Here is a 143,364-nt window from a genome sequence, read left to right on the forward strand (position 1 = left end):
TATTTCTAGGCAGTCTAGCTTGCTTCTGTATATAATTCAATGTAGGTTCATACTAACTGGAATTAACTCCCTTTTAAATCTTTGCCTCCAAAATAAACATATTAATTAAAACTTGTTAATTGCCAGTTGGTAGCGTATGGATGGATATTTTGTTGCAATGTTTTACCATGTTGCATAGATGTTCATAAAATTGCCTTGATGTGATAGAAAAATAATCCCTAAGGTAGTTTAATTAATCAAATTAAAACACAATCTGTGGATATGGTACTATTGTTTAACGTGTTATTTTCGGTGTTACTTCTATTTTCGGTAAATTCGATGTGACTTCTCCTTATCTACAGTAAGATAATACCTAAATTTTCTAAGTTCTGTACTTCACGTGCAGAAGGCACCGATAGAATGGAAGTAACACGGATACTTCACAAACTCCCAGAAGTTTGCGCAGAGCAAGGAAAACCTGCTTGGAGAAACAACGAGCCTCCATGAGCAACCGACAAACGCAAGAGCCAAGGTGCACCATTCATGACACCATACGTAGTGGGCAAGCGGTACTACATCTCAGGTGACGTCCAAATTTCTTCTACTTTTCTGCCACACCGAAATTTGGTTATACCGAAAGGTATTTGCTCTGAGTTACCGAAATTTTAAAACACCGAAAATATAAACACGTTATACAGTATTGTACACATGCATCAACCTACATGTAACTTATGTTCTGTTGGTCTGTTGACTGATGGCATAAACAATAATTCACTACATGGCTTGGAAGCATAGCCAGGGGATTGAGATCTAGAAGATAAAGCTTGATAAGTGATGTCGTACAGTCACATCCATATTATAATATTTGAAGTATGGGCTGCAGTAGCTAGACCATCAATAGGTATAAGCGTTTAGGAGGTTGCCACCTTCCAAACATGCCGAAAATAATGATTTGAAGTTTTCTCTAGCATGAGACCAAAGGAACTTCGTTGGCTGTACACTCAAACCTCCCTAATCAGGACAGTATGGGACCAGCCGCTGTCCGGATAGAGATAGCTACCGCGCGTTATATCCTTGGAATCCCAGACCATTTTAATGCAAGGTTTGGTAAACGTCATACCATTCCTGCATACAGTATGCGTACAGTACACACTTATACTACACTGTAACGTACATGTGTACTTTGAACTACCGTTACATACGCGTTCTCCTAAACACTGTGTAATAGTCAGGAGGGCTTGAGAATTGAGTGTTTATACGGGGAGTTTCTTGCCAAATGCCCTAAGACCTGAAATGCCCTGTTTAAAAGTGTCCGGTCTAGGGAGGTGTCCGGATGAACGGAAGAGTAATTACAGTTTAACACCTTAATAAAAATTGTTACTCAATCCTATATTTGTGCATCTTTCGGAATCTTGTGGTAATGGAACAATGCCAATTATTTCGTAGTTCAAAGGAGAGCTATGTATTTGCAACAAACATAAGGAAACAATATATCCAAAAGGTCGTTCTGCCTGGTTCTTTCTCAGTAGACAATGAGCCTGGTGTAAATTGAACAAGTACACCTCAACAACAGCTACAAGTAGGAATCGCACAACTGAAGCATGCATGACAATGCATATAGTAACCAATTAAATGAAAATGGACCATTGGTATTCATGTCTTGATACTCCATCACTGTGAGTACCCGTCCAGGGAGTACACAAGAGCATTCTCAATCCCAATTTGTCAGGCATAGGGAGGTCATTGGCTACTGCGAACATAAACAAACTGGCAAGAGCCATCTGCAAAGTCCCTGATCTCATGCTGAAAGCAACTGACTGCCTTTGCAAGACACGAAGCTAAGAGTGTCCACACCATTATCCAATTGTGTTCTGAGGAATACACCACTCTCAGAATTAGCTAGTTTAAAAATTGAGACTGTGGCAGACAAGTTAGCAGGTTCTGCTTCAACTTTCTGGAAGTTGTACACTGCAGCTGCATGCTCACAGTGGCAGTCGCCTACTATGTGGAGCAGTCTTTTAACTCGTCTTACTATGGCTGCTGGTTGTCTCCTGAAAACAAGAAATCAGCGCTTGTCTGTCCTGCAGTACATTATAAATATAGTCATGCATAATTCAGGAGCCAAGATAGCATTTAGAAGGCTAACCAGGCTTGGCCTGGCAATGCCTCATAAACGAGCTCTTGTAAACCTTCAGCAAACAGCCAGCACCAACCTCTTGTGCGCTTGCATTTTGGTAGTGATCAGCTCACTGCTGAGCATCCACGAAACTAAACAGGGGCTGCAATCAATGGTCTGGTGCCACATAAGAGACTGGAAGCACTCTTGCCACATGCAGAAGACTTTCACTGCATAATGAATTTTTTCAATTTAATCTATGCAAAATTCTACAAGACAAATAGCAGTCGTGACTTGGGCACAATATTCAATCTCCGAAACAAACTGGATCGAAGAAATGTTTCCTGTGACACAAACAACTATAGAGCATGCAATAGCTTTCTTCAAGATGTCTTAGACGGGTATGTCATTGCTTGTGCTTTGCAACATATTGGTATGAGGAGCCCAGAGGACATGCTGTTCCACCAGGATTTCCTGATCATCAACGGGAAGAGTGGTTTCATGGAGAGATCATCAAATTGTCAATAAGTTTGTTCTGCAGTGGGAACATCTGGAAAAAGATAATGTTAGCTTCCATAAGTCTGTTCAGAAAGAATAGCCATCAGAACAAGCCCAAACAGTACTTGATAGACTTAGTGAGAGTGAGCCACTTGGTGCAAAGCAGTCAGAGCCACTACATCAGCATTCCACTACATCAGCAGTAGTTGTAGCACAAGAACAGAAACCTCTACAACATGATCCAATGTCATCAACTGTACAACAGACACCTCGAAATCCCATGCACGCGCGAAGTTTTCCATGTCATGTAACTAACTACTTCTGGCCAAAGCTTCTCTTCAGCTGATAGCAGAAGGTGTCATAAGCAAATAGCACATTGTCTGACTCATGCTCCTTCAGACCTAGTTCAAACCCAAGTGTCAGATAGACTGTGCAGTCAAGAACAACAGTACAATGACGACCATGTTTTCAACTATAGCTGCAATTTTATGAAAATGGCTGTGTTAGAGCGTGACTTCCAAGATGCAGTCCATGAAATGGATGGACAAAGGCTATTACCAACATGGAAATTTAAAATGCTTCACTTCAAAGATGCATGTAGAACTAAATATGGCTTGAAAGCATTTCTTTTTCAAGCTGATCAGCTGGCTTCGATCTTCTCAACCCATGGGATGCTTACAGGCGGCTGTGGAATATAACACTCAACTTGCAATGGTGGTTTTGGTAGAAACATACCCTTGGACTTGAGGGTGGAGCACAACAACAATTTCATCAATGATATGATAAGAAACCAGGGTGCTAATGTGTCATTCCAGTCAGCACAACAAGTAACCAGAGCATCAATGGGTTTAGAGTCTGTTCTCACCAACCTCGAGAACATTCTAGCCATTGCTGATGAATCAAATAAACACGCTGCTGTGGATAGGAAGAAGGATGTTCTCTTGATAGCAAAGGAAGGAGGGGGAAATGCCAGGAAGCAGACCAGGTCAAGAGCACACAAATCTTTTCCATTAATGAAATACGATGTGCTGCACCAACTGAATCCTTGAAAGTTATCCCAGTGGATTCGCAACGATGAGAAAGCACTGGCCAAAGTTCAGCATTTGGAATCACTAAAAACACTAACAAGTACTTGATTCTGTTGGCAGTTTGGTAGGGAATAGAATTTATGGTATATGTTGCACCTACAGAAAAATATGTATACTTTTTCACATGATGTAGACTTTCAGTTTGTATAGATTTCTGAGTTTACTATGTTATGACTTTTGACATGTTGATTGATAGTACACAGGTCAAGTGCTGCTATGATGTTGTACACATGACATTTTACTGTATATGTATACTGAGTTTGTACAATTCACACATACCTGTCCCGATTAATTCAAATCCTTTAAATTTATTAAACCTCATTAAGTATAGTTAGAATGTTCTGTGCATGCTCAATAATAAAGAAATAATAAAGAACTTGAAAAGAGCCAACGAAAGCAGTGGTTAAAGAAATGTTCTCCAGCACATGATGCACTGAAGTCGGTAGTCCTAAACAAAAAGCTTTTGAAAGACCTTGACAAGCTAACTGACTTCAGCCACACTGGTAATTCGGAAGTGTACCATGCTCTTCTCACAAAATATTGTCCCAAGAGGCAACATTTCAGCTACATCGGGATGCTTGCAAGAACACAGCTGGCTGCACTTGATCATAACCACAACACAGGAAGAGGAGAACCTACTACAAGTAGTGGAGAAATGAGATCCAAGGTGGCTTTCCCCAAACCTACCAAGATCTGGGTTGCAAAACCCATCACTGAATCAAAGAGCTATGGCTATCTGCAAGGAATCCTTAAAGCAGTTCTACATAAACGACAGCTGAATCCACAACCTCTTCGAAAACACAAAGCCAGACAACCTCCAGTGATTTTGCCAGCCAGCATTGCCACCTGTGAAAGACCACTCAAGGAAACTGTTGTTAGTGCTCGTAAAACAACGTTTACGTAGAACATACACCTATGACATATATGCTATAGCAGGTGTAAGATGGAACATTAGTTGACACAGATTTTTAGAATTAGGTAGTTACATACAATATTGTCAAAATCTTATCTAATCATGGTTCATGCTCCCTAAACCCCACATACACTTCGCCTTCTCCTGGGAAAGAATAGAAAAAAACTACACATGACGGTGTGTCCATTCTAACATGCCTGCCCAGTCTCTTATGAGCCCAATCTGTGAACTGCCTGTATGCTGTCAACCTCAAAAGCCTGTAAAGTGAAAGACAATAGACAACAAACAAAATGGCACTGCCGTACGCACTTGTATCAAGTAACTTGTGATTCAGAGGTTCTGTGAAGAAATCTTCAGTGACATCTACCACTGCGGACACAGCAGTGCGCAGAACGTTGTAGTTGAGGCAGACAAGCTCAAAAGTTGCGTGTTCTACCACAAACAGTAAACCTTAGGGTCTGTAGCTTAGCGCGTCCAACTCTTGGCAGCAAAGGCAGTGGACATGACGACCCACTGACCGCATGTGCACCAGTCTGAGCTGACCAAGCGCTTGGGGTTTCTGTCCCCTGTGTCCGAATCAATTTCATGAGAGTTTTACGAACTCGAACTGCTCTCAGCGTCATCACGTTCCGGCTCAAAACTGTACGGAAGATACGCCATATACACTGATGACAACATTTGCGCAATCGGTAAGGTATTCCTACGTCGTCATCTCAAAACGCCGATTACGATAGGGTTATCCCCCCCCCCCCTTAGAAGCTCAATTTGTCCGCCCAGAAAGAGTTGTATTAAGAAAGAAAAGTACCAATAGAATCAGGGCACTTAGTACTATCATGAGAACGTTACTTGTATTTTCGAGGGAGTTCCCCTTTAATAGATACTATGGTGAAGCAGAGAACACATACAGAATTTGACAAATTCAGCATTTCAGAATAATTTGTTTTGCCGCTTTTGACCGAGTCATTTCGTCAATTAAGGAAAGATTTGATCAACCAAGCTACAAAGTTTACTGTTAACTTCACAATTTGTTGTTGAATGCTGTCTCCGGAAATGAATTTGAGTCAGATTTCCGTAAGGTGATAGTTGCTTATAGAGATGACTTTGATCAAGATCTTTTAGCTCACCAACTTGAGATCATTCAAACTCGTTTGCAAGAGAGCAGGAGAAGCAGTTTACAATTTCCGATGTCAAGTCCTTTGTTCTCAATCTCGGAGAAGGCCGTAAACTGCTGTCTGAAGTCGAGACAGTACTAAGACTTCTGGTTATGCCAACAACAAACGCAACAAGCGAAAGGTCGTTTTGTGCACTGAAGATAGTAAAGACCTACCTTCGTTCAACAATGAAGCAAGAAAGGCTCAATAATATTATGACGTTGCATGTGCATAAAGACTAAACAAGTGCTGCAATGACTTTGTAACCGGTAATGAGCATAGATTGGGAGTTTTTGGCTTATTCAAATAGATTGCAAAATATGTAAAAAAAATTAAAGCTAATTTTGAAACTAATGGGAGAATTTCAATAGATTGTTTGCCGGACCACCAGATGTTTCTTTCGGCCGGGCCTGTCTAATAGACCTGGTAACTAATAAATAGATTCACTAGAATAGAGACTGTTGACTGACATGGAGGTCCACTAGAGACCGACCCATAAAATGCCCCAGGTACGCCCCTGCCCCTGCACTGAACGCACTCCAGAAATTCTTATCAAACAACCAAAGATTGTAACTCCCCAAGGCCCCGGGGCTTCTAGTCAATGAATGAAAATAGCTAGACGTTTCCAACACCAAATACGTCTAGAGATCAACCATTAGTTATTGTATTTTAGGTTTCACACAGTGGACACAAAAAAGAAACAGAAGGATCTCCTGTGAGTTGCTCATGTCATAAATTAATGCAGAAATGAATGCAATATATTGCTCTGCAGGTGAAGTACAAAGACATTGTTTTGACGGATTTACTTTGCTCCGCATCTCCTCCACAGAAATATGCGCGGAAGCTATTAAATGAAGTCTACACAAAGGAAGAGCCGGCTTCGGGTCTTTTTAATAAAGTAGGCTTTAGTGCAAAAGGAGTTCTTTCTCCAACAAGAAAGACCCGTATCTGGAGTACGTGTTATTTGTGTCAAAGAGGTAATAGATGTGTCTGCATGCATGCATACAAGTACATGTGTATACACATGCTTCTATCCTACTATATGTAAAATGGAGTAATACAAGGCTAAAGCGACGGCAACCAATGTTGATAAGTATCCACTGTGTGTGCCATCGACTAGCAGTGGTAGCAGCACAAGCAGGAAAGGATGTGTCTTTCATTGACAAGAAATTCAAGCCACGCCTGTCACAGCTCTTTTACTTCTACCTGAACAGCCCTGTCCGCATGTCGGGCCAGAAAGTAATCCAAGAGCTTCCAGAATCCCCCTCACTTAAGCTAAAAAGGCTTGTGATACAAGATGGTTGTCTCACGGAAGTGCCTGCCGCACACTGAAGGTACTGCCAGCAGTACTTGTCAGCTTAGGCCGAGAAGCGGAAGAGAGAGGAGATGCCCTTGCTCATGGTCTCAGCAAGGTTGTGAGGCAATATAATTTCATGCCACCTTATATGATGTGCGATGTTCTTCCAGCTATTACTCGGCTAAGCTGTGTTCTGCAATCTACTAGGATTGACCTTTGACAACTTCATAAGTTGGTCTCTTCTACCATTCGTTCTCTTAAAATGCTCCGGACAAATCGAAGTTTCCAGCTGGACAAGCTCTACGCTTACCTCGAAGAATCATTGTCACAGAGCAACATTAGTGTGACCCCAGCTATGAAGCAACAGTTTTACGAACAAATCTTTCTCCGTTTATCGACGCACTCTGTAGTCACATCTAGGAGCGCTTACCTGATACTGCTATCTTTGCTAGTTTTCAGTCTTTGATCCTAGTAGATTGCCCATGTCACTGGAAGCAGTGTCGCAGAAACATGGAGACATCCTAGTGGACCAGCTCCAAGAGCAGTATGGAGGACAAAACGGAGTCATCAATGAAAGCGATCTCAAGCCTGAATGGAATGAACTGCGATGCTACCTGCACATGCACTGTCATTCACACTCAATGTTAGAGGTATTGCAGCTGTTGGCCATGAGCACAACACTTCATTGCTCCTTTCCCAACTTTTCTAAGTTAGCAGAGGTTTGTCTCACTCTGACGATTCACACTGCCGACTGTGACAGCTTTATGCACAATGCGAAGAGTCAAGAGCCGCTAACGTCGTGAAATGACCAACAAACCACTCAAGCATTGCATGAGAATATCCATTGAGGGACCACCTGAAAGAGTTTGACTTTGCCAGAGCAGTACATAGTTGGTCAAATCTCAAGCAAGGCATATCAGACTATCATAACATGAATAAACGTATGATAGTTAATAGTCTCAATGTTACAATGACATTATGTGCTGATTTATGTCCATTTACAGTAGATTATAAATGATTACATCAGAACTACTAGTAATTTCAAGGGTCAACATATTTGAGGCCTGCCCGCTCAAATAAACCACTCCCTCAAGTGCCACGCTACTTTTCAATCCTGGGGCCTGATGCAGCTAATGTGTAAACATAAGCTAGAAACACTACTATTTGTAGAGGACCATGCAGCTGATGTGTAAACATTGGCACTACACCATTTTATTGTCCATATGATATATGTATATGAATATTGACCACTGTTTCTGTTTGATATTTAGAATGCATCGAAAAGAAGTACGAAAGCAAGTTTCTCAACAAATCCAAACAAGCCATAAATCAGAGTCTGAATCGAAAGTGTAGATACACAGAAAAAAGAAGCTTAAGGTCAAATTACCAAGAAAATCAACTAATTATTGCTCCAGTGATGACGACTGCAATTAAGAAAGGGTATTGAGACATATAGACTTAAGTGCATGTATTGAACAGTACATGAGTTGAGTTATTATTGAGTTATGCAGTTATTGAGTTGAGTTTATAAAAGTACGTCAATAGAATCTATAAAATTGAAATTTGATGTGCACTACATATATTAATTGGCGCACGCGTACATTCAAATAATTTTCTTACAAGATCCCAGCCCAGCAACAACATTCAAGATCGTGTCAGGAAATTCACCGAAATTGTCAATTAATTGCCAATTATTCCTATCAAGATCTTAGAATGAAGATCGTTGTGGGATCTCGCCCAAAAACTCCGACCAGGCCTCTCAACTCTCACGATTTCGTCGTGAGACTCACGATTTACGAGCATGTTTCACGATCTCACGATTTCTCACGATTGCCAGTCCTCCCTACCGTGAGACGCTCCGACACAGTCGCTTTGCGGAGACCCGTTACGGTTAGCCCCGGCAAGCAGATTCTTTGAACTAGATTCTACATACGGCTCAGCTTGCATGGTGTATCCGGGGTCTACCATTTGACAAAGACAGCGCACAAAATCGTAAAGCGAGGCCAACACGTAAGCTGTGTTCCGGCTGTTTTGCACAAACTCTGCTGACGCAGAATAAGCCACGCCTACTTTGGACACATTTTATGGGCGTGGTCATTTTCCAAAGACAGTCTCACGATTTGGAGCGAAGAAAATTTGAGAGGTCTGTCCGATCTGGGCTAAAAACTAGTAGGAATACCAACACCTCAACGGATCATTGATAAAATCGTCACCCTTGCCCTGTAGGGGTGTTGATTCTTCAGCAGCTCTATAGCAGTCTTGTCACTCGCCTAGCGTGCGTAGTCTCGCGTAGCCAGACCCTATTTCGCCGCGTCCGGATTTGGAAGTATGTCTGAGACTCTATATACGTACCTATAACCGTATGATAATGTCGCCAGCCGTCTAACAATAATATTATAACACTTAAGCCAATGCAGTGCACACGATAAGTAAACCTTTAAACCACTACTGTCATGGCATAATTTTAATATCAATGGTCAGGTGAAAACGCGCCAAATACAAATACGGGAAATTTGAAAGCTGCTAATATGTGAACAACTGGAAATAGATCCAAAAAGAAAAACATGTCATATCTCCCGTTCAGGTCCGCAACTATAAAGTGTGGGAAAAGGATCGAAAGTAGCGTACAATAGCGTACTAATAGGTCTCCCATTCAGGTCCGCAAACCTCGAATCTAAACGCAAGTATCAGACACAAAATTTCAATTTCTGAGGAAGAGTCCGGAGCAGTCCGTAGAGAGTTGAGCGGAATATCAATGGACTTCCATGCCATTCAAGACGTCGGCCATAGAGATGATGCAAATAGTAAAGTACTGCAGTTCATGCAGCGACACCATCTTGTATCAGTCACGAAGACTGCGTTTGTGGAACACCAATGAACATCAATAAATATTCTCATGGCGGAGACGGCTTCATATGAAAGTGTCCAAGAATGGCCTGCAAGGCAACAAAGTTAAGAGGATTCCATGCACTAATTTAGTTTCTAGCATAGCACGTACATCATTAAGGGTTGTATTGTAGATCAGTGAAACATGCATGGATTATTTTTGTCCAAGTCTAATATTCCACTGCTAAAGTACCTTCTGTCCATGCTATACTGGGCGTATGATGACCAAATGATGGAGACCTGCCAAAGAGTGAAACTGTGTCCTCAAACAGGAATGCAAATATTTCAATATTTCCAAGATATTTGCACTTGGAGACTTCTGCAAACACCAATTCAATTAGGAGGAGCTGTGGGAATTCATCGCCAAGTCTGCCAGATAGATGAATCCTGTTTTTCACACAAACCGAAGGTAATATAGACAGAAATATACGTAATAAAAACCAATAGTCTACTAACATTGCATTTGTCTCTGTAACACTATCGTGGACACCCACCACGTCAACCAGTCTGGGTTTTTGGGATAGTGGACACTTCACACACACACCAAACACCGTGATACATCCGACGAATGGCGAGCGTATCATACACTTAACACAGTTCCCAACATTGCAGGCCACCTCACCGTCAACCACAGCATACACTTTCGTGATCCAGGTCCATACGAATCACATTGAGTCATATTGGAACAGAGTCAAATCGTGGCTCAAGAGCATGAAAGGATGCCATCGGCACATGCTATCGTCATATCTTGAAGAATTCATGTGGCGAGAGAGGTACGGACGAACAAGATCAGAGGTACTGCAAAACCTGATAGGAGACATCGCAGCATGCTATCCCGTCCCTCACTAAACTATAAGAAAACAGAACTGAGTGTAAGACACTAGTCGTAAGAAAGTTGCCTACCGTAGTCATAGAAGTAGTGAGTAGCAGTAAATGTGTTCCTTTCACTAGGACGCCTAAGCCAATTGATATTAATAATTACAAGATTTGGTTTGTTTGGACTCAAGATTGCAACAACAGCACTGCTAACCCTAACATTGGCATGATTGGTGTTGACTACGTTGACAATGATAACAGGACGCCAAAAATGGTATGAGACTTTCCGTCGCGGCGAATAGGGTCTGGCTACGCGAGACTAGCACGCTGGGCGGGTGACAAAACTAGAGCTGCTGAAAAATCGTCACCCGTGGTGTATCAATGATCTACTTCAACCACACGAATCGCTGTTTGCACTCAAAACAATTCAGATCTTCAAAAGACAAAAGCGTTGTTAGATAAACAACGGTTGGAATCCAGAGACTCTAGTGCTTATGTAGCAATGGTGCAGCGCACTAGTTACTTAGCGTACGTTAGTTGACGTCATTAGGTAGCGCCTATATAACTTGTGAATTTGCTAGACTAGCTTAGTATTGATCGTGTACCGTGTAGTACGTGTATTGTGTAGTACGGTGTATCGTCTACTTATATAGAGCTTAGTTCAAGTTCACTACTTGGTGTACGTAGCACTTGCGTAAGGCTTGATCAGTTGATCGTTCGAGTGTGTCCTATATACCAGTGCCTGCTTGGATTATATTACACGAGAGAGTGCAGTATAGCACGGATACGTCTAGACAGGAGTACAACGTATTTTATAGAACGTTGCGTCTGGACGGTGCTACATTTGGTGTCAGGAGTTCGGATCTATCAGCGATACAGAAGCATTTGCCGAAGTGATCGAGTACGGAACTGACAACGATAGGAGCATTTGCCGAAGTGATAGTAAGAAAGTGTCTTTGCTTGTACGTGTATACTATCGCATTACAGTGTGTACCGTTGATTTAAATTGCGGTACCTATATTTTGAATTGCGGTACCCATGCTTTGAATTGCGGTATCGTTGCCCACAGTTGTGGTATACTGGTGCTTTGAATTGTGGTACGGTAACTAATGGCGCAGCAAGGACAGGAACAAGAACACCAGCAACCGCACAATCCGCGTTCTCTTGGAAGCCGGATAGTTTCTCTTCCCGATTCGTTTAGCGACGGTGATATCGAACAATGGCTGAAGAAGTTTGACTTGTGCGCGGATGCTAATGGCTGGAATACAGAAGACGGTGGGACTAAACAAAAGATCTTACCGACATATCTGAAAGGACGTGCTTGGGTGGTTTACGATCGTCTTACCGCAGAGCAAAAAGATACGTATGCACACTTGTGCACAGCTCTCAAGGGAGTGTTCTCACCACCAACGGCAGAACGGCGGCGACTGTCTACGCGTCAATTCAAAGACCGCAACTGGAAAGCTGGTGAGCCTATGGAAGTCTACGCAGGAGAGCTGGAGCGACTGATTGACAAGGCGTACCCGGAACTGTCTGCCGCTATTCGGCAACAGCAGCTAACCGACAGATTTATAGAAGGCATGCCTGAATTCGTTCGTCATGAATTAGAACTCCACGCAGAAACCACGCTGGAAGCCACAATTACAAGGGCGAAAGAGTTGATGCTGTTGAGTGATCGGCGTAAGACAACCGGAGGATTACAGGCGGTAGTCCATGCCGTCGATGGGAGATGTCCGCCACCTCCGTGGAAGTCAACAAAAGACGAGTACATTACGAAGCTAGAGAAGAGACTGGAACAATTGGAGTTACAGCAACAACAATCAACGTCTCAAGGGCAACCTACTCAATATGCATACCCAGTTGGACGACGTCCGGCTACCAAACCCGGAAGTGGTGAGCGATTGTGTTACAAGTGCAATCGGCCAGGACATCTGCAACGCGATTGTCCATTGTTGAGGTCCACACAGCCACGCGGAGGAGGATGTTTTATCTGTGGTAGACAAGGCCACATGGCTCGTGATTGTGACCAGAGACGTGACCGACGTGACCAACGATCTATGGCATCATCAAGAGACATCGATCGCCGCGGTAACCACCTGCCCACAACAGGACAGACATCTAACCGAAACAGTCAAGGGAGGTTTTACCAGGTGAATGGCATGGCTAAATCGTTAGTGGTTTGCGGTACTGTGAATGGAATAGAGAGTCCGTGCCTTATTGATACTGGCGCGTCTGTATCGTTGGTCCCTATATCAATGGTGGTTGGAAAACCGCTACTTCCGTGTTCGGTTAATGTAGATTTACAGGCGGTCAACGGAACCAGGTTGCAGGTACTGGGGGAGGTCGATTTGCTGGTCGGTTTAGACCATTGGGTAGCTCCGCATCGTTTTATGGTTGTGACCACAGATACAGGGCCCATATTAGGATCTGACTTCTACTCCATCATGGAATGATAGTAGATCTGAAACGAGGACGTCTGGATTGGATAGGAGGGTCTCTGCAACTCAAGAGAGATGTACCAGAAGAACGGAATGAAGATGTACAGAAGTGTAGTTTGGTTTCGGAGATACAAGTACAGACACCAGGAATGGAATGTGTGGTTACCATGGCAACAATAATCAATAGTGATGGGCAGCAGTGTTCAACTACGACTACTCAAATGCTGGAACCAAACCAAACGCTAATGGACAGTACAGGTGCTTTGATTGCCAGAGTATTGGTTCCTGAATCAAGTACAAGAAGCCCAGTGCAGCTACTGTTTATGCAAGGTTCAAGGTGTCTCAACAAGGGGACGGTATTGGGCACTCTTGTACCTGTTGATCAGTGTATTCAGACAGATTCTTGCTGTACTATTAACCCGACCTCACATGAGAAGGACGACTTCGAATTCCTCAAGCAGTTTGATTGGTCAGCAACTCGTTTGGCCCCAGGCGAGAGAGGCCTACTGGACGAGCTTGTGTTAGATAACAGAGAACTATTCTCTCAAGGAGACGGAGTGTGGGGAGATCCAACATCGTTCAACATGCCATACCAACCCAACAACATAATCCTGTCAAGCAACGACAATATCGGTTGCCCCAATCACTAAAGCCATTGGTGCAGCAACAAGTTCAAGGCATGTTGCAAAATGGGATTATCACACCATCAGCTAGTCCTTGGTCCTCTCCTGTTATTTTAGTGCGAAAGAAGGATGGCAGTTATCGATTTTGTGTTGATTACCGGGCCTTAAACGGTATCACCATCAAGGATGCCTATCCACTACCTCGAGTGGATGAGACACTAGATTCCCCGGGAGGAGCTCAATACTTCTCAACATTAGATTTGGCCAGCGGCTATTGGCAGGTTGAGGTTGACCCGAGTGACAGACCGAAAACAGCTTTTTCGACACCACAGGGCCATTTCGAATTTACAGTAATGCCGTTTGGGTTGTGCAATGCCCCTGCAACCTTCCAACGGCTAATGGAATATGTGCTAGCTGGACTACAGTGGGAACATTGCTTGGTTTACCTAGATGACATAATTGTTTTCTCAGAAACATTCAAGGAACATATCACTAAGCTCTCAGGAGTTTTTGATCGTCTACGCAATGCAGGCCTCAAGCTGAAGCCTAAGAAATGCTGCTTTGCGAGGTCAAGTGTCCAGTACCTAGGACACATCGTGTCTCGAAGAGGGTTAGAAGCAGAGAAAAGCAAGATGCAAGCAGTTCGTGATTATCCAAGGCCTACAAATGCGACTGAGGTGCGCAGCTTTTGGGGGTTAGTAGGCTACTACAGACGGTTTGTACGGGGTTTTTCGACAATTGCAAACCCTCTGTTTAACCTAGAGCGACGTGCGACTCAATTTTACTGGGGTGAAGACTGTGAGGCAGCCTTTAATGAGTTGAAAACAAAGCTGACTACTGCTCCCATTCTTGCGTTCCCCAAGTTCGATGTTCAATTCACCCTGACGACGGACGCAAGTAACCATGGTCTTGGTGCAATACTTTCTCAGAAGTATGAGGGGAAGGAGTATGTAGTTGCGTATGCCAGTAGGGTACTGCACAAAGCAGAGCTTAACTACTCTACTATAGAGAAAGAAGCCCTTGCTTTGGTGTGGGCAGTGGGACACTTCAGGCCACATTTATTTGGAAGATCATTTGTGTTGATCACAGACCACTGTCCGTTAACGTGGCTCAAGACCATCAAGGAACCACGAGGACGTTTAGCAAGATGGTTATTGTACCTGAGTGAGTTTGACTGGTCCATCCAACATAGACCAGGTCGACAGAATACAAATGCAGATGCATTGTCTCGCCACACACCAATTGCACAGAAGGAAGAAGTCCAAGAAGGAACCACGCTCGATGATCGATTCGAAGACATCTCGACACCCGTGGTTGAGTCAGCCAATGCTGTTGGACTATGCCCCACGTGGACAAGATCCGAATTGGCTGAGATGCAAGAGAACGACCCAGTCATTTCCCAAGTACTCCAGTATTTCCCTGATCATCCACCCGTACGAGGACCTTGGCGTACTAGTCAGCAGTTGTGTGCTTTTCACAAAGTGTGGCACCAGCTCACAATAGAAAATGGTATTTTGTACCGGTATCGACCACAGGCTCCAACTCAAGGAGGTGACGACGTCCAAGACTGGTGGTCCCAAGATGCTTGATTCCCAAGGTGTTACATAGTCTGCAAGACCAAGGTGGACACTTTGGCGTCGACAAGACAATAGACAAGGTCTCGGAGATTTGCTGGTGGCCAGGATACACTAAGGACATCCAGACCTATATTCACACGTGTCAACAGTGTGCCAGGAAGAAGCAGCCCAAGAATCCAATACAAGCTGACTTGCAATCGATTCCTATTGGAGGTCCAATGGAAATGTTGGCCATGGATTTTGTTGGGCCACTACCAACAAGTAACAAGGGGATAAATATATCCTAGTCATGGCCGGCTACTACACCAAATGGGTGGAGGCATTCCCGCTTCCTGACCAACGAGCAGAATCAGTGGCAAAGGTTCTCGTCCAAGAAGTTATTTGTCGTTATGGAGTGCCCGCAATCATCCACAGTGACAGAGGAGTAAATTTTGAAGGAAGGGTGATGCAAGAAGTCTGCAAGCTATTAGGGATGAAGAAGACTAGAACCACCTCTTATCATCCTCAATGTGATGGACTAGTGGAGCGGATGAACAAAACGCTCATCGAGGCATTGTCAAAGTATGTTGAAGGGAACCAGACCGAGTGGAACGAGTGGCTACCTTTAGTACTCATGGGATACAGAACCTCGAAACATGCATCCACTGGAGAAAGTCCACACGAGTTACTGTTTGGAAGGAGAGCACGACTTCCGATTGATGTAGAGCTTGATAAAGCATTACCAGAGGAGCAATCTACAACACAATTTGGCAAAGATCTGAAAGCTAAACTACAAATAGCACGAGAAATAGTAAATGAAGAAACAACAAGAGCACAGCACAGGCAAGCAAAAGTCTTTAACCAAAGGAATAAAGAGACAACAAAGTTCAGAGAAGGAGACTATGTGTGGCTGTACAGTCCGGTGGGTCTATCACCAAAGTTGTCAAAACCCTATACTGGTCCGTTCAAGATCCTGAAGCTCCACAGTGATAATAATGTCTCTATTGTTCACACACAAGGAGGTCGACAGCAACGAGTCCATCTGAACAGATTAAGACACCACTACCGACGACCCATGGACTTGCAAGATCCAGAGTTGATGTCAACTCAACAACAGAACAAGCAGACAACTAAACGACGTTTTCCATTGCCTGATCGTAATGACCATGAGCGTGCGATGGGAGAACTGGGAATCCGTCACGAGATTGTTGAGCTGTCCGACGCAAGTACACCAGAGGTTGACAATGAAGTCGAGCAGCCGGAGACAGAGCTACAGATGGCACATCCGGTTCGTCCTCTTCGAAATCGGCGACCACCTGGCTGGATGAACCAAGAAGAATATGAGTTACACTTACCGTAGCGTTGTGTTGATTACTGTTACCTTGACTTTGACTCACGAGGACGTGTTTTAGAATAAAGAGGGAGGAATGTAGCAATGGTGTAGCGCACTAGTTACTTAGCGTACGTTAGTTGACGTCATTAGGTAGCGCCTATATAACTTGTGAATTTGCTAGACTAGCTTAGTATTGATCGTGTACCGTGTAGTACGTGTATTGTGTAGTACGGTGTATCGTCTACTTATATAGAGCTTAGTTCAAGTTCACTACTTGGTGTACGTAGCACTTGCGTAAGGCTTGATCAGTTGATCGTTCGAGTGTGTCCTATATACCAGTGCCTGCTTGGATTATATTACACGAGAGAGTGCAGTATAGAACTTTATGCTGTAGAATTTCTGCTTTCTGTAATGTTTACCCTTTCGTTAAAGAATAGACCGCTACATATATTACGCGCTTCAATGCAGGCCGGGGCTCCAAGGCAACTTGGCCACGTGACTCACAGAATATCCGCCTACGCTGACACGTCGTGCACGAGACAGGGCTAGATGAAGAGACAAAGTACCCTTGGTGAGGCGTGGGGACAAGGAGGAAAGTCTAAGAGAACAGCAGAACAAGTAGCTGCAGCAGACTCCGAATCAGATCGCGAAGCCATGGAATTCGGAAATGCAGACACGACAGAACAAGTGGCTCTGTTGCCTGATTCAGGGAACCGATGTTCAGGTATGATTGAACAAACTGAGCCAGACAGTGATGGTGACGTCCATTTACGAGAACCAACCAGGTTGGTTACCTCTCGAGCAGAGTGTGACGCAAGGTGCTGTCTAGACTACAAGAAGGCATTCCAACCTACAGATAAGCAGACATTAACTTTGCTAGACCAATACAAGCGAAAATTTATGCCTTCGTGGTATGAAAAGTTTCCTTGGATTTCAGTGTGTATCACAAACAAAACAGTCTTCTGTGGATGCTGCAGATACGGCCATAACACTGCGTTGTTCCAGACTTTTGCAAAAAGGGCAGAGACTGCGTTTACTATTGACGGATTTTGCAACTGGAAAAAAGCCCTCGAAAAGTTTTCCAAACACGAGCGTTCTGACGCTCATTGCTTGGCGATGGAAAAGTGGGTAAATGTGGACAAACCAAACATCTCTGAGAAATGTGCTATTCATCTAACAAGTCTGCAGAGGCAGAGACGAGAAGGCTTCTTGAAACAACTGTTAGCCTTAAAATTTCTTTTGAGACAAGGTCTAAGCATCAGAGGCCATAAAGAGACGGAAGGCAATCTATCCCAGCTACTTGGTGTGTGGAAGTCAGGCTGTCCTAACCTTCAACTGTTTCTTCGAGAGGGAAAATATATGTCGCATGACGTGGTGAATGAACTCATAACGCTAATAGGCCGGGAGATCACAAAAAATATTTTATCCAAAATAAATCAGCAACATCCTTCCTGGTACGCAATTATTGCTGATGGAGCGTCTGATGTGTCTACCAAAGAACAACTGAGTGTGTGCATTAGGTCTGTTGACGGAAATTATGTCGTCAGCGAGGATCCCATAGGTCTGTACAATTTACCTAATACCACATCAGAAACAATAGCTCTTGCCATCAAAGACGTACTCCGAAGATGTATTCTACCATTGTCCAACTGCAGAGGTCAGGCATATGATGGGGCAGCGGCAAATATGGGAAGAAGAACTGGAGTTGCTGTCAGGATTCGAAGCGAGGCACCGGCAGCTGTGCAGGTCCACTGTCTTGCACACTGCCTCAACCTTTGTCTGCAAGATGCAGGGCGCAAAAGCGAGATTCTCAAGAACACCCTCGATCTGGTCAGAGAAATCGCTAAACTCATTAAGTTTTCCCCGAAACGACAAGAACTATTTTCACAAAACCTGCAGCAAAACTTGACGGTGGAAAGTAATGCGGATGAGGCTAGTACTGGACCTAAACGACTCATAGGGATCAAGCCCCTTTGTCCAACTCGGTGGACAGTGCGTACAGCGGCCATTAATGCTGTTATTGTCAATTATCATATACTCCTAGAGACAATGGAAGAAATAGCACTAACAACCAAAGACGATTATGGGCTAAAAGCGTACGGAATTTTCAGCGCACTAAGGAAATTCCAAACCCTATTTGGTTTGAAGCTTGGCCACCTCCTTTTTAGTGCAGCGGAAGAGGTATCTAAAGCACTTCAGGCAGTAGATACATCTATCCAAGAAGCAATGACGTCTGTAAACGTTGCAGCTCAGTACTATAACAGGCACAGGACAGATGTTGAGTATGAAAAATTTTACGCTTCTGCTATAAAACTGGCCACAGACCTGGATCTGGAAGGTCCCTGCCTTTCTAGGCCAAGACGACAACCTCGTAGAGTAGATGATGGAAGCTCACCTCACGTCCATGACACACCTAAGGTTTTCTTTCGCCAACGGTACTTCGAAGCGTGCGATATTCTTATTAACGACCTGAAAGACAGGTTTGATCAGAAAGAGGTGATGGAGCCGCTTTTGACCATTGAGTCTCTCTTGCTGAAAGCTGCAAACAGTAGGGCATATGAAGACGCATGGAAAAAATTTTGTTGCTCTTGTTACAAAGAGGATTTGGACATAGAAAGTCTTGATTCTCAGCTTAAGCTTATGTATGATGCCATTCACCAAGAATTGCCGCAAGTGAAGGAAATAACAAGCATCAGAACAATATGTCAAGCACTTAATGCAAACCAAGGATTGAAGATATTGTTATCTGAAGTTCATAAACTTGTTCGTCTGTTCTTGACTGTTCCGATATCGTCTGCCACATCGGAGAGAACCTTCTCAGCTTTGAGACGAGTAAAAACGTACTTAAGGAGCACCATAACTCAGAAGAGGCTAAATAACTGTTTGCTGGTACAAGGGCGTCACGTCTTAGGGGCTAGAGAGGGCGCTAGCCCCCCCACTTTTTTAGGGCGTGGCTTGCTATATTTTGAGTCAATTCTATTTTCAACGTTAATTAAACAGAAGTGTAGCTTGTCTTTAGCTAAATTAGCTGATTCAGCATAGATGTAGTACTGCTATGAAGGACTGCCTGGAAATCGAGGCTAAAGCACCCGGATACGGAAAATGTCAGCGGGAGACAGCTGTCACAGCAGCAGCTCTGTCAGCCTCAGCAGCGACAAGAACACAAAGCGGAAAGGACAGAAACTCCTTACCACCTTTCTAAGGTCCACTAACAACGTATCGCGGATTGTTGAAATGGAAAAGTAACACGCCAATTTTTTAGATCAAGAACTTCCCTGCAGCCAGAGTCGTCTCACTCCAAGTCTTTGTCATCTTTTTGTACGTCAAGGTTCGACGATACAGCTAGTTCTATCGTGACTGTGACTGTCTCTACTAGTACTACTGCTAGTGAATCTGGCCCGAAAGATTCTGTGTGTCATGCGTTTGATCCTTGCCGAGGTCCAACTGCTTGTTCTGTGACCAATGGCCCGTATCAACCTTGTGCAAAAGAACTGCCGCATGGGAAATTTCCTCAGACGAAATCTGGCACTTGTAATAGGTCCTTTCAACCACACTGGTACACACAATTTTGCTGGCTTGAGTACAGCCCTGCAGCGGATTCCGCGTTCTGCTTTCCTTGTCGGCTGACAGTAAAGCATAACCTGGATAAACAAGGTTGTCCAGACCAAGCGTTCGTGAGTAGAGGTTTCAGGAAGTGGAAGTCAGCAGTAGCTGACATGAGGCGTCACGAGGAATCTTTGAGTCATATTTCAAATGTTGGAGTGTGGAAGAATAGCCAACAGCAGGATGCAACCAGAGGAAGTGTTATGCAACAGTTGAGTACAGCCTACCAGACACAAGTAGAGCTGAACAGACGCAATTTACGTAAAATTTTTGAAGTAATTTTTTTAATGGGAAGACAAAACATCCCATTGAGAGGCCACGATGAATCTAAAGATTCTCACAACAGAGGAAATCTGCTGGAATTTCTTGAATATCTGTCACGGTACTGCCCTGACTTAAAACGCCATTTGGAAGGAAACTTTCACTACGTAAGCCCCAAAAGCCAAAACGACATGTTGAAACTCATTGCATCTAACATTCAGAAGAGAATTACGACAGCTGTCAAACACTGCGGCTTCTTTGGACTAATATGTGACGAGTCACAAGACATATCAAGGGTAGAACAAATCTCTGTCAATGTAAGGTTTGTAACAGACAGCCTGAATGTAGAGAAGAGGTTTCTTGGATTTTGGCCTTTAAAAGGTACTGACGGAGAAAGTCTATTTCAGCAACTGACGCAAGTTTTGCTTGAGACGGGCCTATCAATGTCTATGGTACGGGCACAGTGTTATGATGGAGCGTCAAGCATGTGCGGGAAGCACTCAGGTTTAGCTACCAGGCTTCAGGAGGTCGAGAAGAAAGCTGGATATGTGCATTGCCATGCCCACAGATTGAACCTCAGTCTTCAAAACAGCTGCGAGAACGTTACAGATGTGCGAAACGTTCTAGGTGCTGTTTCCAGTCTCTATAATTTACTTGAAGGATCAGCCAAGAGACATGAAAAGTTTCAAGATGTGCAACGAAGACAGAACGAAGGAAAGGGCCCGCAAGCAGTACTCCAACGACCATGTCATACTAGGTGGGGTTCCAGGCACGCAGCAGTCCATACTGTTAGGCAACAGTTTGCATCAATTCTGATTGCTCTGGACGAACTCTCTGACGATGCTGCGATCGGAAGTGAAGCTCACTGTTTACTGACTGTTGTATCTTCATTCAATTTTCTCTTCTATGTGTCCGTTCTAGACACTCTACTAGGATTAATCTCTCATCTATCCCAGTACCTGCAGGGAGAGAACGTAGATCTTCAGGCAGCAAAAAGATCAGCTGATAGCGTCATTGCTACTCTACAAAGTTTCAGAACAAATGAAAGTTTTGAGAATTTCTGGCAGTCATCGGAGAAAGAGAGTAAAGCAAAAAACCTGACTCCACCAGCTCTCCTTCGAGCTCGTCGACCTTCTCACCGAATTGACGAACGAAGCACGACCCAATATCAGCCACTGTCACCAAAAGAACGTTATCGACAAGCATATTATGAATTATTGGATATCATGGTATCAGACCTAACTCGACGCTTTTGTAGCAAAGATTACCGTGTGTTCTGTGGAATTGAGAAGTTGTTGTCCGAGTCAGTCTCGTTATCGGCGCCAGATCAGTCGCTTGTGAGTGAGATATTACACTTTTACACAGGTGACTTTGACAACACTCAGTTCACGTCTGAAATAAGAGTATTTTACAATTATTCTAAACTGCACTTTTCTAAAGACGTTGTGGAGACCGGCAACATAGGTGCTCTTGCTCGTCAGTTTGTTTCTCTCCGTTGCACAGAATTGTTTCCCCAAGTCTTCAAACTGTTCAAGTTGTTTCTCTGCATTCCTGCTACATCTTCAACTGCAGAGCGGTCGTTTTCTGCTCTAAGGCGACTAAAATCATGGCTGCGAACTAGGATGGCTGACGAGCGCCTCCGGTCCCTTGCTCTGATGTGCTTCGAATGCGACATTGCTAAGGAACTGGAGAGTAATATTGATGATCTTGTTTCACAATTTGGTGCTCTTTGTGACAGACGTCTTCCTCTACAATAGTTAGTAAACTTTTTGTAATGTTGATATTAAAAAGAATTTAATATATATGACGCCATGAATTACGTCACATATCTCAGCTTCAAATTTGCGCCCCCCCACTTTTGGGACCCATGTGACGCCCTTGGCTGGTACATATGTATAAAGAGATCGCAGACAACGTAAACTTGTCAGATGTTGCTAAGAGTTTTGTCCAGCTTGACGATAGTAGAAGAAAACACTTTGGTTCCTTTTGAAGTTAATGTCCGATATCAATTTTGAAACTGGGACTTATAGCTTAGTTATTGTTACAATATTAATTAAAGGACCACAATGTGCAGACATACAGATTTCACTAGCAGATGAGGTGTATCGGACGGAGTTACAATACCTAAACTTGAGGCATGTATATTGCAGGACCAATGATTTGCAATATCTCAGAGTGGGTGTGACCTAAATATAAGTGGGCGGGGCCTTGCTCCTAAAATTCAGCCCCCTCAACTTTCAACTCGCTCCGCCGCCCCTGGTTGCGTCTGGACGGTGCTACACTTACACATAGAACATGCACACTAGCAAATGGTTTTCTTATGCACCATTAGACACCTCAAAATAAGCCTACCACAAACTATCAATGACAAAACTATTAATGCTAACAAGAAGGTTGACACGATGCCTGGTAAAACAGCATAAATACGCAACGCAGTATCGTCCCATGGACGGCGCCATTTTAGCAATTTCTGTAAGCCCGGATTAACCGTAACCTCCCGGATGTGTATACCGAAGAAGATGTGGTAAATAATGCAATGCAGTGGCGTAACTAGTAGTGTGATACAAAGGTGGTTTCCAGCTAAACTGAAAATCAAAAATTTCGTAGAAACACATAGACATCAACCGGGAAAAACTACAGTATAACTCTAGATAGCTAGATATGCATGACTACACAAACAAAATACGGTCGCACGGTCGCACGTCGGACGGCTACTATACCCTTACACCTGATATCCGGGCCTCGCGTAATAATGATAGAGCATACCTGACAATACGTATACGCCTACTGCCAAAATGACGTACAGCAACTGAGTTGTAAAACATGTTTATGATAGTAATTTTACAGTTATCCTTGTGTACAAATTCTGTTTGTAAATATCACTAAAAAAACACCAGCTGACTTAGCTACAACTATACAACATTACAAACATCAGTTAACTAACAATGTTTCGTGGGTGACTCCTCGTAAATCTCTGGATGATTTTTGCGGTCAACAGAGGTTGAATAATAAACTTGAAGAAGTGCTAGATCAGAGAACCTCTCCTGACTCATCGTGGATCGCAATGCTAGCTGACTTATCCTAGCTGCCCATAGCACTAATTGAGCCATCAAACTCACAATTATTATTTACTGGGCTAATGGTCATGTGGAAACAATTCGTACAAATGGTGCAATTGTACATGTGAGACAGAAAGATCATTTAGCAATCCAATTGCTCAAGGCATGGATAACTTCAGAAGTTTGACTAAAAGAGCGCGCCAACTACGGATGCCGCTGGTTTCCTCGCGACAAGAAACCAACGCTAGTTACGCCACTGTAAATGCAAGTAAATACAGTAATTTACGGCAATTCAAGACTTCAATTACTTTAATCGCTGCATCATGTATAATACTACTGTATTTGCAAATTATTAACACTAAGATTAATATCATATGTGTTATACAACACTAAGATCTAGTCTCGCGTAGCCAAACTCCTGCCCTTTTGATATCTACCGGCGGGGAAGGGTTTGGTGAAATTGCACACAAACAGTGGTGCCAGGCATACGCCCACGTCTTTTCAACTAGTAATTAGATGAAGGTTAAGCTGACAGGTGATAATTACTGGAAACATTCTTCTCTCTGTTGTCGACGAGAAATCACTTGTTGAAAGGCTTACAACAATCAATGGACAGACTTTACGATAGTATGGTATTGTTCTTGGTATAGGGCGTTTAGTTAACTACGAATTCACGCAAACTGCGCGCTAGCCTCTGCATAATTAATTATTTCGACCTGCCGTGCCATCGCCTCGATCTCTTCCCGCAATCCTTGAATTTGGTGATCTAGCCTAGGAAACGAAGCAAGCTACGTTCGGCAATATATCACAAACAGGCTCGATCCAGCTGCTTCTATCTAATCAGCTGGTCCACACAAGAATGTCCGACTGGCTTACACTTGCCAAGATGTCTACATTGCTTGAGCATTGCGAGAGCCGTTTCTTTTTCTTTGTTTTGCGTTTGATGAATAGAGACTCAAAGCACAAAGCACAACAGTCCGGATCCATTGTGTAACTAACAATCAACTTGCGTGGGGTTGATTACACGTTTACGTTAATGTAATTATCTGCCACCCGGAAGTCGGTGGCGGCTGGCACCACTACTTGCGTGCAATTTCACCAAACCCTTTCCCGCCGGTAGATATCAAGAAGGGGAGGTGTTTGGCTACGCGAGACTAACTAAGATCTAGTTATACCATATGTGTTATACAACACTACTAGCAGCCCAAAGATAAGTTTGACTTATATCAGATTATCACCTGAGAATGGATTGCCATTTCGAGAATTTATTGCATGCTGTCTAAACTCCACTAGAAGAAACAGTGTCGAATCTAACATGTTGTTCACCATTTAACACAGATGTGTGACCTATATTTTTATGTGGTAGAGATGGCAGTGGTCTAGTGATTCCGATTCATTGAAACTGGTTTTTCCAATAAAGTAGAGATCTTCCAGATGATATAGTTGTAGTAATCATGGCCAAGAGGCTATAGTCTTTCTAATAATTCTCGTGTCTACGTGCAAACAGAAGCATGCTGTATGGAGTTGTAATATTAAGGCAACAAATTAAAGTGCTATCATTTGCCAAGTCTGTCACATTAAATGTGCTTATTAACGACAGCACTCTCTGACCGCTGAGATCTTGTAGCATTTGACATTTAAGAAGTATGTCATTTGTGCAGTGCAAGTATGTATATTGCATTGGTTTCAGCTTTGTATAGCATTAGTATTGTATTCTAATATCATACCTCATTTAATTGCATGTGGTTGTGAGAAATAGGCAATATTGAAACATGACCTCAGTAAATTGAATACGTGCAGGTTACTTGTGACTTATTCATGCTATTTTGGCTATTCGCAGATTCCACCAGGTTAAAACGCCATACATTTGAAATTGAAATCTGCTGCTGAAGCGCTCCGATTGCGTAGCAATTTCAAAGGCAAATATTAATTAATGGCTAGGTCACTTGATTCAAATGGAAAATTTATAGCACCGGCGTAGGAATTGGGAGGCTGGGGCACTTCAGTCCCCTCGCTCACTGTAGGAATTGAATTTCTGTGCTACTGACTTTTTCAAATCTGGCAAGCGAGGTTGTTTTTGCACTCATGATGACATTCACGGTACAGCTCCCCAGAGATCGTGAACATCTTCCAGTGCCACTGCATAACACCAAAAATTTCCTGTCACGCAGTACATGATCTGAAATGACTCGCTCTTGAACCCAAAGCACAAAAGAGTCGGTTCGATCAAATGATATGTAATTTCTTAATTTTCAACTTTTCTCTGCCAATCAATCGCTGTAGTAAGGGTAATGTAGCAATCAAGTTTAATTAAAATGTTCAGTAAATGTTTCGTATGTGTGTGTGCATATGTAATTGTGTCTGCGTGTGGATGTGCGCGCGCAGTACCGTAACGTGACCTTTAAAAATGGGGGCTGGATTTTACGATGCTATGGGAAACGCCCACTTCTTATTGGTTTTATGATCTGTGGCTCCAGACTGGAAAAAACGGTGGTGCAAACCAAATTGCTTGGAATATTTAGCGATCGAGGTTTCACTAAAAGTTGGTGAATACCACAGTATAATTACCAGGTGAATTTCATATCTAAAACATAGTATCACGGTATACATTATATGTGTACTCATGAAGAACACGAAACATACATTAATTTTTCGAGTAGGTTCAAGATAGACATTCTCAGAGGTTGTTTGTTAAGAAAACGTAACCAAATTTGCTTCATAACTAGTCAACATCAGTTACATCGTTGAATTGCACGTCCATTGAGTCTTTCTTGTCCCATAGTATCTATAAGTTTGAAGAAGCTAAGATTTTAGGCAACTGATACCGGGATAACAGGCAGAGAAGCAACTTGTTTCAAACGATCCCTAAGAGTAAGAATGTTAACAAAATAATTTGTCACGTTGTTTTGAGGTTCCGTATTTAATTAAGAATGATGGTTGCTCGTCCGCTAGAAGAATTAATACTGACGAAGACATATTAAATACAGTTGTTTTAGTTAAGAGTCACTAGTATGTTTGATCAATTAATTAAATGAATAACGCAAATTCATTAGATTGAAATTCATATTTCATGGACATATGACTCACACGTGAAGCATTAGTATTTTGATATTTAAATAGAACTCATTTTTAAGCATTATACTTATTTACTATAGACCACAAATTTTATGACCACGCGCAAAAATGATGAGGTACTATAGCAAGGTCTTGCCCATGCCACGTACGCTACGTTCTTGGCGTGAGCTTGTGTGTGTGTGTGTGTGTGTGTGTGTGTGTGTGTGTGTGTGTGTGTGTGTGTGTGTGTGTGTGTGTGTGTGTGTCTGTGTGTGTGTGTCTGTGTGTGTGTGTCTGTGTGTGTGTGCGTGTGTTTGTGTGTACGTGCGTGCGTGCGCGCTTGCGTACGTGTGTGTGTGTGTGCTATAGCTCAGTTGGTTAGAGAGTCATACTAATGAGTGATGAGTACTTACGTGACTCTACTTGGTTGAAAGTTCAAATCACGATTATAGCGAGCTATGGCATAATTTCCATGGGCAAGACACTCACGCGACTCGGGAGTTTAAACGAGTACCGGTCTTTGACTGGGTGGCAAAGGTCCCCAACTGCGATAAAGTCTATCAGCCACAGTATGGAGTCAATGTGCGACTTCGGGTGCCCACACCACCATTGACGTTGCAATTGGTGCTCCTGGTCATGCTCAAGGAGACTGCTTAGTAAGGCCCATATCTCCTGCATATAGCGCAGGAACCCTGGAGACATTTGGGTAGGAGCATGACCGTCCAACAGCAGCTTTTTATCCATTTGCCATTTGTAATTTTCTGGGGCGTGTGTGTACGTGTGTGTGTGTGTGTGTGTGTGTGTGTGTGTGTGTGTTTGTGTGTGTGTGTGTGTGTGTGTGTGTGTGTGTGTGTGTGTGTGTGTGTGTGTGTGTCTGAGTCTGTGTCTTTGTGGGTAAGTGCGTGGTTATAGGCTTTTTGTGTGATTGCGACACACATACACTTAGCTACTGTCGTATTCATTAGTATTGGACAATTTCTTTGGGGTCACCTCATGAGATAACATTTTATAGTAGTGTATGAATTTGGTTTAATATAATGTCAATGTATTTATGGGCAAACAGTTGCGTGCGTGATACGTATACCTATCAATAGTAATATAGTACACAAATTGTGCTATGTATACTATAGACAGACTACTGATATATGAAAGAGTGTTGTTTCTTTGTACACTCTGCCCTTATACACATGAAGTGGCTGTCCATGCCGCACAAAATGTATACACATTGATTGAAAAGGCTGTACAGCACTTAAAGCGCTGCAACTTGGGAGTTTTATATAGAACTGGCGTTAGGGTTAGGGTTAGGGTTAATAGTTTCGGCAGCTTAGGTTAGCAACTATAGGTTGCCGAAACGCACTTCTTCTGATTCCATGCTCAATGGCAATAATTTGAGAATTCTGCAGTGCCAAAGAGATGAGGACTACCAAAGTTTATGCACGCACAAGGTGTCAGCTGGGAAATTCCGAGTAACTTGCGATGCTGTTTGGCATGAAGCAGAGAAGCATAAGACTAGCAAGAGCGACAGCTTACCGAGTAGGATCTAATTGCACATCATGTCTTATTTTTTGACATGAGATGCCACTTAGTTAATTTGTACATTTGTGCTGTAATCTATAGCTATAAATATGAACATAGGACGGTACAATTTTGTTGGCCTATGTGTACAAACAGCGACAGCATGTATACGTATTTGACAGAGCAAGACAACATTCGTCCAAGGCGTGGTCGGCTAATGGAAACGAGAAACCTCCCTGCATGGTTCTCCTGACAATATCAGGCTGAGTCATCGCACGCAGTCTTCTTCCCAGGCTAAACTGTTTTTTCGGTATCAAAAGGTTTCTTCATTCATTCTTCTATTATCGTATGAAACGTCTTCTTTTCTCGTAATGGTCACATATAAATATTAATGTACTTTCCGTAGTCAAAGCATCTCTCTGTTTTGGCAAAAGAATATTTTGAGTAGACTGCGTTGACGTACGACTACATTTTCAATAATGGTTCTTACCTATTTTTGGATTCAGTGTCAAATAGCAGGGAGAACACGTACAGTGAGGCGACGGTGGTTGCATCGAAGTGCTTCTGAGCTACATAGAGCTATATATACTCTTACATGAATAACCACTCCTCCTTTCGACTTTTGTATCGTGAAGAAAGTTTGATACAGTTCCGTTGATGTTGTCGTGTTGGTGGTTCACGCATTTACCTGCTATTTAGTGGTCAAGTGATCTTAGATAATTACTGATGGGAAAACTGTACTGTTCTGGAGCTCGTCATGCACGTCTTGTTTCCTGGCAAAAGGAAGCGCAACTAGTGCGTCATATCAATACAAGATCCTGTCGGTTTCATTTCATCCGGTCGTCTCGCCAGCCTCTCCCACATCTTTAGCTCACCGTTGCAACCGGAGGAATGAGAACGACACGATCTCATGCGCTTTATTTGCGCTTCCTTTTGCCAAAACGTTTGCTTACCAGCTTTGTCAAATTTGGACCGAAAACAGACATGTATATGAGGAGCTGTAAAATACCACATGCTTTTCATCAGCAATTTGCCAAGGTTATGCCTCTGTAAACCACCATTTACTTTCACCGCAGCTTTTACCGTTTAATTGACGGTAAAGCGGCAACAAGACAACATCAGAAGAAATGCATGACACTGCAAAGAAAAATTTTAGTCTGGGAAGAAGAATTGCGTGCGATGACTCAGTTCGACGTTCACGAGAAAGCCAGGGAGTTTTCTTGTTTTGATTATGACCAAGCCTCGCAGGAATGCCGTCTTTCTCCTTTAAATACGTCTAGACGCCGTCGCCGTTTCTAAACATAGGTCAAACAAATGGTACCGTCAGATGTTCAGATTGCAACATGAATTAAGTGCTAAGTGACATGCCATGCCGAGACAGGACATGGTGTGCAATTAGACCCTATGCGGTATACTGTCGCTTTTTCCAGTCGTACTTCTTTGTTTCACACTTAGAGACAACTTTCTGCTAGTGGCTTTTGTATTCCAAACCGCATTGAGTCAACGAAATTCTGCAGCTGACACCTTGCGTGTGTATGGCGGTTTAGTCCTCATCTCTTTTGTAGAAATCTCAAATAATTGCAATTGAGCATGGAATCAGAAGAAGTGGGTTTCGGCAACCTAGTGGTTGCAAAGCCAAGTATAGATACAGCTAATATGTCACAAGCATCTATTTAGTGGCAGAACCAAGTTTAATCTGGGAAGAAAGTAGACGTTGACCTTGCAAAGCTGGATAACTAAATTTTAATTTAGTCAAAGAATTATATTTCTATATATAGTACGTCGATTACACGCGTCTTCTCATACATTTCACAGCCGCTACAAGCTCAAGTGTGTGCATGCTGATTACATGCAGTAGAAGGCAAACAACCTTGCGTTTTTCGATCAATACATTTGTGACTTCTAAACTGTCAGTTGAAGCTAGCTGTAACAATATGGAAGTGATAGCCAATTTTTAAACTCAACCAATTGTAAGCCGCTTGGTCTCATTTATATAGAGCATGTCAAGTTTCTAGTTGCGTGCAAAATGTAGAACAAGGTCGCCATACTGTAATAACATGTACTAAACAGTATATGTATATAGAAATAAGCGACAGATAATATTATCTGGCTTTGACTATATTATATTTCTACAAAATGATAATGCCAAATTTGTACATTTTTTCATTTCTTTTAACAATTATTATTATAACATTTAAAGCTACTTCATTAAGGTAACTATAATTAGACATTTTAAAATTCAAACAGTTGATATTTTCTTTTTCTATAACGATGACACTAATAATATGAATATTCATATTCGACAAACACATTTCGTACACATTTATACTTATTAAATTATAAGTAAAATTAAATAACTTTCATACGCAATAATCAAGATCTGTCGGTTTATTCAACAAGTGATAAGAGATATTGTTTAATTATCAAAACGAAATGTCAAGACTCAACTGTATGCTAGAACTACACGTTGTCAATAACGAAGACTTAGAACATAAACATCCTTTGGCAAAAAATGTTGGAACTAGCAATTATGTTATCAAACTATGTGCAGCCTATAGATAAACATGAAAGATCAAAGTAATCCGCTCACTTAGGCCTCTGTACTATTAGATCTCTGGAAAATACAATGGATTCATACTAACTGCTTTTATGTGGATTTGCATAGGCCAGAAACATTGTCTTGTAGCAAGCCGTCAATCTGGAAACCATCGGTTTATGCAAGTATTTTTGTCTATATATAAATTTAAAGGGCCGAGAAATGTTTGTACATTTTTTTTGAATTCATTTATAGATGCACTATATTTGCATGTACGCCACGCATAACTTAAACCTTATAGCTCCACCACCAAAATGTATTTGCGTCCATCTTTATAATTTAGCTACCAGGAAATTGCGTGTCCCTGCGATTCTATAAAAGCTCTAGGCATCGGCTGCACAGCTCAGTTCACTGGACGGTAAGTTGTTCTGTGTATACGACACTGATATTTCATTGCTATGGCTAGAAAATCGCTTGCTCTGCATACTCTTCTTCTCGTTGCGGCTTCATGCTTCTACAATGCAGATGGCTGTGACTTTGATCTGATATTGGTGTATGTCTGCCATATACAACAATCTGTACCCATATGCTATGCGGAATACCGCTGCCATACACCATTTCTTCGACTTCCCAAGCGGAGTGTGCCAGATGATGGCATCATTGAATGCGTACCAACGAAATTGAGTGAATTCGACTGTGATGAAGACGACCAAGTCAGCTATCGCGAGTTTGTTGTAGCTTTGACACTCGATGAAAATAACGATACATCTAGAAGAGCTTTTGAAGATGCAGATAAGAACGGTCGGTTTATATTTGCCAATAATGACTACCTTAATAATTAAATTAACTATACTACAATAAACGTAGTTTACAATGCAGTGTGTGTACACAGGAGATAAATATTTAAACGCAGAAGAACTGAGGAATATGGCTGCAAGAAATCGCTACTGTCTGCAAGAGCAAAGTCGCCACCGGCAAGTGTTCGATGATCAACTGCCAGGAAATTTTGACTTGTACGATACAAACAAAAATGGAGAGATCGACGGGATAGAATTCAGCGATCAAGTAAACAAAATACACAATGGAACCATGACAGTAAATAGTTTTGGCATGATAATGAAGAAAATGGCCGGATGTAAGAGTTCATCTAGTTTTACGATCTGTTTATCGACTCATTGTTGCACCTTTTACCCTGTAGGTGATGGCGTCATTTCTAGAGAAGATTTTGACATGGCTGTGGGCGTGACGATGCCGTGGTTGTTCCAACCAGGTGACGGAGAGGAAGGAGACGAGCAACAACAGCTGCTGCAAAAACAAATAGAGGAAGAAGCTGAGCTAGAGAAAGACGGTGATCCAGCTGACGGGTACGACGGCCAGTCGAAAAACGTGAACGATAGTGACGACAAAGAAGACAAGGAAGGTGTAAAAGCAGAGAGGCAAGATGTTGTGCGCAGAGAATAGCGTTTGGATGTCACAGCTGATTGTCTGCGGACTCGTCTGCAACGGGACTAAAAATAGCTCGTTATAGAAGTACTAGGTGTTGTTCTTGCTGTTGCTGCATGCTGATAATTGTTTCTATACGTCTGCATGCATGCATGCATGCTTGCATGGTTTGTCTTGTGTAGACCAAATGTAACAAATGGCTCTTCGGACCCGCCAGTATGCATCTCCACTACTGATTTTTGTAGACTAAAGGTGAATCTGTAGTTGGGCCTTCTTTGCATCGTTGCATGAAGCCATTTGGTGCCTGAGTTAGTTCGATGATGTCACAGGCAGATGTTTTATCTATTAAACCAGCTGTAATCAAGTACTTGCAGTGAGAAAAATATATACGCCAAGAAAATGTCGAGTGTGTTACTGTACCCTCCGCACACGCTAAGTTCCTGCAACGGTCACATGATGATAATTGTGCGAGTGGAACAATAAGTGATTCAATAACTTGGTCACGTGCTCTCTGTAACTTCTCCAGCAAACTAAAATTGCAACACATGAAAAACAGTAACTGCATGGTGTGGCATGACCAGCTCATGGTCCAAACACTTACAACTAGACGTTATTTTACATTAGCTTGATTTTCATTAGCTGTAGCAGTTGCTACCAGAGCATCTGGACACTCCAATTTTAGAAGACCAGCAATTTCACAGTGCAAACTTATTCACAGTTTCAATAATATATTATATCATGATAACACAGTAACCACATGTACACATTTAAAGGTAACCGCGACGCAACATCAAAAATTCTGCTATGCTGAAAATCGTTATTTCTAGTTGCATAAATGACAGAAATAATAGTTTTAGATTCTTAATTAAGTCTTCGGTAAGAAATAGCAAGTCAAAGTTGCTTCCGGTTTTTCAATTTCTGGTAACGGGTGTGTGTGTAGAGATTGCCCAGGTTACCGGACGTTGTGGGGGCGTGGTCATCTTTTGCACGTTTAGAAAACATAGTAAATGAAGACTACAATTTCTAAAAATCAACGAAATCAAATTTTTGTACGTTGTGTATTATATCCTATTCTTGTTTGGTCACTGATCATCTAACAACCTAGAAAACAGTTGCTGGCCTTGGAGGCCTGTGCGCTAATTTTCTACTTCTTCTTCCTCTCCACGGATATCTCTTTTGTACTTTAGGTACGGCTGTGAAACTTGGGAAAACACTTTAGAATTATTTCCAACACTATTTTTTGATGACTAGAGAAACCAAAATCAATATTAATTAATAATTTTGTTTCTTTCAAGCAGATTTGATCCAAAGACCGTCATCAACGCTATTGCACAGTTCGGTCCAATCATGGAGCAATATTTGCGATTGATTGTCTATGGCAACCAGTGACAATAGACGAAGAGCCAATCAAATAGGCCAAACGCTTTTATGAAAGGGGTTATCACCGAAACTGTAATTCGATAATGTTTGCCATTGTCCGGTCTAGTCTGAAATTGTTTGCGATCTGAGTCGCAAAATTGACAAATAAAATTACGTACACTGTACACATAGCAATTTATACGGAAACCCAACATTTGTAACACATATCCCGTATGTGATAATATTTGACTTTGACTATATCTACTACGCCAAGTTCTATTTCAACTGCAGTTGCATATTCAATTATACACGCAGAGAAAAAAGAACAATGCAAATGCACTAAAATAGGATTCACATTGTGCAACGTGCGCTAAGGTAGCATGGTACCGTCTAAACCCCGTAGACCTATAAACCACTTGAGTAAACTATCTCTGAATCACGTCCAACGAAAGCAGTTACATATAAACAGGTTTAATTAACGCTAATGAAAACGCGCTAAATCTTAGACATGCTTCTAGAAAAGATATGTGCAGCCTAGGTTTACGTTGGGCTTTTGCGCTCGTAAAAACTTAACAAACTTGAATTTTAGAAACTTTTCTTCTGGAAAGAGAAGTAACTGTAGGGATTGTATAAAAATAACAGAAACAAGATCTATAGATAATATGAACCAAAGCCACACATTATTAGTGAATCCTTCCAACCACCACATTTCCAACATTTTACATTTTGGGGGTTGGAAGGATTTAATAATAAAGTCTGACTTTGGTTTATATTATCTATAGGTCTTATTTCTGTTACTTTTGACACAATCCCTACATCTTCTTCCTTTTCCAGAGAAATAATTTTTAAATTCCATCTATAAATAACAACATATGACAGTACAATTTGTTGGCCTATGTGTACAAGCAGCAACAGCATGTATACGTATTTGACGAAGCAAGACAACATTTTTCCGAGGCGTGGTCGGTTAATAGGATCGAGAAAACACCCTGCATGGTTCTCCGGACAATGTCCGGCGGAGTCATCGCATGCAGTCTTCTTCCCAGACTAAAACTGTTTTCTTTTTGGTATATATTTATATACTTTCCGTAGTCAAAGCATCTCTCTGTTTGGCAAAAGAATATTATGAGTAGAATGCGTTGACGTACCACTACATTTTCAATAATGGTTCCCACCTATTTTGGATTCAGTGTCGAATAGAAGGCAGAACACTTACAGTGAGCAAGCGACGGTTGCATCGAAGTGCTTCTGAGCTATATAGAGCTGTGTATACTGTCACATAAATAACCCCTCCTCCTTTCGATTTTCGTACAGTGGAGAAAGTTTGATACAGTTCCTTTGATGTTTCACCCATAAACCTGTTGTTTAGTGGTCAAGTGATCTTAGATAATTACTGAGGGAAAACCTGTGTTGTTGTACAGCTCGTCACGCATGTCTTTTTTTGCTGGTAAAAGGAAGCGCAACCAGTGCGTAAGGTTGATACAAGATCCTGTCGGTTTCATTCCATCCGGTCGTCTTGCCAGCTTCTCCCGCATCCCTAGCTCACCGTAGCAACCGGAGGAATGAGAACGACATGATCTTATACGCTTTGTTTGCGCTTTCTTTTGCCAAAACGTTTGCTTACCAGCTTTGTCAACTTTGACGTTTCTACGGAGAATTAGACCGAAAACAGACATGTATATAAAGGATCTGTAAATACCACATGGTTTCCATCAGTAATTAGCCAGGGTTATGCCTCTGTAAACCATCATCTACTTTCACCACAGCTTTCACTGTTTATTGACGGTAAAGCGGCAACAAGACAACATCAATAGAATTGTATCACACCGCAAAGAAAACATTCTAGTCTGGGAAGAAGACTAGCGTGCGATGACTCAGTTCGATGTACACCAGAAAACCAGAAAGTTTTGTTGATTTAATTATATGACCAAGCCTCGCAGGAATATCGTCTAGCTTTTTTTAAACACGTCTAGACGCCGTCGCCGTTCCTAAACATAGGTCAAACAAATGGTACCGTCAGATGTCTAGATTGAAATATGAATTAAGTGCTAAGTGACATGTCATGCCAACACAGGACACATGTGGTGTGCAATTAGACCCTACGTGGTATACTGTCCCTCTTTCCAGTCGTACTTCTTTGCTTCACAATTAGAGACAACTTTCTGCTAGTGGCTTTTGTATGCCAAACAGCATTGAGTCACAGAAATTCCGCAGCTGACACCTTGCGTGTGTATGGCGGTTTAGTCCTCATCTCTTTAGCAGAAATCTCAAATAATTGCCATTGAGCATGGAATCTAAAGAAGTGCGTTTCGGCAACCTACTTGTGGTCGCGAAACCAAGAACAGATACAGCTCATACGTCTCATGCATTTATTTGTTTGCGGAACAAGTATAAGTGCGGGAACAAATAAGCTTACAAAGCCGGATATATAAAATTGAAATTTAGTCAAATAATCATTATTCATATATATCAGGTCGATTACGCTCGTCTTCTCATGTATTTCACAGCTGCAACAAGCTCACATGTGTGCATGCTGATTGGATGCAGCAGAAAGCAGACAACAATGCGGTTTTTGGTCCATACATTTGTGACTGCTAAACTGCCAGTTGAAGCAAGCTGTAACAATTTGGAATGATAGCCAATTTTTAAACTCAATCCATGTTAACCGCTTGATCGCATTTAAATAGAGCAGGTCAAGTTTCTGATTGCGTGCAAAATGTAGAACGATGTCGGCATACTATAAAAACATGTACCGTATTACTCGCATAGAGCGGCATGTCGTTATAAGCGAATTTTACTTACAACTCTAACTGGTACACCTATAACGGCATGCAGTTATAGGTTAAGGAGCCGTTATAGAGCGAGGTACGGTAGTCACAGAAATACGAGGCCTATCTGTGATATTAATATTGCGGTAATGGAGGAGACACGTGTCAATGTGAAGGATGATGCTAATGACTATGTTGACGATGTTGCCGTTGGTGAAGACTTTGACTCAAGTCAGCCGAAAGCTACATGCAGGAAATTCTACACATTGATGATGATGAGGAACACGAAGAAGTAGAAACTGATTAGTGCTTACTGGTAATCTCTATTCATGGCATGTTCTCGAAGACTTAGTACTGTAGTATTTAGTAGTACCGCTTTAGAAAGATATTAGATATTGTTGGATGTGCAACTTGAGGGACAGGTAAAATTCCCTCATTTACAACGGGATGCCGTTGTACCTCGAGGCATAACGGCACCCTGGTAAAATTCGTTCCATAAAGGCATGCCGTTCTGTGCAAGGTAAACAGTCTACATATAGAAATCAGCGACAGATAATACTATCTAGCTTTGAATATATTATGTTTCTACAAAATGATAATGTTAAATTTGTGCATTTTCTCTTATATTTTAACCATTACTAGTATATCACTTAAAGATACTTAATTAAAGTAACTATAATTAGATACTTTTAAATAAAACAGTTTATATATTCTATTTTTCTATAACGACGACACTAACAATGTGGATATTGATGTTCAACAAACACATTCCGTACACATTTATACCTAATAAATTTTAAACAATATTAATTACCTCTTTATACGCAATAATCAATATCAGTCGGTTTATTCAACAGAGTGATAAGAGATGCAGTTTTAATTATCAAAACGAGATGTCAATACTTAGCCTCGTTCCCAGACTCTCGCGCTAGTCTAGTGCGGTGCCGTATGACAATTCAAGGCTCGAGAGAGTCAGAGATCATCCCGTCTACTTCCTGCCACATCTTCTTACTGAATGCTCACTAAGTGTAAACCACAACGTCATCAAGTGTCCAGTAACTTCAAAATCAAATTAGCTTTAGAACGAATCCAATAAACGTACCACACAGAATGCTATAACCATTGTTTACTGTTTGTGGCATATCCAGCACTTGCCGACAACTGAAGTATGTTGAAAGGTAAGTCTAGGGAGGGTTGGTGACGGGTGTGGTGTAGGCTTGTAGTCTGAGATCTACAATTGGCGGAGTGATGACCTTCTACGCAGTTCACACGCGCATCTCCTGTGTGGTCATTAGCGTTTGCGCGCAGACTAGACTCTGTAGCAAAATGCGCGCAATGAAAAGGGAAGGGGTTGATTTTGACATGAAACTGCCGTCTACCCTTCGAGAAGTCTTCAAGTATGAAAAATACATCTTTTCGCAAACGAATAGCGCTGGAAGCTACAAGTTGACCCTCCAGATCAACCCCTAATCCCGTCCCTTGTCATTGCGCGCTTTTACTACAAAGTCTAGTCTGCGCGCAAACGCTAATGGCCGCGTGTGAACTATATAGGTCACTCCGTCAATTGTACATCTCAGACTAAAACCCTACATACACGACACCCGTCACCAACACTCCATAGAACTACTTTTTCAACATGCTTTAGTTATCGGCAAGTGCTGAATATGCCAAAGACATCAAACAATGGTCATAGCATCTGGCGTAGTACGTTTATTGGATTAGTTCTAACGCTGATTTGATTTTGAAGTTACGAGACAGTTGATGAGGTTGCGGTGGCACTTAGTGAGCATTTAGTAAGGAGATATGGTAGGAAGTAGGGGGATGATCCCAGACCCTCTCGCGTCTGGAATTGTTATACGGGAACCAGACAACACTAGCGCGAGAGAGTCTGGAGACGAGGCCTTCAAGACTCAACTGTGTGCTTGAACTACACGTTGTGGATACAAGGGCTTATAACATAAACACTTCTTGGCAAAAAAATGCTGGAGCTATAAATTATGTTATCAAACTATATGCAGCCTAACGATAAACATGAAAGATCAAAGAAATTCGCCCACTAGGCCTCTGTACTATTAGATCTCTAAAACATACAAAGGATTTATACTAACTGCTTACGTGTCGATTTGCGTACGCCAGAATCATTGTCTCGTGGCCAGCAGCCAATCTGGAAACCGTCGGTCTATGCAAGTATTTTTGTCTATAAATAACTTTAAAAGCGGAGCAATGTTTGTGATTCGTACAATCTGCTTGAATTCATTTATAGATGCACTATATTTGCATGTACGCTACGCATAACGTAATAATTTAAACCCTATAGCACAGCCATTAAAATGTATTTGCGTCTATCTTTATAATTTAGCTACCAGGAAATTTCCGCGTCACTGCGATTGCATATAAGCTTTAGGTATCGGCTGCACAGCTCAGTTCACTGGACGATAAGTTGTTCTGTGTATACGACATTAATACTTCATTGCAACGGCTAGAAAATCGCTTGCTCTGCTTTCTCTTCTTCTCGTTGCGGCTTCATGCTTCTACAATGCAGATGGCTGGGCACTACGCAGTGTCGACCCTTCTCCTACCACACTAATAGTTGTTCACTGTGTTGTGACAAGGGTGTCTGTCTGCTATATATTTCCGATATACATCTGCGTTATTGAATACCACTGCCTTATAGCAATAATTCAATTACACAAGCGGAGCGTGCCAGACGATGGCATCATTGAATGCGTACCAACGAAACTGAGTGAATTCGACTGTGATGAAGACGGCCAAGTCAGCTATAGCGAGTTTGTTGTAGCTTTGACACTCGATGAAAGTAACGATACATCCAGAAGAGCTTTTGAAGATGCAGATAAGAACGGTCAGTCTATATTAGCTAATAATGACTACCTTAATAATTAAATCAACTATACTACGATAAACGTAGTTTCAAATGCAGTGTTTACTCAGGAGGTAAATATTTGAACGCAGAAGAGCTGAGAAATATGGCTGCAAAAACCCCTACTGTCTGCAAGAGCAAAGTCGCCACCGGAAAGTGTTCGATGGTCAACTGCCAGGAACTTTTGATCTGTACGATACAAACAAAAATGGAGAGATTGAAGGGATAGAATTCAGCGATTAAGTAAACAAATACACAATGGAACCATGACAGTAAATAGTTTTGGCATGATAATGAAGAAAATGGCCGGATGTAAGAGTTCATCTAGGTTTAAGATTTTCTATCAACCCATTGTTGCACCTTTTATCTTGTAGGTGATGGCGTCATCTCTAGAGCGGATTTTGACACAGCCGTGGGCGTGACGATACCGTGGCTGTTCCAACCAGGTGACGGAGACGAAGGAGACGAGCAACAACAGCTGCTGCAAAAACAAAAAGAGGAAGAAGCTGAGCTAGAGGAAGAAGCTGAGCTAGAGGAAGACGGTGATCCAGCTGACGGGTACGATGGCCAGTCGGAAAACGTCGATGATAATGACGACGAAGAAGACAAGGAAGGTGTAAAAGCGGAGAGCGAAGATGTTGTGCGCAGAGAATAGCGTTTAGATGTGACAGCTGATTGTCTGCGGACTCGTCTTATACGAGACTAGAAATAGCTGCTTAGAGAAGTGCTATGTGTTGTTCTTGCTGTTGCTGCATGCTGATAATTGTTTCTATACGTCTGGATGCTTGCATGCATGGTTTGTCTCGTGTAGAACAAATGTAACAAATGGCTGTTTGGATCGGCCAGTATACATCTCCACTGTTTTGATTTCTGCAAACTGAAGGTGAATCTGTAGTTGTACGAAGCGATTTGGTTCCCGCGTTAGTTCGATGATGTCACAAGTAGATGTTTTATCTACTAATCCAGCTGTAATCAAGTACTTGCATTGAGAAAAATATATACGCCAAGAAAATGTCGAGTGCGTTACTCTACCCACCGCACACGCTACGTTCCTGCAACAGTCACATGATGATAATTGTGCGAGTGGAATAATAAGTGATTCAATGACTTGGTCACGTGCTCTCTGTAACCTCTCCTTCAAAACTAAATTGCAACACATGAAAAACAGTAACTGCATGGTGTGGCATAACCAGCTCATGGTCCAAACACTTACAACAAAACGTTATTTTACATTAGCTTGATTTTCATTAGCTGTAGCCATTGCTACCATTGCATCTGGACACTCCAATTTTAGAAGACCAGCAACATCACAGTGCAAACTTATTCACAGCTTCAATTTTTATTTTATCATGATATCACAGTAAGCACATGTACACCTTTAAAATGCAACTGCAACGCAAAATCAAAACAATTTTGGTTGAAAATCGTTATTTCTAGTTGCATAAATGACAGAAATAATAGTTTTAGATTCTTAATTATGTCTTCGATAAGAAATAGCATGTCAAAGTTGCTTCCGGTTCTTCAAGTTCCGGTAACGGGTGTGTGGGGTAGTAATTGCCCAGGTTACCGGGCGTTGTAAGGGCGTGGTCATCTTTTTGAACGTTTAGAAAACATAATAATAAAGACTAAAATTTTTCAAAATCAACGAAATGAAATTTTGTATGTCGTGTACTATATTCTATTTTTTTGGTCACTGATCATGTAACAACCTAGAAAACAGTTGCTAGCCTCGGAGGCTCATGCGCCAACTTTCTTCTTCTTCTCCACGGATATCTCTTTTGTACGTTATGTATGGCTGTGAAACTTGAGTAAACACTTTTAATGATCCCGAACACTATTCTTTTGGTGAATAGACAAACCGACATCAATGTTAATTAATAATTGTGTTTCTTTCAAGCAGATTTGATGCAAAGACCGTCATCTACGCTATTGCACAGTTCGGCCCAATCATGGAGCAATACTTGCGATTGATTTCCATGGCAACCAAAGACAATGGACAAAGAGCCAATCAAATAGGCCAAACGCTTTTATGAAGAGGTTCTCATCGAAACTGTGTAATTTGATAATGTTTGCCATTGTCCGGTGTAGTCTGAAATTGTTTGCGATCTGAGTCGCAAAATTGACAAATAAAATTACGTACACATAGCAATTTATACGAAACCCAACATTTGTAACACATATCCCGTATGTAATAATCTTTGGCAGAACACTTACAGTGAGCAAGCGGCGGTTGCATCGAAGTGCTTCTGAGCTATATAGAGCTGTATATACTCTCACATCAATAACTCCTCCTCCTCTCGACTTTCGTACAGTGGAGAAACTTTGATACAGTTCCTTTGATGTTTCACCCAAAAACCTGTTGTTTAGTGGTCAAGTGATTTTAGATAATTACTGAAGGAAAACTTGTGTTGTTGTACAGCTCGACATGCATGTCTTGTTTTTAAGGCAAAAGGAAGCGCAACCAGTGCGTAATGTTGATACAAGATCCTGTCGGTTTCATTCCATCCGGTCGTCTCGCCAGCTTCTTTCGCATCCTTAGCTCACCGTTGCAACCGGAGGAATGAGAACGACATGACCTTATACACTTTTTTGCGCTTTCTTTTGCCAAAACGTTTGCTTACCAGCTTTGTCAAATTTGACGTTTCTACGGAGAATTGGACCGAAAACAGACATGTATATGAGGAGCTGTAAAATACCACATGTTTTTATCAGCAATTAGCCAAGGTTATGCCTCTGTAAACCACCATCTACTTTCACCGCAGCTTTCACCTTCTAAGCGGCAACAAAACAACATCAATAGAATTGTATCACACCGCAAAGAAAACATTCTAGTCTGGGAAGAACACTTGCGTGCGATGACTCAGTTCGACTTACGCCAGAAAACCAGGAAGTTTTGTTGATTTAATTAGATAACCAAGACTCGCAAGAATATCGTCTAGCTTTTTTAAAAACGTCTAGACGTCGTCGCCGTTCCTAAATATAGGTCAAACAAATGGTACCGTCAGATGTCTAGATTGTAACATGAATTAAGTGCTAAGTGACATGTCATGCCACATGTTGTGCGCAATTAGACTCTACGTGGTATACTGTCTCTCTTTCCAGTCGTACCTCTTTGCTTCACTATAGGTAGTATGAAACAAAGTCAGACATTATTAGTGAATCCCTCCAACCCCACTTTCCATCCTTTTACATTTTGGGGGTTGGAAGGATTCTCTAATGATGTCTAGCCTTTGCTCATATTATCTATAGATCTTGTTTCCGTTACTTTTTACACAATCCCTACATCCAATTCATTTTTCAGAGAAAAGTTTTAAATTCTATCTATAAATATCGCACAATTTGTTGGCCTATGTGTACGAACAGCGAAAGCATGTATACGTATTTGACAAAACAAGACAACATTCGTCCAAGGCGTGGTCGGCTAATAAAAACGAGAAAACTTCTTGCACGGTTCTCCGGACAATGTCAGGCTGATTCATCGCACGCAGTCTTCTTCCCAGACTAAAAATATTTCCTTTTGGTATATGTTTACACACTTTCCGTAGTCAGAGCATCTCTCTGTTTTGGCAGAAGAATAGTAATGAGTAGACTGCATTGACGTACGACTACATTTTAAATAGAAGTTTATACCTATTTTTGGATTCAGTGTCGAATTGGAGGCAGACCACGTACAGTGACGCGGTGGTGGTTGCATCAAAGTGCTTCTGAGCTATATAGAGCTATATATACTCTTCCCTAGATAACCCCTCCTCCTTTCAACTTCTGTACCGTGGAGAAAGTTTGATACAGTTTCTTTGATTTTGTCGTTTTGGTGTTTCACCCATAAACCTGTTGTTTAGTGGTCAAGTGATCTTAGATAATTACTGATGGGAAACCTGTGTTCTTCTAGAACTTGTCATGCATGTCTTGTTTCCTGGCAAAAAGGAAGCGCAGCAAGTGCGTACTAGACAAGATCCTGTCGGTTTCATTCTATCCTGTTGACTCGCCAGCCTCCCCGCATCTCTAGCTCACCGTTGCAACCAGAGGAATGAGAACGACATGATTTTAGACGCTTTGTTTGCCCTTTCCTTTTTGTCAATACGTTTACTTACCAGCTTTGTCAAATTTGACGTTCCCACTGAGAATTGGACAGAAAACAGACATGTATAAGAAGAGATATAAAATACCACATGCTTTCCATCAGTAATTAGCCAAGGTTATGCCACTGTAAACCACTGTCTACATTTACCACAGCTTTCACCATTTAATTGACGGTAAAGCTGCAACAAGACAACATCAAAAGAACTGTATGACACCGCAAAGAAAACATTTTAGTCTGGGAAGAAGAATTGCGTGCGATGACTCCGTTTGACGTGTCCCAGAAGACCACGGAGTTTCTTGTTTTACTTAGATGACCAAGCCTTGCAGAAATGTCGTCTTGCTCTTTTAAATACGTCTATACGCCGTCGCCGTTCCTAACAAAGGTCAAACAAATGGTACGGTCAGATGTTCAGATTGCAACCTGAACTAAGTGCTAAGTGACATGTCGTGCCAACACAAGACATGGCGTGCAATTAGTCCCTACGGGGTATATACTGTCGCTCTTTCCAGTCGTACTTCTTCACATTTAGCGACAAATTGCTGCTAGTGGCTTTTGTACGCCAAACAGCATTGAGCCACAAAAATTCCGCAGCTGAAACCTTGCATCTGCATGGCGGTTTAGTCCTCATCTCTTCAGCATAAATCTCAAATAATTGCATTGAGCATAGAATCTGAAGAAGTGGGCTTCGGCAACCTAGTCGTGGTCGCGAAACCAATAATAGATACAGCTCATACGTCACGTGCATCTCTTTGGTTGCGGAACCAAGTCTAAGTGCGGGAACAAAATAGGCGTCGACCCTAGAAAACTGGCTAACTAAAATTTAATTTAGTCAAAGAATCATTATTTATATATAGCAGGTCGATTACGCGGGTCTGCTCATATATTTCACAGCTGCTACAAGCTCACGTGTGTGCATGCTGATTGCATGCAGTAGAAGGCAGACAACGTTGCGGTTTTCAATCAATACATTTGTGACTTCTAAACTGCCAGTTGAAGCTAGCTGTAACAATTTGGAATGATAGCCAATTTTTAACTCAATCCTTGTAAACCGCTTGGCCGCGTTTAAATAGAGCAGGTCAAGTCTCTAATCGCGTACAAAATGTAGAATAATGTCGCCATACTATAATAACATTTACTAAACAGTTATATAGAAATTAGCGACAGATAATACTATCTAGCTTGACCATATTATATTCTACAAAATAATAATGTCATATTTGTTCATTCTATATTTTATTTTAACAATTATTAGTGTATGATATATAGCTATTTGCTATGGTAGCTATAATTAGACATATTATAGTAACAGCAGTTAATATATTTTATTTTTCTATAACGACAACACAAATAATGTGGATATTCATATTCAGCAAACACATTTTGCACATTTATACTTAATAAATTTTAAACAAAATTAATAAATTTTATATGCAATAATCAAGATCGGTCGATTTATTCAACAGAGTGATGAAAGATGTTGTTTAATTATCAAAACGAGATGTCAAGACTCAACTGTATGCTAGAACTACACGTTGTCTATAAAAAAGACTTACAACATAAACATTCTTTGGTAAGAAATGCTGGAGCTATAAACTATGTTATCAAACTATATGCAGGCTATAGACAGACATGAAAGATCAAAGAAATCCGCCCACTTAGACCTCTGTACTATTAGATTTCTGAAACATACAAAGGATTCATACTAACAGTTGTGTGTCGATTTGCATATGACAGAAACATTGTTCCGTAGCAAGCAGCCAATCTGGGAACCGTCGGTCTATGCAAGTATTTTTGTCTATAAATAACTTTATAAAGGCCGAGCAATACTTGTGATTTGTACAATCTGCTTGAATTCATTTATAGATGCACTATATTTGCATGTACGTTACGCATAACTTAATAATTTAAACCCTTATAGTACAGCCATTAAAATGTATTTGCGTCTATCTTTATAATTAGCTACCAGGAAATTTCCGCGTCACTGCGATTGCATATAAGCTTTAGGTATCGGCTGCACAGCTCAGTTCACTGGACGATAAGTTGTTCTGTGTATACGACATTGATATTTCATTACTATGGCTACAAAATCGCTTGCTCTGCTTTCTCTTCTTCTCGTTGCGGCTTCATGCTTCTACAATGCAGATGGCTGGGCACTACGCAGTGTCGACCCTTCTCCTACCACACTAATAGTTGTTCACTGTGTTGTGACAAGGGTGTCTGTCTGCTATATATTTCCGGTATACATCTGCGTTATTGAATACCACTGCCTTATAGCAATAATTCAATTACACAAGCGGAGCGTGCCAGACGATGGCATCATTGAATGCGTACCAACGAAACTGAGTGAATTCGACTGTGATGAAGACGGCCAAGTCAGCTATAGCGAGTTTGTTGTAGCTTTGACACTCGATGAAAGTAACGATACATCCAGAAGAGCTTTTGAAGATGCAGATAAGAACGGTCAGTCTATACTAGCCAATAATGACTACCTTAATAATTAAATCAACTATACTACGATAAACGTAGTTTCAAATGCAGTGTGTTTACGCAGGAGATAAATATTTAAACGCAGAAGAACTGAGGAATATGGCTGCAAAAAGTCGCTACTGTCTGCAAGAGCAAAGTCGCCACCGGAAAGTGTTCGATGGTCAACTGCCAGGAAATTTTGATCTGTACGATACAAACAAAAATGGAGAGATCGACGGGATAGAATTCAGCAATCAAGTAAACAAATTACGCAATGGAACCATGACAGTAAATAGTTTTGGCATGATAATGAAGAAAATGGCTGGATGTAAGAGTTCATCTAGATTTACGATTTGTTTATCGACTCATTGTTGCACCTTTACCTTGTAGGCGATGGTGTCATTTCTAGAGCAGATTTTGACAAAGCTGTGGGCGTGACGATGCCGTGGCTGTTCCAACCAGGTGACGGAGAGGAAGGAGACGAGCAACAACAGCTGCTGCAAAAACAAATAGAGGAAGAAGCTGAGCTAGAGAAAGACGGTGATCCAGCTGATGGGTACGACGGTCAGTCGGAAAACGACGATGATAGTGACGACGAAGAAGACAAAGAAGGTGTAAAAGCAGAGAGCGAAGATGTTGTGCGCAGAGAATAGAGTTTGGATGTGACAGCTGATTGTCTGCGGACTCGTCTACAACGGGACTAAAAATAGCTCGTTATAGAAGTGCTAGGTGTTGTTCTTGCTGTTGCTGCATGCTGCTGATTGTTTGTATACGTCTGCATGCTTGCATGCATGGTTTGTCTCGCGTAGAACAAATGTAACAAATGGCTTTTCGGATCTGCCAGTATGCATCTCCACTGTTGTGATTTCTGCAGACTGAAGGTGAGTCTCTAGTTGGGCCTTCTTTGCAGCGTTGTATGAAGCCATTTGGTGCCCGCGTTAGTTCGATGATGTCACACGAAGACGTTTTTTTATTAAACCAGCTGTAATCTAGTCTGCAGTGAGAAAAATATGTACGCCAAGAAAATGTCGAGTGTGTTACTGTACCCTCCGCACACGCTAAGTTCCTTGTAATGGTTTCCATGATATAATTGCGCGAGTGGAATAATAAGTGATTCAATGACTTGGTCACGTGCTCTCTGTAACTTCTACATCAAAACTAAAATTGCAACACATGAAAAACAGTGACTGCATAATGTTGCATGACCAGCTCATGGTTCAAACAACTTACAACAAGATGTTATTTTACATTAGCTTGATTTCATTAGCCGTAGCCATTGCTACCATAGCAGCTAGACACGCCAATTTTAGAAGCCTAGCAACATCACTTTCCAAACTTATTCACAGCTTCAATTTTTATTATATCATGATAACACAGTAAGTACAAATCCTAATACATGTACACCTTAAAGGGTAACTGCAACGGAAAAATCAAAATTCAAATATAATCAAAAATCAAAAGTACAGAAATAATAGATTTAGATTTTTAGGTTAAGTCTTCTGTACAAAATAGCAAGTCAAAGTTGCTTCCGGTTCTTCAAGTTTCGATAACGGGAGTGTGGTGTAGTGTACACGTCACAGAAGGAAGCCGGTTGTGCGTCTGTACAGGCAGGGGCCTGTAAAAATAAATACATCTTCATATCCAAAGCAACGCTGCTAAGGTAGAGGGGACGACAGCAACAGTTATTCTTCTGAAGAGCTCTCAGGAGGTTTTTACGTGATGATGGCGTTCCGTCATCGCATGAATCGCGGGATGAGGAAGGTCTACTAGGAGCCATTATAGTGATTAGACCACACAGGTTCGAGCTCAGCGATAGTGTCTCTGATGCTTTGAGATCGCCTGCTGCCTTGGAAGCGGTCGAGGAAGAGGACAGGCTACCCGATAGCCTGTCACCATCGCAAGTAGAAGTAGGAGTAGCAAACGTAATTGATGCACATCCGGGTAAGTAAAAATATACTAATGAGTTCATGAAGAGAAAAAAATGAGTTGAAGTTTACGTTGAATTCACGTTGACACAAGGGATGACTTCACTGTACAATATACTGTAATGCATACAACTGCATTAACTATACACTGACGTTCAAGCACGTATAGACGCAAGTCTATATCTAGTCATCAAGAGTCTGACTTCTCTTAGCCATTTGCAACTATACTATGACATCTGGGGTAGTACTGCTCGAGAGTCTTCCATACTCTCATTTTTTCTGCTTTTCAAATGCGGCTTTCCATTTCTTTTGCAATGGTTCCAGAGTGCTGCGATTTTGAAGTGTGGAGGCAGGTAGATGGAAAAAAAGGCCTTAATTTCGCTCTTTTACAACCCAGACCAAGTTCTTGAATGAATCTGGCTGTACGTATCTCCAAGCAATCAGGCTAAAAGTGGCTACTAAAAAGTCTTGTCCACTCAGTAGGACGCTTCGTACTCAGTAGTAGTCGCCCGGACGACACAAACGTCTTTGCAATTGTCTTTCTATTTGCGATTCGCACCGCTTGGAGATATTGGGAAATCGAAACACGCTTGCGTATAACTGGCGCGAATTGGTGCATCCTGCAGCCACACAATACTGAACCATTCTTTCGCCACAGATTTCTTTGTTGACAGTACACTATCGTGGAGTCTCCCTTCTGTGATGTGTACACTACATATATACACAACGCCCATTACCGGAACTTGAAGAAACGAAAGCAACTTTGACCTCCTAGATTTCAGCGACGACTTAACTTAGAATTCGACCGTATCAGTCAATTAAAAGTCAATAAAAAAGTCAATAAAAGTGCCCTGTAGCATTCTGAAGTCTAGCTCCCGATTTCTAGAGGTCACGCAGTGTCCCTGTATCGAACATTCGTTCAATGTGGTGTATCGTTATTTCATGCAGTCCTTGCTATTCCTCCCACTTTATAGCTTTATCACAGGCGGACAACAACCGCCCCACTGTAGCTTGTCTGTTCTCATTTGTCTACGCTGACAAAATTTTGAGTAATTTTTCTTTCAATGAAGCCGGCCATTTTTCACATTAAGTCAGAACTTCATGTGAAAGTCCAAGGTCTAGACCAATTTCCTGCCAACGAGCTAAACCACTTCCAGCTACTTTCTCTTTATATAATGAATGGAGTAACCATCTCAGAGTCAGCTGAACATAACCAACCACGTGCAGCTGTCCCTTTAGATTTATAGAATCCAGATGTGACATGACATCACTCAAATGCCTTTGTGGATCAGATGGAATGTCACGAACGAGTAGAGCATCATACAATTCACATACCTTCAATTGATTCTTTCTCAACTCTTGCTACTCGCGCAATATCCCTACTAGGACCCTAGGAAAGGCTGGGGTGTCAGACGTGCAGGGAGCTAATTAATTCAGAGCGGAAAGTAATTTCCGCCCGAACTGACACGTGATCGCAGCGCTTCATGAACAGCCTCGAAATCCGTTCTGATGATGTACAGTACATTTCGTTTTCACCTTTTCATTTATTACACTAACTGAGCGAAAATCAACTTGTATGAAATCCTAATGCTATGCAGTAATTAGAAATGGTCTGTTATATATAAAATATAACCAACTGCAGTTTAGCACCAGTACAGAACAAGAACAATCTACGATATGACTATCGTTTGTAATTATTTCTGATTATAGATATATATATACTACTTATTGCAACATGCATGAATCCATCTTTGTCTTGTCAAATACAACAGTCTTGTTGTCTTTGTTCATATCTGTGGTGCTTGCATGGCCACACGCAAAAGTAAAGTAGGAGTTGTGATGCAGCCACTTCCTAAAACATACAATAAGCTGTAGTCAACAAACCAATACACTACAAGATAAATATAGGTAGGACTACTATTACCTATGTCAGCTACCATGTGCATATGCACATACACGATATCTGTAGCCTCATCCAAGTGAGACCTAGCTTTGTTAGCTGTGTATTCCCTCATTTATCCTCAAACCATCAGCACACTGTAAAGAAAAAATTGTACTAGACTATTTGTAGCTTACATATCTATATGCAAACAAGTACACTGTACCAACTGTACCAACACACGCACACACGCATGCACACACACACACACGCGCGCACACACAAATACACACACACACACACACACACACACACACACACACACACACACACACACACACACACACACACACACACACACACACACACACACACACACACACACACAATAGACAAAATGAACAAATGGATGTGCCCTTCTATTAAAGATAGCAGCCTTTCCTATTTCTAGGTGGGCCTCCTTCCGTACTCGAAGTTTCAGGCTGTGCTGATGAACCCTATGATACTTAGCCAGAGCATCCATGTGCACTGACTTTGGCACAGCCTTGGGACTGGACCTCAAGCTCACACGTACCCGTGCTGCATGATGTTACTGCCAAGCCAGCTGTCTTGTCCAGCCCCAGTCAAAGGCCAGGTACTCATTTATACTCGAGTCGAGAGAAGCAATTGTGTGTTAGTTTCTTGCTTAAGAAAATCATGCCATAGCTGGCCATTACTGTAACTGTACCAATTCATTTGCCTGTATGTATGTATGTATATATGTATGTATGTATGTATGTATGTGGCTCAATTGGTTAGAGAGTGCAGTTGGAGATTGGCAACATCCGGGACCTTTGGGTCACAGTTCAAGTGCAGGAAGGCCACATACATGAGTTCCCTTGGGCAAGGAACTAACATACAATTGCCTGTCTCTCCGGAGTGTCAGTCCTGTCCAAGCAGGAAAGAAGAAGTAACACAAGTCCAAAAACATTTTGAGAAAATGATGGCTTTGTAGGGATAGGTATGTACATATGTCATTTATTCCCATCTCCTACATCACATTCACAACTGCTGCAAGCGATATAGGTAAAAAGAGTGTGATGTAGGAGATGGGCATAAACGACATATGTACATACCCATCCCTACATACTCATCATTTTCTCAAAATGTTTTTGGACTTGTTTCATATATTTTTGGACTTGTTTCATACATTTTTAGATGAAAATGACAGTTTTAGTAAACGGAGTGCTTAGCATTTTGAACATGTGAGAATACTTTCATGTTCAAAACCCCAGGACAGACCACGTGGAGGTTGCACTCTCTGTCCAGCCGCCCCTCCCACCGTAGGCCACGAATTTCAGGCTGTAATTAGACGCTGCACATCCCAGTTTAGCTACGGTATTTCTTTTCAAGTGACCTTCTAGCCTGACTGACAAAAGTGAAATGTGAAATGTGAAAGAAAAGATCGGGTTTTTACTTGCTGATAGCTGGCTTCTGAGGCCCTTAGTGTCAGCGGTGATAGTCTGTTTAAACTTGTGTAGTTTGAAATGGAAATGACAGTACTAACTTGTGCAGCTCGGTCGTGATTTTAATCTTTGATTGCATCTCTAAACAACTCCCACGTTACGCTCAGCATACACGGAAGTACGTAGCAGCTGACGGATGTACGTAATAACACTGATTGCATCTATAAACAACTCCCATTACCTAGGGTTCCACGAAAGAGATACACGCTTACATGCACAGAGAGTCAGACAGGACGCCGCGCCGTTGAACATAGTCGTACATGTTCAACTACACGCAACTGTAAGCAGCATGTAGCAGCAGGTGGAAGTGGCAGCTAGGCTTTCAAACGGTAGTCACATGTACACACGTGATCGGAACAACATGGCGTTGTGATTGCATGGCAGCAGTTGACTGATACAAGGTGACTTTGCACATTTCTAGCTGGTGGGTCAGTGCAATTCTTCGGACAAGAGCGAATCGTTTGGTGTGACTCTCGTCGTTGTAGCTGCTTCGAGTGAGGCGCTAGCCTGGCTGACAAAAGTGAAATGTAAAAAGTGAAATGTGAAGTGAAATGTGAAAAGTGAAAAGTGAAAAGTGAAATGTGAAAGAATAAATCGGGTTTTTTTACTTGCCGATAGCTGGCTTCTGAGGCGCCTAGTGTCAGCGGCGATAGTCTGGCTCCCATTAGGAACGTTTGAAGTTGAGCGCTACGTGGGTCCGAGATCTCTGTAATGAATTCTGAGAGATCCGGTTCAGATGCGTTTGGATACTTTTGTATGGGACGCCATTTTAGATTCTTCGCATCCCTACATAGGGAGTCTGATGTAGACAGACTGCTGATAGTGTTTCAATTGTATCATAGTATCGTAGAAAGTATCATAGCAAGTACTTAGTGTCTGCACTAACCTGGGCCCTAAGGGCCCTTGTAACAAAAAAATGTATGTATGTATGTATGTATGTATGTATGTAGCTCAATTGGTTAGAGTGTGCAGCTGGAGATTGGAAACATCCGAGACCTTTGAGTCAGAAGTTCAAGTGCAGGAGGGCCACATACATAAGTTCCCTTGGGCAAGGAACTAACATACAATTGCCTGTCTCTCCGGAGTGTCAGTTCTGTCCAAGCAGCAAAGAAGAAGTGACATATAGACAGTGTCTGCTGATAGTGTTTCGATTGTATCGTAATATCGTAGAAAGTATCGTAGCAAGTACTTAGTGTCTGCAGTAACCTGGGCCCTAAGGGCCCTTGTAACAAAAAAATGTATCTATGTATGTGGCTCAATTGGTGAGAGTGTGCAGCTGGAGATTGGAAACATCCGGGACTTTTGGGTCAGAAGTTCAAGTGCAGGAGAGCCACATACATAAGTTCCCTTGGGCAAGGAACTAACTTACAATTGCTTCTCTCTGGAGTAGTTCTGTCCAAGCAGTACCTAACCTGGGCCCTAAGGGCTCTTGTAACAAAACCAAAAAATGTATGTATGTATGTAGGTATGTACATATTAATACCTAATAACTAATACTCTTGCAATTTATTATACTGTCAAATTATTAAAAGAAAGCATCAACAATAAATATCTTCATGAATACATTATCTTGAAACATGAGTACTATAATTGGTAAGTTGTACAGATCCCGTGTCATAAGTTAAATTAAAAAGACAGCCAAAAAATTGTCATATGTATTTAATTAATAAATATCATCATGTTCATCTTATTACCAAAAATTGAGTTGTATGTAGTATGTACTTCAAGTAGATATGTGAGAGCAACACAGATTACTGCTAATTGAAATTATTTAACCCTACCTGTTTGTGTTAGCAATTCTAAATCATGTCATATTACATGGATGAAATATATTGTGTTTATAAATACTAAATTAATTATTAATATTAGTATAGAAGAAAACGTAACTACATCACGTACCATAATAGATTTAGCTCTCAAGCAATCGTCGAATCAGATGATTGTGCGTTCTGTTATTCCATTGCTTTCCTAAACGTCGAATTGTGCAGCGAACATGACTTCGAGTTCAACACTGAGGCCCCATTTGAAAGAAACGTTGCAGTTACTACCCAAAGAATGCGCAATAGATCGAGATGTCGTTTCCGTAGAAACTACAACTGCAACATGTCTAACGGCTACCAAACATGCTCTATGGGAGGAGCCGCGCCGCTAGCCTCGTACCCAGGCCCTCTTGCGCGCCCGGCCTCGTACTACCAGCCCACTGTTCGCTCCAGAGGCTTGTTCACACTAGCATGGTTATGTAGCCTAACCGAGTCAAACCAAACGGAACCGCGTCAGCTAACCGTGTTGGCCTGCGTTCACACTGCCAAAGGCTGAAAGCGCGCTGAGAGTGCGTAGTCAAAGAAAGTGGGCATGTATTCAGCTAACTATGCATATCCGGATAGTTCTTGTGATGGATCGTAGGCAAGATGCGATTGCCCTGTTTTAATTGGCATCACAGCAGTCCATCGCAGTGAGATGTACAACACCGAGGTCTCAGAGACGATTTTCCACTGGACTACCGAACCGAACCGTGGTAGCACGGTAACTTGAGGCGAGCCAGCTCAACACGGTTTGGTTTGGTTCGGTTCGGTTCAGCCGGCGTTCACACTGCGAAGTGAAGCCGAACCAAACTGTGGCGCACTGTGCTGGCACAGTTACAAACGCTAGTGTGAACGGGCTATAAGTCCAAACCGCGGACAAAAAACAATTCGCGCAGTGCGGTGCGTCCACCGCAATTTTGGAAGCGGCTCAGCGCTTGCTCTAGTATTTGGTACTAGCAGGCGCGTCTGCTGACGCTTGCAGCCTCTTCTCAAATCTGTTGTACTCAAAAGATTACCAAAACTTTTGTGATGAGAAATGCGAGGAGTTGACAAACTTGTCTACAGTTTTATTATCTTTTATGCTTCGTGGGGTTCGACACAGTAAGCTCAATACTCAACACAGTATTACGTATAATTGCAGCCTATACTAGCCAACACACTTAAGTGCTCTAGATATCTGTCTCAACTACCCACGCGCGTGTTACTCTACCCTATACTCCTTCCACCTTAGCTAAATCTACCTGTATATTGTGCAGGTCGTTGTTTGACGTCTCTTCCAAATAAAATTTGTACGTACACACCGAAGTAGCGAAACTCGTCAAAATATACTTGAACGCATAAAAAAGGATACTAATTACATCAGACCGTTCGCGATTTACGTAGCCTCGTGTTCCTTGCATGTTCGAAAAAGCGACCGCGCAATAACGTCGCAACCTCGTTTAAAATAGCGGAGACGTGTCTTGTTACTATGGAGACAACTTGATTGTTAGACCGTTAAAACTCTGCTAGCATTAACAAGTGATAAATTTGGAAAAGTTTTAACTGATAGTTTATATGGAACAGTTATGTCATGAATTATAATGATTTTATTTGTCAGTAGGGATTCGGCTCTTAATTAATTAATAAATTAATTAAAACAAAGTGCAACTAACGGAAGCACACTTTCTAGACTCTCGAAAGATGTGGATTGAACTTTCTTAAGTTAACACTGTGTAATTAGACTTATGGGCATAGCAAAGCCGCTCTTGTGAATATCAAGTGCACCCACCATACACCTCTAATGTTGCAAAGCGTTAATAACGAGCAACGTCTAGCACACTGGTTTCACTCAGCTAATGATGAAAATGCCCATTCTTTGAAGTTTGTTCATTCCGAGCACCGGCATAGCATCGGAGGGTAAATGAGAGAGGCTATAGCTCTCAACAGTTTGGGCGTGTCACTCCGCTTCAAACAGACCTCAGATTAATTAAATTATTAAACAGTTCGCTTACTCCTGGAGTAGTACGTTGACGACGACGTTGACTATCTCTTTGATAATACACATCATCATTTCAGTATGGTAGAACCAGCAGTGTCGACTTTGCTACGCTATCCGGCAATGGCAGAGTCAAAGAAGACCGCATTAAAAAGGGGAAGTCCAACAAAAATAAACTGTAGATCTTACCAAGACAAATCGATCGGTCTAGGCTACTCCGCTATCTTCGCTTTTGTATACGAGAACATATACAAAATTATGAACGTTTCTCTTCGGATATTAAAAGAACAAGGAGAAACAAATACTCTAGCACAAGCGCGTTCTCTAGGTAAGCCGTGGTATTGAGGAATTCTGCTTCAAAGTCTGACGGGAAAACAGACACCATTTTACTTTAGAGAGGAACCACTGACGGCAAGAAGGTGGATCTTCATAACATCTTCGCATTCACATTCGGCATTCTCGGTATATCCGTAGCAGTCATCCGTAATCGCATTGATTCGTTTGCAGTGGGCGGTGCCTAATCGACCTGAAAGCGCGGAGCTGACGCGTGGGCGTTGCGCATCACAGAAACATCGCTCGTTCTCGTATACAAAAGCGAAGATAACGGAGTAACTTATACCGATCGATTTGTCTTGGTAAGATCTATTCATACAAGTTAAGTTCATTTTGTTGGACTTCCCCTTTAAGGTCGACAACCCAATATTGACCAGAGAATGGAATCTGTGACGGCTAGCGATTTGCATGCACTAGCCCCGTACCTACTATACTTTGTGCTCAGGTAAGTCTAGAAATGTTAGAATTGGTCAAAGGGGGTTGGCACTTATCAGTAGTCTAGATTGTATTGTCATCGAGATGCCATTTACCTAATTGACGATCACAGTGAGCCTTGAAACCCTTTGGCGCGAACTGTAATTACCAGTGTTTCCACCCCTTTTAATACGCACACTGATGGCACTCAATCCCCCAGTTTATCAAATTGTAACCTGAAATCGATGACATATTTACTTATATGTCTATACAATCTGCATATGATAACAGTAGAAAATGGACGTGACTTTGCAGTAAAATGGGCGTGGCTTTCAAGCTAATTAATTAAACCCCCAAAATTGAGGGTCACGCTACGCCGGTGTTCTGAGACACGTACCCTGTAAGCTGTACACACCTACTATGCAAAAAGTGAGTGAACAAGATAGAGTGATACAAAAACAATGGTAGATGTACAGTAGGAATGGCTACACAAACCAGCAAAAAGCAAATGGCTACCAAATTGACCGTGACGTGCATGACTTTAGACACGTCGTCATTGCAGAATGGCTAGCACGGTGTGAGCTAGAGTCATGGCATCCTCCATTTAGTACAATATTAAACCATCCACGCTTGTTTGTTGCTGGTTTGTGTAATAAAATACATTGTTATTAAATGTTTTTGCATCTATAACTAGATACATTTCCAGTCGTAACCATCAAAACCTGATATTGTATGGGAGACTGCATGGGCTAGAGCTAGACTTCACCACTACGCGTATGAGTGTCTCATTGAGTCAAAGTACAGAAAAAGGTATGTGCAGCGCCAACTACGTCTTTGGCGCTGAATTTGCAGCGCAAAACACTTCAAACTTGAGCACCCTAGCCCTGTATTTTAGTAGGAGCCTCCGAGGCGGGTTCTGCTTAAAATAATAGAAGAAACCAGTCTAAACCGGAAGGAAACCGGACAAACCCGTATTTCAATTACCTGCCACCACGACGTGACTCGGAGTAGGATCTTCTCCGTCGTAGAACTCGCTGAAGTTTCTTTCACTTGACGCTCGATCGAAAGGTACAATCACTACTGCTATAGGTACTTTATACACAACCTACAACCTACACTAGAGTGAACAGGAAGTATAATTTTGGCTTGCGCTAGGTAGAACACCTAGCAAACTCGTGGAAACTTTTGAAGAATTAACTACATAGAGCGAATTTAGAGTTTCATAGAGTCTTGCAGCTTTAATTAAAGAAAATACATCGTCTGTGGGGGCGTAACCGAACTGAGTGTACTAGTAGGGTGTGTATTTGTTACTGTAACCATTCTAGTAGCTATCTTTGGAAATCGAATATTTCGGTATACGTGTCAAGAAATATGCTAGAGCCTAGGCGCAGGAACCACGGTGGCCATGGCTTCCCCAATCAGCAACCGATGATCACTAGAGATGCAATGTCAAAGCGAGCTACAAGTGGAAGAAAACGAGGATCTCTACTAGTGGCATCCCGGTTGCCCTCTACCCCGATACCATTCCTATGCCTCGGGTACATTAAGTATGTCTCCGATGACTCTAAACATGCTTGAATTGATGAAAGCGATGATATGAGATTATGATTCTGTCTGTCTGTCGTCTGATTCTGAGAGGGGTGCCCCATCTGGAGCATGGCGCTGTATATAGCGCTAAAATTGTAGTGCTTTCGCACGCTCATTACCGATTCTTAGATGAGCAGTATAGTCAGGTAACTGATAGAGGTTGGAAGAGTAGCGTGCTCCTCCAACTAGCAGCAGAGTCGGTAGAGTTGGCTCTCCAGACAACAGCGGCAGAACTGTAGAAGTTAGAATAGGGACGCGCACACGGAGCCTCTTCTGGAAGAGCCTGAAAGAGCCCAATAGAACGCGTCCTATGTCAAGGGAGGATCGATTGACTCCTACTAGCTGGCCAAGCAAACGTATACGTCTGGTGACACTAAACTAGTTCTGAGATGCAAACCACTATACCGTGCAGTCATACCTAGATTCTTTACCGGTATGCGTGGTAGTGTCCATCGAATCAAAGCATGCCCAGCGCCAAGTACGTTTTGGCACTGCATTTTCATTTTCAGACTATCGTTAATATCAGTTAGGGTTTAGTAACTTTAAGCCGACTGTGAACCTAAGGTCGTTTATTTGTCAACTCCGCACCGCTGTAAACGACCTAGGTTCATGACACGAGTGGCTGAGTTGCACAGCAACATTTCTTGTACTAAATTAAGGTTACAGTGGAGCTAGAAATTAGAACAATAAACAAGTTTAGTTTAGAGGCACAAACCCTGGCAGTGCTTTTGCGACGAGCACTAGCAAGAAACGAACGCTGTGTAGACATACAGTTTATTACTGGCCAGTGGAGCACAAGTCTATTAACAGCCAGCTAGAAGATTTGTCAAACCATTATTCTGTGCGTGTGTGAATTTGTAGAGTCATAGGTATAATATTATGAATATATTTCTTTGATAATAGAAGATGGAAGAGTTGTTTACAGCTGTTGAAAAAAACGACATCAACAAAGTAACAAGATTACTAGAAGCTGGTGCAGACGTCAACGGAACGAATATATCGGTACATTTTTCAAAGCATCAATTGGGTGTTACAAATATTACATTTCTTTGTAGGGAAGACCACTTCTGCTAGTTGCAACCCACAAAAAGCATGAGGAAATGGCAATATTTCTTTTGAGCAAAGGAGCGCATGTGAATTCAACTGACAGAGTAAGCTGAATATGCAAACCCTTTTAAGATTGGCTTGCCTAGTCAATTACACAATTGGAACAATGCAACTAATTGCAATACTACGAACATATATTTAGCTACAACATTGGCAAATAGGCTGTTGACGTAGCAGCATACACCATTCAGTGCATGACTAAACCATTGGTAGCATTGCCTGTCAGAGGCAACGACCATCTGAAAGATTTAGATGACATTATTTTGTGTTGTTTAAGGGTAGTGAAACAGCTCTGCACCTTGCGTCAGCTGAAGGTCTGGATAACCTTGTATGGAGGCTGCTAAAAGAGGGAGCAGATGCAACCCAAAGAAACAGAGTGAGTTTGATGTACATAAATAAGATATAGTATACTCTTAAAACAGTTAAAACACTTTGTAGTTGATAAAATACTCAGTCAATGAAGAAACGTAGACGTACCATGTGTATAGGTCAAAATTTGGACATTCCCTAACATTTTGTCCTTGTATTATTCATTAATCGAGAAGTTAGAATTTAAATTTTGAAGAACATTTCACGTATAACACTGTAACAGACTAACACTGCGCAATCTCTTGCGTTTTCTAATGCAACGCTTGCAGTAAATGGACAGTAAAGTTGCGTAGTTATTTCCTCCCTCCCTCCCTCCCTCCCTCCCTCCCTCCCTCCCTCCCTCCCTCCCTCCCTCCCTCCCTCCCTCCCTCCCTCCCTCCCTCCCTCCCTCCCTCTAAACTAAGACCCAATCATCTTCCTAAAATTTGTCTTGGTCTTCAGCCGTTTAATTAATAGTTCATGGATAGTCTATTGCTTTAACTTGAGACTCCCACAACCTGTCCTTCAATTTTCCATCTAATATCCTTGGGGTTGAAGGAAGTAACAAGCCGAATTGACATCTGAGATCTCTATTTAATAGCAGTCTTGCTGGTGAATTCCCTGTTGTTGTATGAATAGTGTTGTGATAAACCGCCAGTAAATCTGTAACAACTTTATCAAAAGTAGCTTTCGAACGGCTTGCTTAAATGATTGTACAAACCGTTCGACTTGGCCATTGCTCTTACCGTGATAGGGCGGAGACAACGTGTGTAATATAGCCTGTTGTTTGCAAATCTGTTTAAATTCTGCAGAAACAAATTGCGGGCCGTTGTCTGTCTCCATTTGTTTGGGAACACGGAAGCAAACAAAAAGCTCTCTGAGACATGGGATAGTCCGAAAAGTTGATGTAGATCCGACTGACATTTGACACACTACAGGTAACTTAGATTGAGCGTCAACTGCTAGAAGCCACAGTTTGTTTTTGAATGGTCCCGCAAGTCTACATGTGTTCTAATATATAAATAGTCTGGGAATTGCCATGGATGGAGTGGCACAGTTGGTAGAGAGCGCTGGCGCAGGGCACAAGGTTGACAATGTTGCACCATTTCTTTTATGTTTATGTGTAGTCCCAGCCACCAAATGTATCCCTGGTCCATGGCCATGCCCCCTCATTTGGTCTGCACCAAACATGGGCACGGTGTACTGTTTTAAAAGCTTCGGTCTGATGGCACGTGGCACAACAATATGTGTTGTCTCTGCATGTTTCAGAACACATTTCTTACAGGCAACTATTGTTGACAATACGCAAAAGCTTGCATTTGCTTGTCTCTCAGACGTGATGGCCAAACATTAATACATGTAGTGAATTACACATTGGAGAATGAGATCTGCTTTGACATATTTTAGCAGCTCCTGATATTGAATTGGACCATTTGAATCAACTGGCATTCTAACTTAGCAACATAGCACTCAGTGTTTCCTGAATTCATCAAACTTGTCATCAGAGTTCACAGGAAGATGGGATAGGCAATCAGCGTTTCCATGAGAAGCTGAACTTTGGTAAACAATCTGATAATCGAACTGAGACAATTTAAAAGCCCAACGCACTAAACGAGAGCTTGAGCATGTCGGCGCTGTAACCTTTATAACATCAAGGAGAGAAACAAAAGGTCTGTGATCAGTCCGAAGTGGAAATTTTTTACCCAGAAGGTAATGCCTGAATTTGTGTGTTCCAAACACTATTGGGAGACCCTCCTTCTCAATTTGAGAGTAGTTTCTTTTCGATGAAATTAAACATTTAGATGCATACCGTAGGGATCTTTCTTTACCGTTTTCCATGACATGATCGAGACATGCACCCAACCCCTTCTCACTTGCATCACATGATAATCCCAACGGGATGCTTGGGTCATATGTTGCCAGAATTGGTAACGTAACTAGTGACTGTTTTGAGTTTTTCAAATGCTGCTTGCACGTTGGAAGACCAGGCCCAGGAACTGTCTTTCTGTAGCAAGTGATTAAGTGCAGCAGTGTATTCAGCCATATTTGGGGAAATTGAATAAAGAAGTCAATCATTCCTAAGACGAAACGAAGCTCAGCCTGATTTTGTGGGGCACTCATTTGCTGAATCGCTCTAGTCTTTTCTTCTGAAGCTTGAACACCGAGATGATCGATAACGTGATCAAGATATGTAACTGAGCCCTGAAAGAAAGTACAACCTTTGTATCCTGAGGATCAAACAGACTCGCTGAATTCTTTCAATAACGTCAGAAAGATTTCGCAAACGTGCTTCTTTAGTTAGCCCAGTAATGATAATGTCATCAAAAAGCACTCTGCCCTCATCCAAGTTGGTCAGTACCTTTTCCATCACTCGCTGAAATAGGGCTAGCGAGACTGATCCCGAATGGAAGGCGCTTAAACTTAAATAAACCCGTATGAGTCTTAATGACTAGATAAGGCTGACTGTTGTCATCAATTCTGAGCTGGTTCTAGGCATCAGATCAAGCTTGGAAAATTTCTTTTCACCGCCTAATATACTAAACAAGTCAGCTGGATGAGGAATATGATGCCAAACCGCTGACAGAAATGTATTCAGTGGTTTGAAGTCTGCACAAATTCGAATTGTTCCTGACCTTTTCATAACTTCGACTGCGAGGACTGCACAGACTGCAGTATCGACCTGTTCCAATACTTTCCTCTTCACATTCCTTTTCAGTTCTTCCTCTATTTTACTTCTAAGGTGGATTGGAAGTCTTCGAAATGGATACACAGTGAGGTTAGCGTCTGGGTTTGCCTGAATCCCAACCACCTGACTGCAACATCCTATTTTATCAGCAAAAATTGGTGCATATTTATCGAAAATCTCACTCAATCCAAGGCATTCATCGTCAGTGGCAGACATGCCTGAAAGACATATACCACAAGCAATTGACTTTTCACCCAGTGTTGTCAGATATTCAATGCAAACGCCTGACAACGCAACTTTCTATATCCAGTCCATCCCCAAAAGATTGGTTCCAGTGCCATGACGAACATTCAACTTTACAAGTACTTTATAGCCCCGATAACGGTGGTGAAAGCACCGTTGAACTTCATTAGTCTTTCTGGAGCATTCCGCAAATTTTCTGTACTCAACTTAAATTTTGGCTCCCCAACTTCTGCCAGTGTTTCTTCTACTAATGACACATCAGCCCAGTGTCTAACCTGAAAGTCACCCATTGTTTCTGAATCTGCACCTCCACCAAAACCGTTTGAGGGGTCAATTGAACACTTTCAATTGGGCACACGTCCTTTATTACAGACTCAACGTTCTCACATTCTTGTGATGCACATTCTGAACATGAACTCTGTTCTGCCTGCGCTATTGTTCTTTTCCACTCTTCTTGTTAGAAGATCTGACCTGATAATTCTTTTGAGCTCTAGTTGTCTCTAATGAACGTTCTTTTCCTGCACCTCCAGTTGTCTTGAAGCAAGCCCATGTCCTTCTGCTGGTTTCTCGATTTGGACTCGCTCGCTGGTAGTATGTAGTGTCTCCGCATATCCAAACACCCGCCCTCCTTTGATTTTCACCATACAAAAAACCATTGTAAGACTTCCTTTTGATAATTGACATATCCTCTTCTGAGGTACGGCTGTTCCGGATAGCCACTACCCTCTGCTTTGCTCCTGCTATGGTTCTTGCAAAGTTAAAACTTCGTCGGATGCCAGGATAACAAATTTTCCTCTTCATACAGTTTTTGTAACAGATGCTCGTCAGACAGACCAGCAATAAACACTCCCTTCACTACGGCGTTATGTTTCCGTCAAAAAAGTTTTTACTTGAGCAATTAGTTCGTCCGCGGTGAACTCTGATATGTCTTTTGGCATTATAGAATTCTCAAACCGCCTTTTTATCTTTCTATTGAGACACTTTGTAAATATTTGACGCTTACTAGTCTCATCAGTCCTGTAGTCACTGCCAGCTAACGCAACGTAGAAGACAAAAAAATTTTCTGCCAACTGACAAAACGTCGCAGTGAGTCTTCTTTCTCGTCTTTCTTGTAAGAGCCAATTGACTTGCACGAACGCTCGAAACCTTGCAACCAAGCAGCGGGTTTTCAGCCATCTTCTTACAAGCTACCACAGATTGTAGGCGCTAGCCAAAACACAAGGCTATAGTTGTTTGCAGCGTCAATTGTAATGTAGTTCAGTTACAACCGCAACTAACGTACTCATTACTACTTAACGTCAGGGCTTGTAGCTAGCAGTAAGCACACTATGCAACGTCTAGAACATTCTAGAACGAACCCCCAAAACTGTCCCATATATCCTGGGATCCTTAGCTAACCCGCTACAGAAACCATATATATGGCAGAAAGATTTAATCGGACTCTGAAAACGACGATATGGAAAGTCTCCTTGACCAACAACAGACCTATAGGTATGTCGACGTTTTGGATAACCTGTTGAAACAATACAATACCTCCTATCACAGATTTATACAAATGACGACCACCAAAGCCAGAAAAAAAGGAACCACTCGTTTGGAATCGTCTGTATGGTTATGAAGTATTGGTAAAACGATCAAAATTCAAAATCGGTGATCGGGTTCAAATTGTTGAAAGGAAGACGACCTTTGATTCATATTGAGAAAGTGATACGAATATAGGGTTGAAGTGCGTTGGTCAAATGGAAAGGATATCCCGATCCGTGTAACAGTTGGGTGTCTGTAGACACCCTCACCACCCTTGGATAAGATCTTCAATTGTGTTCCATGATTGATGAGAGTCTTTTGGGTGGTGGGTGTACATAGTCGGGTTTGCTCTGGAAGACCCATTCGCGTGAATATCTTGGATAGAATAAAATTCAATTTGATGAGTTTTCTTTGGTGGAGACTATACCATATTTGGTCTATCTGTCGAATTCTCATTGCAACCGTCCTCTTCAGCCTCGGTGAGGTTGAAGCGTTCCAATTTGTTTTTGAGATAATATTTGATGTTGTAATTGGAAGTAATGGGTGTTTGACTCCGATCTCGGGTCTTCTATGTCGTAGATGCTACCCCTTTTCACGCCTTCATATTCCCATTCGCACACCATTTTAATTAATTTAAATTTTGCACCACACTCGCATTTTATAGATATGGGATGGATCTATTCGAAGTTTTTCGGAGTGTGGACCGCGCAATACCAACACTCGTAGTCGTACTGGATGGTGGTCCTACAATTTGGCCATTAGATGACCTCTCGAGGTTCGCGGCATGTGCCCATGCCCTACCAATTGCCTGCTTTGCAAGTACACAACATGTTATGTCTATAATTTTTATCTCTCTACTAGATCGCAAAATTTTATTTAACTGTTGATGTAGCCATGGAGGTAATTCGGTTCCTCTTGCATTCGTACAACAAAGTTACATCAGTGCGGTAGCGCTTCGTAGTGCATTAGGCGTTTGAATCCACCCACTCAGGAGCTCACATACCTCTTACAACTATGCAACCAGAAGCATATGGGTGGTACGGCACTCGACTATGCATTGCGCGTTCTGGCATCGGAGATGTTGAAATACCTCAGAACTACACGAGCGTGATAGAATCGGTGATGAGGCGATCGACTCGGCATTGCGTGTTCTGAGACCTCCGCATGTGGAGCAAATGTCGGATAAGCCCAAGCAGGTTACAAAGGTAACAGAGAGGAGCCGTACGACAAACCAAAGCATATTAATTAAAAGATATCCTTTCTATAGGATTGATGGTGATGGGTCTGCTCAATCTGAATCGATAGCGATCTAGATGTAACACAATTCCACGATTTCTTGGTGAGCCCCCTGTTCGGCACATAGCATGGTCCATTTGAGGTCGGTTTGCTCGGCATAGAATCACAATCTCAATGTGACACCGTACCTGGCGGCGTGAGCCATGGCAGAGTCGAATTCTTCAGCATCCTAATCGTAACATAAGCACACTATACTTTCCTGACCATTGCTTGCAGCACATACCATACATAGCCTGGTCGACGTCGGTGGCTCCCAAATCACGACATACTCGCACGATAGTTCACGACATTCTTCTGCGGCAAGCGTCATAGCCTGGTCGACTTCGTCGGGGCTCCAAAATGTAACGCAGGCGAACTATGGATTCGTGACTACCGCTTGCGGCAAATAACATAGATCTGTTGACGTCGGTTGCTCGCCACTCACGACATAGTTGCAGTATATTTTCACGACCACTGTCTCAGGTCATGGGTAGATCGAAATTGGTGACATCCTAATCACGAAACAGGCGCAGTATGTTTTCGTGACCGCCACTTGAGGCCCATAACATGCCGATTCGAAATTCAGGCTTCCAATTCTCGACATAAACGGCCGACTTCCTCGTAACCACCTACAGCGCATTCCATGACTTCGTTATATACTTTGGTATAGTTGTAGCACAATCGCACGATGTGGGTGTGACCTCTATAGGCAGCCGTGTTCATAGCCTCTTGGATGTGAGTTGCGCTGAGTTGTCGAGCTAGATGTACCATAGTGGTATGGCCTCAAGTGGCAGCTATGGGTATGCTTTGATTAGGAGAAAGGGTAGACCCATCTCACGATGAGATCTCTTCCATTGGGATGCATTCGAACACCCAGCCAGTAGACTCCAAAAACTTTCTTCGAACGCACAGGAAATTCGGCAAGAGTCGAACCGTGATAACGCACCGCTTGAGCACCGACAAGAATATGTAGAGGTATCACCATCATGTATATATTATAGATCACATTTGTCAAATAGAGCGTTCAAGGAGCTTCCTTGTCTTGGGCGCCGAATGGGGGTGCGGGCCCTGGACAACGGAAGATACTAGATAGACAACTGTAATGTATGTCTTAGACTCACGGACGGGAGATAGGGGGTAGACCAATCAAATAGATGGGGAAGAAAAGCTGGACCACTCTGATACGAAAAATAGCTGGACCAAAACCGGAAGTGGTCCAGAACCGGTAGTCTATATACTAACGTTGGATGTTGAGCCTCCAGGCGGTCATAGTTACCCTTATTTCTGGCTTTCTTTAGAGATGCCGTAGCTCCAAGCTTAGAGCTAGGATAAGTTTCCGGGCTCCATGAGTGCGCCAAAAAGATGTCGAGGTCAATGTTTGATCCTAGGTCGACATCAAACATAACAACGTTAGGTCTGCATTCGAAATCGACACTGTCTGCCTGCCTGCCTGCCTGCCTGCCTGCCTGCCTGCCTGCCTGCCTGCCTGCCTGCCTGCCTGCCTGCCTGCCTGCCTGCCTGCCTGCCTGCCTGCCTGCCTGCCTGCCTGCCTGCCTGCCTGCCTGCCTGCCTGCCTGCCTGCCTGCCTGCCTGCCTGCCTGCCTGCCTGCCTGCCTGCCTGCATGCCATCCTGCCTGCCTGCCTGCTTGTCTGTCTGTCTGTAACATTAATCACGCCAAAACTGCCACGGCCATTGCCACAAAACCGTGCATAAAGGCTGCGTTCCACAGCGCAATGAAACGCGCGCTTCGGTATTTAGACGCTCCTCTCTCGAGGAGTCGATCCCCACGTTACCTCCGTACGTGCGACTTCAGCTTTTGACAGATACAATCCCCATGCACATGCCACAAGAGACGATTGATTTCTCGCCGATTGAAACTATTTGTTTCATGCTTCAATGGGTTCCCTGTACGGAGGATCGAGTACAGGGAACCTGCTAGCTATCAGACGGAAGTGAGTCATGAATGGGACATCCGAATTGTTATTACAGTGGCAATCAAACCATCTGGCTGTCTTATTACAGGGTTCTCATTAGAGATTTTTGGGACCTTAGCGGCATGGGTGGGTTCGCGATGTGTGCAGTCCTTGCTCTTTGTAGTGGGATATACGCGCACTGGAGCCAATCTCAAATGAGGTAGATTTTGCGTTGTATCTATTGCGTGTAAGATACGTTCAGCTGCCCTGGCAAGAACATCAACTTCGATCGCCAGTAATCAAGCCTTTCTTAGTGATGTTCATCGATTGCGCATGCTCAAGATTCTTAGCTGAACTACAGAAAGTCTGTCTAGTCAGGCGTTGATTGTCGTGGACCACTGTTGTTGTTTCGCATGAAGTCATGACTAGTTTCAAGTAGATTATAGGTGTGCAGCTCCTGGACAAGAGGTGTGCTTTCCGTGGTACTAGAAAGACATGCGTGAATAGAATCAAAGGCAGCGCATCCGGTACTGCAATCAACACTTGTGCCTACGTCTGGAGCGAGGCTATCATCTAGCATTATTCTGCAAGAGCCTAGATTTGGCTATTGTCACCTTTACTAAGTAATATAGTATTGTGTTTCAGTAGAATGAAATTCTCAAACATTCGTTAGCTGTAATACTTTGGACTCCTATCTACAGTTTCTGAGCGTGGCGCACTCCTATACTACCTGGCGCGTGGCATAGCGCCACACTGTAGCACATTATGATATCTACCAAGAAGGCAAACCGGGTAAAGATAGGGCATACACGTACCGGCCTATACGTCAAACTACATGGGCATTCTCATGACCAGAAGATAAACCGCACGCTGATAACGTGAAAGCATGTGACGCCCGCGTGCATGACTCCGAATTTCTGTATACATGCATGTAGGCTTTCCTAAAACATACTTTTGCATTCAATTAATTAACTAACTTTCATGTGGTGTCATTTTACACGCTTACGCCCACCATTCCCAATTGCTTCCATCTTGTCTTGTTTGTCTCTGCGTGTGTGTGTCTGTGTGTCTGTGTCTGTCTGTGTCTGTGTCTGTGTCTGTGTCTGTGTCTGTGTGGTTGCGTGAGTGTGTGTGTGTGTGTGTGTGTGTGTGTGTGTGTGTGTGTGTGTGTGTGCATGCGTGTGTGTTTATATCCCGTTTTGTCAGATGCACCGGGGACGAATTATTCAGGAGTGTGTTTTTCTCCGCCCAATAACTGAATCGAATATATTAAATGGGAACTTTGTGTTAGTAACCTTTCCCGGGTGAACAATGGGCTAATGAGCTAGTATCCTGTAAATTTTGTTTCTCTAGCTGGGCGCAATTGTCCTCACCAGGAGCACGGCTATATCTATAGCTATTTGTCTAATAGTATATAGGGCGCAAATATGGTAGCAGGTGGAGTGCCTCCACGTTTCGGACACTGAGGGGCGTGGGGGCTAACGTTTACATTGCAGCATAATAAAGAAATATAGGGGTGTCTAGAGGATGCTGCAATACCAAAAAGGCTATTTTTGGTAGGTGGTATCATTTTAATCTCAGCTCCACTACTTACCATGACAATATAGCAAGTCTTAAATCGCGCTGCAAGCTATAGTGTTGTACACATACATTGCTGAGATGGTGTATTTCCTTAAAACTGATTGTCTGGCTAGCAGTTGGCATATATAATGCCAAACCTACAGACCTTTAATATGTAGTCATCTGCCTTGTTTAGTTTCTAGCTACTCCAATTCACTATGCGGCTCAAACAAACCACCCACTTAATGTTACACGCCTTGCTGCCTATCTTGAAACTGTTGACATAAGAGATGCTTATGGCAAAACCCCTCTGTGGTACGCAGCGGATTGTGGCCAAATCAACTGCGTCAACATTCTTACCATGCTCGGAGGAGACCCTAATATAAGAAGGTATATTATTAACTGCAGCAAGATATCTGGTTATTAGCACTTAAATTTGTGAAATCTGCTGCAGCGCTCAGGAGGGATCACCTATTGATGTTGCTGTAAAAAAGAGGCATTCGGAAATAGTCAAAATGATGAAAGGAGCGGTGAAAGGTAAGTTACAAACACTTGATATAACTATATAATTACGTATTCGTTTTATAAAATAAGTAAATGTAAAAAATTAGGAATATCAAGTAAACTTAAGAGAGTGGAAAGAGTTTAGAGCTCTTTTTTCTATTAAGTTAAATATATTCCCTTCGAATCTAGTTTGGCTGTAATAGACCGGAGTGGCACTAACGACGTCATCGTCTACCGCGCGACGATTTGGTTCGCTTTTGATGGATTTGCCTTTGTTAACCGCATGAGTCTAAAGCCAAAGCAACAATTTTTCTTTTCGAAATTTACCGGCGCGTATAGCGATGCATCGAATAAGGTAAGACCTCATTAGGACTCGGCTCTTGTGTGTTTTGCGTGTGTTGCAATGATGAACAACCTCTTTCTGATCTCTTTCGAGACTCTGCCGCGCCATTTTGAGTGATGATGTAACATTGACTTGACAGACGTCAAATGCTGGTACAATCTATGATGCTTGTTCTGTATAGTACGCACTTACCAAATGGTTTGTGCCTCCTGAGTACTTTCCTAGAAAGGGCGTCGTTTAGGGAATGAAAGGACCTTAGGTAGCAATTAGATAAAAAAAATCTGTTAATTAGCTACGAGCGTAAAAGAAGGACACCACAATAAGTGGTGGACTGCTTCGCGAGAAGCTTACTCTAAACGGGCTGAATTGACTTCCGGTCTGTCTGTCGGTATGTTTGTACCTATGTTTGTAACTATCTATCTATCTATGTTTGTTTGCAAGCGTGTGTCACGCTCGGGGAGTTTGTCGAGCCAATCAGCAATCGTTTTGGAACGCGAAATGTAGGTGACGTAATACTAGCTTGTCAGCGTGAATCACTCTCGGGAATTTGTTGAGCCAATCACCAGTCTTTGGCACATCAACAATGGGTGACGTAACAATCCCGCGCATTATGACAGAAAAGCCGAGATGTCGTAAACCTCCATTTTACGGTCAAACTGTCGTCAAACTAAGAAGCGCAGAGTAAAGTTCAGGTAATAGTTGTATGTGTTTGTTACTTTTTACAAAAGAATCGCAAAACAAACGAATTTTATCGTTCTTCAAGACGCCAAGCGAAGGTCCCATGGGACCATGCATCTACAGCTCTAGGCACCGTTGCATGCGCACCACCAGCATGTCATCTGCGGTCAAGAGAGCAATATGTTCTAAGTAGGACTGATGATGAACGATCGACGTCGTCTTGCAAGAAAGAATCGTGGGAAACGTTGTGTACGCTGCTTTCTTCTGGATCCGGTCGCTAGATGCTAGACATGCATGTCACTTCACAGTATTTTCTATGCAGCTAGGAGACGTGCATCGATCTCTAGCTACAACGAAACAGCGGAACAAAAGATGGCGATGATTCAATAAAAGTATGATAATAATGTCCATCTCAATATTTAATTAATTTATGAACTTCAAGTAATGCAAGATCGCTATACATGCAGAATTGAGACATAACGTGGATAACAAGCCCGCTCTGCGCAAGAGTTGCGCAGGTGTCATGCATGTGCTGAATTCGAAGTAGTGTGGGATATTGATGGTATTTAGTTAGTTATCTTTAATTACATTGATGAGCCTATGTGTTACAAAGAATTACCGTATATCTTCTACCAACAATTAAGCTAATGATTAATTAATGATAATGAAATAAATAAACAAAAATTAATAAAATTTACATTGATATTTACAATAAATATACACGCACACACCACACACACACACACACACACACACACACACACACACACACACACACACACACACACACACACACACACACACACCACACATCACACACACACACACACACACACACACACACACACACACACACACACACACACACACACACACACACACACACTACACACACACGCACACACACACACACACACACACACACACACACACCACACACACACACACACACACACACACACACACACACACACACACACACACACACACACATCACTTCTGTCTCTTGTGCTGAAGTCGAAGTATCTTTAGTGTGGGACATTGATTTAGCTAATTATCCTTAATCACATCGACGTTTTTCTGTGTTTTCAATGAATTATACATTCTAGCAACAAGATAATGATTAATTAATGATAATGACAATAGATAAAACAAAAGTATAATAAAATTTGCATTGATATTTACAATAAATACACAAACGCGCCCATACACACAAACACACACATACACACACGCTGGTAGCTCTGAAGCGACGGTGTAAACATAGCTTCATTTACTAGTTAATACTATTAATTAACGTTGTAGTAATATAATTGAGAATTGCTATTAAATGGTGTATATGATAAAAATGAAATTGAACAGCAAGTGATAGTGTGATGTATCCTGGAGCATTACACACGAGTACAGAAACTGAAATTGATATCAATGACACTAATTAATATTAATTTACTGTACAAAAATTAAATCTATCGTACAAGAGGTGGATGTAAATTTGTTAGATATGAACATGCGGTAAATACCTTATATAGAAGATCCATACTTGAACTAAGATTATTTACACCTTGCAAAATTCTATAGTTCGTTATCCATGTGATCATCCTCTCTACGTCGACTCTTAAGAGAAGTCACTTATTGGCATTTAATGGCTTACTCCTCTGTAAACTAACCTTTTCCTTTTAGAAAAGGAGTTAGCACAAGAGATGCCCAACGTCCAGGCATGGGCGTACCGTAATAAGGGCCAGAGGGGGCCATGGTCCCCCGGTTTTAATGGGCGTGTCGACTTATAAAAATGTGTAGATCAATCAGAATTTAAATTAATAGCTTGCCCACGACTTTCCACGAGTTTCTCATTAGTCCTAATTTAGTAGTGAGCTTGGTCGACTTAATTAACAATTATTCAGAAGAGAAGCACTTGCACTGTTGCACCAGCTAGCTCTACGCTTTTCTATCTAATTGTGAATCTTAACACGTGACGTGAACGAAGTCACATTGGAATCAATAGAAATCTCCAGCAGAGCCCGCGCCGCACGTGCAACAGAGCACGCGGCCACGCGAGTCACACCGAATTCTTTTGTTGCAGTGTTAGCTGGCATTATGGAGAGTAGTGCACCGCCCTTAAAGAAAAGGAAATTGTTAAAGCAAGGTGCTTTAGCAACATGTGTGAGATTATATAGTCAGTAGTGGATTGTAATAGGCTATGAGAAATCTTGCGCACTGTAGACAATCTGTACAATCTATACCCCTTTTAGAATTGGCTTGCAAACTAAACCAGAGAAGACAGAAAATGTCTCAAGCTTAGGAAAAAATTTTTCTTTAGCGGAAACTCGTTTCTTGGTATGCTAGGCATGATTGGCTTGAGTATAGTCCAACTATTGATGTTGCATTTTTCTTTCCTTGCCGCATTGCACTAACAACAGGAAAGATTGGTAACTGTGATACCATATTTACAACTAGAGGATTTAGAAATTGGAAAACGGCAACAGCAGACATGAAAGGACATGAGTAGTCACTCTACCATCAGATGGCTGTCCCTGTGTGGTTACAAACTGCTCTTCTCTTCGAGAAAGGTTCATCCGTGGCACAGAAATAAGTTCAGCTCATCAAGATAACTTACAACTGAACCGTCAAAATGTCAAAACAATATTTGAAGCAATATTGTTTTTGGGAAAACAAGGGCTGCATTTAGAGGACACAGTGAAAAAGGTGTATCTTCCAACAGAGACAATTTTTAGGACTTCTTGATCTACTGTCTAGGCACTGCACGTAGTTGAAGCGTCACCTAAATGGCCAGTTTACCTATACAAGCCCAACGATTCAGAACGAAATTCTACATATTATTGGTTCTACTATTGAAAGTATAATTGTTCAAGAACTAAACAAATGTAGTATCTTTGGTTTAATTTGCGACGAAGCCCTGACTGTTCCAGACTAAAACAAATTTTAGTCTGCGAAAGATATGTCAATGAGGAAGTAAAAGTTCAAGAGAGATTTTTAGGATTTTGGGAATGTCCTAAAACTGATGGACAGTCTCTCTTCTTGACAGTTTCAAGCACACTAAAGACCTTGGGCATGTCCATGCGAAAGATGCGTGTACAGTGCTGTGACGGTGCTGCTAATATGAGCGGTAAGTATTCAGGTCTTTCGGCGAGGTTCAAAGAGGAAGAAGAGCCAAAAGCGGTATACATTCACTGTGATGCCCATATTCTACACTTGTCTTTACAGACATCTTGCTCCTCCATCCATGCAATCAGGAATGCTCTTGGAACAGTGGATGCGCTGTATCCCCTGTTGCCGTCTAGAATGATGACTACAGTTTCAGTTTTTAGTCAGCGCTGCTTCTTGTGCTTAGAAGCTGGACTCGAAGTGGATACATAATTATAAACGTTTCCCATTCGTCATGTGAAAGAAACAGGAAGCGAGAAGCTTTCAGAACAGCCTATATTTCAATAATTTCTTTACTTAGAGAAACTCAAAAAAGAATTCAAACAGGTTTTTATAGCTATGTTTGAGACCGCTCTCATAACTCACCTTAATTAACTTTCTGAAGTTCAAGCGTTTTACAGTATTGTTGGGACGACCAAGACGTCTTAGCTCAACCTTCGATTTTTACATACATGCATGCCATACTCCTAGGACTAGAGTTAATTTATTAATATAGTCTTGCTAATGCCCTACCCAGTTTCGTGCTCTTGCAATAGCAAAAGATACAACCGTTTACATGTACAAAGATGTATTGTGTGTGTGTGTGTGTGTGTGTGTGTGTGTGTGTGTGTGCGTGCGTGCGTGAGTGAGTGTGTGCGTCCGTGCGTGCGTGTGTGTGTGTGTGTGTGTGTGTGTGTGTGTGTGTGTGTGTGTGTGTGTGTGTGTAAGTATAAGAACATTTTGAAAAAAACCAGAAAGATGTAGAGTTTCCGTACGAAATAGAATAGAACCAAGACCATGTAAGGTGTGCTATGACATCGTCAATTCACTCATACAGACTGAGCAATACATTGCATCATTTTCTAAGGTATAAAACACGTTAAGAGGCGTTCGCATCTGACGTAAATGTTAATACAGAGAACGTATATGACAAGGCTGCTAACATGCATGTGAGTTCATGTACATGTCTGGGCGGTTTCGTGAGGTAGCAAACCAACTACCGAAAAACAACCGGAAGTCATGTTCATTGCTTTATGCATTCCTTGAATCCTTGCTTTCAAGACACCCCCGCTCGGTTTTGCATGGACCGTGTTTTTGACAGACGATAGCCACAAAGTTAGTAAAAATAGTCGTGTATGTTTATAGTAACATAACATTGTAAAAATGTTGTAAGATTTGGCCCTCCTGATCTTCGGACGCTTTCTCCGTTTACCATCATCAGCTCTGTAAATTAGGTTACCGGTATATGTTTAATATTCTGATTTTGCTTTAAATTGCAGAAAGATTGCTTCAACCGAGCGGTCGAACTTTTAGTTTTGGTACTCAAACGGTAATGACCCATGTTGAGAAATGTTCTATTATACACTACTAATATACTACGTGCGTACGTTTCTCTTCTGCAACAGGACCACAAGACAGTAATCCCCTCTGCAATAGCTAAAACATCGGCAGGGCTCGCAGCGAAACATTCGTCAACATTGGTGAGGACAGGATCTTGGTCAGTACCAAGAACTACCAAAAACAGTAATGAAACAATAGAGATGGAACGCCAACTTGAGTTTGAAAAGCTACGAACTAAAGAAATGAAGCAAGAGGTACTGAATTTACAAGGGAGAGTCCAACGGCAAGAAGGACTGCTAGCTGCAGCTGAGGATGCCGCGAAAGAACGAAGAGCGAATGAACAACGAAACAAAGAGATGCTGAAAATTCTCTCAAGCAATATAACGTTTGTAGACGGAAAGAACCTGGGAGAGGGTTCATTTGGAGGTGAGCCTCTAATATTCATCGCTAACTTTAATTATTACAATTATCTATTTATTTATTTCTAACAGTCGTTGTTGTTGCCAAATGGCAAGGCTCTACAGTTGCTGTCAAAAAGGTCCATGATGTCCTATGTGTAAATCAAAGATGTAGAGATCTCTTTTTACAAGAGGTTTCGGTTGCTTTGAAAATACGTCATCCCAACATCGTCTTTGTGTACGGATACTGCTTGGAAACAGAATGCGAAAAGCCAATAGCTTGGATAATTATGGAACTCCTTCAATGTTCTTTGGATGCTATGCATAATTATTCTCAACTAACCTTGCGAGAAAAGGTCGACATTGCAAGTGATGTTTTGTGTGGACTAAATTATCTACACTCTCCAATGGTAAGGATAAGCCTTTTAGTAAACATCATGTAGGTACAGCATATCTATGCGTGCACAACACACATACACACACGTGAGCGCATGTCCATACCATGTAAAAATGTTTCATAAATAGGTATACGGCTAACAACGTTGCTGTACACTTTAGTAGCGTACAAGTACTAAGGCTGACACTTTTACAACATGCACTGTATAACCGTAATTAAGGCTCACTCACACCGTAGCCACGCATGCAGCATTTAATTAATAAAAGTCATGCAATAAACGTAAGCACCAATTTTTATACATCAAATGTAAGTATAGTGTTATAGATAATCTCATAATATGCCACTTGTGCAGGCTAACTTTATTCTTCATGGTGATATTCGTCCCACTAATATCCTGATTTCCATCACTATGACAGCAAAGCTAGGAGACTTAGGGGCCGCTCGACGTGCAGATGCGGAATTATCAGTCGGACCAATGAGTCCTCTATACACTGCTCCAGAACGGATGTTACAAGACGGAAAGATAGCACTCAAAACCACAGTGACAGATATCTACAGCATGGGAGTCACTCTGTGTGAGTTATTTTCTGGGAGGGTGCCAGAAATAAATAGTCGAAAAGATCATGTTCAGCTGATTGAACAAAATGATATCCGTTCTCAGTGCATTGACATGCTCAAAGACGATCCTAAAGAACGACCGACAGCTGAAAAAGTTCTCGCTGCTTTCCTCAAAGTCTCTCAAACAAATGACTACAAGAAATGTGTGCCCCGTAAGATGGTGAAGATGAACAAAGACAAATCTGATGGACCAGAACTTTTCACTTTGACTGATTGCAATTAACAATTATCTTTTACTGTTGTCATTACTTTTTTTCATTTGTGCGTCTATTGCTAGACTTTGCCAGACTGAAAAGGACATCTTTGCAATTGAGCAATGATCGAGTAGCGACTAACAGCATGCGTAGTCTAATGGTTAGAGTCAAATGCTAAATCATGGACATACATTAGTAAGCAAGCGTGACATGTAGCCGTAATTCTGTTTGAAAGAAATTGATATCATAAGTTGTCTCCAGGACAACTCTGCTCTCTGTGCATATAAACTCTATATAGCGATCACGATCACCTTTACATTATAATATGCAGATGTACATATGACATATTCGTTTCCGTTTCGCAAGCATTCGTCACGAACAATTACAGATTATGGTTGAATGACAGTACACTAAAAAATTTTACAGAACAGCCAGCTTGTGGGGCTAAAGCCTAATGCCGACCGAGCTAGTACTTTTGTTCTCTATCTTCTTTCTTTCTTCTTTCTTTCTTAGCCTGTATGAGAGGCCATTTGCAGCCAACAAGCACGCATAGACTGCTGTCTCGTGATCAAACGACTTCTGTGCAATAAAATATAATTTGTTCTCTATATATTAATTTATTTTTAATCTATTATGAATTTAACAGGACTCCTATCTATCTGGTTCCTTTTTATAAACTCAGGCTTGTCGAGGCGCGCCTACATTAATTACTTAATTAATGGTAGAGTTTTAGCTGACATTTCATGTAGTTTACTGCATCTATCTGATGTCTTTGTACTAGAAAATTTACATGAAATCCAATAAAATTCTATCTATCTATCTATCTATAGTTTTAGCTGAAGTTTGATGTAGATGTAGCTAAGTTTGCAGTATCTATATAACGTGATTGTACTAGAAAATTAAATAAATATATATATATATATATATATATATAGTATTTTCGATTGCATGCCTAATGCATGCCTACACATAGACATTTCACTATTTCCAACAACTTTGTCTCTACTATCTAGTGCTAAGCGTACTAAAATTAGTCTAGCATTAAAAAGCCAAAGCTTGACAGAAAACTGTTCATAAAGAAACATTAGCGTTCTACTAATAGTTTGACAACAATAAAATGCCGTCTTCCTTGCTATTATCTTCAACATGCGTTTGCTATGAGGATGCCATAAACCAAGAGCATCAACAACGAGTGGTTCAAATAAACTTCCAGTAGCCTTCACCATGTCTTCATGACAGCTGTCCTCCAAAACTCCAGCTTCTGCTGCTGCTTCATCACGATTCGCTGCCTGTATTATATATGAAAGCTGGAGAGAATTTCTTACTGAAACATCAAAGTAAGTTGGCAGCTACGCTGGAAATCCGGGTGAAAAATGTCACCAGGTCTACTTTTAGATGCAGTGTGATAGCGCTGCTCCCGTCGACATCGGGAGTCATCAACAAGAAGAGTGTGAAATAATGTGTTTCAAAAAGGGCGTCGTGTCGTTTGATAACCAAGTTGGTCTTCTGATCTCACCCTAGGAGACGATCACCAAATTCGTCTAACGAAGATTCACAAAAACAAAGATCAGAATTAGGCGAAGAAGGGAAGATGCCAACACCAAGCCAGAATCGTAATGCTATAATAAACTCCCTGCTGTGCATGGCATAGGATTAGGCAATGACCGCAACCAAACCCCAGCATGTTGAGCTGAAATAGCGTTCATCCTTGCATGATCACGAATGCTGGCTTCTTGCTTTAGGTCTGACCAAAGCTTGCTAACTAATAATACTTGTAGATGATGTTGGGTGTCTATTTCTGGTTTGAACTTACGGTCAGGTAATAATTCTGGTAATAATTCTTGCGCAAATATCTTTCCAGGAATATCCGGAAATGGGCTTTGTGAACTGTTAAAAAGAAATGTTCAAATCTGTATTCATCAGACGTTGTGAGAGAGCCCGAGTTGCATTACAGCTTCCCAAACATTCCGCAGAAGAAGATCTACAAGCTTCTTGTAAACCAAGTCCACCTAACCGGATCGGAAGCGTCGCTTGACTCCAACGACTGTCTGTAATGGATGAATTAGAAATAGACTGTAGACACCTGCGTAAAGAAGTATCAAACTCTAAAAGATATTGAATAGTCTTGTCTGGTGACACTGTCCTTAGGAGATGATTAATTTACATAAAGACAGACATGATTGTAGCAGATGTAACTTCATTTGGGGATTCTCTAGATCACAAAGATGTTCTTGGCATTCCTGTACCTTTTGGATCCTTTTGGAAAACAGCTGTCAAAAAAATGTTGACCCGAAGACTGGTGAACCCAAAAATTCTACACCACCCTTCGAAGATACGACACGCTGAATTTCAAGATGAAATTCTGTGTGTGTGTGTGTGTGTGTGTGTGTGTGTGTGTGTGTGTGTGTGTGTGTGTGTGTGTGTGTGTGTGTGTGTGTGTGTGTGTGTGTGTATACACAACTATTACATCAACCCCAACAAACAAGCACCATCCCCAACCAAACCAAACCCCAATTATTCTACATATGTAGTCAAATCCCACATGTCAAACTCAATTTCTAGCAAATATCTACGAATTATCATTCTAGCCTTGTGTTGCCACAATCGAATAGAGAGCTGTTGCAAGAGGTTGGAGAACACTTGCTGTAAATCGATACCATTATAGGTCGTAGTCTTGGCTGCAGTAGTTCTCAACGCCTGAAGACTTGTTTGAGTCCAAAAGACAAAAGAATCCAGCGCCAGAGGGTAGAAAAGTCCTCCACATTTTTATACCGATCGCGTTTTTATTACCCGAGGCCCGGAATTCCGGGTGGGGGTGTAGTAGTCGTTTGATGACCCGACGACCCGACGACCGTATATATAGTTGGTTAGCGCAGATGCAAATGAAGCTATTCCGACCAATAGACGAGAAGTGGTGTCATTACTGACCAATAGGCGAACGTGATGTCATCATGAGGCTCCACCTCTCTTTCTTTGGTAGCTGCTAACGAGAATTCGGCCATCGGGCGTCCGTCCTGTACATGGTGTTTAGTCCTTTGCTTTATGGGTTTAGCACATAGAAGCAACGCCTATAGTTTACATTTGCACGTGTATGTTTCCCCAACAACAACCAGGAGCGAGGGTGTGTAGCTCTACCTGACTTCTAATATTTTGTTGTTCCACAGTGTTTCTGCATAGTGGTTCTGCAGTCTGCCAGCTTGAGTTTTGGGTGTGCGTGGCTGAGCGGCCGTGGTGTTGTTGCAAACATCGCTAGTGTCGTCTTCAACAGAAATTTGGCGCTTGACGGGAATTTGCGAAGGGGAACGTGCATTGTCTATGACAGCGTCTGTTTGTCGTACGAAGCGGCTCGGCTGACCTGTAAGTAGGCTATTGCGTCTCTATTCATTTTTTTGTTTTACGGTATCCAAAGTCAGAGCGAACAGACGCCTAATTAACCTACATGTGCACGTGCATGTTTTCCCACACTGATGTTTTGGCTCTGGGTGTCACCTCATTACAACAACGAAAATTGCGGTTAGACGGATAGCTGTGTAAATACGGTACAGTGCTCAGAAGGCGACGTCTAGATAGAGAAGCGGCACAAACGACAAGACGCCTAGAAAAACTGCAAAAAGAGCGAGACTCTAACATTCCTGTGAGCTGGAAAATCGGTGGTGAGCGGCTTGTTTGGTCTACATGTGTAACCTAGGTTTTCCAACAATACAACAAACAGAACAATTATCACGCCCGTTACTTCATCACGTAAGGCGAAGATTGCCAGCCGGCCTAGCGTCGAGGCTGTCCGACTTGTAACATTTGGCTTGCTCCATCACTTGGAAACAACTACATTTGTAACATGCATTTAGAAACAACGCCTAATCTAGCTGCATTTGTAACGTTCTCACATCTAATTTTGTTACCCACATCATGCGTTTCTGTCATACGATTTTGTCATAGCGCGACTAATTACCTCCAAGGTGCCTACTGGCCGAGGGTTTGCACTTCTAGTGCTTCTTCATTCCTCTTGCAATGCACGGTACATCTCTTGGTCTGACCCTAAACAACAGATCTCCAAACCACCATATACAGGGCACAGATCGTTTTATAATTTTGTAGGGGAACAACGTTCCCCGCGACCCCACGTCTATTAGGCTTGAGTGTCCAGCAGGTCATCTCCCCCCCCCGCGGCGGAGAGAGACCGGCTGGAGACATTCGCCACTCAAACAAACCGCCGACTTTCTTTCCTCCAATCAGAGTGCCGTTCAATGTTTGTGCATTCTCAAGCGAATAGTGCTGTTGAACAGCACAATTGTACCATGGTGGAAGCCCTGACTAAAGTAGTCAACGAGGTCCAACATTCCTGGTCCTACAAACTTCCAGAGGTCAACCTGGCCTACGATTCTGCGCTTCACGACAGCATTGGGGACACCCCTTACAGGGTAGGTTTCTTGTTGCATCCGACTGCGTTCAGCGACCGTGCCAGGTCACCCCCACCATGTCTCCGCAGACATACACTGCGCCCGCCGGGTCGTTACCGAAGACGTCTACCGCAGTGTCACCGCCTCAGTAGACGAGTCCACTGCCAAACAACGTAAATACCACACCCACGCGTCCATCACCAGCCGTACGAGCCGGGCAGCAAGATACTTCTCCGCCGCCCACAGCTTCGTCGGGGCCACGCCAAGTGCCTTTCCTTTTCTTGGTCTGGATCGTATGTTATCGTCCGGCGATCATCTCCAGTCAACTACGTAATTCGACTGGCCAACGGCGGGCGAAGGTCCTTCACGGTGCACTACAACCGGCTGAAACCTTTCGTCGACCGTGACCACGCCTACAGCTCCAGCCAGATGACGCCTCTACTTTCTCCAACTGTACCATAGCTCCATCAGACGATGAGGGTGACGCTCTACCTACCACCGCAGGAGAATCGACCTCCACTCTTTCGCGACGCACTCGTCAGCGGCCACGCTGGCTGGAGGACTATGATCAACTATTCACTTCAGACTCAGACACTTAGTACTATAGTAGTCCGGGACGGACTTTTGTGGGGAGGGAGTAGTGTAGAGTAATACGGTCGTCTTAGTGCTCCCTTTCATTCTAATTAAATATGAATTAATTGTTTCAACCAGCCATGCAGTCAGTGGACAGAAGTCAGTTTGACATTGGCAAGTGACGTTGGTGAGTGCCTATTACTTTTTCATGTGCTCAAGTGTACTGTCTTTGTACAGCAACAATATCTTTCAAAACAAATGTAACATAAATAACATAGAGACAGAAGAAAGCAAATGACCAAATCCAAATCTCAATACAATTACATATATAATATCTGATGTACTATGTTACTTCTCCAGTATCAATAAGATTTGCAAAGGTCATGATTAGAGTTCATCTCTCTCTGTGCAGTTTGGAATTTCATCATCCACAGGTACAGATCTGTCTCCAGTATCATTAGGACCAATTTTGACCATCTGATCATCTAGTAAGTCTTCCAAGTCATCTACAATACCTGATAGTCTGTCTGAAGCCTAAAGAACACAAGCTTCTCTTCACCATCAACAATTCGCATATATAATTATGGTAATGGTAACCTCCTGGTCCAATCTATCTATATCTAATGTAGTTACTAAATTTTCGCCATCAAAATCCAATATATCAAACATCTAATAATAACACGTGTGTAAACAAGCAATCAAAGACCTATCACAATACATACCTTTTGAACCAAAACACTCATGTCTCTTACCAAGTAGATCGTTTTTGTCAGGACTTCTTTCCTCTAAAGCAATCAAACTCATGTTCATCATTTAAAACATTGCACTGCAACAATCTAACGTTTTGTAACTTCAAAGTAAGCTCATCAAGTGTAAACGCTTTGTCCTCTTGAACAAGATCACGAAAATAGTGTCTAAGTATGAAACATTAAAAACAATACATACTAGAGAAACAAATCACTTGAGGGCTGGTCACCATCACTATAATACAATAATCCGACACAATTTATTGTAAACCCAAAGACATGAAAACATGCCAGTTTGTCTGTGACCATCCAACTAAAAGTATTCATTCTTGCAATGTATCTGTTTTCATACCTCCACCCACCTCATCCCCACCTGCCTTTTGAAAGTTTTCTGTCTGAGTTTGATGTTTATATATGACAAAACAAACATTCACTATTGCATATTAATACATCCTTTCTACTTCTTTGACTGTTAAGCCCTGTCCATACTAGACCATATGGATCCCGATCGCAGATAGCGAGCATCCACACTGCACTTTGAAGAGATACCTCCCCCCCATTTTTGATAGCACGTGACTGATAACCAATGTGTACGTGTGACTTCTTTGCTTGTGAAAGTGTTGATACAGGGACGTAACGTGAGCGAGAACAAAGACGAGTGAGGAGTGTTAGATGTTCCGACTACACGCGTAGCGTACGTGAAGGTAATGCCCACTATTTCTAATTGGATTCAACCGATTGTGATCTAAACCATCTCGCGATGTGGATTGGATTTATCACGATCGGATTGTGATCCAGTTGCCAGTGTAGACAGGCCTTTCATTCAAAAAAGGCCATTATGAAATGTAGCAAACATTAAAGGTGCCCGCTCATGATTAACCACGCACGCGCAGACACACCCACGCAAAGTTGAAATCTTGCCTTTATGCACACATTTATCCATTTACCAGTTTGAGATAACATGCTGTTGAACGACAAAGCGATTTCTCGATCTTTTTTCTTGTTGCACGTGACCCAAAAATGGGTGGAGCACAGAGCGCGATGGCATCTGAACAGACATCTACCATGTATGAAGTTGTAGACTGGCTTATCAGTGGATAGTCTCCGGTGAACAGAATAGTCCCCGGTGAACAGGATAGTCCCCGCTATAGCGTGGACTATTCTGTTCACGGCGACTATCTTGTTCACAGGCGACTATCCTGTTCACAACGACTAGAGTTCTGCATGTTCACACTAGCCATAGTGTTTACGGCGACTATCTTGTTCATAGGCGACTATCCTGTTCACGACTACTATTCTGCATGTTCACACTAGCCATACAGTGTTCATGGCGACTATCCTGTTCACAGGCGACCATCCTGTTCACAGGCGACTATCCTGTTCACAAGCGACTATCCTGTTCACGTGAACAAGATAGTCCCCGGTGAACAAGATAGTCCCCGCTAGTAGCGGAGACTATTCTGTTCACGCGACTATCTCGTTCATAGGCGACTATCCTGTTCACGACTACTATTCTGCATGTTCACACTAGCCATACAGTGTTCATGGCGACTACCCTGTTCACACTAGCCATACGGTGTTCATGCACGGCGACTATCCTGTTCACAGGCGACTATACTGTTCACGACTGACTATACTGTTCACGGGTGACTATACTGTTCACGGCGACTATAGATCTGCATGTTCACTAGAGCTTCTGTTCACTAGCTAGACACTTCCTACAATTCCTGTTGGACGTCTCTAGATGGGAAGACTGACTCAAATATATTTTTATGTTTTAACAGATGTATCAAAGTAGATAATTAGTAATTATTTACAGCTACAATAGCATATAAGTGCACAAGTGTTATTTGAAATAGTGCACTGTTAATTAATTAATTAATTAATTGGTTTTGAGACTAGACAGATTTTTCGTTGAATTAGATAGACTATAAATAAAGATTGGATGAACAACAAATGTTTTTGCAAAGTTACCGTTAATGTAATTCCAGTAATTGTTGTAAATGAACCTTTGATGTGAGAAATTGACGAAGAAGCATGCACCAGACAGTCTATAGTCACGTGACGCGCGTGTGCTGCACGGAGGAGCGAGGCAAACGCGCACATTGATCACCAATTTAGAGTCACGATTTCAAGTTTGCATGGGTGTGCCTGCGCGTGCGCGGTGAATCGTGAGCGGGCACCTTTAAACACATCAACTGAAGAACAATCACCTCATATCTGATGGTCGTAAAAATTGCTCTCCCATCTTGTCCTTAACTCCATGAAAATTTTCATGAAATGCCTGAAAGTGATACTTTTCGATTGTATGATCACCACTAATATACGAATAATTGCAATCCGACACATTGAATTCAATCAATGGTGACCAACAAACATTCACTGCAATATTACGATCATATGAGCGTACATAGTGATACCTGTCCAATGACATTAACTGACACAAAGTACATATAAATCACGCAAAACTAACCATTTATAAGGGATGTACACACAGTCCCCAGCCTTCATTTGCACATAGTAGAACTCTACCTCCTTTAAGCCCAAATACCTTATCAAATGCACACTAAACACAAGGTTTACACAATTCATTTATTAAAAAGTTCATACAATACATTTAAAAATAAAAGTCCTATCAGACTGACTAAAGTGTTCCAATTTGCTATTGTACTACTAGAGTCAACAATAACATAACAATGACAACAACAATAATGACAACAACAATAATAACGACAACAATGACAATACAAGGACAATAACAACAACAACAATCTTGTGGCATAAACAAATTATTTATAGGAACATGCTCTGGCACAGCTGGACTTCACGTCATTCAGCTTTTAGCTATAGTCAGCAACAAACCCTGACAGGTTTTTACCCTTCTTGGTTTAATGCTCAACAGGTATATTTCACAATGTGCATGCCATTACATTTGCAATAATAATATAATGAAAAGTATGGTGTGCACCTTGCAAATATTAGTAATTAACAGTAATCATGCAAACATACCTGTCTGTGTCTACAGATGAATAGCCACTCATTCTATGATCCAAGACTACCTACAAAAAGTACAGTAGAGTGCCACGTATCAAGATGCCACTTATCAAGATCCACCAGTTATTGAACAGCACATGCCCTTCACATAGTCACCATATGGCCAAATTTGAGTCGTACAAATTAGAATCACAAATCAAAACCACAAATCAAAGTGATGGTATACTGCACGGACAAAATCAGTAAGTTCTGCATAAACGCTATGACAATTGCAGATATCTACTGTATATGCTACATAAGTAATGATAGCCACCTCTAGTCATAATGCTTCATCCCAATTACCAAATCAAATCACTTATCCAAATATCCTCCTGTCCCAACCTGCTGAAATAAATGGCAGCCTACTGTGTTACTGTTACTAAGCACAATGAGGTTATCTCATAAACAGCAACTGAGCATTCAGGTAGACACATGTTTACACACACACACACACACACACACACACACACACACACACACACACACACACACACACACACACACACACACACACACACACACACACACACACACACACACACACACACACACACACACACACACACACACACAATGGACAAACGTTCAGCCCTCCACGTCTTTCGACGTCGACCTTGAGGTCAGTTGCGGAGATAGATCCCCCTGCCTCTAGAGACAGGGCCTCCATTCGCTAAGTGGAGTCTTGGGGCCAGCGCTACAATCCACCTGGAGCTTGGCCAGAGTCATCCAGGGGCACTGACAATGGCGCAGCTCTGGGACTGGACACCAAGGCCCACACGTACCCGTCTGCTGCATGATGTTGCTGCCAAGCCAGCGGTCTTGTCCACCCCAGGCAATGACCAGGTACTCATTGATACTCTTGAGTTGAGAGAAGCAAGTGTGGGTGAGTTTCTTGCTCAAGGAAACTGCGACAGTGTCACCTCCACCAGGATCGAACCTTCAACCCTCATCACGGAATACAAGATCCCGGATGTCATCACCAACGCTCTACCATCTGCTCCACCGCTCTACCATCTGCTCCACCGCCCCACCACACACACACCTGGAACCTGGAATTCCGCCATACCCAGTATGGGCTTAAGCATCGCAGAAGTTTTCGCCAAGAGGAGCAGTCATTGGCTTGTGACGGGTCAATATTCAATGACACCAGGTCTCATTGAATGGTAACAATCCACCTGTTCTTTGCACCATGCTGAGGGCGTTTCACATTATGCAACTTGCTTCTCAGCAACAACTTTTGTGGATGACAGACGTTCATCCGTTGTAAATGACCAAGCCACTGCAATCTTTGACCATATAGTAAAACTGGCATCACTAGTGACCTAAAGACTCTCAGTTTTGTACACGCACGCACACACACACACACACACACACACACACACACACACACACACACACAATCAAATCTAACCTAATCAAAGAAATCACTCATATACTAAAAGTACAACTGTCCACTAGGAGACAGATCAGTTCTTGTGCACTCTAAAGTGGCTGACCAGTCTGATGCAAGACGTGCACAGTATACCACAAACGTTACAGACATGGTCAGTAACTGGTGTAAGGGTTGCTCATCCTTGCTGCGTCTCCCCTGTTGAAAGTAAGCTGCACCTTCACAAATAATCTTTCACCAACCAGGTCTATTGCTGGCTAGGTTACTTACCCAGTACACTGATGTTACACAACTTGAAAGGGGCTCTAAGGTTGTTCTTAAAATGCTTCCTTTGGCCCCTTACACCATTGCTCCTAAACCCAGTTGACCGTAAAAGACCTGCTTTGAGAGACATGCCCCAACCAGCAAAGAGAGCTTAGCACTATCATGGCATCAATATTCGAACAGTTGGCTTACTTCAAGATGTTGTTATTAGTTTGTCAATCTTGCCAGTTGACACCAGGATAAGGCAGAAGCAGCATTGATGGTACTTTCCAAGAATTTTGAGATGTCATCTATAGACATTCCAGACTCCAAGCCACACCGGAGAGAAGGCAAAACCACTGCTTTGTACCAATATTTCTGGTAGTTCTTATACCACTCTCATCAAAAACTCTATCCTGCAAGCTACCAATTGCAAAAGGATAGCTGGCAGTTTGATGACGGTGTTTAATTTCAGCATCAATATCAGCCTTGCCAAGAGGAAATTGTCCAGATAGTGGAAACTCTAAACATTCTTTAGGACAGCCCTGTTGTCGATCTCCAAGTAAAGGTAGTTTGGTCCTTGACCAAAAACTGGCTGGTAGAGAATCTCCGTCTTCTTTACCTTGGTGGAGAGGCCAAGTTTCCAACACGTGTAGTCAAAGGCATCAAAATGACTTGAGAGATAATCGTCATTCAGGCACACACTGTAAATCCAGAAATTCTCGTACTCATGAAATTTTAGTTATTTTCGTACAGATACCTGGTTATACTAAAATAATACAAATACTAAAATCTATACATAGATACACTTGAATTTGGCTACAGTACAGTACCGATGTCCCATATGAAAATAACATGTGTACTACTTCATGGACAGTACTAAAATTTATGACTATGAAATTTCTAGATTTACAGTATACAATATCATCAGCACACTGAACTTCCATCACAGACATAGTATTAGTCTTGGGTTTTGCTTAAAGCCTGCTCAGATTGAAGAGACCTCCATCCATCCCATAAACAACCTCCACCCCTTCTAAAAGTTCTATTCCGTATTAGGTGAAGATACTAGTTGATATAAATATAGAAAACAGAATTAGTGGACTCACACAGTCTTGCTTTCTGTCAGTCTGCACCTAAAAAAGCTCACTATCACTGGTGTCACTGATAACTTTTACAAATATGTGATCATGGGGACGTCTCAGATGACACAAACTTTTCAGAACATTCATACTTTGCCAAGATCTGCTACAAAGCTTCTTGGTTTACTGAGTCAAAGGCTTCTGTCAGGTCTCTGAAGGCTAATTATATACCTATAAGTAAAGCGGCTGGTATTGTTTCCAACACTTATCCTGCAGCTGGCAGGCCATAAAAACCATGTCAATCATTTCTCTGTTTGCTCTGAGACTCGAGAAGAAATTCTTCTCCGTAAGGGTGTAGACGACTAGTCAGAATTCAAGCAATGATCTTACCAGCAACAGCAAGGAGGAAATTCCATGACAAATTGCTACAATGTGATTTCTCCTCCTTTCTTAAAAATTCTAATAGTTTCCACACCTCTTAGGTCTGGGTTATTTCTTCTCTCTGCCAAATGAGTAAAATGAGATGATGAAAGTAGCAAGTGAGTTCTTCTCCTCCATGTTTACAATCTCTGCTGGTATTCTGTCACCACCAAGAGCCTGAATACTCACTGAATCCTTCAGGAGAGTGCCACCTTTATCTTCCACACATATATCATGCCCGCCTGCCAAAGACAGACTAATTTAAGACTGCCTTGGTGGCACCAAAATTCTGTGACTGTGTCATGCCTATTTGTCTTTAATCCCACCATTTGTCTTTAATCCGGCATATTTGCCTTGATATTCAGCTTTGATGGTCTGATGGGCTTTCTGTTTGTCCTCGTTGGTTGGGTCACTTTGTCAGGCACAGAAGGCCTTCATCTTTTCTTGTATAAGGTATCTAATCGTAGTACTGTTATAATTAAACTTTCTCGTCCTGGTGCTTTCTGGTGCTGTAACTTACGGAGTCTTCACTGCTTGAAAGAATGGCTGCTTTCAGTTCGTCCCAGTATGTTGTCAAGTTATCACCTTGAACAGACAGAAGATTGTGGTGGAGGGAACGCTGCAGTTGTTCACACATCTCGAGATCTTTTCAGTTTGTCAACACTGAGTCTCCTCCTCACTGGTTTCGCCATCTTTTGCCTCCTTCGACAAACATTTAGAGAAAGAATAAAGCAAACAAGCCAGTGGTCAGTCCAGTAGTCATCTGTGCTAGTGATTGCTTTGGTAATAAGGCTTCTTGTTGGTCACGTGCCTGATCGATAACATAATCAATGAGATGCCAATGTTCAATCTAGGATATTGCCAAGTAGTCTTGAATATATTTTTCTGGCAAAAAGAGTGTTGGTTATTATGAGCTGGTGTTTGTCACACATAGTCAGCAAGACTGTACCTTTCGAGTTGCAGTTTCCTACACCAACCTTACCGATTGTCCCTTTCCAGAGTTTGTGCTCTCTTCCTACCCTCACATTAAAATTACCAAAAATGACAACTTTATTATCTTTAGGGATGTTTGAGAGAAGACTGTCCAGTGTTGAGGAGAACACACACACGCACATGCACATGCACACAAATGGCATGGTACACAGTGCAAAGAGATGATCTAGCAGTTACCTTGTCTTTGTACTTTGGATATTCAATTAAATAGATATCGTTAGTTCCAGCAAATAAACAGCGAATGCTGTCAGCATCATCTTGATGAAGAAGAGACTTAGTATCTCCACTACTGAACAACATCACCTGGCCACATTAAAATGGGTACCAAATGCACAATGTTTAGAATTTACTTCTAACTTACAGCGTCAACTAATTGAGTTTGATATCCACCACAACTTAAAGAGTAAGGCAATGAGACATCTTGCCTAAAGGCAGCACCAAATTACCATCAAATGTAGTAGTATTCTATGCACCAAGATATAATTACACAAAACTTTAAACACTGTTCAACTCACCAATTGCAAGACTTAAAATTCCCACACTTATTCAATTATTCATGTACATCTGTTAGATCGCATGTTCTATAAATATGTCACTGAGTTCTTACACTGATATATGTCTGTTTAATTGACTGTCTGTCTATACATGTTTTCATAAATGAACTATAGCACCACAGCAATAGCTAATCTATGTGTCCATTACATCTAGTACATACAGTGGTGCTTGAAAGTTTGTGAACACCCAATACAAGTTCTTATTTATTACTTTCCTAAACTTTCATTTGTATGTTTCCTGAGACGTGCTACAGAAAATCAGTCAAACCCAAAATATAATAAAGTTAGCAAAAGTTTGTAAACTTTCTCTAGTAGTTGTTATGTCTACCTTTGGATGTGTCAATATTACATCTGTACAATTGTACAAGGCTCTGACAATGTTCTTCCCATTCTTCCATAGCAAATGTCCTCAAACTTTTCAAGACTGTCTAGTGGCAAAAATTTACAGTTTTTAGGTCATCCCATAGCATTTCAATTGGGTTGATATCAGGACTTTGGCTGGGCTATTCTAAAACCCTAATGATGCTTCTCAAACCAAGATTTAGTTGTTTTGCTGTTATGGGTAGGGTTGGTGTCATGTTAAAAATGTTCATCTGTTCCAGTCGAAGTTGATGAAGTGCGACACTGATATTCGCTTAGAGAATTTCTTGATACTGAAACAAATTCATTCTTTCTTTAACAAGCCTTCCTGTGCCAGATGCAGTAAAACAGTCACACAGCATTGTGGTACATTACCACCACTGTGTTTCACAGTAGATATGATGTTCTTCTCGTGAAAATCTGTGGTCTTTCCTCGTCAAACATACTTTTAGCAATTGCGACCAAACAGCTCAATCTTTGTTTCATCCGTCCATAAAACTGTGTCCCAAAAAACTGAATAAGTCTGTCAAAGTGCTCTTTGGCATACTTTAATCGCACATGTCGATGATTTGTTGAGATAAGCAGTTTCCTACTTGCTACTCTTTCACACAAGCCAGTTTTCTTCAAACTTTTGTGAACTGTAGAACAACATCAACTCTGGACACTTTCAACAAATCCTGAAGAATCTTGTATGTCATTCACGGGTTGTTCCTGACTTCTCGGACGATGCTGTAGTAAGTGTCTGAATCATCTTAGCCAGTCAGCTAGCACAAAGGAGCGTTCAAGACATTTTTAATGCTCACCACTTGTGCACCACTTGATAAGTTGTTGACTGATGGATGTCCAGACGCTTAGATATCTTCTTGTATCCCTCCTTGTTGTGGTCACACTCGATATCATCTGTCTGAGCCTCTCACTAACTTGTTCTTTCATAGCATACTTAAGATCGTTCATAACAGCAAGTATGTTCGGCAAGAATTGCGTTCGTTCAACATCTATTATTGCTATAAGGAAACGTGTGGGACAAAATTAGTGCCAAATTGGATACAATTGCTAAGACAAACTAAATAGAATTTCATTACGGGTTCACAAACTTTTGCTAACTTTGTTCTCTCCGTTTGACCAATTTTCTAATCCTTACAAGAGCACTTCAGAAGTCATTTTTCTTTCATGGTGTAATTAAAACAAAATCATTTCTGTAGCACTTCTAGGTATAGATACAAATGAAACAAAAACTTGTAAAGGAGGTTCACAAACTATCAAGCACCACTATACATGACACATGGACAAAAACTGCACTGCACACTAGATATTCACTACACACACACACACACACACACACACACACACACACACACACACACACACACACACACACACACACACACACACACACACACACACACACACACACACACACACACAAACACACACACCCACCCACCCACCCACACCCACACAGACAGACAGACAGACAGACAGACAGACAGACAGTCCTGCTATATGTTTGTTAGCTTGTCGTCGTTGTAATGTTCAATCATTTGAAGAATATAATACCTTTGACAGACAGGCAGACAGACAGACAGACAGACAGACAGACAGACAGACACACACACACACACACACACACACACACACACACACACACACACACACACGCAGCTCTCCTTTATCTAGAGACACAAACACAGAAAAGTCACAGACACATGCAGAAGCTTGAATAATGCCCCATACTCCAGCACGTTAAAAGTACAGGCCCATGAAGCACTATTTTACGAAATATTGAAGACAAAGTATATTTGATATCTTACAGTTCATTGCTCTAAACATGCATTTCAAAGCACAATGTGATAAAAGAATGCAATGTATATATCTGGCTATCCATCCCGTCTGTTGTCTGTCGCTTGTATGTCCGTAATAATCTCTACCGTACTGTACAAAACTTAGCAATTATAACTCAAACGTAGTTTAGTAGACAACAACAGACAGGAATTGTTCCAGCTTCTAGATGTCCCACCTAATGTACTTCGGCACTGTAGTTACCAAATTGATATCCTTTATCTTGTAAACCTTCAGAAATTCCTTCATTGTGTAGTATCTTCTACTTTCCGTCCGAATCTCCGTCTTCCCAAACTCTACTGTCACAATCTCTCTGTTCACGCCCTCTTTTGATCGCAAGTACTCGTCGGTCCACCGATCATAAGCTAGAGAGTCCTTACATCCCCCTTTTACTACGAACGGTTGAGACTCTTTAGTGTACCAATGAAAAGTTCGACCATTCGGAAAATTCAACATTTCCTCGACTGTAAGAGCGGGGCCCTGCGACCCTAGTGGCTTTAGATGACCTGGAAGAGTCGCAGACTTTATGTCCGAGTCGCATGAACAAAGCAGAAGCACACACGGCAGACACCAGGCTTCATCGAATGCCTTCATTTCAATGCAAAAACGCCCTGGATACGCGAGGCGGGAGAAATGTGCTAGCTTGAATATTTATGTGCAGAGTGAACTGTGCAACCTCTACCTTTAGAGTTCTTGAATTGTAGTATGTATGGTTTCGCCTGCAGAGAACATACTTGCGCGGGCGACTACAGCAACAAAATGCGTACATTGGTAGTCTTTTTCATATCAAGCCGTTGTGAACGTTCTAGATGGTTTTCTGTAGACTCGAGCCAGTCTCTCCCCGCCTTCGTCATTCCCCGGATAGTCAATCCTCGCCGTGGAGATCGATACACGACTGCTTCTTGCATGCTGTCAGTTCAACCAGTAAATTTAAAAATTAATAATCAAAATCGTTTTCAAAAAGCTTCTAAACAATAAAATGACTTTGTTTATGTCAGAAGACATACTCAAAGATTAAATAGAGACTACACGTTTCAGTTTACTTGAATATTGTGAGTCTACTCTTGTGACATCACAACATGGACGCGGGTTGGACATGGTGATGCATGGCGGCGGTGGTTAGTCTGGTCATTCTCTTGATCGTTTTGTTGCTATTGGTTGTCAAAACGTCCAATCAAAACAATATAAATACCCAAATAGCATGATTTGATGTAGAATCAGCGGGTCAGCAGGTGTATTCACAAATCTTCAGTGTTCTTTTGATCTCCATGCCTCAGCTGATATGGGGGGTGGCTCCATAATTATGCCCATGTCTATATATATATATATATATATATATATATATATATATATATATATATATATATATATATATAGGGCATTCTGTCAAGAGGTATTCTGGTTACTCCTACTTCATTAGGAGTTATTTTAGCATCCTTGATATTTTATGTGTTAGATCTTCCAGCAGCTTCGAAATTTCACATTGCTTGGATGCTGCTATAGGAATAAAAGCAAAAAGGTTTTCATTAATAGTATTAGCCTCCCAGTTCTTCTGCGACATGAGTACAGAAATTGTCAACAATTTGAACCTGTCAAATACATGATTAATTGTGTGTCTGTGAATAGTTGTAGTATTAGTAGATGTTTGACCTGTTCAATTACTGAAAGTAATCGAAATAGCGACTGAATTGAACAGTTTAGGTCATCAGTTTGAGAACTATCAATGATGATCAATGATGATGATTATGGTGGTGGTGGTGCTGCTGCTGATATGTTAATTATTTATTTATTTATCCAGAGAAAATAATTCAGACTATAGTCTGATCTTTCATATTATACCCTGCTACACACTATGACTCTACGTACACATTACACTGGACAGCAAAGTACCGAGAATAGAACAAACAGATTTCACACCGACCATGAGCCACGACTATATAGCATGGCGGAGCACCCTCTGAAGAAGCTTCCTCACTTCACCATCTCACACTGTCAGATTTTCCATGTGGATCTGTTTGACAAGCTTGAGACACAGAAGTTCTAATGTTATGAATTTTAGTGCACTGGCTGCTTCAGTAGATGACAAATAGCTTCTTTAAAGATTTGAAATGATTGGCTAGTGACAAGATCCTCCTGCATATAAAGACACTTGTATGGTAATATTATGTTGAAGATATTGTGTTACCACAAGATTGTGTTTTATATTACTACTAGTGTGATGTGTATGAAGTGTACCTCAGATGTTTAGCTAGATGATCAGCCGAACCTGACCAAATTGCACTGCCTTGCTTAGCTACTGGCCAACCACTAGAGGACAATTAAGTGCTCAGTCAATATGGAAAGTAGTGCTGTCTTTGTTTGTTACTGGTTGACAACGTGCTATAGCTGACATCTTCTCTGGACAAACTGGAGTCTGACCAGGTGAAGGTTGGAAGTTTGCATTTGTATTGTTTCAATTACCCAGGGCTGGAGCTTGGATGTTCAGACACGATGCAGCTACACTTCTAAAATACATATGATTCCCGTACACTTATTTAACCCACTTTGCGTACATTGCAAGCCTACATCCTAATGAGTAGGTAGATAGTTGACGTCATCCACTTGGCATCCAACAGCTAGGTCACACATGCATAACAGACAATTTCCAACAGCTGTTCATACGTAGTTGTGTGACAACAGTTTGTTTTACAAGCTAAGTCTACCTTCATATAGCACTGTAAATTACGGATTGCAAACATCCCGTTCAGATTGCAAATAACGTGGAGGGTTCTGTGTTTCTTGACGACGTGGGAGTGGCAACTTCATCAGACTATTGCCTGCCAACGCAAAATAGTCTTTAGGGGTAACCAAGACTTTATGACTTCAATGCCACTTAACTACATGACCAAGACTGTCAGCAAATCATACTCACCCGCAAACAGGAAGAAACTCGACCAAAAGGGTCTCGTACGCAAATGTAAATACAATCACGATTAAGACTACAACTTCAACAGAAGAACTCTTATCGATACTGAAGTCTTTACCAGGTACTCTGCACTCAAGAAACCATCTAGAACGTTCACAACGGCTTGATGAAAAAGGTGCGTATTGCTTAGCGCGCGCTCGTGACTTACACCGCCTACTGTACAGTACATACAGTCTAGAGGCACATACTTGGGTAGCCTCGTACCCAGGCCCTCTTGCGCGCCCGGTAGCCTCGAACTTCCAGACCAGAGAGCGCGCAAAGCGATTAATGGCACGCTTTTTCCGGTACGTAGGGTGTCTACTTTTAGCTCTGGTATTCGAAGGTCGTAGCCATATGCATGGCATGATTAAATAGTACGGGTAATAGCGATCAAGAAGTTTTGACAAAGCAGTGAACTATAGAACTCACGGACGTCTCTTTTACATCTCGTCACAGTCGACGTCGGTCGTGTACCAATTTCAAGAAACTATTGCTCTGCCTCAATCTTCGTCTACGCCTTCAGAAGCAACAAGCGTCCACCTCATTTCGCAATGACTGAAAGAGAAACAATTCGCAGTAATGGTCGACCTGAATCATTCTGTGACGAGCAGCTGCAGAGAACCGACTCTCGGACAGCGCTGGCACGGTCAAGTAATTTCAATGCGTCGAGAACACGCTGGCCTGTCCTTCGAACGGTTCTAAATAGCGGGTCGAACGAATCGGTGGCAGAGACTCAGAACCTGGACAATGACGCTGAGGAAGTCGAACGTTTACAGTTACCCCAAGGTGATCATGAATCTCAACACACAACTACCCTACGTAAGTCTGCAACCACACAGACGGCTCGTAATCGCAAACTGCTGTGTTGCTGTTTGCGTCGCCGCCGACGTCAATGTAGCAGTGAAAACATCACACCAAGTAAGCGCCAGAGACCAGGGTACCTCCGGTTACTTCCTGCCAATAAAAGGAGACCCTATACAGACCTGCCTACCACACCTGGAACCCAGACAGATGACCACTTGTACTCTCATGTTCAAGCTCCTCACAACACTCACACTGATACTGTTCAGTTCAGAATCATTGGTACTAGTGATGGAGGATATGAAACTGTATCAATTGGCCCTGAGAGAAATAGAGAGCATAGCACCAAGTCAAGCAAAAAGCAGTCAAGTGATAATTATGATCATCTGAATTGGAACGAATACCCAAAGACCAATGAAACATACAATCATTTCAATTGGAGAACACAACTTGATGAATTGAGTGTGAGTGAAATCCAGTCAGACAAAGCACACTATTCGACACTAGACCGAGACAAAACAAACTGTGCAGATGACTATGATCATCTAGAGCCTCTAAAGCAACCAATTAAAACATCAATATCCAATTGTCCTTTTCAAGACAACATTCCATTTAACTCCACCGTTCTAATCTCTATATGCCTCTTTGGGCGACAAGGAAAAGAAACACCAGTATGATTGTCTAGCCACCATAAGGAAGAAATAGTAATTTGCTATAAATAATACGTCAGTTACTTTAGTCAATTACCTCTATGGTAACGTTGGCAAATTCATTTGTAATGACAAACTTTGCAGTTTCACAAGTAAATCAAAACAGTCAAATTACCATACAGTAGTCCTATTAGCTTACAGACATTGCCCATCACAGACCATACAACATAAAATACACTTCTGTTCATTTCGAATATGATTGTTCCTATTCTTGTTCAAGGGTACTGTTCTTCTTGCTGTTGCCACCAGCTAGATGCCACCTGCAATGTGCAGATGATTAGTTAGACAGCAAGAGTTGATGCCACAAGGAGGACATACTTTCCCCATCGTCCAAGCTGAGTCAATTGGGCACCTTCATTTGTAAAATGACAAGCAAAGAGAAGGTAGTTTCGAGGAATAACTTTCCATGCAAACCGCATAAACAATGCAGAATAGATGCACAAAGCTAAGAGCAATTGTCAATAAATTAAGATGAATCACTATAATAATTCAAAGTCGTGCCTGTTGTCATCTTGGGACTGATGATGTCAGGATCTCGAGACATGTCTGAAATAGCAGCTAAAGGAATTCCCCAATTTGCCACTAAAAAGCCGAAGATTAGCTGCAGTATCAACTACTGTGAATATCAAAATGTAGAATAGGCCTACTGTACCTGGTCCCCAGAAATGCTGCGAAGAAAATCAATTAACGTACGTGCCACGAGATGACAGAAACGGAAAGTAGAATTTCTTACCGTACTAAAATTGACGACGAACGAGTGATCATCGACGGCAAATTATGTAGAGGCAGAGCAAGAGATTACAGTCATAATTAAAGGTAACGTAACCACGTAACACACATGGTACAAACAATGAACGCCAATATCACCTGCATAAGTAGCGAACAAAATCTCTACTAAAAACGTATGAAACAATTTTCCCAGCCATGACCACGAACGAGAAGGAAAAGAAATAGACCTAATTTCCTGATATCCGGGATCCCAAATCGTAGGCCTAGCAAAGCCCCGGATTGGTAGGCCAGCTTCGTTTCGTCGAAATTCCTTGTCTTCTAACTTAGTACATCTTGAATTGCAAAATTAAATTTGAGATGCAGTTTATGCCTGTGTCTATTTTACTCACTTGCTAAAAGAAAATCAGTTGTTTGACAAGAGAGCGCACACTAATTTCTAGCCGCCAATTTATTTTTGCCGAGCGTAGCGAGGCTGCTAATCCGGGTCGCACAATAGAAATGGGCGTGGTCCTATATGGGTCTCCATCCAGCTTTTGGTGTGTGTGTGTGTGTGAGTGTGTGTGTGTGTGTGTGTGTGTGTGTGTGTGTGTGTGTGTGTGTGTGTGTGTGTGTCTGTGTGTGTGTCTGTGTGTGTGTGTGTGTGTGTGTGTGTGTGTGTGTGTGTGTGTATGTGTGTGTGTGTGTGTGTGTGTGTGTGTGTGTGTGTGTGTGTGTGTATGTGTGTGTGTGTGTGTGTGTGTGTGTGTGTGTGTCTGTGTGTGTCTGTGTGTGTCTGTGTGTGTGTGTGTGTCTGTGTGTGTGTGTGTGTGTGTGTGTGTGTGTGTGTGTGTGTGTGTGTGTGTGTGTGTGTACACAAATCTCAAATTTCTCCTCCCCACGACCACGTTTCATGATAGGACCTACCTTAAAAATCGTTTCCGTGCTCGACTACAGATGAGTCTAGGAACGATTCGTGCAAGCGACCAAACGGCGGCAAAAACGCTTCATGAACTTTCGTCGCCCCATCCTTTTGTATTGTAGCTAGTGACTGTGTGTACGTGACAACCAAGAAACACCTCTAGGAGTTGATTCAATGAATGCCACCTACAGTCAACTATTCACACGTCAGTATGATCAATCCTTTACGAACGCGAGGCGCCTACGGATACCGTACAACTAGTATTTTTTATTTTTTATTCTGACTGCACATGCGTTTGTAGTAACGGTAGAGAAAGGGCGCATTATTTCTGCCAAATCTACGCATGTAAAGCAGTGAAAGGGATTAGCAAATCACGATTGTTTTAGGCTAATTAGGCTAAAATATTGGGGTGGTAGGTCTCGCAGAAATAAAAAATGTCTCGTATGCCACGTCGCTATTGGCTCTTTGCTAATGTAATTTCGCTCTGACGCAAGTACGTGTACTCTCGACACGTGCATCGAAGTCTACAAACAACATGTCGACTCTTTCCAGCTCTTCTCGTTGTCTGTCTCTCGTTCTAAGATCGCTAGACTCAAAGTTTACCACAGAGGCCAACCAAAGGTCGACCGCAATGTACGCAAATCATAGCTCTGCACGTCGCCCTGCGTTGAGTGCAAATACCACGCTTTGTAGATGGTCTACTCGTTCAATGCATGCAACGTACGACACCGTGAGGGACTAGAAGTTGTTTTGCATGCGCTGCCTAGTCCTCCAAGTACGAAAAGGAAGACAAAGAGAACATGACATGCAGGTGTAGCTCACACGCTAACGAAATGTGATATCAGACGGTAAAAGCAATTGACTACTCAGTTACAAAGCCATTAGTAGAGAGCCAATAGCGACGGGCATTGCTATCAGCAGTTATCGTAAATACAAGAGCATGCACAAAAACTAACCAAACGTGTAAAATCCTGATTGGAGGATAGAGAGGCAGCGGTTTCCTTTGAGTGGCGAATGTCTCCAGCCGGTCTTTCTCCGCCGCAGAGGGGAGATGACCGGCTTGACACTCGAGCCTACACGTCTATAGCCTTAGAGGTCAAATTCAAACTCTATTGGGGAGGTTCACACACCTCAAATCCCCATAGGTAGTTGCCTCAGCCTTCCCAGGTAGAATTGGACTTGCAAAAAGTGGTCTGACACTGAGGCTACGTAGCTACGTATAGCTTGGGAACCACAACTATTGATATCAATTCCTAAAAATGCTTGATAGCATAAAATGTAAGATTGAAAAATACATAATATCCAAATACACGTATACCACTACTTTGCGAAACTCGACAAATGACGTCACTCAGTGTCTCAGAGTATGTTTCTGTTCTCTTGTCAGCAATTGACTCCTAGTGGGCATTAGCATCTTAATTAAAGTCTTTCTGTGTCTTAACATACTTCATTGAACTCTGGTTTACAAAGTGGAGCAAGAAATTAGAACAGCAGTGCTAGCTTTGGTACTTGAGTCTATGTATTAATTTTCAAGAGTGCCACAAAGCCTTTCACAGTCCTAATGGGTAAGCATATGTTATCAACTGTCTTTGGACCAAGTGTTGGTCAATTAAGATGTGGTGAAATTTACCAAAAAACTTTTGTCAAACACTTTTTGCAAGATTTGATATATTTCTCAAAAAATTCAAGCTTTAAACCTAACATAATTATAATTAATTACCATTTCTTTTGTCTTGGTGCACATTCTTGTCGACTGCATGAGTCCGACCACAATGAAAACGGCAAACCTGCGCCTGAATATTAGCAGGTCGGCCAAAATTATATTGAACGTTTCCCATGCTCATATTAACTTTGTCAATACTGTTAGAATACAACCAATTTTTGCTGGTATATTATGTGGTTGACAAAAAGTTAGAGTTAGGAATGTCGTAGTAAGGGTTGAAGGGAGACAATTTGTATTGTGTTGTTACTGTATTTAGCTGTGTGTTGTACGTGTGTTGTTATGCCTCCAGTTGGAACTGCATTACTGTGTGTGATGCGATTCAAATAAATAAATATTATTATGTGTTGTGCTCAACCAGATCAGTCTGGTTTGTAAAGTCTATTACAAGTACCGGTAAAAAACCCTTCTTCAGAAGTACTTAGACCATTACGACTTTCTAAAAATAAGACATGACTTTGTGAAGGATTCAAGTAGATCCAAGAAGCACTGTTTTCTGTAAGTGCTGCAGGTTGTGACGACTAGTCTCGCGTAGCCAGACCCCTTTCCGCTGCGTCAGCCTTCCGGGCGAAATGGGGTCTAGTCACAGCCTTTGATGTCGCTATCTAAAGACCGGATTTAGTTTCTTAAACGCTTCACTAAAGACCAGTCTGGTATGCAAGCATTGCAATCCTATCTCATTAACTTCTCTTGCTTCGTAGAGAACAACTCGAAGACTACAGCTAGAGTCGTTGCTGTTTGTGAAATCTGCATGTCTACAGCAGCAACTAAATGCGACCGCGGGAACGCTGACGTCGACAGGCTCGACGTCGTACGTTTATCGTTGTGCACTTGTGTCACAACGGCGACTGAATGCGAACGCACTGAATGTATGCGAACGTACTTGATGCTGTTTGATGCTTTTACGTCTAAAGCGACCGCGGACAGTCCAGAGTGAGCGGTATGATCTGGTACTGGAATTGAAGGGCTTGGAGCTGACGTCATCGAAACAAGATGAGTCGTCTTTCTGTGTTTGGGTAATCATCTCATGTGTTTTCTGCATTGCTTTACATCGAGTACGTTCGCATTCAGTCTCCGTTGTGACACAAGCGCACAAACGCTATGTACGACGTCGATCATAACAGATTGCGTAAGAGATGGATGCCTAAAGCCTGCCGACGTCAACGTTGCCGCGGCCGCGTTTAATTAATTGTTGCTGTAGACATGCAGATTTCACAAACAGCAACGACTCGAGCTGTAGTCTTCGAGTTGTTTCTACGAAACAAGAAAAGCGAATGAAATAGGATTGCACTGCTTGCATACCAGTCTGGCCTTTAGTGGTCAAATATTGACACCAGTCCGCACCAGTGACAAAGTGGCTCATGTCCAGCGGTTGACCATTTGAATCCTGTGCAAAACAATTTAAAATGTCAACTTTCCAATACTGATGAAAATGCTTTACAATAAATGGAGAATCTGTAAGGTGCTTCACTGTGAGAGCTCGCAGTTCCCTGTAGTTTTACTTTTGTTTGGCTCCTACTGCTTGAAGATGGTCTAGCTGATACAACATGAAAGAGGCAGTTCCCATCAGAAGGTGCTGTCACTCTCAGTTTGAGGCCAGACACTTGTAGTCTTTCAGAAAGAAGCTATTTATTGTCACATGTTGCTTTATTGTCTGAAGATGATTGCATAGAAGCAATCTGAATGTTCAACAGAAAACTGGTTGCTTTTGAATCTAGTGACACAAATATATATATATAAAGCAGAGGTGTCTGTCTGTCTGTCTGTCTGTCTGTCAAATTTCCATATATTTTTATACATCAAAGCTAATGCAGGTGAAACTAAAGTAACAGCTAATGAACAACAAGTGTCACAACTACAATTACAATTACACAAATAACAATTAGCATTAACGTTGAACAACATTTAAACTCTGGTCAGCATTCTGTCCATATGTTACTTTGATCACCTTTCTAGCCAACACCGAGGCATTGCAACGCTGAAGTTGTACTGACAAGCGTCTTCTCCAATGTGTTTAAAAATCTGAGGGATTGTTTCTTCCTTCTTCATCTCTATATAGTTTGGAAAGTTTATTGAGAAACGTTGATGCTTCTTCTCCCCACCCACCAAAGTGCTCGAAAACTGGTGAACTAAGGGTAGAAGTGTAACCTCTAGGCAACTGCTCTTGAGAATATTTGCTATGTTTGATGTCTTCTCTTCTTCTTGCTGCAGCTCCATCCGTAGTTGCTGCACTTCGGAAATTTCTTGGCTCCAGAGGTGAGCAAGAGCCACATCAAGCTCAACATTTCCCCACATGTTGAGTCAAACACAAAAATGTCTGCTCTATTGTAGGATGTTGTATATCTATCTTTTGGTTCAATTTGATGTTGGCATTGTAGACTGCTCAGGCATTCAGACCAGCACAAAACAACAGAATTGTGAGACCAAACTGGGCCTCCACCCATTTTGCATGTTAGTAAATGGTACCCTTCAACATCTAGTGACTTTCCACATTCACATTTAGTGGTCCAAGGTGTTAAAGACAAAGGTGGACCCAATCTGAGAGAAACAGCCAAGACAAAATTGCCAGATGAAAGTGCAAACTTCTCTGAAGCAGGAATGGAATCTATCTGTCTGTCTGTCTGTGTGTCCGTCCTTAAGAGCGTTTCTCAAAACCCGCGAGTCTGATCTCAGCCGAATTTGGCTGGCGTACCCCGAATTCATTCGGGTAGATAGTGAGATTGTGGTCGTCTCCCTGACTTCTCCCACGACGACGCGATTTCCTGCCGATCGCACTCGCTTCCGCTCGCGCGCGAATATCTCCGGAACGGTGCATCGTATCTCCACCGAACTTAGACTGCCCGTTCCTGACGTCGGACGATAAGCGCCGATCGTGTCGTTTCTTGCCGAAACAAGCGCGAAGAGCAAGTTCGAATTCATTCAGAACATCCGGGACCTCGCAACTAAGATTGCACGTGACGTGTCCACAGACCTATCTTTACACTACAGTATCTTGCGAATTTAGACTGCCCGTTCCTGAAGTTGGACGGTAGGCGTCGATCGTGTCGTTTCTTGCCGACGACGTCGAAAAGGGCAAGATCAGATGAGCCGTGACTTCGTCTAGATCTAGACGGAGAACCAATTACTAACTAACTGCACGTAACTTCATTTGTCTTCCTGACGACATTCAACGGGACACCGGATGGTATCTCCACCGAATTTAAACGGCCCGTTCCTGACATCGGATGGTATGCACTCCCTGCAGCGGAGAGAAGTGACGATGTCTCTAGATGATGGTTCACACTGCCGATAATTACGTTATCTTAATAGCAAACAGTGTCTGCAAATCAATAATTTGTGTGATTAAACTATTACCCGGGCGAAGCTGGGCATTGGAGTTCGTGTAACATATAATGCAAACATCCATACATACATATACATATACATACATACATACATACATACATTATACATACCTACCTACCTATACCTACATACATACATACATACATAAATTTGTTGTTACAAGAGCCTCTAGGGCCCAGGTTATGTACAGTCACTATGCATGTGCTACGATGTAACTGTAGAACCAACAGTTACTATATGTACTTGCTACGATGTAAGAAACTCTAGTAACAGCAGTCACTATGCACTTGCTATAGTGACCGATAGTCACTCTATACTTGTTTATATACATACATACATATGTACATACATACATACATACATACATACAGTGTAAGGAAAGTTGATTCTGCTTAGATTGCTCCCCTGCTGTTCCAGACAAATTTCCTTGGCATAATTATAACAATAAGTAATTATGCACACCACGAGTAGGTTCTGAGTTTACTAGTTTCTTGGCTTGATTGCTGCTGGCTCTGCATGTGTTGTATTGTAATACCATTAGGATTTTCTAGACAATCATCACATCAAATGTATCTTTGAACAGACAAGTTTTTGCATGCCCTACCTGAGTGATTGGTAACCACACTTGAATGCCCTGAAGGAAAAAGACATAGATTGATGTGGAGGTTTAAGTATTGTAGATCATGTAAATTTCAGTATAATTTGCTTATTGATGTTATTCTTCTCCACCTAATTTAAACTTTCACCCAATTCTTATTGATGAGATAAAACAGATTGGTATAATTATATGTCTAAACTGACATATAACCCAAACAAATGATGACATACTATAGCAATGCAGTACTGTTATTGTCATCCAAATACAGTGATTGTGAAAGGAGTTGAGTGTTGCCATCTGTTTGTCACTTGCGGCAAGTGCCTATAGAATTTGTTTAGATTACTACCGCAAAACAACGCAGTCTTGTATTAGCATCTCCACTTCCTCTTAACGTTTGCAAATTTACAGTTGTTATAGTGATCGTTTTCCTTAGCATGCCAAGTAAAATATACATACATACCTGCAGCCACCAGTCGTCCCAGAGAATCGACATCTGTTGAGCAGTGTAGAGTTTGCTTCAAGCGTTCAGTGGCCCTTCTATGCAGTCGATTGTTTCTCAAGTCCACATTGGATCGAAACAAGAAATGTGTCTAACAGCAGTCATAGTATTCAGAAAGTATCTGTCTCTGCCCATTGCATTGTTGAGCTGTTCCTCTGTTTCAGTGCCGATCATGCCATTCAGTTCTGGCATAAATTCTATTCTTCGAAGAATTTCTACTTTCTGTTTCGTGTTTCACTCATGAAGCTTGTCAAATAGCCAATACTTTGCAGACACTCCTGTGCTTGGATGACTACGCACTTGATAGTTATGGTCTAAAGTAATTGCTGACTGTTCATTGTTAGTAGCCACAGTCTGCTGTAGCCATGGCATTGGTATAAGTAAAGAATGGTTTTGAGCTGCCTGGATATTTGATGGAGTTGCTTCAGTTACCCTTCCATGATATGGATGAAACATGTGTGGGAAGCGAGAATTTCCGTGTGCAACAACCATGTGAACCATATCAACAATGGTTACAGTTGGTTGATGCTTCATAGACACGAGGACATCAACATAGTCCCTTGGACTTTCTGCGCAAAGTAAAAACTTCCGGGCATAAACAACTTGATGAGGGCAAGTGGCTGACAACCAGCCTCCTAACAACAACCGCAACAAAAAACAACATCAACAACAACAATTATCCAGATATGTACCATATCGTTTAATCGAACAATGTGCTAGAATAACAAACCTGAGGCACCCCAAATTTTTGAAAACGCTTTATCATGCACCTTCCGGTTATTCATTTTCTCACGCAAACGTATTATACATTCCACCTTTGTCCTCTTGTCGTTAGCACCTGCTTGCCTGCAAAGCTTCTGCACTGTTTCCCTTTATGAAAACAAAAAATCCATAAGCATATTCATTCTAAACGATCTCTTGATCTTACAGAGCTGTTGCCAAGAAGATCAACAAGTTCGTCCTCTGTGATCATTGAAAAGTCATGTTCTGTTGTTTCATTATGACTGTTGCTGTTGATCTGACATTTTCGATATTCTGTGTTCAAGACGGTGCTGGCACAACGAGTAAATGGGCCAATCCATGGAGCCCAACCTGTGTAGTTTGGCTTGACCATAAATGGATTGTTGTGACCTAACTCAACAATGTCAACTCGATTTGAAATTGGATCAGATGTTTTGCATTACTTTCATAGAAACCTCTGGCAAGCGTTTTTCGTATTCGACTTTGGTCCAAAATGCTTCACTGTCAACTATGTCATTTTCTGGAGATGGTTCACGGACGATTAGATCTGTCACAAAATATGTCACATTCAATGTGAATCAGGAACAATATTCAAGTGATGAACGTTGTAGCTCTTACTTGCCAATGAGAAAACTGCCTTTCTGTTGACATCAACTGTCAGAATAGGTGGATGATATCCACAGTGAATGCAACAAAACTCGTATGTGTGCTCAGATGGAGCCTCAAAGTGACAATACGCATCCACTAAGGTATTGTGAGACAATTTTAAGCCTGTCATTGACTCGATGACAGTGGCAACACGGTCTACAACAGTATGTGCCTATTTGAATAAACAAGTACGCGATGAAAGTGCTCGACATTTACAATTACTATCTTCTATTCATACCTGCAAACTGTGACGGAGAAAGAAACACAGTTGAAGAAACAACAAAGTGCACATGACGTCATAAAATTGTGTACACCGTCAACATAGTTCTGATATCTGTAGAAGAGGCCACAGCTAGGGCATTTCTTGCAGTACACACTGACAGCTAATAATCAAAGATGCATTTCATTAATTGTAATACATGCAAGTATACTAATTGATTTCAAAGCTTTCTTACTCTTTACTTATTGGTCGAGACCTATCAGTTTACCCTTTGTTGTGATGTTGATGTTAAACGGACCTTGTAATTTTACACCAGTACAAAAGTTGCATGTCACCTCGGAGAGCATGACTTGTGACAGCTTTGGAGTGTTAGATGTCAGTCTTGAATCTAACTGAAGTGGGATTCTTTTGTGGTTGTAAACATAGTCCAAGAGTATTTTCAGCATGCCTCCACTAGGTGGATACATGTACATGTTGCATTCATTGTCTGTTGTCTCGTCATTAGTACACTCATCAAGGCCATCCTCAGACTCACAAGCTTTTTCAAGCCACATGAGATGTGAGTGCTCCTGATAAAACATCCACTTTGCAACTGATCGATGAATGCAGTTCTTTGGACCAAAACAAGAGCAAAGACGGATCCATGTCATGTTCTGTATGTCTAAGCAAACAACTGTTCTCTTTAGGCGACTCCAATAATGCACAGAATCAGTCAATACAGAAAAAAAGACATATCTGCTACCACTTGGCTTAAGTTGTGTACCCAAAGTGCTCACTACAGCAGGGCAATTTGATTTTTCTGCTTTAGCACGTAGTGCCAGACATGCTGACTTCTGACTTTCAGAGATGAGCTGCCGGTCGACAAGATTGGTTAGACTCTCATTCTTTAGCGTTACAGAAAGGGAGTAACTATCAGCAAATGCCACTGACAGGATATGATCACATTCGAATGATGGTAAAAGGCTTCTAGCAGCTGCTTGCTTTGCATTTAAGCAGTCACTTAGCTCACATGTTGATAATGCATTTCCAAGAAACGTTCTCTTCTGAACATGTATGGGATGGCCAGGGCCTTTCAGATTCTTGCTCACAAGGTACACGCCACTAGTACCATCAATGCAGAGAGCTCGATTATGCCTACCCTTATCAATACTTGGGCTCTGCCAGAATGAATAACTCGTTTGTGTAGTGTCAAATTTCTTGCAAGCTATTTAAGAGAGCACACGTCACAATTCACTTTTCTCTCTCTATGAGTTGACTTGATTTTAAAGTGATATTGAGGGTCATTACCATCCACCAGTTCTGTTGTTTGGTACAGCGTGTCTCAGTTATGGGTGTCTTCTGTACATCAAATTTATGTTCATTAGCTGGCTTAGATTTTACTGATGGTGTTGCTGATGGTGTTTGAAGACCAAAACCTTGGGACAACAGTTCCTGGTCAGAAGATTTTTCTAATTGACTGTCACATGCATTAGAAGCAGTATCAGGGGTATTGACTTCCAAAACGTTTGGCGAGCACAAGTCGACTGGAACTGGAGTGCATGAAGTGGGGACTTCATGACTAAAGATGTCATCAAAGCTGCTGCCAAGTGTAACTGATGCCCAGTCAGTGTCTATGAGATATACATACGATACAGATGACGTGTGTGTGTGTGTGTGTGTGTGTGTGTGTGTGTGTGTGTGTGTGTGTGTGTGAGTGTGTGTGTGTGTGTGTGTGTGTGTGTGTGTGTGTGTGTGTGTGTGTGTTCATTTAATGCAAGTAGTACATATCAATGTATGTATGTACATGTGGTCATACCTGTTTTATGAAAACGGTGCAAATGAGTTTTAAAGTAGTCTTTACGACCACATATAGTTGAGCAGAAAGGACAGCGAAAATGACTTCCTTTGGCATCGTTTTGTTTGATTTCAGAACATTGAAGGTGGCAAAGCAGAACAGTTAGTCCTGTAGATAAAAAGGTGCAAAATTCGTCGCAAACTCATTTTTACAATTTCAGACCCAATACACTTAATTTCATTCATCAAACTGCCTGGTCTTGTATAGCCAGATTAGAAGGAGAAGAGTTGGCTGTGGCAGACTATCAAAAGTTGATATGTTCTCATGCAGGGAAGGGATCGTGCTCCCCTTCCCTCTATTTCTCGTCAGTAAAGTCGCACGACATACCTCTTACTTGGACAGTGTTTCTGATGGTAGAGCAGATGTTGAAACACCTTTTGCCTTTTTGGTGGGCTTGAAAATATTGGGTAGGCACAGGGGACATGGAACTGCGTTTGGTTGACACCCATCTTTCAAACACTTCCCCACTGTAACTTCAGCCCAACGTTCTACACTGTCTTGTACAATAGACTGGTGATTGGCAGCTGCACACCTACTAGCACCTAGATCTAGGAAATAGTGACAAAAGAGTTGGTTTTACGTTCTGCTGTACACTTAAAGATACATACATCCACGTACCCATGAATACGTTCTACTGGCTTCACTTGGTAGCCAAAACCGAAAACAGATAGTACCTCTTCGCGCGCTTTTACCAGTCACGTGCATCTTAGTCACGTGATTTCTTTGCAAAAAACATTTAAATGCACTACTACGTGTACAGAGTGTAAGAAAGACAGGAGCTCTTCCATCGATGCATATATATCTACAGCGCTTGGTTCACAGCGTTGCGATTGCTGAGATCTGTCTGGCGTGCCAGCAAGGTCCCGGATAAGGCGATTGATTGTACAGAATGCAGGCACAACAGTAGGATTGCGGCGGCATACACAGACGATAATTTTGGATCATATAACGCGCGTTAGACTTAGTCTGGTCTGGCGGCGGCTGATGTGACAGCGAGACACCGGATGGGGCGCGTTAGATATAGTTGAGATTATGGCGCATTCGGGAAAGTTGGTTTCAAATTTTTACAACATCGAATGACGATGTCAGAGCCGCTGAACACCTATGTTAATGATTAATGGTTAGCTCACGTCAGCTATGACGTAAATTTGCTCCAGACGCCGAAAGAAACCAGCCCGTGCATAGTCCCATGCATTGTAAAGTTTCTAGGACTTCGAGAAAACGTTACAGTATGCGACTACTTGGATTCATCGCCGTTTTCGCTGCCGGTTTGAGATTATGTGTGAGAACGTCCGTTTCGCGGAAGTGATGTTGTCAATTACACAGATATGCCCAACAACACTTAATATCATAATGATATGACATGTGACCCCACTTACGGGCCACTGAGACTGTAAGGCCTTTAGAGTGTACAGTACTGGGAAGTCAGCTATTAGAGTTCATAATCGTGGACGTGACAGGTCAGAGGCGGATCCAGACGGGGGCACTGGGGGCACATGCCCCCTTCAGAAATACGTCTTCTGATTATTTTCGTCAGTCAGTGCATGAACTCAGATTATCCAGTCAACTTGCTTCAACTCGTGACCAAAGCGCAGGTAGAGTCGTAATTCCCGTATAATCATTTCCCGGATATTGGCATGCCGAAGAAGAACCAACGTCGCCTACTGACTCCTAGTTTAGAGAGTTATTTCAAAACACATGTGACAGATTATTGTACTGATTTCTGTTATAGTATAGATAGGGTCAATATTTTAGAAGATGTGTTTGCCATGTTCCAACTGCTCCCTCATTTCTTTTAAGCCAGTGCACAGATCGTCAAGTTCAGATGAGGTGAGGGGTATGTAGTATCTTCCATACTTGTGTATTGTTGTCATCCTGTGTTGTTTCTATCTGATCCAAAACCTGACCAAACTTACTGCCGGTACAAGATATATATCGGGCATCGTGTTGTCGGAGACGAAGTTGATAAACTCCATGTGAAGTTCATGTGTGGCAAGGACAAAATCACCAACTACTTGTACAGCAGGTTTGTTGTTGAAGCATTTGTCATCCAGCCATAAAGCTACATGTAAATGGATGCTGAGCCAGCATGCTCCCACTGATACTGTTTGTTCTTGGAGCTGCAATCAGATAACAGCAAATATGTTATCAATTACTCGCTCTATGAGCAAACTGCCTACTGGTCCCCTACATCTACCACTGCAATTGTAATTTTGCTTATGCAAAGACTAAATTCAAAAACTTTGTTAACAAGAATCGATGAAATGGCATTTTGATTACAGTATTCACAAATTCCTATCTGCCCAACATAATGTTTACAGAATTTTTGTGACTTACTGGTGTATCATCATCGTGTTCTGCTCTCCAAGCTTGAAGTGATTGCCATGTTTGCAACAGTCGCAACAGGGGATAGTCGTAGAGCTCTGATTCCAAAGTCTCTGTTACAATTTCTGTTGTTTCCCAACTAATATAGTATTTTGCGCTTGGCTGAATGTTAGTAGGTGTTATCTCCAAGTTGAGGCTTCAAAGGAAGTTTAGTAGTTCCAGTGCAATAGAATAGTAACAGTCGACATCAATGTACCTTTTATTTCCTGTTGTATTTGCAGCAAACTGTGTAATTAGCCTATGTGCCAGCCAACACCTGATGTCATTAATTTCACTCTACAATCCATCATACAATATTAACAAACATGCATAACAGCTGCGTACTTATAGAGTTACATAACGGTTATACACTGTGTACCTCACAAAAGTTGTTAGAGTGAATGCCAAGTGCTTCATTCCTCGTGTACTGAAACGTAGGGTAATTATGTACAAAATTTCTAGAAGTGACACTGTAAATTATTACCATCAGACAGTAGACACCACAGCTTGAACCGTCTTGTTGCCGTGGAGCATTCTATAGCCAACAAATGATAATCTCCAAAAATAAAATGTGCAATATGTATACTTTCACAACTTCGTTAGTCCACTCTGTAGCAACATAGTTCTCTTTCGTCAATGTTACTGTATCTGATAACCAATCTCTAATGGGAGAATAGTAATGTTACATGTATCTTTCATATTCATATGTACAGTATGTGTATATATGTATTACATGTATGCATGACCTAATCTCTAGAAAGACTTCTGAACACACTTCCATTAGCGGGTCATAGTATTTAATTGTCCTGTCTGTTATGTCGATAAACTAAAAAAGTCACTGTTTGCACACTGTTGTAAATAATTTCATCTAGTAACAAACATACTATACAACACCAATGCTGCTTCACAGGCATGTGCATGGGAATTAACAGAACATCATAATGGAAAATATTTATCTGCAGAATATCAATAAAAGCACTTATGAAAATGTTGCAATCATTTTACTTGATGGCTATTTACTGCACCAGCTGTTTCATTGTCCATTGTCTTACAGCAACAGGACCTTGATTGTCGAGCTTCACATAGGAGTAGGTATTGAAGCTCTTGACTTTTCTTCCCTAAAAAAGAGTTGTAGTTTGTAACGAGCAATTAGTTATAATGAGATAATACCTTGCGGCAAGCATCCGTCTCTCATAAACATGCTACTGCATTGATGAGCTGTCAATACTAATACATTACCAATATGTATCATTTCACTAGCTCGTTTACAACAACTGACATTGTCATTGAGCCATATGTTTGGCTGAAGCTTTGCTAAGTCACGTACTGTAATCACACCTGGAAAGTTTGAATCAGACAGTTGTCTGTCACCGGCTATTTTGTCTAGTGCAGTAGTCATCTGTAAATTGCACATTACCAATCAATGCACATAGTAATGACCAATTGCAGTATCATCTAGAGAGGACCATTTGATCTACTTCTTTCTGCTCATGACTTGATAAAATGTAAAATGGCTGCAGTCTTCTCATTTTTGGTGGAATGTCTGGCATATTTCACATACAGGATATGTTAAGTTCAGATAAATTGTGAAAAGTATATACAGGTAGCACAGTGTAGTTCAACAACATCTTTGTCACACGTCCTGCTCTTACCTGGAATACCCAAAAACAGCAACTGAATGTCAAAGGGCAGCTTGCATATTCTTGTTTATAATACGTCAAAATGTTTTACAGATGTACGGCCACTAAGAAATTGATCAACAGCAAGTGAATAAATTTAATTAACGTGGACTAATGTAAGGTAGATAATGAGTAAATAAAGACGTATTTACCAGAGTGTATATTTCTTGGGTCTTCCCTGCAGGTTGTTGCTATGATTTTAGTGACATTCATTTGTAACCCTAGAAATGAAAAGGCTGATGTAAAACAAGTCAACTCCGGAAGCTGTGAAAACTGCTGTGGTACCTGGTGGGGGGACAGTATCTGTTCTTACATAATCATGGTCACCGTACCTGGTAGTACCTGGTGAAATGAAAAGGCTCATGTACAAACAAGTCAACTGCTGAAGCTGCAACAACTGCTGACATACCTGGTGGGACAGTATCTGTTCTTGCATAATTATGGTCCCCGTAAGGAAGGCCTTGCGCAGCAGAATCATCTAATCAGAAAGAGTGAAATAGGTAGATTACAGGACATTAAGCTCTATAATGTCATACATACCATTGATTGCTATATCTAGACTCACAAAATGATTTTCGGCATAGTGGCCAAGAAGCAGTGGAACATCATTAGAAGAAACATGGCCATTGGGCTCTACTATAACAGTAAAATGGTCGCTTGCACCATCTACACTGCTGACTATTAGAATATTATGAGACAGCACTGTTGTTAATGCCATCACAACAAGGTGGTCTCCCCACTCGCCATCCTTCTCCATGTCAGATAAATACTGATCCCAACCCTTACTGACATATTGTGAAAGGTTTAGTTTCTTGCCATTTGATATCCTTGCATAAATGCTACATTAGTTTAACATATACATCACACGTGTAGTAGTGTACTAGCTGTTCTTACAACAAACTGGTGATCTCTGAGACAAGAAATTGCCAGTGCTCGAAGCTCACTGTGACAGTAGGGCTTTTCTGACTTAACTCGTTTCAGCTGATCCGAAACAGCATGAAAAAGGCAATTTCCATCAGCAGGTGTTGTGTCTCTAAACTTGAGCCCAGACATTTCTACCCTCTCTGCTAGTCGACAGTGGTTTTGATTGGCTGTTTTACAAGATATTTTGTTGAAGTCTGATCTTGCTGCCTGCATGCAAATCTGTGATCAACAAGAGTAGCATATATATATATATATATATATATATATATATATATATATATATATATATATATATAAGCTGTTCACATTGAATAATTTAATCTTATTCTATAACAATGAATTCAAAATAGCAATTAAATTAAATTAAATTAAATTGAATTAAATGAGTTTGCTAGAAATTCATGTTGTGCTGTTTCCATAGAGTAGTGACTATAGTAATAGCTGTTACAATGTAGTGACTTGATAGAGCATTAATTAACAAAATTATAGAACACACATGCATACCCATACTTACACACCTACACGTCCATGCACTAGTACTGCATGCACCTACTTTTCTTTCGGTTTTTCCACAATTGTCAAAGGTAGATGTAGAGTCTCTTTTGTTTATATGAATTCTCCCTTGCCTGGTTGTTAATGCTAATAAGAGATGGCTGGCCTCATACATATCACACACTGATTTTTGATTTCCCGTCTTCCCTGTCAAAAAGTTTAAACAATCAGCAGCAATGTAAATTTCAATAATTTCCCAGCTCAGCTCTAATCCACCATGCAAAAAAATGATGAAAGCCCTAGGCAATGGCAATTGCAAACCTGCTGTGTTGATGGCCTTTGCCTTTGCATTTTGTTTTTTTGTGCTGACAGGCGAATCCCTTTAGAATGTTGTCTATATTTTGCCAACAAAGCAATAAAGTCTTCACTACCTGTAAACAATTGGCCATATTGCCCATATTTTATCCAGCTAGACATTCATGTACATGCATGCTCTTAACCTGAAAGACTAGCTGGACTGCATAAGTTGTTTGACCTTGACGGTGAAACTCGAGCTGATTCAGAAATGAGTGAAACACTGTTTTTGTGAGATACTACACAATAGCAAATGCAAATGACCGAATCATGTGTTCTTGCTTGATGAATATGCCTATACCTTCAAGCTTAGGCAGCCTTTCAACTTGAAACAGTGTTGCATCTTTTAGTTTCAAGTCTACAATACAGATGTCACAAGTCTCAAATCTGTCCGTGTTTTTATCAATTATTGACCAACGCGCAACTATAATTGTATGTATGTATGTATGTATGTATGTATATATGTATGTATGTATGTATGCATGTATGCATGTATGTGGCTCAATTGGTTAGAGTGTGCATTTGGAGATTGGCAACATCCGGGACCCTCGGGTTAGAGTTCGAGTGCGGGAGGGCCACATACATAAGTTCCCCTGGGCAAGGAACTAACATACACTTGCCTCTCTCTCCGGAGTGTCAGTTTCTGTCCAGCAAGTTTGAAGCATGAAGTATGAAGTATGAAGTACAGCAAGTATGACATACCTAGTGACATGATAGTGTGACTGCTGAAAGTGTAGAGTATAGAAGGTATAGAAAGTTTAGATTGTCTGCAGTAACCTGGGCCCTAAGGGTCCTTGTAAAAAATGTATGCATGTATTGGCACATCATTTGCAATCTGGTGTCAAAGAAATTCAGACTGTTGGATGGACTCTGATGTCTATAGTCGTGCAATAGTGGTAATAGTCATTAATTCTGAGCTAGTTTTGATTTTTGTTGTCTGTTGCTGTTTAGTTCTAGTGTCTACAGTAGTAACCTTTTACTCTGCGCCATACTACAGTTGTACATAAACAGAGTCTCAAACACCCCTTCTAGATGAATAAATCATGTATGTATTCAATAAAAGTATGTATGTACATGTGTGTGTGTGTGTGTGTGTGTGTGTGTGTGTGTGTGTGTGTGTGTGTGTGTGTGTGTGTGTGTGTGTGTGTGTGTGTGTGTGTGTGTGTGTGTGTGTAATACATGTATACACAAGCTGAAAATATTTACAAACCTTGGTGATTAGAACATTTCTTATACAGACTGTTGCAAAATTATAAATCCACCCTTACTCACGTGACAGACAAAATGTGTGAATGGTGTAAAATGATACCAGGAGTTCCTTCCATGATTACTTTGAACTACCAACATACAGCAATACTTGTGTTCTTAGAGTTAGAGCTACAACTAAATAATTTTGTTCGTCTTTCACTAAAGAAATCGAAGTGCGTTTGTCAGGCAGTAAACCACAAATGTCCAATCCAAACAGTTTCCTTGATACGCTTTCTACTTCTGAGAGAACTTAACATTAAATTCATCGTCAAGTTGCTAGAAATTACCATTTTGTCTTTGTTTGGCAGCAAATGAGCAAACTGTTTATGACGTAACAAACTCGTTCTTATGATCTGTAATTGCTTAAAAAACCAAACAAAAGCACTAAATCAATGCACTAATGATTACAAGACGCAAAACTGTTGGCTTCAATGTTATTTCTTACTGCATAACGTAGACATTCCTAAATTCGTTACTTCCGGTTATATTCTGTGATGGTTCAGAATAGTGCAAGTTGAGACAATGGCGCCAAATTGTCTTGTTTTTAGACGCTGTTGGAGCTCACAGAGCGGCGAACGTCGACAACCCTACAGTTCAGTTATCATTTCGTCCCAATTTCCGTCCTTGAATCGATTCTTTGCGTTTTTCGTGTGTAACCGTGCCTCAAAGAAAGCAGTGCAGCCCCAAGACTCTACAAGAATTCGAAGTCCATCTTGAGAACGAGTTGTCAGAACATGAAGTGGCGGGAGTTGTAAGAGTCTCTCGTGGACTTATTCAGAATGTCATCAGACGCCTTCAAAACGGCAGCAGCGACTACAAAAGAAGACCAGGCCGAGGTAGAAAAACAACAACTCGAACTGACCGACATATCGAATTTGCTGTTCTTCGAGATCGCCAAGTCACTCTGCGAGAGCTTCAAGCAGACTTGACTGTCGTGACTGGCCAGCCTGTGTCACATTCCCTCATTAGTAGATGCCTGTCAGAGAAATGTCTCAATGCTCGACGACCTCGTAAAAATCCACACTGCGTTTTCGACGAGAGAGTGGCTTCGTGCTAATGACGTCACTGTTCTCGAGTGGCCGTCTCGCTCTCCAGACGCCAATCCAATAGAACATCTGTGGCTCTGGCTGAAAGTGAGGGTAAATTGTCTACATCCTCGAACAGCAGCCGATCTCTGGGCGGCAGTGCAGACAGCGTGGGCGTCAATTCCTGTTGATCTTGTACAGACTCTGATTAGTTGACAGTCTTCCGCGTCGCGTAGAACCGATACGCAGCGCTAACGGTGGTTGGACGAAATGCTAGATAGTAGTGTGTAAATATTAACGAGTTCTTGCTTATAAACCAATTACAGTAAACGCCACAAATTTGTTTACTATTATAAAATATTCACTTTACAGCACATGCGTAGACAAGATTTAGGAAGATAATGATGTTTTTCCCAACGTGGCAACTTTACATTCTCTAGTCAAGGTGTGAAGGGTTTGGATCTAGACTCAGATAAACAGCAAATAATTTCGTAACGAAAATATAACTTGAAAGCTTCTCTGTGACTGACTAGACTGTCAAAACACAATGAAATGTACAACAGGTAGGTTGGATTTATAATTATGCAAGAGACAGTATAACTCAGAAGACTCTGTGGTATCTTTTCTCAACCCTGACACAGGCATTCAACAAAAGCAATGATTATTGTTTTACATGTCAGAAAGGACACGGTACTGTACTACAGTAATCATGGCAGCAAACAAACATAACAGTATGTAGACTGTCGTTTTGCCTTTGTGTATACCATGTCTCAAGATAAAGAAAATCATTATCATTATAGGAAAAGAAATTATTCGACTTTACTGTTCACTTCTATGAATTTTCTGTATGATATCTATGGCATGTATAATGATTGTCAGACGGACAGACTGTCAACTGTTTGACTCAGTCGTACTTAGGGATCTTTTTGGTCCTATAGCTAGTTCTTAGACAAAGAGGCAAACATACACAGACAGACAGACAGACAGATACACAAATATAGATAGACGTACAGACAGGCAACAAACATATGTATTAACAAGCATACACAGACAGACAGACAGACAGACAGACAGACAGACAAACAGACAGACAAACAGACAGACAAACAATTTGACAGACAAACAGACACACACATGGACACACAGATAAACAGACACACAGACAGACACTTGCATGTCTGGTCAAAGTGTTTGACCGAACTGAACTTCCAGCACAGCAAAGAACCGACTCATCAATACCTCGACAACGAAAACAGACCAGACATGTTGATATCGATCCCCAAATTTGTCATGGCACAGAACTAGACATTTCTCTAGCACATCCCTGGTGCAGACTTGCTAGCATTGGCTGTTAGCACAGCAGGTATTGCAGCCTCAAGGAGGGAAGAGAGAAAAGAGGTTAAATACAACCGAGAGCTTCTTCCAGGAGGCATCAAACCATCTTTTGTTCCTTTGGTTCTTGAACATTTTGGTCGCTGGGGGGCACAAGCCTCCAACTATCTGAGCAAGCTGGCCGAGTCGTCTAGAGATGATGAGGGAAAGAAAAACAAGGCCCAATTCAAGACCACGTGGAGATCTCTCATCTCCATTCAACTGCAGAGAAACCTTGCTAAAGTTATAGCAGACAAGTTATATAGCATTCACAGAATGAACACTACAGTTGCAAATTATTAAATCATTGTATGTGTAGGGCCTAGGGCCCTTTTCGTTTTTGACAGACAGACAGACAGACAGACAGACAGACAGGCATACAAACATGTCGATTCACATGTAGACTGACTAACCAATAAATTGCACATATGTCTACCGTCTGCCGTACATTTTCGTGGAGATCGTGCTATCTACAGAGCTTCTGGTCGCGAAGTCAGGCGAAATCAGTCCGTCTTCCACGCAGTCAGCGAGAAAACGAAATTTTTCCAGCCTCTTCGTGGCGCTCATGTCACAAGACCCACAAAACGTGCCCAAAACGTTCCCAAATGTATATACGCAAGCGCCAAATATCAGCTTTCCTCGGTGACATTTCAGTTTTTGAGCCGTCTATGGTGTGAATTACACCAGAACGTGTACCTGTGTCCGCACGTCTGGAATAGACCTTTTCACAGGGCGTGGCACTAACGACGTCGTCACCTACCGCGCGCCGGTTTGGTTCGCTTTTGATGCATTGACGTTTGTTAACCGCGTGAGTCTAGAGCCAAAGCAACAATTTTTCTTTTCAAACTTTAACCGGTGCGTATAGCGATGCATCGAATTAGGTGAGGCCTCATTAGGACTCGGCTCTTGTGTGTTTTGCGTGTTTTGCAGTGATGAACAACCTCTTTCTGATTTCTTTAGTGACTCTACCGCGTCAGTTTGAGTGATGATTTAACATTGAGACTTGACAGACGTCAAATGCGGGTAGAAACGTGCGTACGTAATCTATGATGCGCGTTCTGTGTGGTACACACTTACCCAAATGGTTTGGTTTGTACCTCCTGAATACTTCCTAAAAAGTGCGGCGTCTAGGGAATGAAAGGACCGTAGGTAGCAAGTAGATAAAGTTCTGTTAATTAATACAATTAATCAATGTTGTAATAATATAATTGAGTATTACTATTAAAAATGGTGTACACAATGAAAATGAAATTGAACAGCAAGTGGTAGTGTATCCTGGAGCATTACACACAAGAGTACAGAATGATAACAAGAGCCAACACATACTGACCTTTACAAACTCAAATTGATATCAATGACACTAATTACTATTAGTTTACCGTTCAAAAATTAAATCTATAGTACAAGAGGTGGATGCAAATTTGTTAGATATGAATAAACAGTAAATACCTTATATAAAAGATCCATGCTTGAACTAAGTGTTATTTATACATTGCAAAATTCTATGGTTCGTTACCCGTCTGATCACCCCTCTATGTCGATTCTAAGAGAAGCCACTTGTCGGCATTTAATTAATGACTTGCTCCTCAGTAAACTGACCTCCTCCTTCTAGAAAAGGAGGTAGCACAAGAGATGCCAAACGTCCATGAGAATGTTAGCAATAACAAACCCTTTGTTTGCAATGACTTGATCTCCAGGCACAAATTTATTGAGAAACCAGACTGCTTCGTAAGTCCCTGTCTGTTACGGCACCAGTACATACTCATGACACAAACTGTACCATTACATGACCACATGGCGATATTGTAACCAATGCTTTCACAGTGTGGTGGTGTTTGTATCTGGAGAAGGAAGCTGATTGCAAACCTCTATCTGAATGACGTTCTGTAAATAGTTCTGTTGCATCAATGATGCAGGTCTATTTCGGGAAAGTCTCTCTAAATGACTGTGGTAGACTTCAATGTAGAGTATCCTTTGGCAACCACCAGTCAACGTCATTCAAATGGCAATAAAGTTTATCCATGTGACAAAAATTTCCATGTGAAACTTCAAATATTTCCCATTTGCAGATACATTGGTACATCCAGGAACACAGCAAATAACCATGATGGCATGGCAACTACACACTCCAAAAGGTAAAACACAGTACAGCAACACTGAGTGACTGGTTTATTTACATGACAGCCACGTACAGCTGAGGACATTATATTAAGATGAAATATTAATCAAGCATTCTCTTCTTACCTCTCAGTACCACCAGACTTGTCTAAAGACTTCCTCTTCACGTCAGTCATTCCCTAAACGCCGCACTTGCTAGGAAATATTCAGGAGGTACAAACCAAACCATTTGGTAAGTGCGTACCACACAGAACGCGCATCATAGATTACGTACGCACGTTTCTACCCGCATTTGACGTCTGTCAAGTCTCAATGTTAAATCATCACTCAAAATGACGCGGTAGAGTCACGAAAGAGATCAGAAAGAGGTTGTTCATCACTGCAAAACACGCAAAACACACAGGAGCCGAGTCCTAATGAGGCCTCACCTGATTCGATGCATCGTTATACGCACCGGTTAAAGTTTGAAAAGAAAAATTGTTGCTTTGGCTCTAGACTCACGCGGTTAACAAATGTCAATGCATCAAAAGCGAACCAAACCGGCGTGCGGTAGGTGATGACGTTGTTAGTGCCACGCCCTGTGAAAAGGTCTATTGCAAGAAACGATTGATATAAATGCCTCTAGGGGCGCGAGATAATTTACTGCGGCCATTGTGCTAACGCGCGCTACAATTTGTATCCTAATGATGTCAATACGGCTGAGAACGGCGGACTGATATCAACCCGCTGCTACCGGCTTCTGTAAAACTCAGATTGTTGGCTAACAAGGAAGACCGATATCTCTGCACATTTCAAGGTAAGGATTGTGGGACATATGGTGTTAAGTTGTGATTTATTGACTAGAGCAAACTGGGACCCCAAAGTTATCATGCAAGTTTTTATCGACTGTGGCAATACAACCTCAGAAGGAGACCCTTCTTAGATTAGTTCATAGATTACGTCTCGCTGAATTTTGGGCGCGTTAGGAGCACTTGGTATGGTTAAACCTAAAGTAGTTACTTCGAGAGAGTAAGATCGAGGAATCATCTGAACAACTCGTTGCCGATTCTCTGCTTCTGTGGCTGTCTGGACCGTAGGTTTCCTGCAAGAAGATACCACGCCTTGTATCTTTCTTTCAACAAGTTTTAGTATTTGGTGATAGTTCTCCTTTTAAAAAAAAATAAGAAAAACATTTTGAGAAAATGATGGGTATGTGGGGATGGGTATGTAGGAATAGGTATGTATTTAATCATGCTCATCTCCTACATCACAATCTTTTACCTAAATTAATTAAAAAGCAGCAGTCGTGTGTGACACTCACAGTACTGGATTGTGATGTAGAAGATGAGCATGATTAAGTACATACCCATCCCTACATACCCATCATTTTCTCAAAATATTTTTCTTTATTTTTTAGGTAAAAAAGCGAATGTGAGTGTGTGTATGTAGTTTGAAATGGAAATGACAGTCCTAGTAAACGTGTGCAGCTCGGCCGGGATTTCAATCTTTGATTGCATCTCCAAACAACTCCCAGGTTACGCTCAGCATACACGAAAGTACGTAGCAGCTGACGGATGTACGTAATAACACTGATTGCATCTATAAACAACTCCCATTACTTAGGGTTCCATGGAAGAGATACACGCTTACATGCACAGAGAATCAGACAGGATGCCGCGCCGTTGAACATAGTCGTACATGTTCAAATACACGCAACTGTAAGCAGCATGTAACAGCAGGTGGAAGTGGCAGCTTGGCTTCCAAACGGTAGTCACATGTACACACGTGACCGGAACAACATGGCGTTGTGGGAAGCAATACGTGCAATTGCATGGCAGCAGTTGACTGATACAAGATGACTTTGCACTTTTCTAGCTTTTGGGTCAGTGCAATTCTTCGGAAAGAGCGAATCGTTTGGTGTGACTCTCGTCGTTGTAGCTGCTTCGAGTGAGGCGCTAGCCTGGCTGACAAAAGTGAAATGTGAAATGTGAAAGAATAAATGGCGTTTTTCTGCTTGCCGATAGCTGGCTTCTGAGGCGCTTAGTGTCAGCGGTGATAGTCTGGCTACCATTAGGAACGTTTGAAGTTGAGCGCTACGTGGGTCCTAGATCTCTGTAATGAGTTCTGAGAGATCCCATTCGGATGTATTTGGATACTTTTGTATGTGCCGCCTTTTTATATTCTTTGCATCCCTGCATAGGGAGTGCTACTGCACTCCCTGATAATAGGCGTATAATACCCACTACGGCCACGGGGTCCATTGCCCCAATCAGCAGGCTATGATCATTATATTAAAATACGTTATTGTTAAAACGAGCTGCAAGTGGAAGAAACGATGAGCAACAATAGACGACAGTACATTTGCGCGCAGACGTCTTGGGTACACGAGGCTACACTTGTCGCCCATACGTTTGTTTACCCTTAAGCCTAGTTCACAATACGACGCTGGACGTTGACATTGACGCTGACGCTGACGCTGACGATGACGTTGTACCATTCACAATATTTTTCCGTGAGCGTCAGGAGACGTTGGTCAGCACCTGTCTGGATACTCGAGCGTTGAGCGCATGCTAACGCACGTTATTGTAACACCACGTGTGTATCGTAGATGGACGAAGAAATTGTAATTCTTCTACTTCTTATTCGTCGCCGTAGGCGTAGAGCTAGAGAATATCAACAACGGCAAGTGTGGGTCAGACCAATCTTTCAACGAAGGCGGCAACAGGGAGAATTTCATAATCTCCTTGCAGAGATGAGGCTGAACGACACTGAAAGCCATTTTCGCTACCTAAGGATGTCTCGTGACTGTTCTTTGATTTGTAGAAAGTAATCACGTGTTTTCCGGTTACGTTGGTACACTTCCGGAATCGACGCTAGAGTTGAACTCGAGTCAACTCCAGCGTCAAGAACGCTGGACGAACGCTGGACGAACGCTGCGACGAACGTCGTCGACGTTGACATGTTCACAATACGACGCTCATGCCAGCGTCATCGTCATCGTCAGCGTCATCGTCAGCGTCAACGTCAGCGTCGTATTGTGAACCGAGCTTAAGTCATCTAGCAATTTTTAGTATGAAACACCTGGCTGCAAGCAGTTCTAATGCTGTTATCAGGGGCGTACGCAGGATTTCTCTAGAGGGGGTTCGTAACTAAGTTGCCGAAAAGTTAAGTGCTGTACTACTTTATAGATTTATATTATTTTTTACAGATAATTTCAATGTATCCAAAATCGGGAGTCTCGTTGTGTCTTCTGCTGTCCCCATATGTAATGGTGCTGTGTAGTTGCGCTCATGCGGCATTGCCTAATTCGAATTCCGCCATTACCTACCGCCTAGAGGGGGTTCGTCCGAACCCCCTCGAACCCCCTCTGCGTACGCCCCTGGTTATTGAAGGCAGAGCTAGAAAGTTGTCAAATTTACTTGATCTACCTACAGTCTGTCATTTCTTCTTATTAAATTTAAAAGTCACTTCTTCACCGATCGACCTGTTTAAAATCAAGTGTATATAAAAGTTAGGCCTACAAGTCCAAAGAATGACCCGATCTTTGTCATTAGTTATATATTATATCTGCTGGTAGAGGATGTATGTATCGATGCGCTAGTAATAATAAAGATAAGACGACTAGAAGAAGGTCTGTTAGAAGAATTTCAAGCTAAATGTTTTTACTAAAAACCATATAGGTTTTAGAGTTTGTTACTGATGGAAGATGCTACTGCAGACGTGCTGGGTGTTTTAGACGTCAGTTCAAAGACACGATCTCGCTAATATCCTTGGCATCTACAAGTCACATGGCGTAAGTACAAGCATCTATCAGTGCCATGCATAAAAATCTTCCACCGCGACCGTGATGAACATCCTCTGCTAGGATACGCCAACGATGAAGTGAGTGATTTCACAGTGGTTAGTTAGGCACTGAAAATAAGCGGCTGCGATATTGCTCTTGGATTTCAGGAGAATGGCGAAGTCCAAAACAGATCTTTAGCAATGGATTTCCAAGAGCTACTGTAATTTTTTGCCTGTGCTAGTGGATAAGAAACTCTGTAAAAATAATCTAAACAACATCTTGCATATTAATTGGTAAACCTCTAGAGACCTATAATTGACAAATAACTTAGAATACACGTGGATCATTAAAATCATGATTCTTTGCATCTGATCACGCCGTTGCTAGTAACTAATAGTATTACCCTTATCTCAAATCTTTGTAAACGAGCAAATGGAGGTTGGCTACTCGCTTGTTGCCAGGAAGTACAGTATAGAATTTTTGACTGTTTGTTTGTTTGTTTGTTTAGATGTCTGTTGGTGTCTGTTTGTTTGTTTGTATATTGTTTGTATTTCATATACAAATGAACACTAGCCTGCAGTATCACGGCAATATATACATGCATACATTTTGCAATATTGCTTATTAATTAAGATTGTTGGACAATCACAATGCGTTTCCGTTTCATTTATTTATTTCTGCTTTAACAAGTTATTGCCGGATGCCAGCATGGAATTCTCTTTGTACGTATTTCTGCTCATTCTTTTCATTGCTCATTACAAGCTATGCAGAAGCTCATCTCCAAGTCCAAACACACGGAACGGAGCACAACAACTTCGACTTGACAATATTTCGCCTACAACCTTTGCAAGCAAAGATACTAAAACCTTTGAAGATTTCAACAGTAATTGTCAGTCTTTTACTAAGTTTGGACGTTTCAGTTCTTGGACATGCAATACTCCACATCTGTCGAACTATATATATGCAGTATTAGTTATTCAACCGTCGATTACCATCCAAGAATATCGTTATAGAATACTGGTTTTTGGAAGAAAATTTTTAACAAGAGAAACTGGTGACGCATTTTTGGGTAATTCAAATACATACCAAACGTGGATTTATTACGAAGAAACAGACTCTTGGAAAATGATTGCTAGTGTTGCCAACGGCTTTCTATGGAAGACCTGGTTACGTCTGGTGACAATTTGTAGTTCACACGCCATTATTCTCTCTCCTGATGCAATCAACAGCACTTGGATATTTGTGTTCGAACAACTGAGATGGAAACGTGTCGCGATTGTGGGCGATGGGCCAAGTTGGACAGATATTCGTGATGACATTTTTGTAGTGGCCGTGGAAAGTGAGCATTCTTTGTGCTCCTGTAGTCAGGATGTTTTCGCTTTCTACCGTATTGACGAGGGAAATGATTTTGTGGGCTACAGACTGAGCTGTGTGATAGAACAGACAACATATACTTGGAAAAAAGTAGGAAACTACACAATTCCTTTCTTTCATAGTGTACAGTTAGTTGGTGGTTGGTCAGGAAAGACAACAGTATTAGCTATGGTTGACGAATGCATTTGGACATATTTCGTACAGAAATCAATTTGGAATAAAACGAAGCTCTGCTTTCCATATGATAGTTGGAAAATAATGGCGGAGACCGTTTCGGATGTTCTTTTTGTTAATGATACCAAAGAGATTGTCTATATAGGTATTTTTTGTGAGTTCCTTATTACGCTGTCTGTCTCTAATGGAACTACTGTTGTCGAACAGATTCAGCAGAAATACTATTACGAATCGATGAAGTCTTCCTATAATTTACTGTTCAGGATGAATGCAATTACCAACGTACCAAAAAAATCGTATATTGTACACGTTGCCAGTCAGAGTATTAAGTATTACTTCCCTCAATTTAATGAATTTTGTAGCTCAAATGTTTGGAGTCTGCAGAGACAAAATGTAGCGGGAGAACTGTTGTGGTATTTTGCTACAATGGAGCAAACTCTTCTAATTCCATCAGATTACGGATTTCAGTCTTTGTGGAGAGACACATATTATCGGATTGTCTTACCGTCCCATGAAGTAAGGTCTGCGCCAACATCCATGTGGTCGATGAACTTAGGCACGAAGCGATGGCAAATGGAGGGATATCTCAACGTTACAGGAATAAATATACCCAAAGACATGATGACGTCAGTGACTGTAAGTATGCATATGCAGGAAAATGTGTGGCTGGTGGTTTCACGTAGGTACACAATGTTGATCACTTCAAGAGATAACATACTTATAATGTCAAGTCCTAGGCCTTCTAGATATGCTTTTACAGTCGTCACTATCAACTCGACGTCAGCATTGCTGTTTGGAGGTTGTAATGAATATGACGTCTTTAATGATCTTTGGCAATTTTCTCTTACACGTAGACATTGGACGAAAGTGAAAATGGTCGAGAGTAGTGGGTCCGGAGCCGGATCCATTACTAACGACTCTGCAGGGAGCGTTCCCTCACCTCGATGTGGTCATGCTGCTGCAGTTATAGGAGTCGACATGCTTGTTTTTGGTGGATATGACTTTCATTTTAATTTAAACTTAGAATTGTGGAGATATAACATGATTAACAATTCGTGGAGGTATTTAGAACCAACCAACAAATTTCCACATTTTACTTCTACGTATATTTGCTATTTTGCTGCGACAGCTCAAAGTAAAATGCTATGGATTGCATCTAGGTGTCCTTTGTTTCTTGGGAAAAACGGGGGTTTGACTTTCGATGGAAATTTTCATTTGTGGATGTTTAATGTTCACTTGCAGACTTGGAATTTTGTCGCATTTGAAAAACTAAAAGATATGCCGATCAAGTCTCTCTCTTCGTCTCTGGATTTCCGTCAAGGATATCTACTAAGTTTAGAGCCTTCTGGTTTACTTTACATAAAAGCGGGATGTCCCGATGGATTAGGGTCGAGCAACATTTCTCGGTTTCCGTGCGATGTCTGCAAAGTAGGTTTTTACTCTGATGTAGAGACGACCGATTGCCGCAAATGTCCAAACGGAACGACGACGAGAGATGAGCGCTCAACGAGGCTGACTGACTGCAACGTTTGTGTCACGGGTACATGTCGTCATGGGAGATGTCTGGTGGTGAGCAGCAAGTTAACGCAAGTTCCAGTATGTACGTGTACTATCGGATTTACTGGTTCTCACTGTCAAGACGCAACTTATTATTACATTGGAACGGGAGTTATTCTTGTTGTCGGTATTATTATTTTACTCGTTGTTGTATTACGGCGCATCATCAAAAAACGAAAAGAACGAGAAACGGTTTTCCGTCGTCACATAAAAATCTTGAACGATGCGTGGCAGATCAGTTGGCAAGAAATAGAACTGCAAGACGAAATAGGAGGAGGAGCTTCTGGACGAGTGTGGAAAGCGCAATACCGTAACATAGACGTTGCTGTAAAAATGCTAATTGACAATGATGAATCAAAATCGTCATTGGAATTTGCAGGAGAAATTAAATTTATGCAAACAATGCGTCATCGAAATATTGTACTTTTTATCGGAGCCGGTAAAACGAGTCCACAAGCACGACCGTTTCTCGTAGTCGAGTTTGCGCATCGAGGTTCATTGCGTCACGTACTGGATGACGTCGGTATTGAAATCGATCAAAATCGTAAAATAGACTTTGCTCTAGACGCTTCGAAAGGAATGGAATTTCTTCACAAATTGAACCCTCCGAGAATTCATCGAGATCTGAAAAGTGAGAATTTACTCGTTTGCAAAAGTTGGATTGTCAAAGTGGCTGATTTTGGTCTTGGAAGACTCTTTGGTGGTGCTCACAAAAACCGACGATCAAAGCGAAACAACTCATTGAGCAGCAATAATTCTGAGAACGAACTTCTAGGTGAGATGAAAGATTTATCTGAAGATAATATTGGGACAGTGAGATGGAGTGCACCAGAGTTAGCACGACTAGAAACTTACGATGAATCCATTGATGTCTACAGGTACTCGATGACGTCAATTTCATTGTATTTAATAATATATTTTTTGTGCCTAGTTTTGGAATTGTGCTTTGGGAGATTTGGTCACGTGGCTTTCCTTTCGAGCAGTATCGGTTTGCTCACGAAGTCGACGACGCCGTGGAAAGAGGCGAGCGTCCCATCGTTCCAGACGATTGCCCAGATGGGTATGCAACAGTAATGAAAGCTTGCTGGGCCGAAAGAGCTCTGAAACGACCGTCGTTTAGCGAAGTTGTCAGCTGTCTGGAAAACATGCATGTGGAAGATGCATGTTAGAGTGACTACAGGACTGTCTTGAATTTGTCCAATTGCTGCTGCTAGTATAGTGACGCCTCAGTTCTAGCTGCTATGTAGAGGTAGAGCAGATTAGATTGCTATAACATACGATATTGGAATTGGGAGTGTTAGTCGTAAAATTATTATTCACTATATTAGAACGCAGTTCTTTAGGAAAATGAACACAATTATTTAGAGCACGTTAGATGACATTTATGAAAATTTATATATTCGTGCCGATTGTCTCTCAATTACCTTATGTGGCGCTCACTCTCTGATTATTTTCGTTTTTTCTTAGTTTATTTTTGCATTTCGCACTTTAATAATACTATCTTCTCACTACACGAGATATAAATGAAGTGGACGTCATCAAGTTGTGCAAAAATCGTTGATATTAATTAACATTATTTGCACCACACTTTCGAATGGTGAAAACATTTCTGGTCGTGAGTGTTTTCTATCAAAATTGGAAACGATAAGCATGTGGTCTATACAGTAAAAAAGAGTGGACAATTTAGCTTCTATTGGCAATTAAAGGTTGATTGAGAATGAAATTAATCTCTAAAACCTGTGAGAGTGACTGAGTTATAAAATGATGTTTCTCCACACGCAGGTTCATTGAAGAAATAGAAGAGCAGCATTCTGTGTGAATACAGGAAGAGGCAATGGCCTATCCATCTGTAACCTTATATAAAACGTCCATTCAATTTTTATGTTAGAATAAAAATTAAAAATTGAGTTTTAAAGTAAGGAGAAATAAATAACTGTAAACCTGCATGCCTATGGCTGCTCAGTTCAGAAAAACCGACTGTTGAGGTGCATACTATAGAATTCAATTTATTAAAAATAAATCTTGCTAACAATCCCACACAGATTCTAAGCGTATACGGCGACATGGTTTACAGGTTGAATAAAGGAATAGAAAACATTTCATAGCCAAACCAACAAGCCATAAACTAATTAGTCACAATTTTATTACCATCAACACACACACACACACACACACACACACACACACACACACACACACACACACACACACACACACACACACACACACACACACACACACAACACAAGCGCTTTATCAAATCTGTCTACACTGTTTGCATACTGTAGACATGTACATGCAGTATATATACCTATGTACCTACAAGGATACCCATTGTATTTCAACTGCTAACAACTTACGAGACTTGGGTAAATGGTTTGACTAATACATACGGGTTTAGTCAGAATACCGGCTGCAGGAGAGCAAACGTCGCGTTGTAATTCTAGTTGTTGTTACCCTTTATTAATGTGTTGTGTTGTGTTCTATTGCTATACTCAAGAATGTATTACATTGCCATATTCAAGTACACTACAAAGTACCATGAAATGGAGCGTCCAAATTCTCCAGAGCAACTATTATTGATGGGAAATAGAGACTTGGCGATAAAATGGAAGAAGTGAAAGCAGCAGTTCAAAATGTATCTAATAGCGTCGGGATTGAAATGTCAAGAGAGTACTGTGCAAACTTTGAGTCGGTATTTTCGGAGGCTCTAGACGTTTACAATACTTTCTTTCTTGGAGTTGAGAAAAGTAAAGACAAGCTTGAAGATGCTATGAAAAAGTTTGAAGCACACTTCATTCCAAATGTAACATAGCGTACGAAAGACATTGTTTCTTTATGAGAGACTAGATGCAAGTTGAGACAATTGACCAGTATGTTACTGAGATACGTATATTAGAGAAGACGTGTGAATTCAGAGCTATCAGTGAGTTATTGGTAAAAGACAGGTTACTCTGTGGAGTTCTGAAGTCAGGAGAGAGAGAGATTGTTGAGAGAGTTGGACTGGACTTGACCTTAGAGAAAGCAGTGGCGATATTAAAGGCATCCGAATTGTCTCAGTTTCTGTTGAAAGAGTTGGAATGTGGTTCTACCAGTATGACAAGCGACCTAGATGCAGTTAAAAAAAAGTAAAAAGACAGGAGACCGGCAATTCATTCGAGATTGTCATACGTGTGGGAGGAATCGTCCAGATAGAAGATTGTCTTGTCTTTACAAGAAACTGTTTATAGTGTGGACTACGCGGACATTTTGCAAGTAAGTGCAAGGATAGTAAGGCACAAGTGCAGGAAATGATGGTTCAAGAAGAACAGCCTACTGAAATGTTTGTTAATGCTCTAGTTGGCTCAAAGTCAGATTTTGGTCTATGTCTTTGTAAATAACGGCATTATGGTAAACTTTAAACTAGACGTAGGAGCTCAAGTCAATGTCTTGCTCGGAATGTTTATTGTAGACTGACAGCTAAACCAGTACTGGAACTGGCTAAAATTAGATTAATGCCATATTGGTTATCTAGGCCACTGCCAGTAGATGGACAATTCTTGTGTCAGGTGGAGCATGAAGCAACTCACCATTTGCAGTTTATGTTGTGCCGACAACAGCTTCGCCAATATTGGGACTGAATGCATGTCAAAATCTAGGACTGGTTAAACGAATTGCTAAAGTAGATAGAAATGGCAATCAGATTGTAAAGGAGTCAGTTCTGAAAGATTATTCTACTGTGTGTGGTACTCAAGGACTTCTAATAGATCATGTCTATCAAATTCGATTGAAAGAAAGTGCAGTTCCATATTCAGTTTTAGCTCCTCGACGCGTAAAGCTTCCTCTGCTGCCAAAATTTAGAAAATGAATTAGAGAATGCAGAAAATGGGAATTATTCAAGAAGTGGTTGAACCGACAGATTGGGTTGCACTTAGGGTGCCAGTTCTCAAGAAGAATGGCCAAATAAGAGTGTATTGACTGCAGTGAGCTCAACAAATCTATACGGCGTAAACGATTCCAAATTCCTGTGGCAGAGAAAAGTTTCGCTGAAATTGAAGGTGCTAAGTGTTTTACAACTCTGGATCCTGAATCATGATTTTGGCAGATTCTTTTCAATAAAAGCAGCTTGTTACATAACAACGTTTATTACACCATTTGGACGTTTCTGATGTCTGATGTTGCCATTTGGCATTACCTCTGGTTCTGACATTTTTCAGAGAGTGATGAGGCAGATCTTGGCAGGAAGATGGCTGGATTGTTTATTGATACATCGTGGTATGGGGTGTGAATGAAGAAGAGCACTATCAGCAAATTGAGGCTGGTTCTAGAGAAATGTAAGACCAATGGATGAAGTTGAATATAAGCAAATGCCAGCTCCGGAAACAAAAAGTCTAATTTTTTTGTTCTGTTTTGTCTAACGAAGGTTTGAAAGCTGATCCAGACAAGATTAGTGCAATAACTTTACTAGACAGTCCAGCAAATAGAGATCAGTTACGTACTATGTTGGGAATGTTTAGTTATTTGGCCAAGTTTGTGCCCGAGTTTGTTCGCAAATCTGGTCTACTAAGAAACTTGTTTCGTGAGGACACAGATTGGAAATAAACAGCTGAGTATCAAAAGGCTTGTCAGATTGGAAGCAATTGGTTGTTCAAGCACCAGTTTTAGCATTTTATAGTGCTGAAGCTAAAACAATTGTCTCAGCCGATGCCTCATCGTATGGTCTGGGTGCCGCATTGCTGCAAATTTAATCAGATGGAAGAAAAGCACTGGTTATGTATGCATCAAGAACGTTGACAGATCAAGAAGAACGTTTTCACAAATTGAAAAAGAAGCATTGACTAAATTTGGTTTGGGATGTGACCGATTTAAATCATTTCTGTTGGATCGAGATGAACCATTTACTAATTGAAACAGATCATAAAAGTTTAGTCACTATTTTCAACAAGAAAGGCTTAGATCAAAGTCCTCCGCAGACTTAATGTTATAAAATGCGTATGATAAATTTAACTTTCAAGTTTTCTATGTTCTTGTGAGAGACTTGCAAGTAGCTAATGCGTTGTATAGACGACCACGAAGTCCTGCTAATGTAGATATATAGCATGGTGGATGAGTTGATAAGGAATTAGAGCAACACGTTGAGAGAATTCGAGATGCATTACCAGCATCAAAAGATAGTCTACTGAGAATCAAGGAGACAACTTGTCAAGATTTAGATATGCAAGTGTTGATCAGAGTTGTTAATGCAGGATGGCCGAATCGGTTTACTCAGGTTGTTGCTGCTGTTTGTCCATTTTGGAGCCATAAGGATATATTGACTGTGCTTGACGGGTTAGAGTTGAGGGGACATCAGATAGTCCCAAATCTATGAGAAAGGAGATGCTTTATTGGCACATGATGGCCATTTGCGAATAGTAAAGACCAAGAAACGAGCAAGACAGTCAGTGTGGCGGCCGCAAATGAATAACCAGTTAGAGTTAACAGTACTATATGCACTAATATACATGATACATACATAACTTTACTAGTAGGTACTATGCACTAACATACATACCTATATAACATACATACGTATACATAACATAGGTACTGTACTATGTCCACCAACGTACAGAACATAGGTACTGTACAATAGCCATTATCATACATACATGCACAACAGGTAATACATGCAGTAACATACATTTTTTGTATTATATCGGAGTATGTACGACTACAATAACAACGTACTAAAATTACATCAAATACACAACTAAACTATACAGAAAGAAGGAAGAACATACCTACAATACACTAAGAAACCTAAGTGATGTAACTAATTGTACCAATGGTGTCTCTGATCCTTTACGTCTGTACCAGCAATGTCTAATACACACATACATTTTACAAGAGTCTCTAGGGCCACGGTTAGCTACAACAGTCACTATGCACATGCTACAATGTAACTCTAGAAAACTCTAGAACCAACAACAACAGTCACTATATGTACTTGCTAGAATGAGCAATAGTCAATATATGAACTTGTTTTGACAGAAACAACACTCCATAGAGAGAGGCAATTGCATGTGAAATCCTTGCATGCGAAATCTGTGCCCATCCCATACATAAACTTCTAATCCATATATACATGTACATACATTCATACATACATAGTACATACATACATGTAGACAAACAATTAATATTCAATTGAAAAATCATTACTAAGCAATCAGTCTTATGCACATCATTTCTAATCGGTCTGTCTGTATGTAATTCATGCAAACAACTCTTGTTGGCCGCTAGTGGAACAGCAATGTCAATCTTACAGAGTCTTTTTAATGGAAGAATGTTACTTAGTAACCCCAAATTTTAACTGTAAGTAGCTATTGAAAGACTATAACTACATATTTGTGTGTGGTGCATGCGCTTGCACATAGACATCTAGAGAATTCTGGTATGTTGTCTTTTAGCAAGTAAACATGTAGCTTGTCTTTACAATAGAGTGATTTATTGCTCAATAATAGTGCATCGTCACCTGTTGAGAACACACAAAAGGACACCAGAAATAAATGCATCAATTGATTGTGCGGCTCAGTATAAGACACAGGAAACACTAAAACGACACTGAAGGAAACATGGTACTGGTTACGAAAAAGACATTTGGCATAAATGTATGGTTGAAGAATGTGGTTTGAAATTTATGCAAGTGAAGAATCTAACAGAACACACGGTGTCCCATACCATAACATGGACATGGGTATGTTGTACTTTCACCCTACATTCATGTCAGAGATAATGCCATATGGATGTATTTGTACCATCCACAGGAATACGTGAACTTGAATTCACTCGCAATCCAAAAGGACTACCGAAGATTCTTTAGTAGCAGAAGTAGAAAGGAGGCGTTTGACTAGATCTCGGCTAGAATTACAACTACCAATAAATGCAAGAGGAGAGACACTTTCTGCTTCACGTAATCCCAGACCTCCCAGAGTGATTGGCAAGGATGCTTGACACCACTCTTCATCTGAAAGCGACGAGTGAGACAAAATTTCTAGTGAATGTCGCAAGCATTGATCGAAAAGATAGCGTTTCTGCGTTGCTTTTCTTGGGGTAACAGTGCGAAGAAGATGGTTGATCTTAGGAAGAGATAAACAACTGCGCAGAAGTTGAAATTCAATCTGAGGATTATCGATATCTATGAGATGGTTTTGAGCTTTCGTTACGGTGTTAATGTGTTTTTGGAAAACTGCGTCATAATACTGTTCAGATCCTTAAATGGGTGAGCCCAATAAATCTACACCACCTTCTACTTGCATAACACGTTAGACTTGTGAAGGAATCTCTGGAAAACATTGGTCACCGCTGGGCCAAAAAACTTTACACTTGTTCAAGTTCAGGTATAAGCCGTATTTTGGGCCTGTTGATTGTAACGAATCAAGCAGTGAAGCAATCGATGATCTTGTGCCAATAAATTTTCCATCGTCCAAATACCAAATTTGTAAGCGCAGATCAGAAATTTGGTTGCCAACCTCATCTAGGAGTTCTAAAACCACTAAGCTGAATAGCAGTTGATCCAATGGATCACCTTGTTAAACACCACATTTGGAAAGAATACGGTGGGTACCAAAGCACAATTCTCCAGCGCAATGATAAGACCAAGAAACCCAAGCATATATATCAGGTAATTCTTTATGTAGACGATAAAGAAAAGATAGTCTGTTGCATTCATTGAACGCGTTCTTCATGTCAACTTTTAAACATCAGAGATCTTCCTCTGAAGAATGGCAACTAATGAACGATCTTACCGTGTGGACAGCAGCTTCCAAACCGCCTTTTACTGCTACTCCTATTTGACCATATGGTAGTAATAGTTCTTCAAGACGAGGTTTAGTGGCAGCACAGCACAAACGACTTGCAAGACGACGAATTGTTCATCAACTACAATGGGTCTGTACCCACCATTCTTCTTTTTCACAGCTGTAAGAGGGGCACCTACTAGCCAAGGAGCAATACATGTAGGTAATTTCCCGGCAAGCAGATTATTCATGAAAACGGTGAGACTGTCAAGGCAGAATTGAGCTGCTGGGGCTATGGTACAACAAATTGCATCCAACAGATGTTGCGCCCTCAACTGTGAATCACCAGGACTTGACCCTATTGGAAATGAGTGAAGACTTGATAAAACATCTTTATTCTCTACCACTAACGAAGGTGGTGTACCATAAGAACAGTCAGGAAGTTGACAGTCTGGGTGAAGAGATAAAAGTTCTTCATATGCAGCAGAGTTGTTATGATCTGCACAACCCTCTGAGAAAAGAGAGCGAACAGCGTCACTGTAACGGCCTTCACGAGCCAGTCTGATGGCTCGACGTGCATTGCTTATTCCAACATCAACAGAGGTAAAACTCTTGTTGTCAAGGCGAGAAGCATCATTACGAGCTTCTAACCACAATGAGACCATATCTCCAATTTACCATTGCTTAATACATGACAGAAATAGACTTTTGATAACATGACGTCTCGTCTTCTCACCTCGATGAGGCACACGAAGAACAGATTTTGCAAAAGCAAACAGTCTCACCATACCCAGAATACTATGACTGACACACAAACGAAATTCCCCGGAAAGTACGTTAGCTACCAAAGAACGAACCGATTTGGGAATGTGAACAACAGTGAAGACTGGGAGAGCCATCACCTCATTCATCACAGCATCAAAAGTCGGTATGTCTATTGAATTAGCATAATCTAGACGAGCAGCCAAGGAAAGACCATCAAGACAATGTCACTAGATGGATTAAAGCTACGGTCAATAGCAAAAGAACGTTTATTTGTGGTTGAACATCCAATATGACAACATCGGGTTTCAGACCGTTCAGTAATTGTTCACATGCAGTATCCCGTACAACAGGAGCCTGTGTTGTAGACAACCAAAAAGAATTGTTTGGATCCACCATAGTGCCACCTCAACGACAGTTTCCAGAACCCTGAGATCGACGACAAGATTTCCAGTGACTTGAGTAAGCGAAACCGCATTTTGAACATAAATATCGGTCATGTGCTTGTAAAAACTGTGCTATATAGTACAGTATATTTCAATACAACAAATCTACGATACAGGCAAATCCCACGAACTAAAATTACTGTCATTATTGTGTAACAACAATCGCCTGAGAATCATGCGTGCATTATACGACCACAACTTGACTGACAATTGCTGCAACAAATAATTTAAAGACTGACTAAAAGGACAGTATTAACAGAAACAGTTCTAGATGCTATAGTCTTCAATGTATCCAAGACGACATCCGATCATGACCCACTTGATTCAACTGCAAGCGGAAAGAAGAGTGCACCAGATGAAACACTTGGATGTCATACTTCATACACTTTGAAATTTCTCCTTCTAAAGCCGCAAAACCGGTGTTGCTTGCTGAATGCGACACAAATCTTTGCTGGAACGAATTACACACGGTTAAATCAAAGTAAGCCAGACAGCCAAACAAAAATTTTGGATGATAGACATCGCCAGGTCGACTATAGTTCTCTGAAGAAGATCCTTGTTCGCGTCAAGTTCCTTTATCGTGTACTAGCAAAGCTTGAAAAATGACATCTCTCAATGCATCATGACGTCTAGAACGTAAAGAAATCTTCCGGCAACCAAGAAGATGATCACCAAACTTATCCAATACTTGGCCACAGATGCAACGAACAGCATTTGGAGGTGAGACCTTCTCTCAGAGAAGCAGTCCAGTCTTCACCAGCTGCTTACGTAGGAAGTTGCAATTCTACTCGTAAGATGGTACAGGACTTCCTCAAAAAGGCTTGCATTCACTGGATATTGCAAATATATATTCTCAAGTCCTTTACTATCAGGAGACTCCGAAAGTCATTTTCAGATTTGTCACTATCTGAAAAGCAAACACGTTTCTTCGACTTTAGATTTCAATCAATGCATCTCGTACAGGAGCTTGATTGCGGGCAATACCCAACTCTAATTTTGGCCTTTCCATGTCTCCTCATGAGTTTGTTATTGCAGTACGGCTGTGGTTGGGAATCAAGATTTTCCTTCTTCTCCGGCATCGGTCTTGTGCAGTTGTGGTCAGCTCGTTGACACTTTTTTGATCACCTTCTTAGTTGTGGTTTTGGTCCAGAGCGCACACATAGACACAACGCATTGGCAGAAGTTATTTTCCAGGCCTTATTGGTTGAGAACTGAGATGTTATGAGGGAGATGAGGTGAAATGGTTCTACTGAAAGCCATCCTCCTGGTGATGTTTTTTACTCTGATTTCTTTGAGGGTCAACCTTCCTATTTTAACGTAACAGATACATACTCTTTCCAGCCGTTATATGTGACAAAATCAGCTGTAAGGGCTGGAGCCGCAGCAGAGGCAGGTGAAGAACAAAGGATATTTGCCATGAAAACAGAGTTCGTACAGCTGGTGGTCTCTTTTACCCCTTAGTGGTTGAGGAGCTCTGGTCATCATTCAGCATCAAAACTCTGAAAGCTATTGCTTCCAAAATCTCAGCAGTCAGTGGCCTCATATTCCACCAGGCTTTCCTAACTATGATGCAGCAACATTCTATTCAATTATGGAAACATAACTCGAGAACGATTCATAAGAGCATTCAGCTTGAAGTACAAGACGTTGATAGTTGGGATATACGTAGTGTAATGTAAGACTTGTTAGTTTGGGGATGTTTTGGAGATTGTTTAATTTTGCAAGAAAAAAAGAAACAATACGTAATATAAACCAAGGCTGAATTTGAGAGCTTTGTTTTTGAATAATGGACGTGGTTTAAAATAAACGTGGCTCCCGCAAATCTGATTGTCCAGACAAAAATTTCTTATACTTTGCTCAGCATTTCATGCTAATTGATGTGTTTAGATCTGCATCAAATTGTTTTGGATGGAAGTAGAACTAAGAAGGGGAAGATTGGTTATGCCAGACTGGCCTGGTTTGTTGTGTCTGCATACATGGTTTGTAGCAATAACAGCTCTAGGTCAATACATTTGCAACACGTCTGAATCACTACATTTAGAACACTTCTGAGTCACAGAGCAGCCGCGACCTCCCAGACCCGTTTACCACCAATTAGAATCAGACTTGGGTCTGGGAGGTCGAGGCTGGAGCAGGATCCAGAGCCATATATGGCTCTGGCAGGTTCCAGAGTCGTATATAAAGAGAGTTGCGGCATAGGTGTTTCAGGTCACGTGACGCATGGGCGCCATTTGACTCCAACTGCGCGTGTACGAGATCCGTTTTACTGACTGTTTTTGGGTTTTTCTTTGACTATCGAAGGTTGAGAGCAATGCCTCCCTGCTGTGTGTGGGGTTGTTTCAACAGACACGAGAAAGGGCATACCATGTACAGGTTTCCGCGCGATCCTGCCAGAAGAAAAGTGTGGACAAATCGAGTCAGCCGAAAGAATTGGACTCCTACACTTTATTCTTACTTGTGTGACGTAAGAAGAACATTGTGTACAAGCATGTATGAACAAATGTCAAAAAGAACGTCTTAGCAAACGTCTTAGGCCTGCTAGAGTGCTGTAGCTAGACTGTGTGCACAGGGTACAAGAATATAATTGATTGTTAGTTTCATGCGGCATTTTGGATGGTGCCGACAAGCTCGTATATCTGCAGTACACATTAGAACACTACACAGTTCGGTAAGGTTTGAAATTAGTGCTTGTTGGCTGCTCTCACGCTACCTGCAGTATAACTTATGCGATTGTATATACCTATATATTTACTGCCCACACTTGATACTAGTAAAATTACCATAAGAAGCGCCTTGTAAAATTTCTGTTTATTTCTTCAAGGCTCATTTTGATAGCTCTCAATTTGAGCAACACAGGAAAGACGGAAAGAAGAAACTGAAATGGAATGCAGTACCAACAATATTTTCCCACCGGAAAGTTGGCTCCAAGAATAGCAGAAAGTCCCGAAACAGCACAAAGGAAGAAGGCTCTATGAATGCTGGTGTCCAAGTAACAACAGATGTGCAAGATATAGCTATGCTGCTGATGCTATGCAAGAAGACCATCTGTCACCTGATGAGGGTAATGGTCTGTATTGAGATACGTCATCTTGTTTGAAATGATCATGAATGCATGTTAGTTTGTGCATGCTTGTTCTCATCACATATTTCATTGGCATGCTGTACTTCTGCTAACATAATGAATTTTTTTTTATTTGGTCTGTGGTCACACTCTTCAAGTCTTTGAAGATTAGTGGAAGAGAAAACTGGAAGCCTGTGCAAGCAGGTGTCATAATGGCAACAACTTCTGTGCTGGACATACAAGAGGAGTTGCTTGGTAGTGGACATAAGTTTCTGCTGACTTCACACCTCACTCAAGATTGTCTTGAGAACCTTTTTAGTGTAGTAAGGCTAAACAATCCTGTACCATCACCTGTGGCTTTCAAATGTGCACTAAAAATCATCAGCATTGCTCAGTTTATGAAACCTCTAGGTGGGAATCGTAGAAGCTATCAAGATGATGACTGTGGATTATTGTGTCCATAGTATTAAGACAAACGAGGTAGTGTGTGATGCTTGCCGTGAGTATGTCTTAAATTTAGCTCCAGATCATAGCAGTTTTGCAACACTAACTAGTTTGAGAGAATTCAAGAAGCGCAGTCTTGAGCATGTTACAGGTCGCACATTTGATATGATGTTGAAGTACAGCTAATGTTTTGAAGTATAGCAGAAGATATTTGATGGCTACCAGAAATGTGAAAGAGGTTTTGATACGGATGGCTGAAGAACTCACTGATGACTGTGTCTATCCCACATGTCATAATATTAAGAGGAAAGTGATAGCTAGATATTTCAATGTACGTCTGCACATTTTCTGCAAGGGAATACAAAGGAAAAGGAAATATAACTTGGAAACAACCAAAGTAGTAGGAGAACTGGGAAGTCGAATCATGGCAATGAGAAAACTGATAACGAATGTGAAGTAGGAAGGAAGTGAATTGTGTATACCATGTAGTTATGTAGAATGGAAGACATCGCTCTACCTTTGTTTGAGATATTTGATTAATTAGTACACGTTTTGTTGCTTTCATTACACCCACTTGTATGTTTTAGTGTCTTTTTTTATCATGCATTCAAAACTATGTCCATACATTTATTCCTAGTTTATAGGAATGTTTATCAGCAAGCACGTTTTGTACTTACATATACATCAATTAACGTATTAATTAAATTACTATACATCTCCTCAGGGACAACATTGTCAACAGGTAATGAAAATATACATGTCTTATTTATGTAGACATAGAGGGTCAATGGGCGGTTGGACCCTTCTATGTTTTTGTATTACAGATTTTATGTATCTAATTTTGTAATTTTCTGCTATTATTTTCTAATTCTTAATTTATTTTCAAAACAGTAATTTGAAAGATCTAATATTTTTGAATTTAAAATTTTAACATTTTAATTTAAAATTTAACTAAATATTTTTTAAAAATTTAATATTAACGTTTGAGTTTTAATTAATTTTTACTTTTTAAAACTGTTATTTTGTGGTTTCTCTATTACTTTAAAGGGGTTATTGTTGTTGCTGCTGTTGTGGTAGTTGCTGCTGTTGTGGTGGTTGCTGCTGTTGTTGTTGTTTCTTTATAGGTTGCTCGGTCACTCACGTAAATTTAAAATTTTATGGGCATAAAGAGTTATTGTCATTTAGAGCAACTATTAATTTTTGCAGTTTGTATAGACTTTTTTGTATACACACTATTACAAAATATGTATTTAAAGAGAGAGAGAGTATGATTACTGCTTAGAATTTATACTGCCTTTTGTAGTTTGCGTAGTCTCACTTGATTATTTCTTTAACTGATTGATCGTTTTCAAAAGATTGTACGTCTCACTTTGCTCACAGATAAGTCTAGGATACATGTTGCACAGTTAGGGTGACATGAACCGAATTCCGAGGCTAACGCGAGAGGTTCTGCAAGAGTCCTTGGAAAGTGACGTTCCGATCGCCTAGTTCTCCTTCGAAGGATTTCTGTTAGAGTGCATAGGGTGCGAGGAACAAATCTAGGGTGTAATGCGGTTTGTTGTAAGCTTCATATCTCTCAGCGACTACTTTCCGAAACCAGGACCAACGAGAAGCGATACGTACTGACGTTCAGTCGACCTCGATTTTACGCTACAAGATTCTGCTTGAGTAGGGTAACAACTCAGTTTATTATGGAAACGTCATTTGTTTCATACGATTTTTTCCAGATTATTGTAGTTGCGCAGTTGGAGTCAAAATGGCGTCCAAAATACGGGTTGTCGCAACTCTCTCTAGATACGGCTCTGGCAGGATCTAGAGTCTGGCAACATCGGCCTCTGCAGTGCCTGCCATATGGTCTCGCTTAGCCAGGCTCTCCCGACGCGTCATACTTTCGGTGGTACGGAGTTAGCAAGCCACAGGAGTTGAATGCACATCTCTTTTTTAGTCGAATTTGAGTCAATTTTGACGACCTTGTATGTTTGGGAAATTTGTGGCACGGCACTAAATCTTTGGGCGGGGAATATGTAATGGAAAATTTCCCTCCCACCCATACATAGTTTCCAACAAACGCGAATACTGCTGCGTGATTGGACCACTGGAAGCATGCCTATTAGTAAGTCACTCGCTGGTTACGTCACTCGCTGGTTACTTCACTCGCTACCACGTCACTCCAGAACGCGTGATCTAGGCGGTGCCCGCTTAATTGATATTAATTGACCTTTCTTCGTATCTATAGCCTCGGTATTCCAGACTGCTTTCTGCATGTGATGGGAGGAGAGGGTGGGAGAAGTGAAGAAAGCAGTCTGGGGACAGCTCTATTGTAAGTGACATCAGAAATAGGCGGTTTTCATAATTCGCCACATTTCGATAATTATCCACATTTATTTGGAACAGTAACAAGCACCAGATGGCTCGTGGGATATTGCCAGAAGTTGTTCTCTACCGCCCGACTACAAACGAACGGGGGAACGTAGAAAATGAGTGACTTTACCAAATTCGGTACTGAGAAGGCAAAGCTATCTCAACCTTGCACTAAAATCGCCTAGCAAGCAGTTGAAGGGTCTTGAGGGCTTCAACGCCAAAAGTAGACAAAGTAGTAGGAACGGCCGCTGCAAGGGTTCTAACGTCCGGTAACGTCTGACAAGCATTCGCTGAGTTACCATGTCATCAGGAGCGAAACAAGTAGCGCGTCGCATTTGTGTTAGCTGCACCCCACTGTGCTATTACAGTCGTCTGAGAATCGCTTAGAAGTAATTACGAAGTACTCATTGACGTCAGCAGTTGTCTACAGCGCTGATTGGCCGTTTTTTCCTAAACGGTGGTTTTGATTGGAGCGGATATTTCTGAACTTGAGCAACTGCGTCTTTTCCAAAGTCACTTACAATAGAACTGTCCCCAGACTGCTTTCTTCTTTCCTCCCACCCTCCCCTCCCAGCGCGTGCAGAAAGCAGTCTGGAATACCGAGGCAATCGTATCTACAGAGCTCTCTAGAGGGCTCTGGTATCTACTGATCTTGCGTAGAAACCCGTCCCTTTTTTATATCTACCGGCGGGAAAGAATTTAGTAAAATTGAACACAAGTACAGTGGTGCCAGCCGCCACCGACTTCCGGGTGGCAGATAATTACATTAACGTAAACGTGTAATCAACCCCACGCAAGTTGGTTGTTAGTTACACAATGGATCCGGACTGTTGTTCTCTGTGCCTGGAGTCTCCTTCCAGCAAAACGCAAAACAAAGAAAAAGAAACGGCTCTCGCAATACTCAAGCGATGTAGACATTTTGGCAAGTGTAGACTAGTCGGAGATTCTTTTGTGGACCAGCTGATTAGACAGAACCAGCTGGATCGAGCCTGTTTGTGATACATTGCCGAACATAGCTTGCTTCGTTTCATAGGCTAGATCAGCAAGTTCAAGGTTTGCGGGAAGAGATCGAGGCGATGGCAGGGCAGGTCGAAACAATTAATTATGCAGAGGTTAGCGCGCAGTTTGTGTGAATTCTTAGCTAACTAAACGCCCTCTAACAAGAACAATACCTTAGTATCGTAAAGTTTGTCCATTGATTGTTGTAAGCCTTCCAACAAGTGATTTCTAGTCGACAACAGAGACAAGAATGTTTCCAGTAATCATCACCTGTCAGCTTAGCCTTCATCTAATTACTACTTTTAGTTGGAAAGACGTGGGCGTATGCCCGGCACCGCTGCTTTCCCGCCGGTAGATATAAAAAAGAGGAGGGGTTTGGCTACGCGAGACTACGTATCTACATGGACGGCATTCGATTGCGTCTCCAGACATCTCGTAGTCTAGATGTTCTAGTCTTGTCTTGTCAACAGCAAAGTAAGCCACCAATAACGTATACGTATCTTGAAGTAGGTCGTACGTCTTTGTCATTTGACTTTTTTGTTCTTACTGTCCCTCGGGTAATTACTATGTAGGTAGGAGGTTGCATTGCGCGTCTAGGACAGACTAAGGTGTACGGTACCGTAGCAATACGACTCCTCTTTAGAGTCAAAATATGGTACAAAATGTGTCTACGTTGCAGTTTGTTTTGTTCCTCTTTCGCGGTATTCGCGCGTGTAGTTACTAATAATGTTACAGTGGGATAGTTGGAAATAATTGGGGAATATCCCGGGGAAAGGTCAAGACATGATGCGTGTACGAGCTACTGAGACCTTATGGGCTCTAGCTATAGGGCACCTTGCGAAGTAGTGTACATGCATGCATGGTTGTGTCAAAATTGGACAATGAGCTGAGACGATCATGAGTTCATGCGATGAGACAAATGCGAGAGATCAGCTAGACCTCTCATACTACCCAATAGGTAAACTCTACACATGACGTTGTGCTTTCAATTGAAGAGAGCAGATCATGAGATCCAGATTTCTTCGCTGCTCCCGCGCCAACACCAAGCGATGAAAGCACACTTTTGATGACAGCACAGACTCTATCTAATTTGCACTAATTGTTCTTGTCATATTAATTAATTAACTAGACACATTTTTCTGGAACGGCGTACAGTACACGCATCAAGTTTATATATATATATATATTAGTTATATATATATATATATTAGTTATATATATATATATATATATTAGTAATATATATATACAGTACTGTTTGTGATTCGTGTATATGTGTCTAGATATTAGTCGCTCTATTTCAAACGTTAGAGACAGTACAAACCAATAGTGATACGAAAGACGTTTGAGATGTCGGCTACTGGCAACTCTCCCACAGGCGACGCTTCAGACGTCAACGGTGATCCGTGGAGTGCATTACAAAAGAACTTCGTCTACGTGTGGAGTAAATTGAGTCTCACGTCCTTGTTTCTCTCTTGTTTGTATGCTTTAGATAGTACAGCTGTACCGATGCTTGTACTGATGTGTGGAGGCTTGTTTGATAGATAGAATGTACCCTATTTCCGCAAATAGTGCCCTATGCTCAAATTGTGCCCCATGCTCAAATTATGTTCCATGGTGACCCTATAACGAAATAATGCTTCATGCTCGATTAGTGCGTTATGGGGTAGTATTCAAGCCCAGTTATCATGCATTCGTGTCTTTCTATGTGTACGTTTGAGATGAAATGAACACCCATGCAGATAGAATCACAGACTGACGATGAAGATTCAACGTATGCAACAGACTAGGAATACGACTCAAGTGAAGCGAAAGCATCAAGGATACATACCAGTAAGACTGTAAGATTAGATTAGGTAGTTTGTTCATTATTTGTGTAGTGTGCTGCATTGTTGCACACGAACAATGCAACAGTCTTTATGCTTGCAAAATTTCCTATGCTTGAATTGCACCCCATACTCAAATAATACTCCATGTTTCAGAACTATGAAAAATAGTGCCCATCGAGTAGCAATCTCGGAAATGTGGCACTATAATTCTAACAAGTCATAAGACTACTAAACGTGCTATAATTCTAACAAGTCATAAGACTATTAAACATGCATATGCGTGTGTACTTAGTGTATGAAGCTTTGAAACGGTACTTGACGGCAGTTGGTCAACTTGCTGTTTGCTGTCCTGTGTACATGCATTTATACACTATTGGTTGCCTGCAAACTTGCAATGGTTTGCTAATATGGTATTTGGAACCACCTGTTGTCAGGCTGCATTTGGGAACATGACAAGAAAGTGCATTTTCTTGTATGTTGTTGACGATTTATTAACCAATAGAGTTGGAGGGAGAGAGACAATGGTTGGAGAAAGAG

At 41.5% G+C, this 143,364-nt stretch overlaps 13 protein-coding genes and 5 long non-coding RNA genes across 21 annotated transcripts in view; 10 read left to right on the forward strand and 8 right to left on the reverse strand.

The window, feature by feature from the left end:
* The first annotated feature begins 11,853 nt into the window (after positions 1-11,853).
* Positions 11,854-13,197, forward strand: LOC134187122 (uncharacterized). The gene has a single exon (XM_062655240.1). The coding sequence runs from the start codon at positions 11,854-11,856 to the stop codon at positions 13,195-13,197; it is 1,344 nt and encodes a 447-aa protein (XP_062511224.1).
* A 4,046-nt stretch (positions 13,198-17,243) lies between these two features.
* Positions 17,244-19,605, forward strand: LOC134187123 (zinc finger MYM-type protein 1-like). The gene is made up of 2 exons (XM_062655241.1): positions 17,244-19,526; positions 19,591-19,605. The coding sequence occupies exons 1-2, from the start codon at positions 17,244-17,246 to the stop codon at positions 19,603-19,605; spliced, it is 2,298 nt and encodes a 765-aa protein (XP_062511225.1).
* LOC134187124 (zinc finger MYM-type protein 1-like) lies at positions 19,600-20,936 on the forward strand. Its single transcript, XM_062655242.1, has 3 exons — positions 19,600-19,897; positions 19,957-20,854; positions 20,907-20,936. The coding sequence occupies exons 1-3, from the start codon at positions 19,797-19,799 to the stop codon at positions 20,934-20,936; spliced, it is 1,029 nt and encodes a 342-aa protein (XP_062511226.1). The 5' UTR covers positions 19,600-19,796.
* Positions 20,937-20,983: 47 nt separating this feature from the next.
* On the forward strand, positions 20,984-22,420 carry LOC134186862 (zinc finger MYM-type protein 1-like). The gene has a single exon (XM_062654933.1). It carries the CDS (start codon positions 21,002-21,004, stop codon positions 22,313-22,315), a length of 1,314 nt encoding a protein of 437 aa, XP_062510917.1. The 5' UTR covers positions 20,984-21,001; the 3' UTR covers positions 22,316-22,420.
* An 8,760-nt stretch (positions 22,421-31,180) lies between these two features.
* On the forward strand, positions 31,181-32,315 carry LOC134187125 (uncharacterized). Its single transcript, XM_062655244.1, has 3 exons — positions 31,181-31,523; positions 31,615-31,857; positions 31,921-32,315. The coding sequence occupies exons 1-3, from the start codon at positions 31,181-31,183 to the stop codon at positions 32,181-32,183; spliced, it is 849 nt and encodes a 282-aa protein (XP_062511228.1). The 3' UTR covers positions 32,184-32,315.
* Positions 32,316-45,326: 13,011 nt separating this feature from the next.
* Positions 45,327-46,509, forward strand: LOC134187126 (uncharacterized). Its single transcript, XM_062655245.1, has 3 exons — positions 45,327-45,711; positions 45,803-46,045; positions 46,108-46,509. The coding sequence occupies exons 1-3, from the start codon at positions 45,327-45,329 to the stop codon at positions 46,368-46,370; spliced, it is 891 nt and encodes a 296-aa protein (XP_062511229.1). The 3' UTR covers positions 46,371-46,509.
* A 2,658-nt stretch (positions 46,510-49,167) lies between these two features.
* LOC134187455 (uncharacterized) lies at positions 49,168-53,168 on the reverse strand. The gene is made up of 3 exons (XR_009971113.1): positions 52,926-53,168; positions 49,567-49,679; positions 49,168-49,494 (listed from the first exon to the last, which is right to left on the reverse strand). It is a non-coding gene; the product is annotated as an uncharacterized LOC134187455 (long non-coding RNA).
* A 3,372-nt stretch (positions 53,169-56,540) lies between these two features.
* Positions 56,541-75,678, forward strand: LOC134186888 (probable serine/threonine-protein kinase DDB_G0281745). Its single transcript, XM_062654969.1, has 10 exons — positions 56,541-56,618; positions 58,041-58,139; positions 58,193-58,288; positions 58,527-58,620; positions 67,991-68,184; positions 68,249-68,331; positions 73,741-73,790; positions 73,867-74,227; positions 74,293-74,609; positions 74,949-75,678. The coding sequence occupies exons 5-10, from the start codon at positions 68,156-68,158 to the stop codon at positions 75,435-75,437; spliced, it is 1,329 nt and encodes a 442-aa protein (XP_062510953.1). The 5' UTR covers positions 56,541-56,618; positions 58,041-58,139; positions 58,193-58,288; positions 58,527-58,620; positions 67,991-68,155; the 3' UTR covers positions 75,438-75,678.
* LOC134187127 (ankyrin homolog) lies at positions 58,044-59,946 on the forward strand. The gene is made up of 5 exons (XM_062655246.1): positions 58,044-58,139; positions 58,193-58,288; positions 58,522-58,620; positions 59,720-59,812; positions 59,878-59,946. Exons 1-5 carry the CDS (start codon positions 58,044-58,046, stop codon positions 59,944-59,946), a joined length of 453 nt encoding a protein of 150 aa, XP_062511230.1.
* A 15,525-nt stretch (positions 75,679-91,203) lies between the features above and the next one.
* On the reverse strand, positions 91,204-91,632 carry LOC134187128 (uncharacterized). The gene has a single exon (XM_062655247.1). It carries the CDS (start codon positions 91,630-91,632, stop codon positions 91,204-91,206), a length of 429 nt encoding a protein of 142 aa, XP_062511231.1.
* A 2,901-nt stretch (positions 91,633-94,533) lies between these two features.
* LOC134187129 (uncharacterized) lies at positions 94,534-95,460 on the forward strand. Its single transcript, XM_062655248.1, has one exon. The coding sequence runs from the start codon at positions 94,534-94,536 to the stop codon at positions 95,458-95,460; it is 927 nt and encodes a 308-aa protein (XP_062511232.1).
* Positions 95,461-95,513: 53 nt separating this feature from the next.
* LOC134186675 (uncharacterized) lies at positions 95,514-96,247 on the reverse strand. The gene is made up of 5 exons (XM_062654688.1): positions 96,227-96,247; positions 96,146-96,161; positions 95,995-96,075; positions 95,812-95,938; positions 95,514-95,753 (listed from the first exon to the last, which is right to left on the reverse strand). Exons 3-5 carry the CDS (start codon positions 96,035-96,037, stop codon positions 95,699-95,701), a joined length of 225 nt encoding a protein of 74 aa, XP_062510672.1. The 5' UTR covers positions 96,038-96,075; positions 96,146-96,161; positions 96,227-96,247; the 3' UTR covers positions 95,514-95,698.
* Positions 96,248-103,516: 7,269 nt separating this feature from the next.
* Positions 103,517-108,599, reverse strand: LOC134187130 (uncharacterized). Its single transcript, XM_062655249.1, has 8 exons — positions 108,494-108,599; positions 105,160-106,095; positions 104,642-104,827; positions 104,467-104,570; positions 104,211-104,387; positions 104,121-104,152; positions 103,975-104,012; positions 103,517-103,917 (listed from the first exon to the last, which is right to left on the reverse strand). The coding sequence occupies exons 1-8, from the start codon at positions 108,597-108,599 to the stop codon at positions 103,517-103,519; spliced, it is 1,980 nt and encodes a 659-aa protein (XP_062511233.1).
* LOC134187066 (uncharacterized) lies at positions 108,067-110,162 on the reverse strand. The gene is made up of 7 exons (XM_062655183.1): positions 110,142-110,162; positions 109,676-109,751; positions 109,574-109,624; positions 109,469-109,516; positions 109,307-109,386; positions 109,063-109,246; positions 108,067-108,845 (listed from the first exon to the last, which is right to left on the reverse strand). The coding sequence occupies exons 3-7, from the start codon at positions 109,574-109,576 to the stop codon at positions 108,612-108,614; spliced, it is 549 nt and encodes a 182-aa protein (XP_062511167.1). The 5' UTR covers positions 109,577-109,624; positions 109,676-109,751; positions 110,142-110,162; the 3' UTR covers positions 108,067-108,611.
* Positions 110,163-110,385: 223 nt separating this feature from the next.
* LOC134187451 (uncharacterized) lies at positions 110,386-111,422 on the reverse strand. Its single transcript, XR_009971111.1, has 6 exons — positions 111,309-111,422; positions 111,178-111,246; positions 111,054-111,110; positions 110,742-110,989; positions 110,556-110,632; positions 110,386-110,488 (listed from the first exon to the last, which is right to left on the reverse strand). It is a non-coding gene; the product is annotated as an uncharacterized LOC134187451 (long non-coding RNA).
* Positions 111,423-111,454: 32 nt separating this feature from the next.
* LOC134187004 (uncharacterized) lies at positions 111,455-112,880 on the reverse strand. Its single transcript, XR_009971037.1, has 6 exons — positions 112,840-112,880; positions 112,685-112,777; positions 112,506-112,615; positions 112,246-112,391; positions 111,663-111,899; positions 111,455-111,595 (listed from the first exon to the last, which is right to left on the reverse strand). It is a non-coding gene; the product is annotated as an uncharacterized LOC134187004 (long non-coding RNA).
* Positions 112,881-117,508: 4,628 nt separating this feature from the next.
* Positions 117,509-118,859, reverse strand: LOC134186848 (uncharacterized). Of its 3 annotated transcripts, XR_009971011.1 has the most exons (3): positions 118,755-118,859; positions 118,427-118,679; positions 117,509-118,301 (listed from the first exon to the last, which is right to left on the reverse strand). It is a non-coding gene; the product is annotated as an uncharacterized LOC134186848 (long non-coding RNA). The 3 variants fall into 3 exon arrangements; XR_009971009.1 differs by having other exon boundaries at positions 118,427-118,859; XR_009971010.1 differs by having other exon boundaries at positions 117,509-118,308; positions 118,427-118,859.
* A 23,504-nt stretch (positions 118,860-142,363) lies between these two features.
* LOC134187398 (uncharacterized) overlaps positions 142,364-143,364 on the forward strand; it is a 4,787-nt gene continuing 3,786 nt past the window's right edge. For both annotated transcript variants that reach the window (XR_009971094.1, XR_009971095.1), the window contains exon 1: positions 142,364-142,831. This is a non-coding gene — a long non-coding RNA (uncharacterized LOC134187398). The remainder of the gene's footprint in view (positions 142,832-143,364) is intronic.

The sequence above is a fragment of the Corticium candelabrum genome, chromosome 11 (assembly GCF_963422355.1).
Source record: "Corticium candelabrum chromosome 11, ooCorCand1.1, whole genome shotgun sequence".
In the NCBI taxonomy this organism is placed as follows: domain Eukaryota; kingdom Metazoa; phylum Porifera; class Homoscleromorpha; order Homosclerophorida; family Plakinidae; genus Corticium; species Corticium candelabrum.

Bases quoted from the DNA above. Each gene is read 5' to 3' on its own strand.
- LOC134187122 (XM_062655240.1), top strand. From the start codon at position 11,854: ATGGCGCAGCAAGGACAGGAACAAGAACACCAGCAACCGCACAATCCG.
- LOC134187123 (XM_062655241.1), top strand. From the start codon at position 17,244: ATGAAGAGACAAAGTACCCTTGGTGAGGCGTGGGGACAAGGAGGAAAG.
- LOC134187124 (XM_062655242.1), top strand. From the start codon at position 19,797: ATGTCAGCGGGAGACAGCTGTCACAGCAGCAGCTCTGTCAGCCTCAGC. The intron at 19,898-19,956 runs GTCCACTAACAA...CCAATTTTTTAG, and splicing joins CTCCTTACCACCTTTCTAAG to ATCAAGAACTTCCCTGCAGC. The intron at 20,855-20,906 runs GTAGAACAAATC...GCCTGAATGTAG, and splicing joins AGTCACAAGACATATCAAGG to AGAAGAGGTTTCTTGGATTT.
- LOC134186862 (XM_062654933.1), top strand. From the start codon at position 21,002: ATGTCTATGGTACGGGCACAGTGTTATGATGGAGCGTCAAGCATGTGC.
- LOC134187125 (XM_062655244.1), top strand. From the start codon at position 31,181: ATGGCTAGAAAATCGCTTGCTCTGCATACTCTTCTTCTCGTTGCGGCT. The intron at 31,524-31,614 runs GTCGGTTTATAT...GTGTGTACACAG, and splicing joins TGAAGATGCAGATAAGAACG to GAGATAAATATTTAAACGCA. The intron at 31,858-31,920 runs GTAAGAGTTCAT...TTTACCCTGTAG, and splicing joins AATGAAGAAAATGGCCGGAT to GTGATGGCGTCATTTCTAGA.
- LOC134187126 (XM_062655245.1), top strand. From the start codon at position 45,327: ATGGCTACAAAATCGCTTGCTCTGCTTTCTCTTCTTCTCGTTGCGGCT. The intron at 45,712-45,802 runs GTCAGTCTATAC...GTGTTTACGCAG, and splicing joins TGAAGATGCAGATAAGAACG to GAGATAAATATTTAAACGCA. The intron at 46,046-46,107 runs GTAAGAGTTCAT...TTTACCTTGTAG, and splicing joins AATGAAGAAAATGGCTGGAT to GCGATGGTGTCATTTCTAGA.
- LOC134187127 (XM_062655246.1), top strand. From the start codon at position 58,044: ATGGAAGAGTTGTTTACAGCTGTTGAAAAAAACGACATCAACAAAGTA. The intron at 58,621-59,719 runs GTGAGTTTGATG...GTTTATGTGTAG, and splicing joins ATGCAACCCAAAGAAACAGA to TCCCAGCCACCAAATGTATC. The intron at 59,813-59,877 runs GTCTGATGGCAC...CATTTCTTACAG, and splicing joins GTACTGTTTTAAAAGCTTCG to GCAACTATTGTTGACAATAC.
- LOC134186888 (XM_062654969.1), top strand. From the start codon at position 68,156: ATGCTCGGAGGAGACCCTAATATAAGAAG. The intron at 68,185-68,248 runs GTATATTATTAA...AATCTGCTGCAG, and splicing joins GGAGACCCTAATATAAGAAG to CGCTCAGGAGGGATCACCTA. The intron at 68,332-73,740 runs GTAAGTTACAAA...TTTAAATTGCAG, and splicing joins GATGAAAGGAGCGGTGAAAG to AAAGATTGCTTCAACCGAGC.
- LOC134187128 (XM_062655247.1), bottom strand. From the start codon at position 91,632: ATGAAGGCATTCGATGAAGCCTGGTGTCTGCCGTGTGTGCTTCTGCTT.
- LOC134187129 (XM_062655248.1), top strand. From the start codon at position 94,534: ATGACTGAAAGAGAAACAATTCGCAGTAATGGTCGACCTGAATCATTC.
- LOC134186675 (XM_062654688.1), bottom strand. From the start codon at position 96,037: ATGTCTCGAGATCCTGACATCATCAGTCCCAAGATGACAACAG. The intron at 95,939-95,994 runs GCACGACTTTGA...AATTGCTCTTAG, and splicing joins CAGTCCCAAGATGACAACAG to CTTTGTGCATCTATTCTGCA. The intron at 95,754-95,811 runs GTATGTCCTCCT...TGCACATTGCAG, and splicing joins CAGCTTGGACGATGGGGAAA to GTGGCATCTAGCTGGTGGCA.
- LOC134187130 (XM_062655249.1), bottom strand. From the start codon at position 108,599: ATGACAACAATACACAAGTATGGAAGATACTACATACCCCTCACCTCA. The intron at 104,828-105,159 runs GTAAACTGATAG...ATACTGTTGTAG, and splicing joins CATCAACATCACAACAAAGG to ACCGTGTTGCCACTGTCATC. The intron at 103,918-103,974 runs GTACATATCTGG...GGTTGTTGTTAG, and splicing joins TTGTTCGATTAAACGATATG to GAGGCTGGTTGTCAGCCACT.
- LOC134187066 (XM_062655183.1), bottom strand. The intron at 109,387-109,468 runs GTACACAGTGTA...GATGGATTGTAG, and splicing joins ACTCTAACAACTTTTGTGAG to AGTGAAATTAATGACATCAG. The intron at 108,846-109,062 runs GTAAGTCACAAA...ATCTGATTGCAG, and splicing joins AACACGATGATGATACACCA to CTCCAAGAACAAACAGTATC.